At 33.2% G+C, this 120,536-nt stretch overlaps 13 protein-coding genes, 1 long non-coding RNA gene and 1 pseudogene across 17 annotated transcripts; 2 read left to right on the forward strand and 13 right to left on the reverse strand.

Annotated features, from left to right (window-relative positions):
• Positions 1-3,082: 3,082 nt before the first annotated feature.
• On the reverse strand, positions 3,083-3,772 carry LOC131175493 (PTI1-like tyrosine-protein kinase At3g15890). The gene is made up of 3 exons (XM_058139914.1): positions 3,714-3,772; positions 3,484-3,628; positions 3,083-3,409 (listed from the first exon to the last, which is right to left on the reverse strand). Exons 1-3 carry the CDS (start codon positions 3,770-3,772, stop codon positions 3,083-3,085), a joined length of 531 nt encoding a protein of 176 aa, XP_057995897.1.
• Positions 3,773-5,505: 1,733 nt separating this feature from the next.
• Positions 5,506-8,813, reverse strand: LOC131168807 (transcription factor bHLH120-like). Of its 4 annotated transcripts, XR_002497831.2 has the most exons (5): positions 8,411-8,813; positions 7,849-8,202; positions 7,320-7,373; positions 6,864-7,063; positions 5,506-5,819 (listed from the first exon to the last, which is right to left on the reverse strand). XR_002497831.2 is itself a non-coding variant. In XM_058140012.1 (4 exons), exons 1-4 carry the CDS (start codon positions 8,533-8,535, stop codon positions 7,034-7,036), a joined length of 585 nt encoding a protein of 194 aa, XP_057995995.1. In that variant the 5' UTR covers positions 8,536-8,543; the 3' UTR covers positions 5,506-7,033. The 4 variants fall into 4 exon arrangements, 3 of the variants coding, with proteins under 3 accessions (XP_057995995.1, XP_057995994.1, XP_057995993.1); XM_058140012.1 differs by having other exon boundaries at positions 5,506-7,063; positions 7,849-8,224; positions 8,411-8,543; XM_058140011.1 differs by lacking the exon at positions 7,320-7,373 and having other exon boundaries at positions 5,506-7,063; positions 8,411-8,812.
• Positions 8,814-17,484: 8,671 nt separating this feature from the next.
• On the reverse strand, positions 17,485-18,981 carry LOC131175594 (transcription factor bHLH36-like). The gene is made up of 3 exons (XM_058140245.1): positions 18,500-18,981; positions 18,007-18,354; positions 17,485-17,895 (listed from the first exon to the last, which is right to left on the reverse strand). The coding sequence occupies exons 1-3, from the start codon at positions 18,812-18,814 to the stop codon at positions 17,806-17,808; spliced, it is 753 nt and encodes a 250-aa protein (XP_057996228.1). The 5' UTR covers positions 18,815-18,981; the 3' UTR covers positions 17,485-17,805.
• A 3,274-nt stretch (positions 18,982-22,255) lies between these two features.
• On the reverse strand, positions 22,256-22,940 carry LOC110670207 (uncharacterized). The gene is made up of 2 exons (XR_009145663.1): positions 22,861-22,940; positions 22,256-22,666 (listed from the first exon to the last, which is right to left on the reverse strand). It is a non-coding gene; the product is annotated as an uncharacterized LOC110670207 (long non-coding RNA).
• Positions 22,941-25,890: 2,950 nt separating this feature from the next.
• LOC131169117 (transcription factor bHLH126-like) lies at positions 25,891-27,392 on the reverse strand. The gene is made up of 3 exons (XM_058140230.1): positions 27,032-27,392; positions 26,436-26,783; positions 25,891-26,305 (listed from the first exon to the last, which is right to left on the reverse strand). Exons 1-3 carry the CDS (start codon positions 27,329-27,331, stop codon positions 26,240-26,242), a joined length of 714 nt encoding a protein of 237 aa, XP_057996213.1. The 5' UTR covers positions 27,332-27,392; the 3' UTR covers positions 25,891-26,239.
• A 15,393-nt stretch (positions 27,393-42,785) lies between these two features.
• Positions 42,786-45,167, reverse strand: LOC110670196 (receptor-like serine/threonine-protein kinase At4g25390). The gene has a single exon (XM_021832165.2). The coding sequence runs from the start codon at positions 45,015-45,017 to the stop codon at positions 42,891-42,893; it is 2,127 nt and encodes a 708-aa protein (XP_021687857.2). The 5' UTR covers positions 45,018-45,167; the 3' UTR covers positions 42,786-42,890.
• Positions 45,168-50,170: 5,003 nt separating this feature from the next.
• LOC110670176 (uncharacterized) lies at positions 50,171-53,134 on the reverse strand. Its single transcript, XM_058140182.1, has 4 exons — positions 51,961-53,134; positions 51,679-51,842; positions 51,525-51,595; positions 50,171-50,725 (listed from the first exon to the last, which is right to left on the reverse strand). Exons 2-4 carry the CDS (start codon positions 51,836-51,838, stop codon positions 50,567-50,569), a joined length of 390 nt encoding a protein of 129 aa, XP_057996165.1. The 5' UTR covers positions 51,839-51,842; positions 51,961-53,134; the 3' UTR covers positions 50,171-50,566.
• A 154-nt stretch (positions 53,135-53,288) lies between these two features.
• Positions 53,289-61,077, reverse strand: LOC110670175 (probable protein phosphatase 2C 75). The gene is made up of 4 exons (XM_058140181.1): positions 60,169-61,077; positions 59,660-60,049; positions 58,805-58,910; positions 53,289-53,817 (listed from the first exon to the last, which is right to left on the reverse strand). Exons 1-4 carry the CDS (start codon positions 60,589-60,591, stop codon positions 53,486-53,488), a joined length of 1,251 nt encoding a protein of 416 aa, XP_057996164.1. The 5' UTR covers positions 60,592-61,077; the 3' UTR covers positions 53,289-53,485.
• A 6,708-nt stretch (positions 61,078-67,785) lies between these two features.
• LOC110670177 (protoheme IX farnesyltransferase, mitochondrial) lies at positions 67,786-73,098 on the forward strand. The gene is made up of 7 exons (XM_021832142.2): positions 67,786-68,317; positions 68,632-68,761; positions 69,631-69,768; positions 69,909-70,042; positions 70,279-70,404; positions 70,771-70,874; positions 72,277-73,098. Exons 1-7 carry the CDS (start codon positions 67,989-67,991, stop codon positions 72,624-72,626), a joined length of 1,311 nt encoding a protein of 436 aa, XP_021687834.2. The 5' UTR covers positions 67,786-67,988; the 3' UTR covers positions 72,627-73,098.
• Positions 73,099-74,719: 1,621 nt separating this feature from the next.
• On the forward strand, positions 74,720-76,542 carry LOC110670223 (alpha-L-fucosidase 1). The gene is made up of 3 exons (XM_021832199.2): positions 74,720-75,283; positions 75,366-75,605; positions 75,783-76,542. Exons 1-3 carry the CDS (start codon positions 74,739-74,741, stop codon positions 76,441-76,443), a joined length of 1,446 nt encoding a protein of 481 aa, XP_021687891.2. The 5' UTR covers positions 74,720-74,738; the 3' UTR covers positions 76,444-76,542.
• A 4,080-nt stretch (positions 76,543-80,622) lies between these two features.
• LOC110670162 (DEAD-box ATP-dependent RNA helicase 7) lies at positions 80,623-86,582 on the reverse strand. The gene is made up of 14 exons (XM_021832119.2): positions 85,951-86,582; positions 85,455-85,589; positions 85,212-85,352; positions 85,011-85,122; positions 83,899-83,969; positions 83,629-83,783; positions 83,365-83,476; positions 82,596-82,697; positions 82,435-82,495; positions 82,186-82,354; positions 82,002-82,098; positions 81,785-81,879; positions 81,407-81,543; positions 80,623-81,198 (listed from the first exon to the last, which is right to left on the reverse strand). The coding sequence occupies exons 1-14, from the start codon at positions 86,416-86,418 to the stop codon at positions 80,945-80,947; spliced, it is 2,109 nt and encodes a 702-aa protein (XP_021687811.2). The 5' UTR covers positions 86,419-86,582; the 3' UTR covers positions 80,623-80,944.
• Positions 86,583-89,378: 2,796 nt separating this feature from the next.
• Positions 89,379-90,640, reverse strand: LOC110670145 (embryo-specific protein ATS3B). The gene is made up of 3 exons (XM_021832101.2): positions 90,440-90,640; positions 90,220-90,327; positions 89,379-89,770 (listed from the first exon to the last, which is right to left on the reverse strand). The coding sequence occupies exons 1-3, from the start codon at positions 90,566-90,568 to the stop codon at positions 89,447-89,449; spliced, it is 561 nt and encodes a 186-aa protein (XP_021687793.2). The 5' UTR covers positions 90,569-90,640; the 3' UTR covers positions 89,379-89,446.
• An 11,610-nt stretch (positions 90,641-102,250) lies between these two features.
• LOC110670185 (xyloglucan galactosyltransferase XLT2-like) lies at positions 102,251-103,716 on the reverse strand (annotated as a pseudogene).
• Positions 103,717-106,814: 3,098 nt separating this feature from the next.
• LOC110670217 (xyloglucan galactosyltransferase XLT2-like) lies at positions 106,815-109,243 on the reverse strand. Its single transcript, XM_021832195.2, has one exon. The coding sequence runs from the start codon at positions 108,922-108,924 to the stop codon at positions 107,392-107,394; it is 1,533 nt and encodes a 510-aa protein (XP_021687887.2). The 5' UTR covers positions 108,925-109,243; the 3' UTR covers positions 106,815-107,391.
• Positions 109,244-111,852: 2,609 nt separating this feature from the next.
• LOC110670189 (CDGSH iron-sulfur domain-containing protein NEET) lies at positions 111,853-115,451 on the reverse strand. The gene is made up of 2 exons (XM_021832157.2): positions 115,054-115,451; positions 111,853-112,142 (listed from the first exon to the last, which is right to left on the reverse strand). Exons 1-2 carry the CDS (start codon positions 115,272-115,274, stop codon positions 112,034-112,036), a joined length of 330 nt encoding a protein of 109 aa, XP_021687849.1. The 5' UTR covers positions 115,275-115,451; the 3' UTR covers positions 111,853-112,033.
• Between the last annotated feature and the right edge of the window lie 5,085 nt (positions 115,452-120,536).

The following is a 120,536-nucleotide window of genomic DNA, read 5'->3' on the forward strand; positions in this document are numbered from 1 at the left end:
AAGAAATATAAGGCTATAATACAATGCTAAAGCTCATGATGAATGTGTTAAAGAAGTTAATAAGATTTATGTGCATAAGTTGAAAGACACCTTTTATATGCATAAAAATTAATTCGTGTTGATTGTGTTATCACTAACAAAAGTGGAGGATATTGTTAGAAATAGTTAATGATAAGAAAAGTTATAGCATAATTGAAAGAGTTATGTTTGTTCATTAAAAGGCTGAACAAATATAATTGTTTTAAGAGATACAAAGTGAACAGTTGTATTTGTTCTAAGAGGTATAAGTGAATAGATGTAATTGTTCTAAGAGATACAAAGTGAACAATTATTTCTGTTCTAAAAGGTATAAGTAAATATATATAATTATTCTAATAGATAAAATGAGTTGTTCTATATGTTTGAAGAGGTGCAAATGCTTTATAAAAAGCAATTTGGAATATAAATCTATTAACTTTTCTCTTGTATCTCTTATATTCTCTTCATTTCTACCTGTAATCAATATTATTATTCTTTAATTTATTCTTAGGAGAATTTCAAAATTTATTGTCTAGAATTCTGTTTTGGCCGTTATCCTGAAGGGATCTGCCTAAACTATCTCGAACATAAACATTGGTCTATGGTGATGACGGTTGTAGAACCTCTACAAGAATTAAGTTGCCATCCACAACCTATCAGAAATTGATGCCTCAATTAGATGTCCCTCCAAATAAATAATGAATATGTTCAGTTATTATTCAGGTGGCGACTCTTGTCTATTTATACCTTTGTAGCATAAATCCTTACTAGTATGGTAGTGATATAGGAAGACGGTACTTACCAGTAGACTTGATTCAATTAAGATTGTATAAATTACATTTCTAGGAAATGTTGTCTAAGGAAGTGATACTTAAGTGAGATCGATGTGACTCCACCATCTTTTTTGGGCATTGCTTGGTGCACTTTATGCGATTCTAATAGATAATCTTTCACCTAATGGCACATGACCCCCCATATATACCACATAAGATATATTAGCAACCATAGTATTAAACCTTGGAAGAAATTTCAAGGGTTTTTTGGATATTTAAAAAGAACTAAACTATGGATTGTTTTGTAATAAACTTCAAATTGTGTTAAAACCATATAAAGAGTTGTCCATTGGTTAGAAGATATAATTGAATGTAGAAATGCAATTATTCTTAGTAGTTATATGCATGAAGGGATGAATTTGTTAGTCAAAATGTTGGTACAAATTTAGTAGTAAATATAGGAGCCTTACAAATCATTTGTAAGGAGTGACAAAAGGACAAATGAGTGTGTATTTGTGTATATACAAGTTTGGGCTGTTTTTTAATTTTTGGAGGCTATCATTTTAAATAAGTTGTAGAGTAATTTATTTCTACAAATAAGATACATATATAGATTGTGAACTATTTATGGTAAACTAGTAAAATAAATATGGTAGAGATTCTAGGATTATATAGATGCTAGTTGTATAACTAGTACTAAAGATAGTAAGTCAACCTTCGGTTGAGTATTCACCTTGGGTTAAGGTGTTAGTACTTGGGCATTAAAGAAACAAACTTGCATAACTCATTTTACAATGAAATTCGAGCTTATAGTTATGACAGCTGCATGTAAAGAAACAGAATAGCTGAGAAATTTGTTATCGGATATTAAGTTGTGGCTACAACCGATGCCATCTATTTCTTTCCATTATGATAAACATGAATATATGAGACAATTAGTCTCTGATGGTGTTATTACCATGTTTATATAGAATCCTGTAATAATATAACAAATCCTTTAATAAAAGGGCTTTCGAGAGTTATGATCATAAATACATGTGTTGGATTAGGATTTAGAATATTCTATTAAATTTACTAGTGATAAAAACCCTACTTTATAGTATTATTACTAAATAAAGTTTAAAGAGTAAAAATAAATCATTAGTAAATATTATAATTAAGTACTTAATGTACTAAGTTAATGGAATGGAATGGAAATGAGTATTTACACTCTTAATGAAGTTTAATATTATTAAAAATGAAACTTCACCTATATGAATATAGGAAGTGGTGCCCCTTCAACAAAAAGTAAGAATAACTTTTGTAAATATTCATGAAAACAGGAGGTAGCACAATGCCATATTCGTACTAAAATTTTGGTGAACTTTTAATTCGAGCTAATTGGTTCATGTGTGTAGTATTTCCGATTCTGTTTAATAGAAATATAGGTTTAACCTAAGGCCACTATGATTTCTTTAAAATTTTGAAATACTTATACTAAGGAAAAGTTTAAATCGAAATATACTTTTTCATTATGCATGAAACAATGGGATCTAATAATACAAGCTAAGTGGGGGATTACTATAAATAGCTTGCATGTTAGATAATAAAGAGAGAAAGAATTCTCACATTGTTGAAATATATGAAAAGGAAGAAGTTAATATATATATATATATATTATTTTGTTATGGCACTTGGCACGTATGTGTGTGAAATAAAATAATTATTTTATTTTAATTCTTGTAAATAAATTACAAATATATGTGTTTGTTAATAAGTAAATGTGTCTATTAATAAATAGACGTGTCTATTATACACAAACAGTTATAACTGTTGGAAGATATGTCTTTTAATAAACAAATATAATTACATTTATTAGATGATATATCGATTTAAATAAATAGTCAAATCTGTTAAAATAGACAGATATGTTTGTTTAGAATAGGTGACATGACTTTTTATTATCTATAAATATGGATGAGTTTTCAGTTCAGAAATATATGACTTCTATTTCTTCTTATTCTTCTCTTCTAATATCTCTAAATTCGGTTCGTATAAAGAGTTTTTAAGAAAAATTTTCAGGAGTTGCTGTCTGTAGATTTTAAACTTTGTTGTATCCTGAAAGTATATTGCCATAACCTTGCAGCAATCTAGTAAGGGTAATTAATAATTTAAAAATAATGATTCATCATGCCTCAAAGCCTATTCTATATCCACTGCTTCAACATTTATATCTTTATGTATTATATGAAGATTGGCCTTATGGTGCAAATAGCTAGTTAAGTTTCGAAGAAATTAATATAGAAATAGTTTCATGAAAGAATCTGTTTAGTTGGCAAAAATTGTTCTAAAATATGAATTAATGAATTATACTTAGCCAATCCTTCAGCTGATCCAATAGCTGTGTTCATTCTCCGGGTCCAATCCAGCAAACAATCTGAAGCGAGTTGGCCATGCAAATGAGTGATCAAGCTATGATTAGGCATATAATCATAGACTATAAGCCTTTCATCCCCGCCCGCATAAAATCCTCTTAAACCTAACAAATTCTTATGCCTCACTCTCCCAAGTATCTCCACTTCTACTGCAAATTCCATTTCTGCCTTCGCACTCATTGCCTTCAGTCGTTTCACTGCTATCTGCAAGAGCAACTTCAATTAACAAAAGCAGGAAAACAATGAGAGAGAAAAAAAAGATGAACATGCACGATTACCCCAACGCCTTTACTTGTTCGACCCCAGTACACGCTTCCAAATGCACCTTCTCCAATCTTTTTGTCATTATGGAAGGTGTTTGTTGGGTGCAAAAGCTCCTTGAGAGTATATCTTTTCCAGGGATAATCCCTGTCGTTACTTGCGCTGGAAAAAAGAAATTTGAAGGGTAACTTACAGCTTTGAACGATTAATTGATGAATTTGTTAATGATATTAATTATGGCATATACCTGATCATCAAGGGTTGAGTTTCCCTGGGAAATCCGCAGCACAAACATTTCCAATTCATTTCTTGTGCAAGAAAATTTTCAAGATGAACACAAATTAAATGGCAAGGTGAGAATCGAAAGAGTGATCAAGGCTGGGAAAAACAGAAGGAAAAGCAAATCACAAGGGAAGAAGTCTTATGGCGAAGACAAAATCCAGCCTAGGAAGTCAAGAAGAGCTTGGTGGTGTGAAAAATGTTTTAAAATGAAAAATACAAGATGGAGCCTCTTTATCAAGTTCAGAATCTGATTGAATTATTTTTATTCATCTGATTTTTTATTTTCATTTTAGAGGCAACTCTAATACTACTTACCTAAAATCCATTAATCTATCTGATTGTATTTTAATGCTTGTTACTATGTGCTAACCTGCTTTCCCATTGGAAAGTTAGAATGCTTGTGTTCACCTACTCATCAATCTTGACCATTCAATTAATTAACCTTCATTTTGTTCAGGTTCAATGCAGCTATAGAGGATCTTAACATTGGCAATTTAAAATTTGAGGTTTGAATTGTTTAAATAAAGGTCATATTAGCCGTCTTCAATTATATATTTTTTTCTTATTAAATTTGTTCACCCTCTTTCATGATCTAATGGAGGAAAAGAAAATAAGATTTTAAATTCTAATTTATTGATACTATCAAATAAACTTGATGAGAAGTTGACAATCCTGTGTAGAAGTTGAGAATTAAAACTTGGTGCTCAGAATATTTTATTTTCTTTTTTAGATTAACTAAATTCCTTTGTTTTAATAGCCGTTTGTAGGCGCTTGTCTTCCGTCAAGCAGTATCTTCTGGGCTCCAAGATCTATTCTATTCTCTAACTAAACTCACGGCCTGAAGCCTATCCGATTACCAACTCTCAAGGATGGGCCACCCCTTTATTACAGAGACTAATGTGATTTAATAAACGCTTTAATTTCATTTTATTTAAATTAAAAATTTTAGTATTGAGTTTTAAAAATCAATAATTTTGGTCTCTTTTAAAGCCAAAAACAGCAAGACGTTAAAATTTAATCAATTTAAGAACCTCATTTAATATTAAAAAAAATGTTTTTTTTTTTAAAAAAAACTCGAGATTTATATGCACATTTTACTCAAATCATATTTACTTATGTTGCTTTTTCTATGAAAAAAAAAAAGAATTCCATAGTAATAATTAAAAGGAATTTATGAAATTCTATAAGGGTATTGCTTCATTGTTTAATTTCTAAAAGTTCATAATAAGTCAGAGTCTAATAAAAGTCGTTATCTAAAATGTTAGTATTTATTTCTCCCTCTCATATTTTTTTTTTCTTGAAAAATAGGATTTTCATTAAAGCCTCATAAAGATTTTTCTCCCTCCACTTCTTGACTGAAGTCTTATGAAATAATGATAGATCATCTAGTTATAAAATCTAGAAAACAGCACTGGATAACATCAATAATCCTGAGTTGGAGCTGTAAATTTAGTAGAGGCCAGTGAAGTGATAAATGGATTGGATATTTTGGATCGTAGGTTATTGGTGTTTATCTTTTTTTTTTTTTTTTTTTTTTTTTAAATGAATCAGGTTGAATTACCCAAATCCGACAACCATCTTTTCCCCATCTTCTGTCTCTATTCTCTTAGTATGTTTACTATTTTCTGGATATAATTTGCCACGGATTACCAACACATATTTGCAGACAAGCAATAAAAAAGTTTGAATAATCCACCGCTACTTGTGAGATTTAAAATGAAAATGATACCCAGCATATATATATATATATATATATATAACAGTAAACAATATATATATAACATTAAACAATTTCTGTATAAACAATACAAGAATTGACAATTTCTGTTTCACTACCGGAACGATCTTGTCAAAGAAACAAAACATATATGTGCCTAAATTGATCATGCAATTTCAGCAAACATAAAATTAATTAAGGTAGTCTTATTAAAGTAATTTCCAAAGAAAGTTACGGCCAGTCCAGAGCAATGAACGTTTGTGTGCACTAATTTAGACGTCTATTGAATTAATGTCCCTCTCCAGGAAATGCATCTGATAATTATGTGTGATCCCTCTTTGAAGTGTGCTTCAACTGCAGCAACAGATCAATATATATAAACAAAATATAGTATATATATTGCCAATTAATTAATTAACTCCTACTAAGATCAAATTGCATTCCTGCTCTGCCTTTCTCTTTGATCACTATATAGGTTTTACATCCATGCAATCATAATTTGTCTCTTTACTCACCATTGATGGAGATACATGAAACCCTTCCTTCTAAATTTTAAGAGTCTGAGTCATCTTATCATTCCTACAATAGGAAAATTGTACCACCCCCCCATCCTCTTATTGCATAGGTTTTATATCAAAATTATACTGCCAAAACCTTATCCTCTATATCGTTGCCCTTATAACCAAAATTTTTCTTCATCACATATACCTCCATTATATATCTTACTACTATTATTTGCTATCTCTCAACTGCCAGTCTACTACACTGCCCCCAACTTAATAACTGCTACCATACCGCCTATCATTATGTTTCAACTCCCACAACCACCATTCCTCATCATGTGCCGTCATGCATCCAACATCAGATTACTGCATGTCTGTTTCACATATAGGTTGAAACAATGTTTTTGATGGAAAATTCTTGCATATACTATGTATATGCCCCATTCATGCAGTGATCAAATAAGAATCATCATTTGAAAAAAATAATAATAATAAATAGGATCTACCATGATTTTAAGTAAGATGAATGTATAGATTTTTATTTCATATGTCATTCATCTATTGGATTGATGCATACACTTGATATATAGGCAAGTCAAATTCGGTTTGAAAAAGCACTTTACTAAAAAGCCAGTTTAACTATATACAGCAAGCTTTTAGGTCTATATTCCAAAACCACAAAATGTAGCTCATTTCATGAACTTATATCTAGAATTCATGGGAAAAGTTACTTTTATTGTTTGGGAGTTTGGGCACCCAAGGGCAAACACATTGCCAAACTCCATTTTGAAAATTATTGCAAATAGAATTTGAAAACAAATTTGTGTTAGAGGGTTCAGAAGAAAAAGTTTATGATTTTCAGTATCAGCATTGCAGTAGTTATTAGTGAACTTACCTGGGTAGCCTCCTTCCTTTTCTGGCATTTAATTAGTCGATCAGCGTTGAATGGGTCTATCTTGTTTAATCCCATGCACCCTTGAAGTATAAATTGATGTGCAATGCCAGTGCATATATTGTTGAGGCCAATTTTTGAAGTTAATGCATGCAATGTATCAACGCTTTACTTCAAATGATCCTTTTCCCCCCATCGATCCCCTAGATATCAGGTCAAATAGATAAATAGTTTGCGAGGAGTTCAGATAGGAATTCACATCAGATGGATTCTTTTTATTTCACAATTCTACCAAAAGAAACATGCAAATAGACATCATCAAACAGTTTGCAAATGCATGTTAATATATATATAAACATAACCAAGTTTAGGATTCATATAGGTGATCTTAAGGCAGTGCATATTTGAATATTATGAATTATAAAGTCACTTCAAAGTGAAGCTCTATGACAAGATTACATCATTCAGTTTCTGTTGCAGCTCAGCTACATCAATGCAGGTTAGATGGCTAGCCTGCAAGACAAATGCCAAAAAGTGAAGGCCAAAACAACTTATTAGCAAATCTCACACGCTCAAAATCTTAATATCTAGAAGTGTCCTCTGATTGAAATGATTTTTAGGCTAAAATTCAATTCAAATAATTTTGTTATAAAATTTTTACGTGTTTGAAATAAATTTAATTAAAATGAGATAATTCATAGAATTTTATTATATTTAGAACAATTAAAATGTAAAATAAATGTTGTTATATTCTTATTTTGTCCTTATCAATAAAGAAATAAATATAATTTAAGTAAGATTATTTGGGATTTTAATAGCAGAGACAATTAAATGAATTCCTGGAAAAAAAAATAAATGAATTAAATTTTTTAAAATTAATTTTAACATTTTAAAATTTCAAAAATGGTTAAATAAAAATCAACTGAACTGAATTAACTTTCCAAATACACCTATTTAGAAGTGCGAATGAATTGTTGCAGAGCAATACCTGGCACTGAATTGTACTATATAACCTTCCATCTCTTTTGGTGGAAATGCAGCTAACAACGTCAAATCCCTCTTCTACAACAGCTTCTAGCACTCTTGATAGAGGAAAACTGTTCTCTCCGGATCCACAACTTACGCCAATCTCTACTCCACCCACATGAGAGCGGACAGTAACAATAGTGTTCATGAAATTATTTTGTGAACTAATTTCCGTCCCTTGGTCATCAAGAGAAGTAGAAGAATCGGACAAATTCTTGAGCATATCTCTCTTAACACTCAGTTCTTGGACGTTATTCTGAAGGTTTTTTATATATTTCGCAGCCGCATTTAAGTGATCAGACATTGAACGTTTTCCCTGCAACCCCATCAACGAAAACCTAAAAGCATAATTATGTAAATCAAGAAGACCAACCCACAAAGCAACAGTGGAAGCAGCAATAGAAACATGGATAAAAATATATTTCTTCTTCTTTTTGGCCTGAAATAATTATCTAATAAATGAATTACCACAGATTATCGTCAATATGAATAGAAAGTAGAGAGAGAGGTTCTTTATTATTGACCTTGAGTGATTCAAGAGGAAGGAGGGATCGAAGCGATCCATGAAGAGTAGACATTTGTTGCCTTCTTTGCCGTTCGATCTCCTTGCGAATGATCTTCTTCTCATCGCAAGTATAATTAACTTCATTATTAGTGTTTGAATTTGCTAATATTAAAGGAGGCTGGCCATCCACCATAAAGTTGGAAAGGTTGGAAGTTCCACCCAAGATCGGATTGTCTTCAGCAATATCTTGGTGGGGATTCGAGGAGATTTGGGACGAAAATTCATTATTTTGTTGGAAGGGAAACATTGAATGGAGGCTAATCAAGCTTAAGTGCAGCAATAATGGAGTTAAAAGAATTGGATATACGGTTGTTGACGGTGGTCTCTATGTACTCTAATTGGCCTAAAAATATCAAAAGATTCTCTGCAATGCAATATCTTTCTTTATAGCAATGAGAGTAAATGTGAAAATCATGTAAATTTAAATTTAATTAATATTTTTAATATTTTAATTTATCTTAAACTTCGTTAAAATTTATTATAAATTATTTAAATTCATTTTAAATTTAATTATTACATATTTAATTTTATTTATTTAAATTAATAATTTATGAATTTAAATTAATAATTTATGTAAAATATATTTTTATTAATAATTTATATTTTAAAATTTTAATAATTTTGCAAAATATTTAAATTTTTGTTCTCTAAATATAATAGATAAAAATTTAAAAATTTTATTATAAATAATATATAAATTATATTCAATTATTTATTTATATAAATGAATTTAGCAATAAAAATTCAATCTATAAAATTTGAATTTAATTTAAACATAATATATATATATATATATATTTCAAATTTAAATTCATCATAAAATAAAGTATATATTAAGAAAATTTGTTATTTACACTAAGATTTATGAACATTCAACTAATAAAAAATAATATATATGTGTTGAGTATATGAATTCCTGTGTAATATATAAATTTAATTCAAGATATAAATATATATATATATATATATATATTTAATAGATGATGTTTTTTATTTATTTTATATATTAAATTTATAATAAATTAAATATGGACAAAAAAAAAACTACTTTAAAATACTGAAATCATTGATTCTTTGTAGTCAAGACGAGAAAAACGTGGCCTGAAGCGGTGTGTGTGAGACACTCCCACTTGACCACTGAAGAAATTGCAACTCAATCATTTTCACATTTGGTGGACCGCCATGTCGGTTTTGCATTTTTTTAGCTCAATCATATCATTTTTCTTCATTTATTTTTAATTGAAATTTAAAATTCAATTCTCATAATTTAAAAATAATTTTTTAATACCTTCGAAATAAAATTCATATAAAATAATGGATGTTGTGAAAATGCATTAAAATTTAAAAATGAAAATGACTGATGACAAGTTATTTTTCAAAAATAATTCTACAGTTTTGTGGTCTCTTTTACTGTTTTTTTCAAGTACTTTTACCTTTTCTAATTAAGGAATAAAGAAGATATGGGTCCTTCCCCCTTGAAAATTCAGATCAGTAACAATGTTATAACATTATTTTGTATAATAAAATTGTCGCATATTAGATCCATGCATAAACTATAATTATATATAAGTGCGGCACACCATGGGATCCAAGTTAATTAATTCACCAAAAAATAATTAAATGACACCAATATATATGGGTGGAGATCCGTTTATAGTATCAACAAGAAGATTTGGAGATTAATATGCCTTGTTAAATTTTAGGGGTAGTCGGAGAATATGAACAGTTACATAGAAGAAATATAATTAAAGATAAGGATTAGGTTAGCTGTTTCGTATCTTTACTTTATTACAAGTAGTGGTTAGGAAATAATTATATAGGTGCCAATCTCACACCCATCTTTCCATCCTTTATTAAATAGCCAATGAAGTGAAAATGGTGGGCTCAAGAGCTACATTCCTCTTGGCCAAGTTCTTATGTTTTTTTGGGAGAAGCAAACATAATGAAATTTCTGCTCAAAGTTTGGTATACCTATTATGTGATTATCAACTCATTGGTCTTCAAGTCTTTAATAAAATGCAAAGGACTATTATTTAATGTCTCACTCTCTATTGATATGCTTCTTTAGCTCCCAACTTTAATTTTCTCCTTGGACTATTACCTAAATCATGAAGGTCTCGATGTGTAAATGCATATAATCTCACCCAAAGCTGGGGAATTAGTTATCGATCTTTTTCTGCATATAATCTCACCCAAAGCTGGGGAATTAGTTATCGATCTTTTTCTTTCTTTCAAAATTCTATCTCTTCTGTCTTTTTTTTTAAGTGCCTTTCTAGTTCGTTTCAGGCTTAAAATAAGATTGAAACTAGACTAGAGTTTCTCAGATTTGACTTGGATTAAAATTGTTTTCCTCATTTTGAATCAGACTAAATTATTTCTATTAAATTCAAACTAATATTTTAAAAAAATCAACTATTTAATTGACTCAAATCGAATCAAAGCGAAATCAATTAAACTTATGATATTAGGGTATTTAGATCAAAACCTTATTGTGATTAAAATTACTTTTATACAAAACTTGGTATCTTTTTAACATAAATAAAAGAAATGCATACTTAAGAAGATAACTGTCAAATATCATATCAATTAGAATTTGACCATATGCAAAAATGAGTTGGTCGGTGGTATATATTCTCTCAAACACAAGATGAACATCCATTTTCTTTTAAATAAAATGTCTTTATTTATTTATTTATATAAAACACATACAAAAATGTTCACATATAAAAAGAATATCATGTAAAGAATAATAGAATATTTCAATGTGCATATGATTCTTAATTGCAAATATTAATAAAAATAGCTTAATTTCATTATAATAAAACTTGAGGAATTTACATATATTGTATTGCAATCCTACTATTAAAAAGAATTCCATATTAAGAAAGATAAGAAAACTCACGAATGCATATTTCTAAATAATTATTGGTATGTGATGAGATGATGAACCTATATATTGATTGCTCTTCATCTCTTATCTATATAAACAAAAATTTATTGTGACTGATATTATTAGTTCAAAACCGAGTGAAGCATCCAACGTGACAGGATAAAATATCCAACATGGCAATCAAAATATCAGTGCTCAGTCTAATGGTGTAATAGTCAGATTGAGTAGAAGAATGTTTAGGTAGCCAGACCGAGCAGTGGGTGCTCTAATAAGACCTGGATTGGCTAAGAAAGAAAAGCCGAGACAATACTCTTCCAGTGAGCAGAGCATCAACGGTGCTAGTTAATAATAAGGTCAGATCTTCAGAAAAAAAAAATTGCAATATTAACCCAATATTCAAGATTCATACAATTCATGCAGATAGTTTCAATGGCTATTTAGCCCTATTGTTAGCATAATTACAGCAATCAGCATGATTATAGGAGATTTGTGTAACATAATTACAGCAATCAGCATGATTATAGGAGATTTGTGTAGCATAATTATAGCAATTATTATTCTTGTCCAAATTAGTTCATATTCTCATGTATAAATAGATGTAATATCTCTGTAAATGGGACACAGACAAATACACAATCCTTTTCTTCATTACTTGTATTCTTTCTTCTAACATGGTATCAGAGCCATAAAACTTTTATTTCTAGTTTTTTGGGGTCTCTCTGCTCTCTCTACAACCTGTTCTGGTTCATTCTTTCATACCTATTATTATACCATTTTTTTTTCCTCATCTTGTTATCAATGGAGAAATCTGATATTTCAAAACCTATTGCATGATTACATCGGGTTCCAACTATAATCTTTGGGTTCAAGGAATGAAAAGTTTTTGATAGGTCGCAAGCTTTGGCGTATTGTTACCGGAGATATCACTACGCCGACAAGAGAGAAACGATGAAAGCGATGCAAAATTTCTTGACCGTCTTGAGGATTGGGATAGTAAAAATCATCGAGATCATCACCGGTTTCGCAATACCTCTGTCTCGTCCATCCACATCCGGTTGCTAATTATGACTCGCAAAAGAAATCAGGATTTTTGGCTGTCGATATCGACCACGGACTTGCCCACTATTATCAGTTGTGGACTACTCTTCATAATCTGAAACAAGAAGCAGTCAATGCGTGAATGATTTTCTTGCCTGTGTCCAACCTATTTGGAATCAAATATCTCAGGCCAAAATCAGTGAAGATCATCTTCATCTCATTCAAGTTCTAATGGCTCTTCGATCAGAATATGAGGCCGCTCGGCGTCCTGCTACATCGAAATCCACTCCCATCATTGGAAACCGCTATTCAAGAGATTATTTTTGAAGAGACTCGTCTCGGTTTCGATAAAACTCCTCAATGTGAAGCGGCTAGTGAAACTACTCGATCCTCACCTCAGTAATCTGGCAATCATCTCTGTTAGAATTGTAATAAATTTGGTCATGCTTTTGCATATTGTCCTACCATAAAATGCAGATATTGTCATGGTTACGGTCATATTCTTGAACATTGTCCCACACGCCTCCAAGATCAAAAGGAGGGCATTCTAAATTCAAGAATGTCTCAAAGCACGGATCTTCCTCTGTCACTTCTTGTTTCTTTGCTCTCGAGGGCTCTCGCCATCACCATGAGTGATCTTGAGGCACTATTCAAACAGGTTATCTCTTCTAATTCCCCTGCTGCCATGTTTGCCACTCCGGGTAATTCTTATTGGCTTTTTGACTCAGCATGTTGTAATCATATGACCACTAATCTTAAATTCTTGTCTTCTCCAAAACTTGTATCTTCCTTACCTCGAATCCATATTGCAAATGGTACTAAAATGAATATTACACATATTGGTCATGTGTCTACCTCAAATCTTCATCTCCCTGACATCTATTATATCCCTAATTTTGCACTCAATCTTATTTATGTTGGTCTGTTGTGTGAAAAAGGACTAAATTTTATTTTTTCTCACCATTGTGTCCAGGTTCAGGATCCACAAACGGAATGATTCTTGGGGAGGGTCGCAGAGTGGGTCGATTATTTGAGCTTACATCTTTACATCTTCCTCGAGAGATTTGTGTCTGCAGCTACAATCCCTAATTCCTCCATTCACCAATGGCATCTTCGTCTTGGTCATGCTTCTACCAAGAAATTCAACCTTTAATTTCTCGTGGATTATTAGCATCTACTAAGTTTGAGTCATTTAATTGTTTAAATTGTCACTTGCAAAACAACTGCATTATCTTTTTCCCATAATAATACTACTTGAGAACTCCTTTTGGTTTAATTCATTCGACATTTGGGGTCCTTCTCCTATTTCTTCAATAAATGGTTTTCGTTATTTTGTAATATTTATTGATGATTATTCTCGCTTACTTGGATATATTTTTTGAAACATCGATCGAGTTATCACAAATTTACATCACATTTGCAAAAATGATTAAAACTCGATTCTCTTGTGACATTAAAATTCTCCAGCAGACAATGCCATGGAATATCGGGATTCTTCTTTGCTTGATTTCTTAGTCAACAAGGCACCATTGTTCAAAGTTCTTGTCCTCACACCTCTCAACAGAATGGTCGAGCCGAACGCAAGCATCGCCATATTCTTGATTCTGTACGTACTCTTCTTCTTTCTGCCTCATGTCCAGAAAAATTTTGGGGAGAAGCAGCTTTTCATGCTGTTTATGTTATTAATCGTCTTCCTACCTTGGTTCTTCATAATTTATCTCCTTTTGAAAAGTTGTTTGGACAACCTCCTGACTATTCCATCCTTAAACCTTTTGGATGTGTTTCTTTTGTTCTTTTACAACCTCATGAACATACCAAATTAGAACCCCGTGCTCGTCTATGTTGTTTTCTTGGTTATGGCATTGAACACAAAGGGTATCGTTGTTGGGATCCTGTTTCTAATAAGTTACGCATCTCTCGTCATGTTACCTTTTGGGAAAATACTATGTTCTCTTCTCTTTCCAAATTTCATCACTCTGTCAATACTGACTCTCTATTTTTCACTGACTCCTCCAAAGAGCTGTTTCCAAGTCCTGATCCAGGTGATTGTGATGTGCTCAATATTAGCCCAACTACACCTGCCCCTGTTGAATCAGCACCAGTTGTTGATCCAGTACCTGCGCATGCATCTCCTCCTAGCACTACTCTTCGTCGTTCTACCCGTGTAAGAGAAACTCCTCATTATCTTTCTGATTTTCATTGTTACTCTACTATTGCAACCCTTCATGAGCCTCATTCTTATCGTGAGGCAATCGACCCTCTTTGGCGACAAGCTATGGTGATGAACTTCAGGCTTTAGAGAAAACTCATACTTGGGATTTAGTTGATCTTCCACCAAACAAGACTCCTATTGGTTGCAAATGGATTTACAAAATCAAGACCCGTTCTGATGGAACTATTGAACGCTACAAAGCTCGCTTAGTAGCCAAAGGGTACACTCAAGAGTATGGTATCGACTATGAGGAAACTTTTGCTCCAAAGGTCGATTAACATCTATTCGCGATCTCTTAGCTATTGCTGCGGTTCGTAAATGGAAACTTTTCCAGATGGATGTTAAAAATGCTTTTCTTCATGGTGATTTATGTAAGAGGTTTATATGCATCCTCCTCCGGTTATCATTCTCCTCATAAGGTTTGCAAACTTGTGAGCCTTATATGGATTAAAACAAGCTCCTGGGCCTGGTTTGCCAAATTTAGTTCCACTCTTGCTCAACTTGGTTTTCTCTCTAGTCCACATGATTACGCATTATTCACTCGTCGAAGCGGTGGTATTGTTCTTCTGCTGCTTTATGTTGATGATATGATAATAACAGGAGATGATTCATCTGGTATTTTAGAGTTACAACATTATCTCAATCAACATTTTGAAATGAAAGACCTGGGTTCTCTCAGCTATTTTTTGGGCCTTGAAGTTTCTCAAAATTCTGATGGCTATTATCTATCTCAAGCCAAGTATGCATCCGACTTACTTTCTCGAGCAGGCATCACTGATAGCAAAACAGTATCAACCCCATTGGAGCTCAATTGCAAACTTACACCTCTTGATGGCACTCCTCTTGATGATCCTACTTTATATCGACAGCTTGTCGGTAGTCATGTTTATCTCACGATTACTCGACTGATATTTCATATGTCGCTTCATCCGTCACCCGCTTTATGTCTGCTCCTCGCTCAACTCATTTCTCTGCAGTACTTCGAATCCTTCGTTATATCAAAGGCACTCTTTTTCATGGTTTGCACTTTTCCGCTACCTCCTCCCTAGTATTATCTGGCTACTCTGATGCTGATTGGGCTGGTGATCGGCGGATCGTCGCTCTACAACCAGTTATTGTTTCTTCTTGGGTAATTCTCTTATCTCTTGGCGTAGCAAAAGCAAATCGTTGTTGCACGCGTTCTAGCACGTAATCAATATCGTGCTCTTGCTGATGCTACATCTGAATTACTTTGGTTACGGTGGTTATTAACTGATTTGGGTGTCACTCATTCTTCTGCCACAATACTTCATTGCGATAATAGAAGTGCCATACAGATTTCTCATAATGATGTATTTCATGAGCGTACCAAACACATCGAAATTGATTGTCATTTTGTACGTCATCATGTTGCTCATGGCACCATATGTTTGATTCCTATCTCCTCTGTCAGCCAAACCGATATATTCACCAAAACGCATCCTCCCGCCGCTTTGGATCTCTTAAGCAAACTCAAGTTGGCACTGTGCTACCACCTTGAGTTTGAGGGGGTGTTAGCATAATTACTGAATCAAGCATGATTATAGGAGATTTGTGTAACATAATTACAAAGAATCGGCATGATTATAGGAGATTTGTGTAGCATAATTATAGCAATTATTATTCTTGTCCAAATTAGTTCATATTCTCATGTATAAATAGATGTAATATCTCTGTAAATGGGACACAGACAAATACACAATCCTTTTCTTCATTACTTGTATTCTTTCTTCTAACACCTATGATATATAAATATGAGAAACAATCATTAATCAGGTATGCTTACTCTGCCAAATTTTTTATAGAAATTTCCCTTGTTCAATCTACCTACTTTCAATGCGCATCACTAACTTGAGTATGGGAGTGGTTAGTCAATAGGCTACCGACATTATTTCTTTACATTTCTGATTTACTTTGCATTTAGACTAATTTTCAGAGGTTAACAAAAACATCAGTGACTTAAAATTTAGATATATATTTATTATATAAATTAAAGATTTGTCTAATTATATGCGTCTCTTTGAGAGTCTCATGTATTAATTAGAGACACTCTTTATAAGTTTACATATACCTTCTCTACATGAGAATAGCTTTCGCCAATAATCAATACATGTATGTAGTCGAAGAATGCTATATAGAAGCCCACGCCTACAATAATCACATTCATTTTTGAACTCTTCACTAGAAGAAAAGCAAAAAAAAAATATCAACCATATGTGCTCAAATTATGGTGAAGCTTATTACCAAGAGACAAACTAATCATTAGTGGCTAATTAACCAAAGAAGGGCTTTCATGGAAACAAAATTTACTGCAGAATAAAAACAAAACTCCATCAGTGATTTCTAAATGATTATACGTGCATTCTCGATCTACATCATGAATCCTTACAATATTTTAATACTGCCTGCCAATATGATGAAATAATGCCTTGTAATTTATTTCTAACAGCAAATGAACGAACTTATTAAAGGCATCATAAAATGGTAAAGTTCATATGCTATAGCCTTAAATTAAATTAATTGAAAATCAATGCACCCCAAGAGAAGAAAAAAAAACTAATTCAAATGGTTGATTCAATATTTTGAAATTGAACTTGACAATGTATGCACTATTACTTCAGGAAAATTATTTCTGCATAATGAAGATAATCCATGGGTGATGGGACAGCCTATTGGGCAGCATTAATTAACCTGCAGTGGCTTCTACAGAATTTTATCCTACAGTCTTCCTTGCCATTTCTACAACGATCGATGAATTGATGTAGCTGATAGTTAAATTATGCAATCATGTAAACAACAAATGATTATTTTGGTTCATATATATTCGTGCATTGATGGTTAGTTTCTCATCTATCTAAGAAAATGCAAAGTTGGATGAGTTTATACTCGATTAATTAATCCATATATCAGAAGCAGGTGTGGGGAACATGGAAACCATGCCCTTAAGGATCACCATCTCCTGCGGTCGTGCAATAGATGGCACTATTTCTATATCTTCTGTCTGAAGATGTTATACTAAATATTGTCGCAGTCCAGCTAATCAGTATCTCACAAACAGATTGGGTGCAATATTTTTATATTCATACAAAAATGAACAGAACCAACCTCAAGCTTTCATGAAATGAAAATTAATCAGATGATGCCCTTTGTGCTGGAGGATTTAATTCCTAATGAACATGTATGGATATATTGTTTATTAATTGGAATTTTCAGTACTTGTTGAAGGAATTGCTTCAATTAGTTTATTTTGCAGCTCAGATATATCAATGCATGTCATGTAGCTCACCTGCGAAAACAAAGGAATGTTGCACTTAGACAAGAACTATAGAATAAATAAATAGACATAACATTGACCCTAAACGTTGCTAGTGATCATTAATTTGGTTATGGATGGCACCTCAGATTGAATGGTATGGATAACTCTTTGATTTACTTTGGTGGAAATACAACTAACGACAGATAGCCCTTCTTCAAGTAGCAATTGCAGTACTCTTGAAATATGCAAAACTTGCTTCCCAAAGCCACTATTGATCACGACCTCAACCCCAACAAAAGATGAGCGTACCACTACAGAAGTTGGTGCAAAGCTATTTAACCTCTCAACCTCAGCCTCATGGCCAAGAACCCTCAAACTGGATAGGTTTTTCATCTCATCTCGGTGGACACTAAGTTCTTTAATCTTCTTTTGCAGGTCTTTTATATATTTCACTGTTTGGTGGATGTGATCTGATATTGCACGCTTTCCCTGCAACTCCATAAAGGGAAAATGAATACCCTAATGAAACCCACAAAATCTTTGCTGAGAGGGGGAGAGAGAGAAATTCTTGGACATAATTGAACAATTATCAAGCATATATAAAGAAATTAAAACGAAGACAACAATTCATCACCTTGATATATTCAAGAGGTAGCAGATTTCTAAGAGAAGTGTAAAGGGTGGCCATATCTTGCCTTCTTCGTCTCTCAATCTCTCTATGCATGGTCCTCTTGGTACTACTTTCAGCAGAGTTCTCATCTTTCTTGTGACTAAAACATGGGTTTCGCTGCTGGTCTTTTCCATTTTTATTCTTCTTGCTTGGGTCAATGCCATCCACTGTAGAATGACCCTGCAGACTGAGGATCAGATCTTGTGGAATTGTGTTTTCCTGGTACGGAGTAGAAGAAATCTCGAAGGACAGTTCGTTGTTTTGGTGTGAGGGAAACATGGCGGCACTGAAGAGGTGTATGCAATTATTTGGGCGTTTCTTTTTCTGCCCCCATACAAGAGAGTAAATTGGGTTGGGACAAAGAATGGATGCGTTTGTTAGGGTTTGAGATAAAGGATGGAGGCCAACAAGGCCAAGATTCCATTGTCTGACCGTCTAAGATGGATAAGAATTGATATGATTTTTCATCATTTTAAAAGGAGCTCCCGAGGCTTATCGGATCCACACTCACCACCTAATTTACATTTGACAATTAAGCCTTCATTTTTAGATAAAAGTTTTTTCAAAAAAACTTTTTTTTTTAAAAAAAAATCTTACTTTACTTTTTTTGTCGATATATAAATATACATACGGTTTACGGAAATGGACTCTTGTTAAAACTATGATAATTTTAATAAGTTTTTTGTTCTCATATAAGTAACATACGCACGCTATCCACAATCGATGTGAGATCTCGAAAGATTACTTCCTGGGCATGCCCGACCTACTCGTGAACTTTAATCAAGCCACACCAAAATACTCTATCTCACTTTTTATTTTCACTCAAGATCACACCATTTTTTGGTTGAGAGATAGACACACACATATGGATTAGTGACGAAAATGGACGCTTGTTAAAACCATGACAATTTTAACAAGATCATTATTCCCATATAAACCACACGCACGCTGTCCACAAGCAATGTGGGATTCCGAATGACTATCTTACTTTACTCTACCTGCTCTCAAATAAAATATTAAAAAGGAGGTTTTATTATTTACGAATCTTTGAAACAGTTTATAATGTTATGAGGTTTTTAATTGAAATTAATTAACTAATTTTTTTTACTTGATTTAAAAAGTGTTTTAATAATTAGTAAATAGAAAATTTTATTAATTAAATATAAATTTTGATAATTAAAATTTCTAAATAAAAATAAAACTAAAAAAATATGAGCTTATTAATTCATATTTATTATTTTTAATTTTAAGACAAGATTAAAAAAAATAAATTTACAGTCTTTTATTTTAAATTTAATTATTTTAATTTTAAGACAAGATTAAAAAAAATAAATTTACAGTCTTTTATTTTAAATTTAATTAAAATTTTTTATTATAGGAAAAGCATAAAGATAGATGAAATAAGGAGAACAAATTGAGATATAAAAAGCATAAAGTGAATGATGAAATTATAGCTTTTATAAATTTCAGATTGTAATATTTAAACAGCGTAAAATTTTTAAATTTTAAATTTAAACAGTGTCTCATATTTTAAATTTATGACAAATTTATCTAATTTATCAATTATTTTTCTACAATATTAAAGATTAAAATATAATATTTTATCATTGAATGGTGTTATCACTCCTTCTCTATTATGCACGTCTCACATTGTGTTAAATTAATTTTATTTGTGAAATTTAATATAGAATCGATCATAAATTTACTTTTTTTTTTTTTATCTAATTGAGAATTAAAAAAAAAAAAATGGGGAGGGGGGGGGGAGAGGGAGAGGAGGAGGGGAATAGGCCAGAATCACGTTTTTGGAAACAGAGTACAGGGAATTCAGCAATTCCTGCTAAAATGTCACCATCTCTCCAACCATAATTTCCAAGCGTCCAACACCTAGAAGGCAAGCCAAATCAATTTCCTTGCTTTGATTAAGCCTAGCTTCTCTGTACCATCATAATTGGGGGAATTTTTTTTTACCCAAAGGCATACACACACAAACGATTTAGAGACAGAATACACTTTTTAAAATTATGTCAATTTTAACTCATATAAATCACCTGCACATGTTATCCATAATCGATGTGAGATTTCGAAAGATCAGCCTTTCTTGTGGTGGACCATGTGTACGCGACTCATGTGTTGAGAGTTAAGCCCACGCACACATCGACCTCATCCTCTCAAGCTCTTTGATTTTTTTTACTCAAAATTATAAATACACATTGAGAATTCAGGGATAGGACACACCCCTTAATAAAATTATGACAATTTTATCAAGGTATATTATTATAAACTGTCTACACACAATATCCACAACTGATGTGGATCCCGCATGACCAATTAAGAGAATTGAATGTGGAAGAAAAAGAGACTTTACCTCACACGTAATTGGATTTTGAAAAATGATCATCAATGTCTTCAGTCGACAACGATATCGTTGAACTAACAAACTAGTCATAGTTAGCATGTAGCACATGATCTCTCAAGTTGTATTTTAATTATTGCAAGTTGATGAGGGCAAGCTCAGTTCTAATTTATTTTTTAATTTCTAAACTTACGCATATAAACTAATGTGTAAGTATATAATTATAGAGAGGAAGTGGAAACCAGCAGTCCGAAAATAAATATGAATGCACCAATAATTAATTAGGTATTAGCATTAGAAGTGGCATGTATCAACAATATCATGTGAAGATATTCAACAGATAAAGGAACATATATAATATTATTTATGGACCTAAGATGTTGGACCAGCAGCTTTTAGTGCAGTTTGTGAACGCAACAGATAAAAAAAAAAAAAAAAAGGAAAACGTCAGATGAAGATTCTAACATCAGCTTTCAGTAGTGATTGATGCAATTAAAAAATTTATTTTGCTGATTAATATAATATATGTATATTAATTAATGAAATTTATATATATATATATTAATAATTTAAATACATCAGTCGCTTCAACCGTAACAAAGATTATCAATTCTCAACTTTTAATAAGTTTTGGCCTAATTATTCCATTTAATTTGATTGTGGCTATATGGGATTTGGTGGGTTTCTATTCTATTTATTTAATTAATTGCAAAAATGAGGCCATATGATAAGCTACGTGTGCAGACTGCTAAGTGATTTATATAAATGTAATTATCAAATCTATATTTATACTCTTAAACTTATTCAATTTAATTTATTATGTATAGTCCTAAATTTTTTAAAAATTTTATCACGTTTCTAAATTTATATATTTTACAATATTTAAATACAATTTTATCTTACCCACAGTGTGAGTACACAAAATAATGATAATAATAATAATAATTTGAATATAATTATCTAATTATAATAAGACATGTGAAAAATTTGCTGAAGAAAAGAAAAGAAAAATACAACTACCAACCCTTCCTCTTCTCCTTTTCCTATTCTTTAAACAAAGGGTATCAAACCCTCCGTATAGTCTTGTACAAACAAACATTCTTGATGCTATTGATATCGATAATTAAGAGAAGCCAAAAATTAGGTTGGATAAAATGCAAAGAAACAAAGGCTCCTGTTTAGGATTTGGACTCACGAATTTCCACTTGGATGGCAATATGTCCACGAATTTGGAATTATACTAAAATTGTTTATAAATTAAAATGAATCTCATTCAAGCAAAAACACAAACACCTACAGAGCAATACTGTACAAGCAAGAAAAACAACTTCCATTAAAAAAAAAAATAGAGAATGATGATTTGCACAGATAGAGAAATCGCGGGCGTTGTTAATGCATGCAAAGACCAAAAACTACAGAAATTAGAGGTACCCATCAAACATATCTGTGCAGCAAGTTCAAAAAAGGTGTAAAAATACCATTCAACAAAAAAGCGTCAGATAACACCAAAGAAGGAACATTTTGGTTTCTTCAAGCCTTCAACTACAAGCAGATTTAGAAGGACAACAAGAAATTTTTGCCTTGCAGGAAATTGCACTCATTACTTCAGCTAATCGGTTAACAAATTCTCATTTCACATTAAATTATATCAGTAAGATTGAGTTTTGCTTATGTTTAAGCCAAACAGAAAAAGGCCCAGTACCATTAACTGAAGCCAAACTCACCAGCCATCTGGAGGGACTCTGGCATGAAACACAAGCATAGTAGTTGGGCTAGACCTGGAATAATTTTTGAAAATGGCTAATTTTGGATTCTATCAACAACAATATTTGAAAAGCAAAAGATAATATTTCTAATTCATATGAATTACAGGACATTTCTCAACTGAAAGAATAATATATATATATGCGAAGATAGTAGTTCTTAGAATCTTTAACAGAAATGATAATATATGAGCAGAGGGGAGGGATACCGTATGGCTTTCAACAAGAGACGCCAAGTCAGTTTTCTTAGGTTAATCCAATTCCCTGAGTTGAGCTTGCAGCTGAACCCGGCTCTCCACAACTTGTAACATAAAAAATAAACACACAGTTTAATCAGTTGATACTTTTTTTAATTTCTAATAATTTAATCTTTAAAGTTTGATTCTTAACAGATTAATTAACTCTATTAATTTTGTTAATTTATTTTTTATTTGAAATAATTTAATTTTTAAATTTAATTTTATTAATTAAATAATATTTATACTTAAATTTTATATTTAAATAATTGTTTATTTTACATTTAAATTATTATATATTTTAAATATTTTTTATAATTATAATTTTTAAAAATAAAATAAAAAAATAATTAATTAGATTATAATTTTTTTAAATAATAAAAATTGTTAATAACAAATAATAACAGTTTCGTTAAGGCCATAGTCGACTATGACCCTTTACTTTTGGTTCCTTCTAGCTCTAAAGCCAACACGTGAGTAGATGTGACATGCAATGTGTAAGCTCCCATATTTAAACGAGAAAATTTTATTTTATTTTTATGAAATTATAGATTATATTTTGTAAAACCCAGAATTTATACGAGACATCGTAGAATAGTTTAATTATTTTAATAATTTATTTTCGTGAAATAGGTTAATTTGTTGGTTGTTTATTCATATTCATGCGATCGGTCAACGAAGAAAGATGAGCGTACGTTCCCTCTTCTCTGTCATTGAAAATATAAAAATACGTTCATAATTACATACTCAATTAATTTTGATACCACAATTAAATTAGTAAATTCATATAAGTCATATTCTAACAACTGGCGTCAAGTCCTCAACTCACCAAAATATTTTTTCAACAATTCCGCTCACTCACTGCAAGACAGAATGGGAAAGGGAAAGGGAAAGGACAACACCTTTCCAGTTGTCACATAAGAAAATAAAATGAAATTTCGCATAATGAATTTTTTGTTTGAATTTTATTTTAGCGATATTACATACAAATAACATCTTTTCTTTATTTTTCCTGTAAATTAATTTATGTGATAAAAATAAATTTATTTAGATATATCATATGAAGATTCGTCCTTGCCTATAACAAATTGTCAAACTTAGATAAAAAAAAAAAAAAAAAAAATCTCAAAAGCAAATAATAATCTCTGCCTGAAAAAATCCAGCACCAGAAAATGATCGAGTAGTGTGATGCCACATATATCTTCATTAACATCGATAACAGAAACAGAAGAGATCCCAGGTGTTTCGTAAAACTATCGAGTGAATTCTGTGCTTCAACAGTAGTGAAAAGATGAGTTTCAAGAACTTCCATATACCAGATTTGTCATCATCTAAAATTGGAATGCTTACCTCCCAGTTCTATTTCTTTCTAACTTATGGAAATTAACTGTGAATTGCACATAACAGATATACCAGATGGTTAATATAGGCGTATGTAAATTGGAGAATATTATTAAGGAAAAAAAAAAAAAAACAATACTTAATTTTACCTTCAAGCTTAAAGGTTTTACCAGGCATTACGAAATGTAGCTGCACCTAAAGCTTATATCCCAAAATGTAAAATGATGAATTATGAGTAGAAGTATATTCTTCTATCCAGTTTAAGGACTTATATGCTAATCTCGTATGTGTCCATACTCCCAGCAGAAGAACAACGTCATGAGGCATCTTCTAAAGTACAGTTGCTATGTAAATATATATCAAGAGAGAGAAATGGAAAAGAGGGGTGTTCCCTGTGCACTAAGGCTCCCTATCTTACGAGAGATGAGACCTTTTCTCTGCTCACACCTTGTAATGACTAATAAACAACCACACGACAGAGAAAATGTAGCAACCAGCTTAATTATTCCAAAAATGTCATCCTAAAGGTATTAGAATAATTTCTAAGATGAGGAACAGAAAATGCTCGTTATCTCTGTGCATGTGGAGCATAACAAAGACGAAGATATCTCAATAATGCAGATTGTAGGGCTGGGGTTTGCATGCAGCAAGCACGTGAAACCATCATCTCATCAGTGCCAATGTCTTTAAAGGTATAGAGAATATTGTAAACATAAAATACACAGATATTTTAACAGGTGTATATGTTCACAAGATGGCATCAAATCCTACCGGATAATGGATAGGGATCTTTGGGAGTTGGGCATATATATATATATATATGAATTGGGTTCGGTACAACGAATTATCTTGGACAATATACCTCATTCTGCCGGCTGGTGGCGCACCAAATTTTTTAGGAAACTAACCCACAAAAATTATGTATTTCCATTTGAGAGATCATTCTCTTGCATATGCCAAACCACCATATATGTACTTGAATGCTATAAAGAGCAGCAAAATTAAGTATAAAAAAAAAAAAGTCAAGATGCAAGTTCAACATCATTTACCTAACAATAAATCAAAAATATGTGCACATGAAGGAGATGTCGAAGTTGATAGGAACGAAAATATATATCATGACCCAAAAACAGGAGGAATTGAAGGCACAGATCATAATTCCATATAAAGAAGCTCAGGACTGAGACTTCTAAAAGATTTGGAAATAGTAGTGGTTTTTCCTTTTTATATAAAGTTTTCAAAAATATATAATCCTTGAGCTATCACATGTCTAATTTAATTATCTCTAGCTGTTGTTTTAACTAAACCATAATGTAAATTACATTATAGCATATTCTCTTAAATAATTGATCAGCCCAGAGACAGTTCATCTAAAAATACTGTAAGTTGTTTCTTAAACAAGGATATGCATATGAGAGAGGGGAATAAATCTACACAGTAGGAGGACATAATCTGATAATTTTCTCTTTTTTCGATAGGTAAATTATATGAGTACCTTGATAGACCGATCACACACTCACTAATATTAGCCTTTTACACCAACACACGTCTGGAAACACACCACGGCATCCCCCAACACACACACAAACCAAAGGAAAAAAAAAAAGAGTTTTGCGAAAAAAAATTTCCCTCAAATAATAATTCAGCAATGAATGATTAATATAGACAGTATCTAAAATCCTTTAAAAAGCTAAATCATCCAAATTACAAATGAAAAGAGGGAGATCGCCTTCTATAAGCTTATGCACGTTATGCCGCACATAAGGCTTAAAGAAAATTTCTGAACTAACTCACCTCAAATATTTTATCATATAACTCTACTAACAAAAGACACATTTCTCAAAAACATAAGGGTAGAGCATCCTTGCATTCATCTTATTATAAGGAAAATCATCTAATCAAGCAATTACTACCAAGTCAAGTGTTCGGATCAAAGGTTAGAAATGTACAGTGCAGAAATGGGGTCCTCAAATCACCAACTTAGTTATTTGAATAAAGAACATCACTAAGATCAAGGGACAAGCGGGTTTAATTTCTGCTGCAGCCCGGATAGATTTAAGCAAGCTGAATCTTTCACCTGTGAAGTAAACATCATAAGTGAAGTTAAGCTGCTACTAAACTTGATTAATTACAATTTGATAACAACTACAAAACATGTATACTTAAAACCCTAAACCTAGCAATTGAGAATAAGTGATTATATATACCTCAGCCTGGACGGTGTGAAATAACCTTTCATTCACTTTGGTGGAAACACAGTTAACTACAGAAAGCTCAGCTTCAAGGAGTAGTTGCAGTGCTCCTGATAGTGTCAAATCTTGCTCCCTAAAGCCACTGCTGAACACAATCTCCATGCCACCCAAATTAGGCCGGATTATGACTCCCGTACTTGGGGAACAGTTGCTTGAACTTCCGCTACTTTGTAGGGGAATATCTCTAAAATTAGTCTTCTGCTTTAACTCATTCTTCTTGGCATCTAGTTCTTTGATCCTCTTCTGCAGGTGCTTTATATAATTCACAGCCTCGTTCATGTGATCAGATATTGAACGCTTTCCCTGAACCCTTGTGAGTTGTGGCGTCATAATTCTCAATAGAATTGTAATAATCTTTAACCCCAAAACTCACACAAACGCACACAGAAAAGGGAGGGGAAAAGCTTTCTTTGAGAAATTAAGAGGCAGGAGCCGTATAAAGTAAACCCATTTGTGAACAAAATTGTAAAAATTAAACGTAACCCATGAAATATTTTACAAGTATAATCAATTAATATAGTGGAAACAATTAAGAATAGGCAAGTTCTGACCTTGATATGTTCAAGAGGGAGTAAAGATCGAAGGGATGCATAAAGGGTGGCCATTTCCTGCCTCCTTTGGCGTTCAATATCCCTGTGCAATAACTTCTTCTTATTATTACCGTTATCCCTAGCAGTCTCATCATTGTCCATAGAAATGGATTTTCGCCGCCTACTTTTTCCCAAGTCATCTGTTAAATCAGGACTGCCATAGAGTACAGGGTGAGGGAGAATTATATCTTGTGGGATTTTGTGGGGAGCATTAGAAGAAATCTGGAAGCACAGCTCATTGCCTTGGTGTAAAGGAAACATAGTTGCAAGCTTGAAGGGGTAAGGTGGAGATTAAAGAAGCAGATGCGTTTGTTAGGGTATGTGATCTTCTACGGCCCAGAGATGCCAAGATTCCCTCAATTTTCATTTTAATTTTTTTTATAATTGAACAAGGTGACCTAACCAGCCATTTATTAAAAGCTTGGTTGTGAGCACTGTAGCTTCGTACAAAAGTTAAATCCACTATTTGCTTTCACATTTGGTGGTCAATTCTCCATAAACAATCATTTATTTTTATTTTTATTTTATTTTACTCTCATTTTTTTTCCATTATTGCATCAATTTGAGAGCAAATTATGGTTGGCCGTGACGTGTCAAGCATGTATTCAGAAGGGCTACATTATTGGTTTGACTTTGTTTTTTTCTTTGCTAGAGGGAAATTTTTGACTTAGAATACCTCCGGGTGAGAATAAACGTGTACACTTGTCGACATCAACACGACATAAATGCATGATGGTAACCCAACTCTTCTTTCCCCTTTTTCATCAGCATCATCGAAATTATTATTATTGCAAATATCTGAAGTTGCACTTAAGATTGTAAAAATTTCAGCAATCATATTCGCCTACTTGTCATTGATTTTGGCATTCAATTTGCACTTAAGACTGGAAATATTTCACAACTCATAGTCCAACCCTAATGTAATTGCAAATCAATTGAAAAAAAAAATTGTGAATTTAATAATTGACACCATAGCCGTACGACCTCGAGCGAAAGAACTTAATAAAGGGGTTGTCCTTCCACAGTAAAAATGGGTATTTTATTGGACCCAAATGATGCATCTTCTGCGTTGTATGCACCAGTCCAGGCTATCCAGCAATCAGGAAAAGAAGAAGAAAAGAGGCAGACACATATCGAACAGTATGAAGAGAAAGATATTCTGGAGATATGGAATGATTCCTTTTTTGATCTTGTTACTAGTTCTTGTGATTTAAGCCAATTTTATAAGATTTTCATTATGCCTTTTCCTTGTCGTCTTGCTTTTTTGTGTTTTTTTTTTTTTGGTAGTTCCTGCCGTCTTGCTTATTGAATCAACTGTGTAACATAAATAGAACCGGCCAAGGGTCAGTTCAGCTTTTAAACCAGACCGAGATTGATCCGGATTAAATTTGAAATTAGCCCTTGTCAATGGTTTAGAGCATTGAACTGATCCTAAATCAGAATTAGGGAAGCTGATCAAGGATCTACCCTCTTGAACTGAGCATGAAGTTAATCGATTTAAGTTTATCGTTTTGAATTGAACCTGCTATGTTTGAAAACTGTTTTTTTTTTTTTTTCCTAAAATTTGTATTGGGTTTATATTCGAGTCTTTTTATTTATTTTTTAATTAAAAATTAAATTATTTAATTTATAAATAATATCTAAAAATTTATTATAGTTTAATACTATATAAAGCAACTGAAACCATTCTAAAATGTTTTGAACCGAAATCATTTCTAATCGAAATTCTTTAAAACTAAAATCAGATCAGCCTTTCACGATTTTGAGCCAAAACAAAGATGGAAACCAGCCGTGGGAAAGTTTGAGTGTAGACTACTGAATATAAAAATTATATTATTTGTAGTGGTTATGTATTGTGCACCCAGCCACTCACCTAATCAAGTTTTGGCTTTCGAGACTATTTGTCCTGGGATTCCCTTTTCCCCGTGGGTATTTGCACTGCCATGCTTCTCTATGATAACCTGTCGACTGCATTAATTACCATTTTACATCTTATTTGTGTGGTTTCTTTTTTACTTTTAAATTTTAATTTGAGCTAACTATAACTTTTGATCTTTAAAAAGAGATTAAAAGTTATATAACTATTTAAAGTGTATTAGAAAAAGAAAATTAAAAAAAAAAAAAGGATCTTTATCTGTACTGGAGTAAGCATGGCTGGAGTTAGGCCATTGTGCCCTAGATTGAAGAACAAAAATTAGGCAGGTGCAACAAACTGCTACGGTATTCTAGATAAAGCTGATCAGTTTTGGTGGATAGTGTACAACCACACAAGTGATCACATAATTTATTCATATTAATTAGTTGATTAAGTTAAGAGGACGATTAATCAATTAATTACTGCGATGGATTTTATTCTTTCATCCATCCATATGCATATCATTGGTGCCTAAGAAAACTAAACAACTGAGAAGATTATGAAAGATGAGGTGTCAGTGGAAAGCACCATCATTAAACAAGAGATTAATTACATCATGTGATATTTTCAATGATAAAGGTATTCATTCGCATCATGTGCTCGAGATTTGCTGATGATTCTCCTTTAGTTTATATAAATTATTCATAATATCTGCGCATTATATTGCAATCTATAAATTTAGAAAATTTTAGATTTTTTTATTATTTTTAAATCAGAAATTTAAAAAGAATATTAATAACAAATATTATTAAAATAAATGTACATTACAAGGACTTAATTATCCAAAGCTCCATGCTTTAAAAATGAAATTAATGTTACAAAAGGTTATAAAAGTAATTTTAGAGCACCACATCATCACTATTCCAAAGGGACTACACTGACTGGGCTAAACTTGGGAAAATTACAATACCATTCTCATGCTCAGCTACACAAGCCCAATCCACGTTCCAATGGACTCCATCCAATCCTTTCATTTGAAAATGAAATTGAGTTCTTTATTTATTGGATGCCAAACATAGCCTTATTTCATTTAAGAAGTCAATTACAGTTCATACGCTTGACGGGCTTCTTCAGATCCAAACTTAGCTGACATATCAAAATCCTGACACCCACAAGCCCCAGCCCCAACGCACGCTGCTAAAGGGACTCCATTACTTGACTGTAGTAACTGCAGATGATGAGTATCACCACCAACACAAACACGATTTGCTAAGCATAATAATCTTCATTACGACTCAGCAACTTCATACTCGACACCGTAAGCACCGTGATGTCTTCCTCTGCGTGCACATACCCATATTTAGAAATTAAAATCTTGTGAAAATTCAGTTTAATGGTTTTTTTAAATTAATTTTTATATTAAAATAATATAATTTATTTTTTTTAATTTAAACAAAAAAAATAAATATAATTATATAATAATTCAATTGAATTCTTTTTCTTTTTGAATAATTTATTTTGAAGGAATCCATAATGATTTGAGGTCTCTGAACATGCCTCACAGGTAACAAAAGCCGCATTGCTTCCTTTGTCTTGCAATACACGAAGCAGGATAATCACCGTAAAAAACATAGGCTCGAGAACTTAGATCTGATTGGTAAACTGGATCAAATTAAAATATTGTTACTTCTCAATAAATACTGCTCTACTCAAAACAGCTTCCCAATGGACTATTCATTGGTCATTACCAGCTCATGACAATATATATATATATTCTGGGGAAAATTGTACTGTGCCTAAGAAGTTAATCAGTCTTACAACCAGAAATGAAAGTGGATCGCAAAATTAACAGTATCATAATCCTATCATAATCCTATTTCCCATATCAGGATCAAATATGAGCAATATTCACTTCAGACAAAAGTGAAGAAGAAGGAAGGATGAGCTGAGAAGCATTTCTCGTAGCTTGAAAACATCACGGGAAAAGTAGCTGAGAGCACATCAGCAATGAAGAATTTGTTTTATTTCTAATGAAAAATTTTAAGAAATTCTTTCTTCTTCGGATAAACCCAAGAACCCAAGAAACATCATGGTGTTCATGTTGGATAATTTGCACAAATATAAGCACATAAAATGTCGATTGCTATTGACTTGAAGAACAGAGATTTTACATATTCTCCTACAGAACTCTTGCATTTCAAAACTATTGGTTTAGTGATCTCTCTCTCTCTCTCTCTCTCTCACTGGGGCCATTTTCTTTTCTTTTGTTTTCTTTTTTGCGTGTGTTGCAATGAGATTGGAGGAGGTAGGTGCAATTCCTGGTTAAAAGTCTCAACCTTTTGCATAGATCATATCAAATTATAATGCTTATGTTTACATTTTAATTTTTTTTATTTATATAAACCATTTAATGTTGCAACCTAACCGATTATAGTCACCCTTTCAATCTTATATTTTTTCTTCAATGTGGGATAACATTCTCAACAGTTTCACCAACCACAAAGTAAACATGCCAAATTCCTTGACTAAAAATTCAAGCCTGTCTTGGTAGTTTAGGGAATATTTGCCCAATTAGCAGCCATGAATAACTCAGCACTACTGATGATTGAATGGTCCCTTCTCCATTGATAAACAGCCATAAACCATCAGAGCAAAACATCCGCATGTAGAGATCCTCTGCAAAAGGAGACCAAGCCTATGTATTCCAATATCACAAAAATAATGCAAACAAGTATATTGGCTAGATTTCCCTTTTTCTTTTTCTTTTCTCAAGTTTCTGGAACAAGGTGTATTTTGGCATCACCATACAATATACAGCAGATATTGGTGGTGTTAGATGGTTACTGCTTGTAAAAGTATATCAATATTGCCAACACCAAAAGTGGAAATCACAAATTTTATGAATTACTTCAGATAAAATTGCTCAGCTAACTTATTAAAGGTTGCAGACAAGAGCGACAATTACCAGTGGCTAAATTTCTCCAAAGAGGAAAAGCAAGCTGCTTGTTCAAAATTCAAAGAAGCTGATGAAAGTTAATAAGATAGGCTCGTCTCTGAAAACATGGGCCATCTTTAAAAAGGCATACTCGAGCACTAAATAACATCCCTAAAACTCATTGTCAGAGCAAAGGTGGAGTGGGGTCACCAAATTGCGTTTTCTATTCTAAAATAGCTCTACAGAGAGATTATGATATTAATAATGGATTGGTAGGCCATGCCTGTATCAACATTAGAGCAAGTGTAAGCTATTTCAATCTATTTCATGTTAAGAAAAAAGAAAATTTTCTTTTTTGCCCTTCACATGTATCATCCACAAAGATGACCAAACAATGATCTATAGCGACATACTACTACTGTTCATTCGGGTAAGATGACCAAACAATAATCTATAGCGACACACTACTATTGTTCATTAGGGTGTATTTTTTTTTTCCCTCTTTCTACCAGATTTTGTGGTCTCCCTTACCCCTCAAGAGCAGGGGACTCCTCCTTGGTCCCCCCGCCCGAAAGTGGGTTAGCACCATTCCACATCTGGGTGGATTGTACATATTTATTTTGTGTTGTTCCTTATAGTATAGATTGGTAGTTTATAAAGAGGGTTAAGGTTAAGGATCTGCAATTTGGTGGTTCTATATATTTTTTTTGTTGCTCTTTAGTGCAGTGCTTCACATATAAAATGTAGGAGAAGGGTTTATTCTCAGGGTCCTTCTATTGACACCCATGGTATTCTTCCGACCTTAAAGCTAAATGAGAATGAGAGGTTGGGAGCTTTGAATCTCTTCTCCATTAAAGCGTTAAGGGAAAGGTTGCTACAACATCTAAGGATTGGGCTTCTCTTGCTGTGATGGGTCTTCTTTTTGGCTCAATCCTTGCCATGCATGACTGCCAAAAGGAAAGTTTCTCATGCATGCATTTTGCATAGTCATTTAGGTTAAATTTCATGGCCATTTCATTTATTTGTTAGTCACTTTTAGCTAATTTTATTAGTTATTTAGATAAATTTTCATAATTGTCAATTTTTTGGTTAATTTGTAATATTGCTTGGTTTTGTAGGTAAAATGGTGTTTTTGATGGACTAAAAAGAAATTGTGCCAGTGAAGAGTGATTCCCATAACAAAAAATGTTAAAGTAAAGCTTGAAGGTTAAAATAAAGCTTGAAGGTTGAAGAATGCAAAATTGCCAAAGTCTGCATAACCTGCTGCACAAGTTATGCAGTTCTGCACAATAAGAAAAAACAATTTGTGACTACTGAAACCTGCATAAATTACTACATTACTTATGCAGATTCACTTATTGCTTATGCAGCTTCACAGAAACATGCATAATTTGCCGCATAATTTATGCAGTCTCACCCCCTGCTTATGCAACTTCACGGAGGGAACAATTGCTTTGGCCGAAACTTGCATGACTTACTACATAACTTATGCAGTTTCACTCTCCACTTGTGCAGTATCATGGAAAGTGCACCCAAATCTGTCGAAAACTACATAACCAGCTGTATAACTTATGCAGTCCACTTATGCAGTTTCACTAAGGACTCCAAAGCATGAAAAATCTGCACAACCAGCCTGCATAACTTATGCAACATCACTGGAATTAACTGGAGCTACCAAATTTGCATAGAATCTGCATAAGAAGCTGGCACAACTTATGCAATTCTTTATAATGAGCTGGCAAAAAGATTCTTACACGTGAACTTCACCTCAAACACACCATTTTACGTTTCTTGTCAAAAGAATATAAATAGTGTCCTTATCTCATTTTGGCAAAATAGGAAGAAAGAACAAGAAAGGGGGAGAAACAGAGGAAACGTCAGAAAACAGAGCAAGAGGCGTCACTTCCCTTTTCTGGACCAGATTTGGATTCTTCTTCTTCTTTTCACTATTTTCTACCTTTCTTGTATTGGGTTTCTTAGTTCTTAGTATATTTTCAAGTTCTATTTCCACATTTACACAGAATCTCTTGTAATAATTATGAATAGTTAGTAGTTTTTCATAGATTCTGGAGTTGGGATGTAATATTTGAGATATTTTGTGGATTTTAATTGGGTAATCTATATTTTATGGTTTTTATGAGGTTTTATCTATTTCTTGTGAGCTTGATGACATGCTTAGTGTAGGATTTCATTAAGTATTATTTTTAATCCATGGTTGAAGCACCGAAAGGAGAAAACCCTATGATAGATAATCAAAAAATTGGACTTAATTAACTTAGATCTAGAAATAGATTAAGGATCAAGAGGATTTACAAATTAATTAAGGAACCTAATAAATCTTGATTAATTTTAACTCCACGAAAGTAGGATTAAGTTAATTAATGCATTCTTTGTCTTACTCGAAAGGGTATTCAAAGGATTTAAGAATTAATCTCTTTGAAACCCATAATTTCCATAAGATTGGATAACCAATTTAAAATCTCAAAATAGCTGGAAAATGAATTCCCAAACTCCGAAATCGCCTTTTTAACATTGTTAATTGTTAATCGAATTTAATTGCTTGTGATTTAATTCTTGCCATATTTTAATTTGATCATTTTAATTTACTGCTAATTTAGTTGAATCTTCGTATTGGTAATTATATTGTTAATTTTGCATATATAGATTTTACACCTCAAATTCTATCAATCTATCACTTGAATTTCAAAATTAGCTTGAATTAGTCAATTTTTATATAAAAAATTCAATCATTAACACAACTCTTCTAGGGAACGATATCTTTTCTATACTACTTGTACGCCCCGTGCACTTGCGGTTGGGATACAGCAAGTTTTTGGCGTCGTTGCCGGGGAGTTATTTGTTTAAGATTGAATTTTTTATTATTTTAGTTATTTTAGATTTTTATTTTTATATATTATCTTTTCACTTTGTGTTTTTTGTTGTTTTCATTTTGTTGTTTGATATTAGATGATTTAGTTGTTTAGTTAATTTGAACATTTTCTTTATTATTACTTTACTTTGTGTTTTTCTTTTTGAATTTTTCTTTTATATTTCTAATTTTGTTTTCGTTTGCTTATCTTGTGAGGTTAATTGAAATGTTTCATATATAAGTCTTCACAAGTTTTGCTCAACTACACTTTGAGCTCTTTTATGCTACTTGGAGAAGATTCAATGATATGGTAGAGAGATTTTCCAACCACAACCTTTCAAATCAGTCTCTAATTCTTTGTTTCTACAATGGTTTAGATGAAGTAACAAGAAATTGGGTAGATTATGGAGTTTGGGCAACTGGTGATCATGTTCTTCAAAGAGGTCATGAGGATGTCATTCACTTATTGAATGACATGGTGGATTTTAATTACCATTGGCATTGGGACCCTTCACTGCAAGGTTGGAGCCACCAATATCCTCCATACCACTACCAATCTAATATTTCACACCAACCATTTGAGTTTGAAGAAGAGAAGAGAGTGGGACTTGAAAAGGAAGAAGATAAATTTGAAAGTTTCATTAACCAATTATTGAAGATTCAAGAAGATCAAAGAATGAAACTTAAAGAAATGGTAGTTAATTGGATGATCTTGAAACATCAATGAAGAAAAATGAGCTATCAATCAAGATGATTAATGGACCTTATGAGGAGGAACTAAAAAATCAATATGGGGACAATGAGTTTAGTTATGACAAAGCTTCATGGGAATTTAAATCTGCAGAAGAAATGAAGCCTCAATCAGAAAAAGAAAAATCCCTTAAAAATGAGTTACCAATAGAGTTTCCACAAGAAAAGAAGTTACTTGAAGAAAAAATGGAATTTAAAGTTGAAGAAAACAACTCTTTTATCCTTAGAGGGTCATTGGAAGAGGGTTTATATTTAAATGAGTCAGAAATGAAGTTGGTAGTTGAGGAAATTGATAAAACCATTAACTTGAGCTCAATGATAGTGCTTACACATACACCATCAGAAGACCTTTTTTTCTCATGGATACCTCCTTCACCATTTTATATCCTCGATGAGCTTAAGGTTTCTTCAACCCAAGCATGTGATTCCACTCCAAGTGTTGTTCGTGCTACATTCAAATTTGCTTCAAATTTTACCAATCTTGAGGGCACTTTATATTAAGATCCATATGTCATATTATATGACAATTATTATGGAAGGAAGCCGCTTTTTTATTAGCACATCTGAAGGGGTCAAGCTAAAGACCATAACTTAGTGCTCTTGGGAGGCACCCCAAGTTCTTTTTGTTCTGTTTTGGTTAATTTTGTTTTATTTGCTTTATTTTGCTTAATTTTCAATCACCCCTGGATTCAATTTTTGACAATTGTCCAATTTTGCTTTGCATAAATGCTTTTCAAATGGAAGATGAGAAAATGCAAATTGAGGAAGTTTTCTATTCTTTTAATATGTGCTTATTAAGTTGCATAATTGATTTGGCCTAAATTTGATTTGTGCTTATTATGCAGCATATTTTGTCAACTTGGCAAGAAGGAGAGTTATTGTCAAAGGCTTGAATTATGCAAAAGGGCATTATTTAAAGGAGTTCATCTTTTACTTTTCATTTTGATAAATGATTGAGGTGATATAACCAATTTATTTCTTGATATTGATGTTTAATGTGAGATGGTGTGTTTGGATTGAAAAGTTGAATGATTCATTTATTTGTGAAATTGAGAATTGAGTTGGTATGTATATTTGATTTTAATGTGTTAGGTTTGAATCTAGATTTTTTAAATGGATATTTCTTATTGCAAATACCAATTTGTTTAAATTTTGAGCTTTAGAATGTGTATTCTTTGAATGAGAATGAGTTGGCATCGTTTGATATAGTTTTTAGTGTTTTAATGTTGCATATTAAGTATAGAAATTGAGATTTCTATAGAATTTACTGTTCATAAGGCAAATTATGCAGATTTTACTGATCACGGAGCAGTTTTACAGAAATTGGTACTGTTTACATGAATTTTTATACAGAAATTACTGTTCACAGCAGAATTTGGTGCTTTCATTTTGTTAAAACAGTATATTTGTTCATGTTTGGTCTTAATTTTAGTGTTAATGAAGTTTATGCAGTTGATATTTTTCATTTTAATTAATTTTTAGACACCAACAACTGTTTTTGGAATGCATTTTTAAGTTGCAGCACTGTTTATACTCTTTTATTTACTCTACTGAAAACTGCACAGTTTGGTGCACAGCTTATGCAGTTTTACTGCTACTTACCAATTGTGCAGAAAACACTGTTCACAATTCATATTTCTATAGAATTTCTGCAGAATTTACTATTTATGACAGTTTTTGCACAGCCCATGCACTAATTTATATAGCAACTCATTTCTAAGAAATCCATTCACTTTAATAGCATTGTCGAGGGACTTTTCAACCTTAATTGTTTCCAAATTGCCAATTCTTCATTCAAGGTAAATTTTCTCCTTTTATGCAATATGTTATACATCATTGCCATTACAAGTAAGCTTTATTTCTATTTAAACACTGTGGAATATTTCATATCTATTTTATGCACTTACTTATTTTAGCCCTTACTTGTGATTTATTAATTTGTTGCACTTTTATGCACCAACTTCTTGCATTTCACCCCATCTTTGCATTTATTTTGATGTTGAGAACAATGTCCAATTTTGAGTTTGGGGGTGTGCATTTTGATTTTTGCTAAATTTTTCACATTTTGAATATAGGAACATTAAGGATAAATAAGGAAAAGTGTTGGTGAAAGATGAGGACATTAAAGAAAGATGGAGAAATTATTTTAATGATCTCTTTAATACTAGTCAAAATGGTAATAGCGTGAATATAGATTATAGAACAATAGAAAAGAATGTGAATTATACTAGAAGGATTAGATCTTTAGAAGTAAAGAAAGCACTTAAGAGAATGAAAGTGGGTAAAGCCTGTGGACCCCATGAAATACCAATTGAAGTGTGGAAGTATTTGGGAGATATAGAAGTGGCATGGTTAACTAAATTATTTAATAAGATTCTAAACTCAAAGAAAATGCCTGATGAATGGAGGAAGAGTATTTTAATATCTATTTTTAAAAATAAGGGAGACATACAGAGTTGCTTAAACTATAGGGGAATTAAACTCATGAGCCATACTATGAAGTTGTGGGAGAGAGTTGTGGAGCATCGACTACGTCATGATACTTCTATCTCTCTCAATCAATTTGGTTTCATGCCCGGTCGTTCAACTATGGAAGCGATCTTTCTCATTAGAAGTTTGATGGAGAAATATAGAGATGTGAAAAAAGATCTACACATAGTTTTTATTGATTTGGAGAAGGCTTATGATAGTGTTCCAAGAGAGGTCTTATGGAATGTGTTAGAACAAAAGAGGGTATCTATTAGGTACATACAAGTATTGAAAGATATGTATGAAGAAGCAACTACTATTGTGCGCACAGTGGAGGGGACACAAGAGATTTTTCGATCTCAATTGGATTACACCAAGGATCAGCCATAAGCCCTTACCTTTTTACATTAGTTTTAGATGAACTGACGAAACATATACAAGAGAGTATTCCTTGGTGCATGATGTTTGCGGATGATATTGTTCTGATAGATGAGACACGAGAAGGAGTCAATAGAAAGCTAGAACTTTGGAGAAGTACTCTAGAGTCAAAGGGTTTTAAGTTAAGTAGAACGAAGACAGAATACATGCATTGCAAGTTCAGTGAAGGCCAAACTGGTGATAGGAAAGGAGTTAGTTTGAATGGAGTGATACTGCCCCAAAGTAATCACTTTAAATATCTAGGCTCAGTCCTTCAAGTAGATGGAGGATGTGAGGAGGATGTTAGTCATAGGATTAAAGCCGGATGGTTGAAGTGGAGAAGCGCCACGGGAGTTTTATGTGATCGTAAGATTCCCAATAAATTAAAAGGAAAAAAATTTTACCGTACAGCCATACGACCGGCTATGTTATATGGCAGTGAGTGTTGGGCACTGAAAGAGTCGTATGCATCTAAGATAAGAGTTGCAGAGATGAGAATGTTAAGGTGGATGAGTGGCCATACTAGACTAGATAAAGTTCGTAATGAGAGTATTAGAGAAAAGGTAGGAGTGGTGCCAATTGAAGATAAGTTGAGAGAAGGGATATTGAGGTGGTTTGGTCATGTAAAACGTAGACATACGAAGGCTCAAGTTAGACAAATAAAGCACATTAAGTTAGAGGATAGAAAGAAAAAAAGGGGTAGACCTAAATTGACTTGGAGGAGAGTAGTACAACATGACTTAGAAGCATTACACATTTCTGAGGATTTAACCCAAAATCGTTCAGAGTGGAGAAAGCGAATCCATATAGCCGACCCCAAATTTTTGGGATAAAGGCTTAGTTGAGTTGAGTTGAGTTAATGCATTGCTCCCATTTTTTTTAGGAATCATGCATTCATGAAATAAAACTTTTTGCCAAATCCCTTAAAGTAATGAAAAGTTGCTTATGAGAGTGATTTGACTTACCTTTAGTTGGGTTTGTAGATTGAAAGTTTTCTAAGAGGTGCAAAGTTTTGAAGTGTGCATCCTCTGCCTATATCTTCTAGCAAAAAAGCCACCCAACTAGTCATTTAGAGATTAGAGTGCTTAGAGAGAGCTATAGGATAAAAAGTAGTTAAGTAATGTCTCACCAATCCTAGAAGAAATTTTCTAAACCTTTCAAGGCGAAATACCAGCTTTTACTTGAAAAGGGAGATGATTAGGCATTCTTTGATTGCAACCCTTTTATTTTAAATTTTTAACCTTCCCTTTATTACAACTAACTCTTGTAAATCTCTTTGAGCCTTTGTATTCTAAATTTTTCTTGAAACTCTTATTACTACCTTGCCAATGAACCAAACACTCCAACCCTTTTTATGAGAATAATTATTTATAATATTAGATACACTATAAAAAAAAGAAAAAAATAATAATAAAAGAAAGAAGAAATGTTTGTCATCTTGTAAAAGTGTTAGTATATGTGCTTTTCACTATTATCATTCAAATTGAAAGAAATTCACCCAAAGTAATTAAAGAAAATGAGTTTGGGGGTGGTATTTTTAGAGACAATTATTAAGAGAAAATACAAAATATAAATTTAAAATGTCAAAGTAGTCCATTATCTTTTGTATTTTGTAAAAATATGCTAGCACTTAGTCAGTTTTAGTGTACATTCCCTTCTCCTTTGTGCTTTGATATATATCCAAAAAAAAAAACAAAAAACAAAAAAGAAGGTGTACCTTATATTTTCAAGATGAAAAATATTTCCATGCTTTGAATCTTTTTTACCCTTCTCTTCTTAGCCTCATTTTAAACCCCTTAACCCCATTACATCCCTAAAAAGACCTTTGATCTCTTAATAGTACTCGCTACATTAGTGGAGATAGGAGTAGGGAGTTTGCCTATGGGATTAAAAATTCATTCATTCATTCATTAAATTCCATCATTCTATATAGAGACACTTTGGCTATTGATTGTTTTAGAATTCTTTTTGAGCATGACTTTCTCTTTTGATTGGTTGGTTTGGGAATTTTGAATGATAATTGACTGGATGACTAAGCGGTAAAAGCTTAGATAAGCATTAAATTCTTTGCATCTTGAAGGATGGGTATATGGATTGTTGGCATGGCTAAAGGTATGTTAAGTTACTTTAATAGGAGATTTTCATAGCTCTTTGGACAAGGCACCCCTAAAATTGCATTATATTTTCAAATTTGCTTGAGAACAAGCAAAGATTTGAGTTTGGTGGTATTTGATATATGCATTTTTCATAGTCATTTAAGTTAAATTTTATGGCCATTTCATTTATTTGTTAGTCACTTTTAGCTAATTTTATTAGTTATTTAAATAATTTTCCATAATTGTCAAATTTTGGGTTAATTTGTAATACTACTTTATTTTGTAAGTAAAATGGTATTTTTAAGAGGCCAAAAAAAAATTATACCAGTGATGAGTGATTCTCATAGCCAAAAATATCAAAATAAAACTTGAAAGTTGAAGAATGCAAAATTGCCAAAGTCTGCATAACATGCTGCACAAGTTGTGTAGCTCTGTACAAGAAGAAGAAATAATTTGTGAGTCTGTTGAAACCTGCATAAGTTACTGCATGACTTATGCATATTCACTCCTTGCTTATGCAGCTTCATGGAAACCTGCATAACTTGCCGCATAATTTATGTAGTCTCACGCCCTGCTTATGCAGCTTCACAGAGGGAATAACTGCTTTGGCCGAAACTTGCATGACTTACTGCATAACTTATGCAGTTCCACTCTCCACTTATGCAATATCACCAAAAGAGCACCCAAATCTGCCAAAAACTGCATAACCAGCTGCATAACTTATACAGTCCACTTATACAGTTTCACTAAGGACTCCGAAGCATGAAAAATCTGCACAACCAGCCTGCATAACTTATGTAACATCACGGGAAGTACCTAGAACTACCAAATTTGCATAGAATCTGCATAAGAAACTTGTACAACTTGCGCAATTCTTCATAATTAGCTGGTATAAAGATTCTCACACGTGAACTTCACCTCAAACACACCATTTTACGGTTTCTCGTCAAAAGAATATAAATAGTATCCTTAGTTTGGCAAAACAGGAAGAAAGAACAAGAAAGGGAGAGAAGCAGAGGAAACGTCAGAAAACAGAGCAAGAGGTGTCACTTCCTTTTTCTGGACCAAATTTGGATTCTTCTTTTTTTCACTATTTTCTACCTTTTTTTGTATTGGGTTTCTTAGTTCTTAGTATATTTTCAAGTTCTATTTCCACATTTACTCAGAATTTCTTGTAATAATTATGGATAGTGAGTAGTTTTTCATAGATTATGGAGTTGGGATGTAATATTTGAGATATTTTGTGGATTTCGATTGGGTAATCCATATTTTGTGGTTTTTATGAGGTTTTATCCATTTCTTGTGAGCTTAATGACATGCTTAGTGTAGGATCCCATTAAGTATTGTTCTTAATCCATAGTTGAAGCACCGAAATGAGAAAACCCTGTGATAGATAATCAAGAAATTAGACTTGATTAACTTAGATTTAGAAATAGATTAGGGATCAAGAAGATTTACAGATTAATTAAGAAACCTAATGAATCTTAATTAATTTTAACTCCACGAAAGTGGGATTAAGTTAATTAAAACATTCTTTGTCTCACTCGAAAGGGTATTCAAAGGATTTAAGAATTAATCTCTTTGAAACCCATAATTTCCATAAGATTGGATAACCAATTTAAAATCTCATAATAGCTTGAATATGAATTCCTAAACTCCAGAATTGCCTTTTTAACATTGTTAATTGTTAATCGAATTTAATTGCTTGTCATTTTAATTCTTGTCATATTTCAATTTGCTCATTTTAATTTACAATTAATTTAGTTGAATCTTCATATTGGTAATTAAATTGTTAATTTTGAATATATAAATTTCACACATCAAATTCTATCAATCTATCACTTGAATTTCAAAATTAGCTTGAATTAGTCAATTTTTATATCAAAAATTCAATCATTAACACAATTATTCGAGGAAACGATATATTTTATATACTACTTGTACGATCCGTGCACTTGCCATTGAGACACAACAATTTCCTATTTCTTGCTCTTTAACCTCCATGGCCGATTCTTGAATCTTTTATATTGGTTTTTCTAGCTTATTTCGTCGGACAACTTGGATTATAGTTTCTTTTGGGGGTTCTCTTTCAAGCATTACAGCCGTGTATAGTCCCTTTAGTGCCTCAGTTTTTCATCGTTGCCCATCGGTGATTGCCTTGTGGCTCGATCTAGGAGAAGACAAGCTCCTCCTTTCTTCGGCTTGCAGCGTGATGTGTTTCTATACCGAGCCTTATGGTTTGAGTCCCAAGACCCAGCCTAAAGGGTTTCTTGCTTCTAGACTTAGGTCTTTGTTTGTTCTACATAATGACTTAAATGCCCCTGTTGTAATAGGCCTACAAGGCCTTTTTTTCAAATGAAATCATCTAACTTTGATAATTTAGAAAAAATATATATTGTTCATTGATATTGGCATCCAACGGTGGAAACTCACCGGACCTTCTTAATTGACTTGGACTTGAAGGGCAAGCGCTTGGGAGGTGAAGGAGAAAATTCAATCGGCAATTGAGGTGCCTCTGATTGACCAGTGAGCATCCCTACAACCTCCTTCATGGAAGGCCGGCGAGCAGGACACTTCTGCAAACAGAGGAGAGCAACAGCAATGCATAAAAGAGCTTGATCTCGATCCAAAGACTGTACAGATTGATCAACCAAATCAAGAAGCTTTCCAGAACGTGCCAGATGACGAGCCCAATGTATTAGATTGGCACGCTGAAATTCAGACATGGGTGAGCTTGTAACCTGAAGCGGACGCCTTCCAGCAATAAGAACTAACAACAAAACTCCAAAGCTATACACATCAGACTTGTCTGATAAATGTCCACCACCCCCATATTCAGGGGCGACATAACAAACAGTTCCTCTCATACTTGGCGTACTGCTAACTCCTCCACTCTTTGGTATCTCTCCACTTAAAGAATCATGGCTGTTGTCGGTACCTCTAAATAGCTCACCGCTAAACCAGTCAACACTGCCTCGACTGCTTCTACTCCTACTCCGCTTCTTCTTCTTTTTCTCAACGTACAACTCCTCATCCCTTGGCCACCACTCTTCTCCTCCTCCCCCAATGTCATCGTTGGTCATCCCCATATTTCGTTCCTTCTTCTTCTTCTTCTTCTTCTTATTCTTTCTCTCCAACTCTTCACAATACTCCTCTTTCCACCACTCCCTCGGCGGCCTTCTCTTCTCCTTCTTCCAAACCTTCTCTTCTTTCTCCTCGTCCAACGAAACCCACCAATCCAAACGCTTTCGATTTTTCTTTTTATCCATTTTCCTAATTGTTTGATTGCTCGATGATGAAGTTCCAATCCAATCGCTCTTCGGCCTTTCCTTCTTTATCTCTGTTCCAATCCATTCCATCACATAGTCTTTCACCGCTCCGTTCTCCACCACGTCACTGTTATCTTGTTTCCACCACCAGTCCCTTCCAGATGCACTCTTCATCACTCTTTCACTCATTTTCCCTCCATTAGTCAAATCTTTCCCACTCTCAATACTAGCACCATCAAAATTTCCCTCTGGCGGCACTGCTAACCCACCTGCTTCCGGCGAGGCACTTACACTCTCTACCGTCTCCGGTGATGTTGCAGAAATTGAAACAGGTCCCTTAAGAAAGCTCTCCGGGGACTGTTCAACTCCCAAGCTGAACTCCTCGAACCCGGTAGTCACACTTTCGGTCTCCACCAAAGATCCATAATCCTCAATCGGGACCCCATTATTACTCTCTAATTCAGCCTTCTTCAACTCCGATCCACCATTCATCTTCCCCACATCACTCTCGTCTACCTTAATCTCGCAGAGATCCTGATTTTGATTCTCTGTTTTCTGCCACGCCAATCCAAAATCCGCAATCTTTGCCGAGAAACACTGATCCAGCAAAATATTACTGGGCTTTATATCGCCATGAATAACGGGCGGATCCAAACTATGAAGATAGTCGATCCCCCTAGCTATATCAACCGCAATACTAAACCTTTTATTCCACTGCATCAATTCGGGGCACTTCCTCTGGAGAAGGGCGTCCTGTAAGTTGCCATTAGGCATGAGTTCATAAATCAGTAACATCGTCCGATGTTTGCGATCCGAGGAGAATCCAAGCGCCGCGACGATATACGGAGACTCGAGTTTCGAGGCAAAAAGGAGCTCGTTTTGGAACTCGCGCTCGCCCTGAAGAGAGCCCGACTCCATGACTTTGACGGCTACCAGTTGCCCATTTGGGAGAATGCCGCGAAATACTGCGCCGAACCCACCTTGGCCCAGGCGAAGGGAAGGGGAGAATGAGTCGGTGGCGCGGTGGAGGGTATTGTAAGAGAAACGATGAGGTGGCTTAGAGTCAGAAGGGACAGTGCGCTTGCGGCTGATTTTACGGAAGCAGACAACGAAAACTAGTAGAAAGGAGAAGGCGGCTGTGGCAGCTGTGAGCGGAGGGAGAAGACGGGAAGAGAGAGGGCGGTGGTGGTTTGGGAATTGGGTAGGAGATGGTGTAGCTACAGGGGGGGAAGTGACAAATAACGGTGGGGATTCCGGCAGCGGTGGAGGAATGGAACGAGATGGCATGGTGAGAAAGGTGAAGAAAGACTAGAAGGAAGATTTCATGGGGGTTGTTGTATTGAGGAGGTTGTGTAGTGGAAATGATTTTTCTGCGTCCTCCACCTTAATCATGCTATTACAAACTCATTATTAAGCAAGAGTCAATGCTTTCCCATAATCAAATCACAATAAAAATTAATTAATACTAATTTATATTAAAATTATATTATATAATATTAATTTATATAGTTGTTGATATGATAACAAAGGAGAAAGGAAGTAAAAATGTTGGCAGTGGGTGAAGAGTATAAAGAGAAGAATCCAAAAACAGAGGGATGGAAGATGATAAGTAGCCAATTAAAGGCAAGATTAGTGGAATAAAAGCAGGTATTAGATCGTCCATTATAAATAAACATTAATTAAAGAGAAGAAAATGGAGGCAAAAAAATCAAGCTGTATTGTGCTTGTTTCACACGCCAATGGAGAAAATCAAAAGCCAACTCCTTTTTGTTAATTTCTTCCATTAGGTTTGACCATTTACTTTTTCTTTTTTTTTTTTTTTTCTTTCTCCTTTGCAAATTTGTCATCTGATACTGATAGAGACCCTTTATTTTTTTTATTTCCAAAAATTAGTGCTACCAATTTCTTTTTTCTTTTCTTTGTTCTGATTCTCATGTCATACCTTTTTGTTTAGACTAATTTTTTTTTTAATTAGTTTACAAATTTCATAAAGCCAATCACTTTTTTTTTTTTAGAAAAAATAGAATTTCATTCAAGAAATCGGTAAATCCAAACTGGTAACAGACAACCTGTTCTTGCATAATATGCAAGCCAATGAGCGCATCTATTTGCACTTGTTTGAACATAACTAATTGTCCAAGAAGGATCTCTTCATGTCCGCACCAAAGCCTCAATTTCCCAAGGAACATATGAAAGAAGTAGAGTTCAGCAAATTAGCTAAAACGTGAGAGTCAGTTTCAAACTGCACCTGAACAAATCCTGTAGAACTGACAAAATTGAAGGTTATTCGAGAAGCATGGCCCTCTGCTGCTAAAGGAGAGAGACTAAAGAGTAATGCCATTCACTTGAACCACTTCTTTCTCCAACTGTATTCGCGGTCTCGCCTCTGTTACTAGCTGTTTAACTTTATTTTATTTTTTCAAATTTAAATTTTAATATGTTGATTTTTTTTTTCATTGAATAGGCATGCATTAACGTGAAAGGTACGTGTGCATAGCTTATATGAAATTTCACACATTAATAAAATTAATAAGAATTATTATATCATTAAATTAAGTATATATATCTTTTTACCTATCAATATAAAAAATCAAAAGTCGATTAGGGGTTTCCGTGAGTTGTGGAACCCCGATGCATAACCTGCACTTTACTTTAATCTTTTAAATTATATTGTATTTAATTAAGAAATTAAATTTTAATCAGATTTTAATTTCTGAATTATTATTTTTAAAGACATTGTAGTCTCTCAAAATTTTATTTTTTTTTTTAATAAATAAGTGTTTCACAATTTTATTATTATCATAAAAATGGTGACTTTTTGTTTTTTTTTTAAAAAAAAGGTAACTTTTTTATTAGTTCATTTATAACTGAATATTAAAAATATTTATGTGATTTGATAATCATGTGGGACCGTAGCTTTGGGTAATTTTTTGATAGCGTGCTTTGACTAACTGCATGGCAGCAGTTGCACTGAACCTGAAGAAGGGAAGAGGAATTGTCAACGGAGAAGGAAAGAAAACCAGCCGATTCATATGATTGAGGGCGTTCAATTAATTGAGATTAGATTAAATTAATTTAATTCGAGTTAATTTAACAGTTTAATTTGAATCAAACTGAAATTATCTTAAAGAATATTTGATATCCATTCCTGCCCTTTGAATCAGATTGAATTGATAATTTAATTCGATTTAAATTGATAACTTTTTTAAAAAATTAATTAAGTTGACTTAATTCAAATAAAATTAAAATTAAATCATAATTATATATATTTTTAAATTAATATTGAGAATAAAACTAAATTATTAAATATTTTTATAAATAAATTACTGCATATAATAATACTAATATGAAAAAAATCTATTAATGCATTTTGATAATGAATTCTTTTATAAGTATGAACTGGACAAGCTCGCAGTAAAATACTAAGTTCATTTACGAGTAAATTCCTTTATTTGGTACTGTTAAATATTTGGTGAGTCCAAAGCATTTAGAGAAAATATTTTTTGATGAGTCTTATGAAAGAATATATTCATGAGTTTAACACTATATCCAACCCAAAATCTTAAAAATAGTGGGTCTATGGGTTCTTTCTATTTATATGTCTCTAACTCATTTCATCTTTTTTCTAGTGTGAAATTTTCATACTTATATATCTTCAACAACATCCTCCTCAAGTGTGAATTAGGTCTGCTCTCCCTCAAACAAAAGCTTTTTTTCTTAACTCAAGTATTACAACGTCACCAAGAGCCCAATTACTCCATTAAACTCACTAGAGCATGCATATCTAAGAACCAAGCTAATGCCATCACATGTACCGATAGTCTCCACTTCATCAGTCTTGTAACACCCTAGGCAAATCTCACATCGACAAAACACAGGAGAGATACTGGATTAATAAGTTGGCTGTTCGTAACCCCTAGCGACGCGTTTTAAAACCGTAAGGGCTTCGGCCCAGAGCGGACAATATCACTAGTGGGCCGGGCCGTTACATATGTTTTGTGGTATCAGAGCCGCTCCGCGTGCAACTTTGAGCGATGGTGGGGCAAACCTCAGCGATGACACTGAGTCCCATAAGGGGGGTGGATTGTAACAACCTAGGCAAATCCCACATTGGCAAAACACGGGAGAGATGCTGGGTTTATAAGTTGGTGGTTCGTAACCCCTAGTGACGCGTTTTAAAACCATGAGGGCTTCAGCCTAAAGCGGACAATATCACTAGTGGGCCGGGCCGTTACAAGTCTGCTCTTCTCTAAAAGAGTATGTTCCTACTCCATTAGGCCTACCAGGAGTTTCCCGACTCTTCCGTCCACGTATCAGAGCACCATGAGAATCACTTACCGCCGTTTTCATACTTATCCTTGCCGAACTATCGACTCTGATGTCACTTATTAAAAATTGGGGAGCCCAAAGTACATGAGAAGAATCCTTCTTGATTGGCCTTATGAAATGACACATTGTAGGCTTGACACCATATTCAATCCAAAGTTTTAAGACAATAGGTATAAGGGTTCTTCTCACTTATATGTCTCTTATTCATCTATTTTTTTTTTCAATGTGGGAATTTCACACTTGTATATTCCCAACAATCTCCCCATTAAGTGTGAATTTCTTCTACATTAGGTTTATTGGGCTTGCTCCCAATTTAAACAGAAGTCTTTTTTCTTAATTTAAGTATTACGATGTCATCAAAAGCCTAATTACTCTACCAAACACACCCGAGCATGCACCACTAAAAATCACACTAATGCTATCACGTGCATCGAGAGTCTCCACTCCATTGATTTACTTTTCTTCATAATAGTGCCTTCCTACTCCATTGGACCTACTAGGAGTCTCCCGACTCTTCCATTCACATGTCAGAGCACTACGGGAATTACCGACAACTGTTTCTATACTCATTCTTGCCAAACCATTGGCTTTGATATCACTTGTTAGAGATCTGAGAAACCCAAAGCATCTGAGGAGAATCCTTATTGATGGATAAAAGAACACATTCATGGGCTTAACACTATATTTAACCTAAAACCCTAAGGTAGTGGATATATGAGTCCTTCCCACTTATATATCTCTCACTTATCTCATCTTTTTCAGATGTTGAAATTTCATAATTGCATATTCCCAATAGGTGTATTCTATATTAAATATGAAATTTATTTCAAATGAAATCCTTTATTTGATATATTTTAAATTAAATATGAAATTCATTTCAAATGAAATGAATTTTATATTTGATATAAGTAAAGAATTCAATTCAAAATGTTATTTTTCCAAAAATATCCTTATATATCTATTATTGCATGTCTTTTTTTTTTTTTGTAATTAACAAACATTTAAAATAATTATAATAATGTCTATTTGTATATGTGCATGTCTGTCAGTGTCTATGTTTGTGTTTATTTGTGCCTATATTTATGTATGTCTCTGTCTATTTGCATCTACATATATCTGTATCTATTTCTGTGTCTGTATCTATATTTGTGCTTATATGTATATGTTTATATTTGTGTCTATCTATGTACACCTAAATATGTCTATTTTTGTGTGTGTCTATATATCTATATATGTATGTATCTGTATTTGTATTTATATTTATATCTATATTTATGTTCGTGCTTGTATTTATATGAGTCTATGTTTATATTAATGTCTATTTGTATTAGTATATGTACCCTTATCTATGTCTATATCTATTTGCATGTCTATATGTGTTTGTCATATAAATAAAATAAGAGAATATAAATAAAAAGAAAAAATAAAATAATATATAATAAAAAAATAATTTAATTACTTGAAATATATATAATTTTAAATTTAAAATTTATTTGTAAATTTTATTAATTTTAATAAAATTTAATTTAATTATAATAAAGTTTATAAAATTAATTATTAAGAATTTAGATAAATTTTTATTTAAATTAAACACTTAAATTTTAAATTTATAAAATTTTATAAAATTTATTTATATCAACTCTTTAAATATTTGGAGGATGACAGATAGGATATGCTGGATTTAGGAATAAAAAAAGAAGCCCATTGCCAACCAACTAATCCCGGAAAGATTAATTATTATATGGTAAGTGAACTTCAATTTACGAGCGCCGGATGTGGCTGCTCTGGAGTCTACATGCTCATGCTGCTGCGGCGGCTGCCGTGAAGTAAATCCCATGTTCAAACAATGCATTGTTCTCCCTTTTATTTGGTCCTTTCGTTCTTCACGTGGCCGTACACCTGCATGGACCAGTATCACATCCATACGCGACTCATTCAAATTCAATGCGGTGGCCATTGGAAAATTTTTTTTTATCCACATTCATACGCTACTTTAATTTGCTTTTATACTAAAGTCTCATTGAAAATTTATTTTTTTCCTTATTTTTTTTAATTAATTACACTAAGAAGACTCAATTAAATTCTAAAATTTCAAAATCAATATATATATATTCAGCTTGAATTGATTTGATTTATTTAAGTTTGATAAATTTTAGACAGAATCGAACTCAACAATGGACCTCCATATGAATATGGACATTATTTGTGTATAATTACTGCAATAATGAGAACCATTTATCATCTTTATCAAGCTTTGCATAATTCTCGTGGTGTCCTGAATTCAGTCTGTTTTGAGAAAAATCTTGCAGCAGGTCAACAGCCCATGAAAGGGAGATGAACGGATAAGCGCGAGTGAGTAAAAAATGTCAGTTAACAATAACATCTTACCAGTCGTTCAAGCAGGGTCCCCTCTAAACACAAGCAGTTGGAATAAACATGCTGCAGAACTTGATTGCAACAAGAAGGCGAATCTGAGAGGTGAGGTCCAAAGAATTCCATGCTCACAACTACCAGAACCATTCTCGTCTTGCATCTAGAGCTTTTACATTTTTTGAAACAAGAGGCACGGTCCCATATAGGGAAATGAAATCATTCAGGCATTTATTTCTCCTTTCACTTTGCCCTTTCAGACTAATTACGCCTGATGATCCAATCTCATATCTTTCCTGAAAATTCAGGATTGCCATTTCAACACCCAAAAAAGAGTTTGTACCTCTAAACATCTCATCATCACAGTAAAATTTAGCAGAAAGAATCATTACTGACAATCTGGTATAACCAATAAACATCCCCGGCTATAAAAGGCGAGATGCTAGACACTCTAGATGGTAGTGCATCCAATCCACTGATGGAACTGATTTGTGATTTTCTGCTCTAAAACTGAAATAGCTTCAATTTCGACTCACAATGAGCCAGATGCCATTGAAGCTAAGTTCTACTTCATGTTCATGATTGTGCTGATTTTGTTACTTCCAGTTTTGCCAGATTATCAGGGTTCAAGAGATGACCTAAAAATTTTTACAATGAGACTTTGCATTGGCCTGTAGGTTTCAATGTTTTTAGTAAATATTTTTAGTTGTCCTATCAACAAATCGAAATAAACAGTTCTAAACCGTAGCACCCTTCAACCAACTAGGAAGACCAGAGTATGTCCCATCCCCTCAAAGCAGAATATCAGAGGACCTGTCCAGAATTCTAGTTGGGATGGTATCGGGATCAATCCTTTGAACTTATTTATGCTGCTGACAACTATCTAAGGTATTATCTATGATGGTATCGTTAAGGATAATTTTAAGTGTTCTACATCAAGTTTGTAAGTAGAACCTAGAACTAAGAAGAGGTTTTCCCCTTGTCCAATCAGCTTCAAGCATTATCCAGCCAAAATAGCAAGATCATATTCATTAGGACAGCAACAATCTAGATTTTTTTAAAATTACAATAGAAAAAGGAAGCAAAGGATATTACCTTACACCCAAATTGGAGGAGCATCTGTAGCATTGGCAATGAACGAAGACATTGCAATATCTTCAAAGTTCCTACATGAGAACAAGAAGAAAAGGTCAATCTTCTCTTTTAAGACCAAAATATATGGGGCAGAAAAAAAAAATGTCATAAGCACCTTTCCCTGGCTGCATAATCTTGCATTGATAGGGGCATCTCGTGAGTATACAAGTCCAGGTATCTCTAGTGAAAGAATGCAGCCTTCCAGAGAACCATACTATAAGTGCCCTACCACCAAACTGACCACCATCCTCCATATTTGTAATGTGGGACACCATTTCTCTGAATTAGATAAGGATGAAATGTCGAATCAGGTCATTTATGCATGTATATCATAAAGGTAAGAAAACTGTGATGTACTAATTCCACTGTCAAAGAAAAGCAGAGAGCAATGAAGTACCAGCTTTCAAAATTTCATATCTACTGCCATGGACGTCCTGCTCAACAAATTTCCCATTAAGAGAAAATTGATAAATTCTGAAAAGTGAAAACACTTTCTCCTGATAAGCTGCCTGGCTAGTAAGTGCCTACTCCGACTGAATAAGGAGGCAATCATGCTCTAAGGCTGCTAGATAACACATTAACTATGAATCTAGAATCAATCTATAGTTGGATGGTTCAGAAGTTCAATCCTTCATCGCACTCATGTAGTTTGTGGGCTACCGTGTGTTCATATTTATGCCCAGTGCCACAGCTGTAACTTAGACAATTTGCCACATTTAGCATGGATTTGAACATGAAATCAGAGAAAAGAAAGGCAGCATCCAGTAATTCAGTTGATAAGTTCTTGCAAATACAGTGGAATTAAATTCTAGAAGTATAATGAAGCTCTGAAAATTGCTGTGTGACGATCTTTACATGATAGCCTATATGGAATGCAACGCGCACCTATGAATAACAACAGTCTTTCTGAATCTTGCTGATAATTATGTAAAAATTTTTCGCCCTCAGTCCTGCCCAAAACCGTAGGAGGCAATCTTTTCAAATAAAATAGATTTTCATTAAGCTCCTTTACCCTAAAAAATTTAGAATATATTCAAATTACAATTACGATATTCATGAGATCGACACACAGAAAGAAAGTAAAAGAATATGTCTTATCAGTTCAGCCATATTGCAGCAAAAGAAAAATGAATAAGACAAACTCCACTACAAGCATGCATTTCAGGCCTACGGAAATGGAAATGGAAATGGACAACGGTCACGCTAGTCTGCTTCAGGAGCCATTCTCCATGGCATGGCGGCTTGACTTGAAGTCTTGAACAAAGCAGAACTATGGAAGACAATATATAGGGTTGAATTTCAATCAAGGTGGAAACCTCGAATTTCTTTGTATTCTCTGTAGCGTAATAACCGCGAAATTAGAGCATATGGTTCCACTTCTAGAAAAGTATTCAAGTTGCTCACCTATGAAGGAAGAGCGTTGGTTGGCAAACGCTGTGGGAACACTCTGCACGCATCCCCCGCGTACTTTGTGGTTCCTAGTGACCAGAATGGAATGAGAACGAGCTATAGCCCATAGGGGTGGTCTTCACTCGTTCATGAAAATGACTTAAAAATATGAGATCTCCAATCCAAGCATTCAAGACCAACAAAATGAGATCCCAGTCTTTAGTTGTTTGATCCCATCATAAGATACAGGACAACCAAAAAAAGTGTACTGCAAAAGGCTGAAAAGCTGCGTTCCATTCCTACTTATACCATTCTGAATGAAGAAGACAGCAAAAATGTTGCATATCTCACACCAAATCTTATTCCATATTAATCAAAGAATATCAGAGTTTAAGAGAACCAAAGTCGATTGAATGCATTCAATCTATGTAAAGATTTTTATTCCCCAATTAAACCTATGTATGCTTGTTGTTTCCCTCAAGAGAACTGCACAAAGTTGATGTTGATATTAACATTGAATGATGACTCTCATATCATCTTCGGCTCCTCTTAAGATCAACGACAATCACACTGATGTTATCAGAGCTTCTCCGTCCCAAAGCAAGGCGAGTGAGAAGTGCCGCAGCCAATATGCTTCGAGTTGGATATAATGCCCCATTCCCTTCATCTATCTGAGACCTGTCATTCACAAGAGTAGGAGGACTTCCTTCCTGTAGGCATTCACAAGCTACTTCACAAGCCAACTCACTTGACAAAACATCCCACAAGCCATCACTTGCAAGAATTAAGCACTCATCTTCTGGTTCTCTTTTTGTGAATGTAATCTCAGGCTCAGATGTCACAACTGGCTTTAAATATTTATCCCCTGACCAAGAAGGGTAAAAAAGAAAGGTGAGCGACAAGCATATAAACACCACTACACTATTCTGGAGATCTCATAAGCTTCCTTTTTAGTACTATGCTCAACAAGATAGAAAATAATACCATTAAAATAAAGGATTCAAACAATATAGATGGCAATACCATGTATTTAAACATCAAACTGTTACATGATGCCAGCACAAACATGCTAAAACATTTTTTTTCCTTTAATCTATAAGACAATAAGATACACCAGCATATGTCCACTTAAAAGAAAACTGAAATGAACTTATCCTAGAAAAATTGATGGGGATTAATTTCAGTAGCATTATTTTGTATCAAAAGCTAAAAATAACAAGTAATCATTTCAAATTTTGCCACAAATATATAGTTTTAGCCTTTCAGGATAACCCAACAGAAATGCAGGCATTAAGAAAATTAATGCTGTAGTCATAACCCCAGGCAGGTGAATGTGTAATGTGTGTGCGTGTGCGTGTCCCTGATTGTATTTTGATCTATATCAAGAATTTAATCCCAAGGTCTAAATGTAACTTCTGCATAAAATCCATTCATTCACTACCTGATCACAACTTTGGGGAAGCTACATTTTTATGCTGGAGATTCACTATAGAAATTCCACACCCATTTGAAGGGCAGCACGGCAAAAGCTACCCAATTTCATCATATAGTAATCATGTATCTTCCAAGATTTATAAACCAAGAATCAACATTTAATCCTTCTATGCTAATGCACCAACATTAGTAACCATGGCAAGATTTCTTACAGTAAACATGAGGAAAACAACAGCAAGACAAACAAAGTCAAACTACCAACTTCTTTGTATCTGTAGTTCTTGTCAGAGTTCAGCATTCAACTTGGCAGCTCCAGGATTTGACCAGATTGAGACATAAACAGCCAAAAATTCCTAATCAAAACCAACACAACTCATTTGTATGTTGTGGGTACTAAGGCAGTATTCTGCTCCCACTCACTAACTTTATGTAAAGTACAGTCATAGTGTGAAACAAATTCTCAATTGTTAATTCAAACATAAATAATAAGGAATAATTAAAAGCAGCCAGTTGCGCTATAAGTCAGCAGTGTATAGATTTAATCAGGGAAATAAAAGAACTGGGAAAATTGGCACAGAAATGTAATCAAGCAAAGATATTATTGAAAATAAATAGCATAAACATTTAGATAAAATGTAACAAGGATTAGTTCTTGTATAGCTTTTGCGATAATGCTATATATGTGCCAAATAGGAAATCTGGTCTTGCAACAGCAGGTAAAAGCACTAGTCAGCACAGTATTTGTATTTACCATCTTGAGACAATTCTAACAAAGTAACAAGTTTCGTATAAAATTCTATCATTAATTTCACAATATTTATAACAAGGAGATGGAGCAATAAAATGCAAAGAACAGCCAACATTTCGCGTTGGAATATGGTATAGCATGTACAAACTTTGCCGATTAGAATACTGGCCGACAAAGGAAACAGATATAGACAAAGAGGGAAGGCAGACTAAATGAAAAGAGAATTAAAAGTTAAAAAAAATTACACAAAAACAAGAGCATGATCCTAATTTTGGCTTGACCTAGCCATCGTTTATCTCCATCCAAGTGCAACCTTTCACAACCAAGACCATATGCAAGGCGCATGCCTTTTTATGGCAAATGCCCTAAAATAGCCTAAACTATTTTGCAACTAAAAACCCTGGTAAGGCTACACAAAACTATGAAATTACGCCAAGTATAGTGTTGCCCTTTTTGTAAATGTGTTGATATCTTGCCTTGCACCTAAGGCAAACTTTCAACGACACTTAAAGAAGATTGAAAACTAACTTGAATCTCGCAAGACTCTCCATATAATTCACTCACGAATAGTGCTAGTAATTTGTAAACTTCCCTTGCAACCTCCTATTATCCAAGGAGGTTCATCATCTTAGTTCATGCCTAATGCAAGGAACTAAAATTTCACCATAAGCAAATCTAATATTTAATTTAAAGATGTCCTTATTAGGCTTACACTTATTGATCAACCTCTAATGAAGTTTGTAGTTAGTTTCATAGAGCATGATTTTATTTCATGAATTTAGACACGAACAAAGTCAACACTTTTAGCAATACGCAGGGTTGTCAAGAGGCGCCCAGGCGATCACCTAGGCAATTAGACAAGGGAAATCTAGGCACTTCGCCTAGGAAGCCTCCAGGCAAGGCGCCTTCAACTAGGCGCTTAGGCGAGGCATCACCAGGCAAGAAATTTTAAAAAAGAAAAAAAAAGTTGAGAGAGAAAAAAGCTAACCTGATTTGTTTTCACCTTTTGACGTCCACACGATGACTAGAGAATTAGGATTTTGAGTTTGCATGACATAATGAATGTAATTGAAATGCATCTAGAATTTTAAATTATATTATGTACTTTATGGTTTTTGGTTTAACATTTTGTGTTATTAGATGAATGCTTTTGATCTCAAAACTTAAATCATATAATATATTATAAAATATGAATATGAAATTTAGCAATTTATTGATTGTGTAATATATAAGTCTTTTTTACATTATATATTTAATTATTTACTAGTTTAGAATAAAATAGCGCCTCACTTCACTTGGGCAAGTGCCTAATGCCTCAGACGATGGAGGACCTTATCGCCTTAAGGGCGCTTAGCACTTTTAACAACATTGGCAATATGTCACACAATTATAAGATGCTTGTTGAAGTCTTCATATTTTCTTATCGTCAGTTCCTGAGAGCACAAACCTACAAAATCTAATCAAACATAAGACAAACTATGTACTACACACCCATCACCCCCAACCACCATCCACCGCTTATAACAATTTTAGATTATTATTGAATTTTGAATTATAACACAATTCCACTCCATTGCCAAGCCATATACAAATTTTTATCATTTTATGCAAAATTGGCTACGTTTTATCATAATTTATCAAAGATCAAATTCAGTTAAATATGGCACATGCCATTAAAATGTAAACTCAATACTAGTCCTTATACTTCAAAAAATTTACCAAGTCTTTAATTTCACCCCATGGGCGTCCTCCGTCTAATTATTTTTTTGCAAATCAACCATGCTTTTGTCAAAAGTTAATGGAAATTAGCTTCAACTTGAATAAGTTGCATTCCATCAAAAAGTAATATCTAATAGAAGTCCTTATATTTCTAAAACATATTCCAAGCATTTTAATTCACCTCGTTGGCATCCTTCCATATGAATGTGACCATTTGAATGGATCAACAAAGCACATAAATGCGCAATATGAATCAATAGGAGGATAACAAAGGACATCAAAAAGGATAAATAATTGCTTGGGCAATTACACATTTGGCTTATCCTTCAATACCAATATGCACCATAACTGCCAAAGAAGAAATTTTTCTTGATCTTATTTCCTTATTACCTCTCCTCTTAAAGAAGGTATATCAATGAGAGTGATGGTTAAGCATTGCAGCTTATTGGCACGCATAACACTTCTTGCACCACTTGGCATGGTAGAAAACCAAATAAAATTATTTGGAATTTGATCCGTCATATGTTGTTAATGTGTAAGCAACATTTGTCCACCCATAAGTCGAGACAAGGCATCCCTTAAACTCCACCACAAGGTAAGCCAATACTATTTATCCAAAATGAAAGCAAAACCTTATTCCCAACAAATTAATTTCTTCCATGAAGATGATGTCTTGAAGAAAGGGATTCTTAAAATCTACCATTTTAAACCTCTCAATTGAACATCTAGCAACGAATAAATATTTATATCAACATATGTCATACATTACAATTTACAAATCTGACACTACATTGTTTGCAAGAAGAAACCCTTGTAGTTAAAACTTGAGATTCCAACTTGGAAACCTTGCTAAATTCCTACTAGGTTAAACTAAAATGGTCATAAGACGGCAAAGAAAATTCCCATTTATGTAACCCAAGGTTAAAAGAAAGAAAAATCATGATCCTTTTGTAGCTAGCATTCATTCATTTTAGTCTTCCAAGGTCTTCATGCCCATCATACTCGAATAAAATCTTTATCACATATTTGGCATTGCTAGTCCATAATCCGAACAAAGGATAATGGTAGCAACACGTTGAGTTGTTGACAATAGTAAAGAAATATCAACATCAACTATGGACCTCAAGTTAAGTTGAGGGTATGATCCAATAATTAAGATTAGGGGAGCAACATCTATGACATGATCAAGCATTTAGTAGGATTGAAATAGATTTTATGGTTCCATAACCACATTTCAAAGAGCGAAAATTCCCTTTGCCTCATTTAGAAAACCCTTTTTTGTCCTAGAACCCAATGAATAAACTAGCATTTGCTTGTTTTTGTGAACAAAAATTATTAATCAATGAATGAGCAATTTTTTATTCCAAAAAATAAAGAATTACCTCCCTAGTTTCAGCATAAAACTAATTTACAAGTTCAAAAGTAGAAAAAAAAAATGTTTCAATAAAGATGGTAGCAATGGCTGAAATAGATATAAGTGGACTGCCCCATTCTGCCAAATTTAATTACTAAAATCACATACCAGCGGTTCTCATGGTGCTATTAGAATTAATGATCAAAACAAAAGAGTAAGCATATTATTCACTTAATCTAGCATGAACAATGATACAAAATAACACACCACAATTAATAACATCTTATATTTCAATAAACAGTGATATAAGGGGAAATGCAATTCTTTCCTTTCTGCTCCTCAATATAGCAATGACTCCGTAAAAGTTAAAGCATATTGTACATTTGCATAAGACCACAGGCTAATCAATTGCTGTGAAGCATGATATTCTTGTTGTCACATGACAAGGATTAAAGTTTCTATCACAGTCAATAAAAAGACATTATCTTTGAAATTATGTTATATAGAATGCGTTGTTCTTAGGGTCTACATATCGTTTAGGATCTGTGCTCCTGGATAAAAAAGAACAATATTTCAGTTAAACCTGTAACAGATTACCTATTGCTCGGGACATTGCTAGAATGCCTTCAACACGAGCCCCATTCACAAAGATGACACGGCCCCCAGCAGCTTCAATCCTTGCAAGTTCATCTGGTCTATCTGGCTGCAAGCAACGTTAAGGAAAAACCTTTAATAAATCAATTTAAGATTCAAAAAAAAGGAAAGAAAATGTTAAGTTGGCAAAGAATTTATTTAAGAAGAAATTACCAATTTAGAACAACTGAGCAACGCAATTATTGATTGAGAAGAGAACAACTAAGATTGTTACAACTGTCCCAAGAATACTGTGTTTTTCGAATGGAATGACGCAAAATGGTTATCTTTAGTAAATAAATTCTATGCAAAATGGTTATCTTTAGTAAATAAATTCTTTCTGCCATTAATTTTTTTTTTTTTAAAAAAAGGAATAATTTGGATCTTTCACGATCCCATATTCACTGAAATAAAGGAATTTGCCTCGCAAAGTCACGATATTATTGAAGCTTATATAGCAGATAATGGAGATCCTAATGTTTAATAGGATTGGAGATCATCCGAGTTTAATAAATCGCCGCGTTCTGTTCTCTCACGGCGTTAGAAATAATACACACACGTAAAAATACACGCGTCCTAAACTACCAGCTAAGGTGAGAGCTATGAGAGTTTTGTTTTGTTTTGTTTTGTTTTTTATATACAACGGCAAGGGAATGGCCTGAAGAAAAAACAGGAATCTAGCCTTTGGCAATGTCGGATAGAAACAAAAGCCACCTGTGTGGTTCAAACACCACAGATGGCAAATCCATGCGTTTCACTTTCGCATCAACAAGTACAGCGCCAGAGTACCGTCCCAGTGCGTTCAAATTACAAACTAACCTTGTGATCGAAACTTAATGGAACGGCCCTCCCGCCCCGGCAGAGGATGGCGCGTGAGTCACCGCAATTGGCAACAACAATGTTCTCTGAAGTCAAGACCGCCACAACTGCAGTGGACCCTCCGAGCGCCACCTCCATGAGATGGCAACCACAATCGAATCCAACGCCCCCACACGCGCACTTGCTTAATGCCGCCTCGTCCATCAACTCGAAGCTCCTCTTCAACACCCTCCTCCACTTCTCTTCAACTCCTCCTTGTCTTTGGAGTTCAGGTTCCCCTGAGTTGCCACTGCTGCTACTGTCACCATTCTCACTACTGTCAGTGTGGTCCACGCGCATCAATTCTCTCTCCAAGAACACGTGCATCCTCTCCCTACATAATTCTGCCACCTGCGCATAAAAATAGAGCACCTATTAATCAAATCGCTTTTCGAAGTGACAAAATCGTCCAACTTCGATTTCTCCAAAAAGATAAGATTAAAAATTAGATGATGAATTTGAGCAATTACGTGAGACCCGCCATGACCGTCATACACACCGAAAAAATGCACCGGTCTCCTTCCATTGATCTCTGGCCTGCAAAGGCTTGTGCATGCAGCTATTGCATCCTCCATCTCACGTGACCTCCCCGCTACTGACATAGTCCCAAAAGTCGGCTCACCCAGAGAAGGTCCGGTAAGTGGCTTATTGACCGCCTCGCTCTCCTCGTTATCTTCGGACGAGACTGGTAAGCATGCCTCCGGGGAACCTTCCGTCTCTGCAGTCCGAATTCGCTTTCTTTTGGCAACACAACTAGAACTCTCCACATGGCTTTCACTTACCGGAGGAGTCGTACCATCTTCGGATGTGGAGGCGAGCCTCCTCATCTCGATTCTCCTACGACGGCGTTCCGTGCATTTCTCCAGCGAATCTTCGTCCTCGTCCCTAAGCATTCTTCGACACAAGCGCGTCAGTCATTGACAAACCTCCCGGAAGGAAACCTCAGCGGACGTCATGTCGCCGTGGGCAATCAATCATTATCGGTAATTCTTAAGAGGGAATAACAGACCATAGATAAACAAAAGAGAGAGAGGCAAATTAGGGGGAAAAAAAAAGTGTTTTTCTCGTTCCGTTTCAGAGAGACGTACGAGAAGAAAGGCGACGTGTTGTGTTTTCTCGATTTCTCATGTAAGCCTCCTGGGCAAGCCAGCTCCAAGGGCAGCCCTTTCTGCCCGTCACCGACCACCATTCCCAGAACTTAAGCCACGTGTCCAGCCAGACTATTCATCTCCGCCTTTCTTCTTCTTCTTCCGTAGCAATTGCTTATCGTGATATATCGAGTTTTTGGGGATGTCAATAAACGTGTCTAGAGGAAGCTAAAAAGCGAAGGCCCAGTGGCCCCATATAGTTTAAAAGTGGTCCAATAAGAGACATACACGTCCGTATTAAAGGTATCGGATGGACCACCAAGTGTGCTTTCGTCAAAAAATTTCTCTCTCCTGGAATTGCGATTCCGTGAACACGTGGCGGTGTGAAGAGAGAGTATGGTCCAGCTGCGACACGTAGGAAAAATGAAGAAAGGATGGAAAAGCTAGCATCACAAGGGGTCGTCGTATAGTGGAGTAGTAACGATAGCGCACATGGATTCGGTCACTGAAAGACTGGTTAAAACAACAGGCTGTAAGGTTACCCTAGTTGGGTTAGAGAAAGGCGCAAAGGGCGACGCGTGGACCGCAAGAGAACTATGGCATACGAAGAAGAGATGTGTGGATGGATTGGCGATGATGGTGACAAAATGGGTCAAAAAGGTGAGACAGTGAAAAGGCATAGCAGGGGTAGCCCAGTCGTTGCACCTTTTTTGTTTGGAAAAGTGGATAGAATTTGACAGAAACATAATCAAATAGCAGTTAGCATCTAGCCAATCAACACTTGGCGTGTAAAACCAAAGGTGGGGTTTGGTGTTTCGTTCTATTTGAAATATTCTGCTAAAATAAACCGAGCTTAGTCTTGTCCTTTACGTAATTTAATGTCTTCGCCATTGCTAAAATATAATTTAATTATTATACTCTCAACAAGCTAGCTTTCCTGTAACTGGCTAACTGCAATCCTCATGAGCTTGCTTTTATTTTATTTTCTATGCCCAAAGGGCCTTGAAATTCAAATGATGAGATATTTAAATTTAACAATACATTAAAAAGCTTAAATACAAATTTAATTCCACATTTATTTTAAACATTCACTCGTCTAAATATATTCTCAAATAAATTAAATTGAATTTTAGCATAAAAAATATTTCAAATAAAATGAATTTAATTTTGATCATAATACTTTTCTAAAAATGTGTGTAGCTCAATTTGGGCCGTTAGAAAATGATAACGGAAGCTTGACTTGAGCCTTGGTTATCTAGCCCAGAGCCTAATAAAAAAAGAGGGCAAGCCGAGCCTCATTAAAGTGTCTCACCTGATGGGACCTTTGTTTGTTTGATTGTTGGGTTTGGCATGTTCGCTATCACTGTTGGCCAGTCCACGAAGCTTACTCGAGTGATTAAGTGGAAGAAAGGAATTTGATCACAAGAACTTGAAAATGCATCGGCTACATCTCTAATAATCTCATATATACTTAGAATCTAGTGATCCCTTGTTTATTATCTTTAACTTTAGGGGTGATTTGAACTGAACGGAAGTAAGGGACTTGACGAATGTTTTTTCTACTCAGCAAAACCCAGTCCAGCTAGTCCACATTCATGAATCCCCTACTTCTTTGTCCCATCCAATTTGGGCTAAAGCTTTAACTCTTTATTTGGATGAGAGGAGGGAAAGGAAAAAAAAATAATTTCTTTAAATTTTTTTATTTAGACATCAAATAAAAGAGAAAATTAAAGAAAAAAGAAGAAATTTTAATCCAAAATATTTTTCTCCAAACTAAGTAGGGAATAGAGAGAAATCTCTCTCAATTTTAGAGAGAATTTTTCTCTTTAGAAGCCTCTTTCTCTTAGCCTCTCAAAAAAGCTGAGCGTCATCTCCGGTGGTTTTCCCTTTTCCTTCGGGATAGGGAAAGGCTCATCGCCGGCTGGGGCTTTTAGGGTCCCTCGCCTTCCCTAATTGGTTTGTATAGTTTTGTTTTGCGTTTGTTTTGTAGATCTGGGTTCTAACTGGTGAGAATGGTTTGAAAAAGGATCTGCTACGAGGAAGAGGTGGTTTGATCTGTTGTTTGGTTCCTGCTTCCTTGGTTTCTTTTCCCCTGGTGTTTTTGGCTTGTTGTTTCTTTTCCCCTGGTGTTTGGTGATCTGTTGATCTGGCATTTACATGAGGTAACCGGCGTCCCATAGTTATAGGAGATTGCAACGTCATGGCCCTGCCTTTCTTTCTCCTAGAGCGACAATGGTGAGCCCTATGAATTTATCTTGAAGAGTTTATCTGTCTTTGCTTTGGTTGTGGAGTATCTTCTTCCTAATTTTGACTAGTTTAGCTATGGCTGCTAGTCTTTGGAGGATGGTTTCTCCTAATTTGACTTCGGTGAGTCACTCTGGCTTGATTCTGGTAGACGGCAGTATTGTGAGAGTTTTCTGAGTTATTGCCTATGGTTCGGCTAAGTTTGCTATCAAGAATTGGGCTTGCTTTGTGGGACTTATACATTGAGTAGGGGTTGTATTCTGAGCAAGGCTTTGTTAAATTTAATTTGCCCTTTTAATTTTAATGCAATGAAATGTGCAATTCAAAAAAAAAAAAAGAGAGAAATAGAGAGAAATGGCTATTACAATATATACCTCTACAATATAAACATAAGATAAGAAAGAAAAGAGGATATTTCCCTTTATTCATTTATGAGAAAAATTGCTTATTCTCTTTTATTTTAATAATTTATTTAAATAATATAGAATAAATTAATTTTTTTTTATTTATCTTCATTTATTATTATATAAATAATATCAATAATATTTTTTTATAAAAAATATGAAATACATTTTTTTTCATGATCTAATCATCATTCATTAAGTAACATGTTATGTCGATATAAAAATACATTTACCAATGAACATTTATGTTAAAAAGAATCTGTATTTTTTTTAAATAAAGAAAAACTATACTTTTTAAAGTATAGTAACACGTCATAAGTCACAGCTCATGTTGCCTGCCCTCAGCTCCCACCTCTCTCTAAATACCGATTCCGTGATTGAGTCATTCTCTTTGGCCCCGCTCCCATAATCTCGCCGTAGCTCCTGTCGTGGACTATGAAAATATGTAAATTATAAAAAAATAAAATAAATATATAAAATATTAATATTTATGTGATTTATTCTTTTAATATAGAATTATGTTTATTGATATATCATTTTTTTTATCTTTAAATAATAAAATCATTATTACAAGTTTAAATTATAATACTTATCATTTCAATTACACCCAATATAATTCACACTATAAACTATTCATAGTAAATATATTAGTTAGTTTTCTTAATTTGCTCTATACATAAGTCAATATATTTACTACTTTAATTACTACACCACAAAGGATGTCTTCAACTAAATGGACAAGAGTCCTATAATTAATGGACAAAAGTCTTATAATTAATGGACAATAATTTCTTCCTCTTGAATTCAATGACTTTTCTCCATCGAAACATCTTTTCACTGCAACATCAATGGGCAAAGTTAAATTCTCAGCAATTGGCAAAACTTTTCTCTATAATGAGCAATAACCCCTCTCCATAGGCAAAGCTACTCCATATGGGTGAAGTCAAATAATCTTTCCGTCATTTTCCTAATTATAGTGTTAATTTTTTAATTTTAATCTGATTAGGAGTCTCATTCAATATAGGAATAACATTAAAATAAGAGTTATACGCTATATAAAAAAATGAAAAGGTCTCTCTTCAAATCCCACTATGATTTTGAGTTATAATTTTATCAATTCTTATTGCGAAAATCACACCCACATAAAATAAAAAATATAAAAATTTAATATAGTTTGGCGTAAGCCTACTCCACCAATAAATTCATTATCAAGAAAAAATAATTACAGTCACTAATTATTTTTCTCACCCTCAAAATCACCAAAACAAAACTCATAGAATTTAATACACCTCTTCACTTTGTGAGCTCTTTATAATGCGTTCCATATAATAGCCAATCAACTGCACATATATATAGGGCATTAAAATTTAATCATTTTAGAACTCTAATTAATAAACTTCATAATTTTAATTCTATTAAACTTCCTAAACTAATTATACTTACTAAACTAATTATATTTTCTAATTTCAATTGGATTTAGACTCTAACAGCACTTGTTCAAGCAGCCAAGAAAGCTGATATTAGGTCAAAGAAATTAAGAAAATTTAGGTTGCAGTTTCTATAAGCCACTTCTTTGAGACTAGGCTAGCATCATAATTATTACTACTTTGATTAACCAAGATGTTTTTGTTCTTGTAGTCTCTATATCCGTATATCAGTGTTAACATGACATGCATCTTTGTTGAAAATGTGTATGAATAGATTGTTTAATGCTGAATAATTAGAATAAGATTATATATAGCTGCTTCTTTATTTTATTTTCAATTAACTGATAATTTTTCCTTTTGAATATTACTGTGTAGTTAGTTTAAAATTTAGCCCCTTTTCCTTCTTTGTTAGCAAAGTGGCAGGTGGAATCTATGTTGGCCCCATTGCGTCTTTTTCAAGAGCGTCGTGAGGTGAGTACTTGTTTGTTTGAGAGAATTTTGCTATTGGGGTTGTGGTCATACTTGCTTGGCCTCTTGATCTTTACATGCTTGATGCTTTGCCATTATGCTGAATGAAAGGGAAAAAAAAGAATGTTTACAGTGAACCTTTCTCACTTCGTAGGAGGAATTTCTGTGGAAAGCTGAAATGATAAAGATAAAGGCTCAGGATCTGAAAGGTAAAGAGGTACTTTGATTTCATATTTATAACTAATGTTGGCTTTTGAGTGTCATTCTTACTGGATTCATGTGCTAATTTTAGAAGTTTGAAAACTTCCTCTCGTGGTCTTTATTTAATTGATAATTTGATATGTCTGTTTATCTCTGATGTCCGACTAAGTTAGTGTTTGGTACACAATGTGGGGTGATATGGATTGTAATATGGGATTACCATGTTTGGTTTACATGGTAAACTAAAATTACCCAAATATCACATTCCAACTTCCATGGAAACCTACATTCCCCCAGAAGGAACACCTACATTCCCCCAGAAGGAACGAGCATGGAGTTTAATGAGTATAATCTCAAATTCTTGGATGCTTTGCAATTGAATATTGTGTTAGGACAAAGACTCCATTATGTTATATTTTTTGGACAAAATATCTTTTTCAAGAAGAATAATCACTAATTTTCAGGTGTCATGCTTTTCTTTCCCCTATTAAAGTGTAATATCTCCCAAAATTGTGTTGTAAGAATCTAACTGGATACCTGTGTGAGATATTGAAGAATACTTGTATGACTTTGACAAAAAAAAAAAAAAAAGAAGTTGAATGTAGAAAAGTTCATCATATTGGAAGAATTTTTCTTTTTTTTTTTTTTTGGTAATAAGCAAAAGTAAAAGCAAATACTGCTTAAAAAAATAATTAACCGCTTTGTATTTAAGATCATAATAGTAATCTTACTTGAATACCTTTGTGATTCAAATGATGCATCCCTAATAATCTTTTATTTTCAGCAAAACGTTGTTAAATAAATCATTCTTAGGAATCTTCACATTGCCAGTGATACCAAAAAGTAAATTGGAATTTGTGAATCAAATGCCTCCCAAGTATGGCATATTGGTCCGTTGATAGAATGAGAAATGCATGAAATTTAGAATAAATCAGTAGGTGAACTAACACTAACTTCCTAGATTGAGCACCACATTCTTGAAGGTTTAGAGTGAGTCTTTTGCCGGTGTCTCTACATATCTATGATTATGGGCTTTTGATTTTTATTTGAAGTCTTTGTAAAGCACTCCAAGGCTAGGTTAGAGTGAATGGTGAGAGTGTGTTACAGAGGAAATATGAGTCTTGAGTTATGGGTGATGGAATCTTGTATTTTCTTATGGTTAACAGTTAGCAGCATTTAATGGAAGTTTTAAATAGAATTTCTAGTTGTATTATTATAATATATATTGTTTTAATAGTTAGCAGCATTTCTATCCTTAACCATAGTTATCATTATTGTAATATATATATTGTTTTAAAAGGGTAATATTCTATAAAACTTAACCATAGTCCCAATTTTATAGAAGTTTTTATAAAACTGAAGCCCTGTTTTGATTTGATCGCATTGGATATACTGTATTGAATCAAATTAGAAGGGGAAATTTAATTTAAGAAGAAAGTACTGACCTTTTTATGAGCAGGATGTAAATTCAACTCATTTATATTACGTGGATGTCTCACAAGAGCTAGATATTATATATCGTGTTTGGGATTTGTTCTGCTTTGGTGGCCTTCAAGGTGTAAATCTATGTCCCAAGTTTTGACAGAAGTAGCTATTTGAGCTATTTATACTGTTTCTTTATGTTGTGTAGTTCCAGATTTGAGTCTCTAGGAATTCTTTAGATAATTGCAGTCCAGTAATTAAAATTTGATTTCATTTTGTTTTATTGTTGTCATGTTGTGTGAGCCGTATTGCCAAAATATTAAACTGTACAATTGTTTCTTGAATTATGCCTAAAGTTAACAAGGATGTCATTGTCAAGTGGAGGGCATTCCATCTTTCATAGTTTTTAAAGATCTAAATTGATCAAAAACGATACTATTTTTGAATGTTAATAGTTCCTTTTATCCCATTAAAAAAATTAGGCTTTTTTTTTTATACCATTCACACAAGTCATTGTTTCTAACCATCCTGCATCTTATAGTGTGGTCCAGGGGATTGTCATAGCCATATCATGGGCTCGTTTTTATTATAAAATATTATTATTCAAATTTAAAATTTTAATTAGAAATTTTAAATTAATTTTACTAAATTACGTTTTAAAATATAATTAAATTTCTTTACTAAATATTTATAATATATACTATATTAATGCTTGTGATAATGCATTAAATTATTAATTTTATAACATATAATTAATATTTTTTTAATAGTATGTCCCATTAAATTTTATTCAACCTTAAAATCTTAAATCTTCTTTCTTCACTGTTTTAATGACGGAGCAGGTTTTAAAAATCTTGATTTAATCAACCAGTTTAAATGTGAGCTGAATTTAAGCGAATCTCAAGCTTCAAATCTAATCTTCGGTCGAGATTGAGATACCCCTTTTATTTGAATGCATTTTTGCGAAAGCTTGCTGCTGGTGCCTATACGCCGAAAAAACTGACCCAACTCTCTTGGGGAACCTTTGATCCTCACCATGTGGAGGAACTCGGTGAGTTTCACACCAAAGCTGTTTTCAAACTTGAATTATTATCATCATGGATCGTGGTCTTCATCGATTTTCAATGCAAACGGCTTTATCATTGTGCCGCAATTCCTCTCGCGTTGCTCATCGTCATCCGCTGCCATCCCTCCACCTTTAGGCTCACTAAAATCTAGGTTTCTGAAACCCAAATCTGATGAAATTCGAACTTTCTCCCCATCTTCCTCGGTCGCCGCTGTCGATCTCTCACCCTTTACTTCCGCGGTGCAATTGGCTCGTCACTACAGCCGCTGCTATTGGGAGCTCTCCAAAGCTCGCCTCAGGTTTCCTTTTCCTCTTTCAATTCCCGCTTTTTGTGTGTGTGTGTGTGTGTCTGTGAATATTTTCTTTAGCTTATCTTGGTTTGTTAATTCTTTCATCTTCTTCAATAGTAGTTTATATGTAATTAATAGAATTGATTTCACTCTATGCAATCATTTTGGATGATAACATTTAGAGTTGGTAGCTTTTTCTTTTCGGAGGTAATATCTTGACTTATCAGCCTAGTTGTATAACGTTTGATTCTAATACATTATGCATTACTTCTTGGGTTTTGTGTACAAAATTATCCTCTTAACTCAGACTTCCTTGTTTCCAGCATGTTAGTTGTTGCAACTTCTGGAACCGGATATGTTCTTGGGAGTGGCAATGCTGTTGATTTTGCAGGACTGTGTTGGACTTGCGCTGGTACAATGATGGTTGCAGCATCTGCTAACTCATTAAATCAGGTTTGCTTTGGAGAGATAGTATTTGGTTATGATTGTATACGTTACCAAACAAATTGCAACTCTTAACAGTCTTATGTTGCTTGTGATGAGTGCCTCATCCTCCATTATAATGTTTTCTGTCCATTAATAAAATTTTGTTTATTATAAGTGTTCATTCTCATGGTTTTCCAAGAATTTATAATCGAAGAAATGAATCTTATCTCTCACTGGCTTATGTAAACTATCTGGCTGATCAGAAGTTTTAATTTTCATTTAGAGCCCTGTATATAGACATAGGATAGTGGGGTGAGAAACAGAAAACATCAAAAGTTTGGTTGTATGAGACTGCAATAGCATTTGGCTGTTTTCTTGAAGGCAATAACATAAGGTGATCCATGAATTTTTTAATATTCAAATCTTTTATAACATTAATTTTTGAATAATAATGCTCCCTTTTTTTTTCAAATGGGATTAGAATAAGGTGTGAGCGGAGAAAATTGAGGTGCTTGAATGATGGAAGGGTAACATCACTCGTTGGTACTCTGGGGATGGTGGTCTTGTTATATCCTATCAACAGCTATGTATTTAGGTGATTCTTCAGGCTGGTGATGCTGATTCTGGCAGATTGGAAGCTACAAGTCTAGCTGTGGTGGCCTTGCACCAGTTGCCTTACAACAGTGGTGCAAGAACGCAAATTTTGTGATAACACCTGCCTCGCCCTTGTAGAGGTCTAGAGGTGTTGGCTTAAGCTTCTAGTGCACTTTTAACAACTATGAAAACAAGTGTTTTACAAGTGTTTGATTGCTGATAGATCTTGTGTTTAGTCGCTTTTCACATTTTACTCGGTTGATTTGAACTTCTGAGATAAGGGTTTGTACATATTTTATTAGGTGTTGGAGATAAGTAATGATGCCAAAATGAAAAGAACAAGGCAAAGACCACTTCCTTCAGGGCGTCTTACGATACCACATGCTGTTGCCTGGGCATCTTCTGTTGGTTTAGCTGGCACTGCTTTGTTGACATGCAAGGTGGCCAAATAAATTCGCTTCCCTCTTTTTACTGGCATATTATTTGACTCTGATAATGTCATCTCTTATTAGCACCCAATGTTTATTTTGCTGGGACCTGAGTGACTAATGATGCAGCCTCCATGACAAGATTGTTGCAGGCTAATATGTTGGCAGCTGGGCTTGCAGCATCCAATCTTATTCTTTATGCATTTGTATATACGCCATTGAAGCAGATTCATCCGGTCAACACATGGGTTGGGGCTGTTGTCGGTGCCATTCCACCACTTCTAGGGTAATTTTGTCCTCCAATTTCATTTCCCTTTTTGACTGCACATGTTTTCTTGTACAACCTCCCAGTTGGCTCATAGGACAAGAGGATGGGCCCTGATTAGGGGTTTACCAGTTATGTTTGTATGTATGCATTCATGTGATTTTGCAATCTCAAAGATGTAGTGAGAAAAATCTTGGGTTAACATTAACTAACTGAACCTGCATCCAGGCTCATGCTTTTGTTTTCTTGGTTTTCAGGTGGGCTGCAGCTTCTGGCCAGGTTTCATTGAATGCAATGATTCTTCCTGCTGCACTGTATTTTTGGCAAATACCACACTTCATGGCCCTTGCTTATTTGTGTCGCAATGATTATGCTGATGGAGGGTATGTGCAGATTCTGTGATTTTAAAGTTACTTGGTGTCTCCTTAATTTTTCATTGGTTTTGATATAAAAGCTGCAGCAAAACTGTCTGGGATAAATTTCACAATAATGGATGTAAATTTGTTGATCAAATTAACAAGGTGGTGACATTGAAATGTTTAATCTGGATCATAATCAACATAGATAATTTGGAGGGAGGTGGTATCCTTACGCATGCATGTGAATGATGCTGTTAATATTCAATACCATGTGCTCGGCTTCTCTCTCTCTCTCTCTCTCTCTCTCTCTCTCTCTCTCTCGTTTTTAATATTAACCTTTTCCTTATATATATATATATATATATATATATTCATTTGTGGCATCTTCAGGTTTAAGATGTTCTCTCTTGCTGATCCTTCTGGTCAAAGAACTGCCTCAGTGGCTCTTAGGAACTGTCTGTATCTGGTTCCATTGGGTTTTTTAGCATATGACTGTAAGTTCCTGTCAACTGAAGAAAACGCTTATCTTTGTTGCTTTTTTTGGTTTTTCGTGGTTTCTTCAAAGGGTAAGCCTTGATGCAACAATAAGGTTTCTCCATTTACAGGGCAAGGGAAAGAATGTGTGCATTTGACTCTCTTTAAAACCTACAATGCGGAAAGCCTTGTGCAGTAAATGTTTTGGTTTTTTTTTTTTAATGGCTTCTTCATTTGGTACCCTTCTGCAAGTTTCTCATATTTAAGCAAAAAATAATTGGGAATGAAGCATGTTATTTAGTTTACTTCAATCTGATCTATGTCTTTTCTTTCCTTCCTTCCACAACCCACAAACCCACCCCCTTCCCTCCTCTCTCCTTTTTCAGTTGGGATTTGTAGACTTCAGTTTATGCTGTTACGGTGATGCATGCATGCAAAGTTATTCACATGAGATTTAGTTTCTGTTGTTACGGTGATACATGTATGTTGAGATCTTCACATAATCCTTAGATATGGTATGGTGTAACTTTCTTCTTGTTACATGGCTCTGCTTTAAGCATAAAGAATGACTCCTGAATTTTTTGTTCTATACATCCTATCATCTGTGAGGAATGTACTTGTTTTAGGGACTGTATTATGTTTGCAGATTTGTCTTCATAGCATTTTTACATGCAATTATTTCATGATTTCTTTTACGATTTCTTCTGCACGTTTGTCAAGCTTATTGAATTATGTACAATTCTTGGTTTTTGCACATTAATTATTTTTTTAATTGTTTAATGAGTTAATACAATTTATAATGCTTAAGCATCTTGCCTTAGTACCTTCCTTGTTTATGCTGTTACGGTGATGCATGCATGCAAAGTTATTCACATGAGATTTAGTTTCTGTTGTTACGGTGATACATGTATGTTGAGATCTTCACATAATCCTTAGATATGGTATGGTGTAACTTTCTTCTTGTTACATGGCTCTGCTTTAAGCATAAAGAATGACTCCTGAATTTTTTGTTCTATACATCCTATCATCTGTGAGGAATGTACTTGTTTTAGGGACTGTATTATGTTTGCAGATTTGTCTTCATAGCATTTTTACATGCAATTATTTCATGATTTCTTTTACGATTTCTTCTGCACGTTTGTCAAGCTTATTGAATCATGTACAATTCTTGGTTTTTGCACATTAATTATTTTTTTACTTGTTTAATGAGTTAATACAATTTATAATGCTTAAGCATCTTGCCTTAGTACCTTCCTTGTGTAATACACTTTGTTAATTGATATTTACAACCGGAATCGAGTTTCTGGGAACTCTCTTTTTGGCAAGTCAATGTCACAACAATATGAATAATAACTTGATGTTTTAAACATGTCCTAGTGATCATCTCTTTTAATCACCTAATTTATCAAATATTATGTGCAGGGGGTGTGACTTCTGGTTGGTTTTGTCTTGAGTCATCACTCTTGACTCTAGCAATTAGTGCCTCAGCGTTTTCATTCTACCAAGACCGAACAGTACATAAGGCTAAGAGGATGTTTCATGCCAGTCTACTGTATCTTCCTGTATTTATGTCTGGGCTTTTGTTTCACCGTCTCTGTGGAGAAAGTGAGCTTCCATCATCCTTGGAAGCTAAAGTACTAGACTCTGGAACTGATAATCAGAAGAGCAAAAGAAGGCATACAATTGCTGGTACACAAGCACGTGCACCTGTGGCATATGCTTCTATTGCACCATTTCCTTTTCTGCCAGCACCTTCATATTCTGTTCCCTAATATGTTCAGTGTCTGGCTGTTAGTGTTGCTTTAATCCAATAAAGTAGGAAGGCAACTCTAAAAGTTGGGCACTGGCCCGCTCTCTGGTGATCTTTTGTTGGATTACCTTTTCTTGTCATTTTGATGATTAGGATGGTAGTTTGTCTTTTGAGTTTGATAAAAATTAAGCAATTTCTTATAGATGAGGTTTATCTTTCACGAGCATGTTATAAGAACTGGTATTAGACCACCGGAGGGTTGTTCCCAACAGAAGAATGGCGGGCGCTTCACACTTAAGTAGGACTTCATAGCGGGTGGGGTTAGTCTTGTGCTCTTGAAGTGATATTTTTTTTTTTTTTTTTTGTCAATTGCTCTTGAAGTGATATGGGACTGTGCAACTTTATTACTGTATTTGTGATGTATATTAAAAAAATAATTATTAAACAAAATAAATTCCAAGGAAACAGCCCTTGGCAAAGCGGTTATTTTTTTAGTCTGATTGTATCTTTGGTCATTTCGGCCTTAAATTCTAATGATTCTCAGGTCGCTTGGGAGATCTTAGCTTCTTTTCTTTCAATTTCTCAGCTATATGCCTTGTTTTAGTTCTTTTTTTACTTAAGTTCTTGAGCAAATAGGTCATCAGATTGGCTTGCATAAGCTGTTTTGTTCGGTCTCTACGTGCCTCATGGCAAGCTTGTATGTCCCAGGAGCTCGGCTCTTTCTTTTGATGTCCCATTGGAGTAATGTTCGAGTTTTATGCACTAGGTGCTCTCATTAATTTGTCATTAGGAGTTGTTTTTCTCTATTTTTTTTTTGTCAATTTTTTTTTTTTTTTAAGATTGATTGAAAGGCCAGTTACATTGTTGAATGTAAGAAAGTTGGCCATTATTATGCTACTTACAAGTATCAAGTATGGAGGAAGTATTCACGTTAACAGCACTGAGATTGTTTGAGAAGGGTGGAGGGAGGGTCAGAGCATGCAATAGTCAAGTGCCTTGACTGATTACTAAGACTAACATCATTATTTCCACTCAGCCATATATAGCACTAGTCGCGGCAGCCATTTTGTTTGCTCAAGCACCTCCAGAGGGAAAAGGGAAGAGCGAGCTGAATGTTTGAAGGCATCAAAATTAACTTAAAAAAATGATTTAAGAAATTATATTTAATTTTCTTAATTAAAATTTATTAACTTTTATTTAAAATTAATTTATAATGATTTCTAATTATATAACAGTAATTTCATGATTAATGTAGGAGTTGGTGGATTAAATTCATAGAAAAGTAATTTGATAAGCAACTTTTTTTTTTTTTTATTGGGGATTGAAAGAGTATAGACTTGAATTTAGCACAAAAATATGGAGAAAAAAACATTAATTTGATATGAGAATAAATTATTATTCAATTACTATAATTTTATTATATTATATATAAAAAAAAATTGTTCTATAAAATTATATTATGAATAATCTATCGTATTATTCAACATATTTATTTTTACTATAATTTTATTTATTCAAAATGGGCATAATAATAAAAAATAATTTTTTTCTCCTTATTTCTCTTTTCATCAAAATATGAAAAATACATAAATAATTTCTTTTAAAATAATAATGTTCTTTTTATAAAAAAAAATTACTTTTTTGTTTTATAATTTCAATTCCTTTTTCTTCCTCAATTTTTTTTTTTTTAATTTTTTCTAGTCAGCCCTATGACAGTGAAAGCTCAAGACAATAGTGGGAAAAGTGAAACCCACTCTTTTGCTTGTTCAAGATGAAGATTTTTTTTTTTTTTTTACCAGAAAAAGATTTCATTCATTGCAGCATCGTCTACACCCGTGAATGATAGCTACATCTGCATGAAAGCAAATAATAAAGAGAACCATAACAAATAGAAAGAGAAAGAATCCTTGCAAGCGGAGTGAAAAAGAGAAAGAATCAAACAAAATTCCAATCAAAACCATATTCACATTCAAGTTTCAACCTTTATTCACTTTGGCCTGGCTTCATCCACAGAATCTGCACCCCCCCTTTTTTGTTTGGTCTGCTATCCCATCTATACTCTCTCTCTCTCTCTCTCTCTCTCTCTCTTGCTCTCATCATTAAATATAAATAACCCACAGTAGCAAAAGGCATCATGGCTAAGCTATGGTGCTTTTTGTGCATAGTTACATTCTTTCAACTTCCAAAAAATGTTATTTCAAAACGGGAACTAGTCCCAACACCACCATTGCCAATCCTACCACTCCCATCATTTTCCCAATTGAAATGGCAACAGAGGGAGCTCATCATGTTCCTCCACTTCGGGGTTAATACTTTCACAGACTCCGAGTGGGGCACTGGCCATGAGAATCCGGCCATTTTTAACCCGGTTGGGCTGGACGCCAACCAATGGGTCGATACAGCAGCTGCAGCAGGAGTCTCTCTGATGATACTAACTGCAAAACACCACGACGGGTTCTGCTTGTGGCCAAGTAAATACACTCACCATTCTGTGGCTAGTAGTCCATGGAAGAACGGCCATGGAGATGTCGTCCGAGAATTAGTGAATGCAGCCAAGAATCATGGTGGGGTTGACGTGGGATTGTATCTATCTCCGTGGGATCGACACGATAGAAGATATGGACATGATTTGCCATACAACGAGTACTACTTGGCTCAGTTGCAAGAGCTGCTAAACAAGTAATTATTAAAGAAATGGAAATGATTAATCGACTAGCGTTTGAGTGTGAATATTTTATTGAATATGAGATTATTTTGGCAGGTATGGGAATGTGAAAGAGATCTGGTTTGATGGAGCTAAGGGTTCAAATGCGCCAAATATGTCATATTATTTCTCAGATTGGTTTGCAATGGTGAAAGAGTTTCAGAGTTCCATCAATATATTCTCTGATGCAGGTCCTGATGTCAGATGGGTTGGAAATGAAAATGGATTTGCGGGAACTACATCCTGGTCCACCATTAATCGGACTTCTCTTTCAATCGGGAATGGTAGTATTGTTGAGTGAGTCTCTTTCTCAGGCACAGTCACACAAGTTTATCGATTTTAATATCACTGACATAAAATTCATTGATTTTTTTTTTTGTGATTGTTATTACAATCCATAAAGTAGCAGAGAGTCAGATTAAAAAGCTGAAGCGAAAGTTGGTTTCACATGTATTTTAATATTGATTAATGCAGTTATCTAAACACCGGTGATCCAAAAGGGACAGATTGGCTACCAGCAGAGTGTGATGTTTCCATCAGAAAGGGATGGTTTTGGCATAAATCCGAGTCACCCAAGAAGCTAAGCCAGCTACTTGACATCTACTACAATTCTGCTGGACGAAATTGTGTACTTTTGCTCAATGTTCCACCCAATTCAACTGGCCTCATATCTTACGCTGATGTTCAAAGATTGAAGCAATTTAAAGAAGCAATTGACACAATTTTTGCTTCCAATTTGGCAGAGAAATGCTTGATAAAAGTTAGTAGCCAGAGAGGAGGTAAAGATGGTGGTTTTGGAGCAGAAAATGTGATAGACAGTGACCATTTGTGGACATATTGGGTTCCAAGAGATGAAGAAAAAGAGGGTAGTTGGATTGAAATTCGATGCAATGAAAGTATAAGGTTTAACGTCATTAGGATTCAAGAAGCAATTGCTCTTGGTCAGAGGATCAAACGGCATGAAATTAATGTAGATGGAAAGAAGGTTGCAAAAGGGACTACAGTGGGGTACAAGAGGCTCCATAAGCTTGAAAAGAAACAAGTTGTTTATGGCAAAATTGTGAGGATTAAGTTTTTGGAGTCAAGAGGAGTGCCATTGATTTCTTCCATTGGTTTGCACTATGACCCTTTTTAGCTTTTAGAACACAAAATATGCAATAATTTCAGTGATAAATAATGGCCTTAAGGCTTCATCTAATTTCAGTGATAAATAATGCCCTTAAGGCTTCATCTCTCTCTCTCTCTCTCTCTGAACTTTTATTTTGCCTTGTGTCTATGTATGCCAATGTACTAATGTCCACAAGGACAAAGACAAAAGCATGTCCAAAAAGGCAAAAGCAAATGAAATTTTGTGAATTGCTGCAATTTCTAGCAATTATTCTTATTTTGTCATAATTGATCTTCACCAAAAAGTTGTTGGCTCAATACCCCCCAAGAAATTATGAAATGACAAATTATTAGTGAATAAATATATATATGTATATTATGAGTAAAAAAATTGTAACCAATAGGTAATTTTTTTTTTAATTTTAATAATTATATTCTTATACTTATCAATCTCTTATTACTCTAGTATACCATATAAGATGCTGCTATGTATTACCGCTTCACTGTATGATTTTCCCCTCCCCACTTCTCTCTCTCTCAAATTATGTTTTCAAAATTTATTGAAGATTCACATATATGCCTACTTTGTAGAAGAGAAAAAAAAAACTTCTTTTAATAAACCACAAAAGTTTTAAATCTTATTTAAATGAATAATTCACATAAATTATATACTAAAAAGTGTATATATAACATATTACAAATAAAATACAACGCATGGATTAATAGATTTAATTTTGTATAAAGTAAAGCATTGGATACCCCAATATAAAAATAGGATAAATTAATAATAAAAAATTTCTTTATCTAAATTAAAAAAAAAAAGAAGAAAATACCTATAATAACATAGAGAGAATTAGTATTAAAAAAATTATAATTTTTAATATTAATATGAAATCAATTTCAAAAGTAATTAGTGGAAAAGTGAAAAATAATTTATATAATAATTTTATTAGTTTATAATTAAGACTAAGTTATTATTATTATAACGCATATTATATATATATAATTTGCAAATAATGGAAAATTTCGTCAAATAAGAAAACTTTATTATTGTTTTGCCTTTATGACAAAAGATCGTAATCACGTTAGAGATCAGATATTGTTTTTATTTAATAATAATTTCCTTTAATGATTATAAATATCCTTGTAAATGGAATAGTAATCCAATAATTAAATATTTGATTTCAAATAGGATTATTCTTTTGAGAAATTTGTTTTGTAACAAATCAGAAAGGCTAAATTTATTAAATTATAAATATGAAAATACAATCTGTAAATTTAATGGGAGGTACATTAATACCATAATAATATTATCATAATCGGATACCAAATCTTTAAGATCGTGGCATGCTTGCTTTGGAAATTACAAAGCATATATTTATTGAGTTTCCCAGAAACATGCATAGGTTTTGATTTTAAATTATGGGGTAGCATTAGCATTTTGATTAGGTTGAAATACTATTTTTTATTTATATTATTGATTGAGAAAGTAGTTTTTTTTTTTTTTTAAGTTGAGGGATGATTTTAATTAGAGTTAATAAGATTATATTATTATTTTTATGTTTAACTATTAATTTAATAGTTATTTTCACTCTATATGTTTATTTTAATAATTATATAAACAGTTAATCACTAATAGTTAATATCCAATAGATAATAATTAATAAAACAGTTAATAATTATTAAAACAGCTAATAACTATTAAAATGACTATTATTATCAAGCATGCCTCATTTGAAAAAAAAAAATTACAACTTCAAAAAACCCAACTTCATATAAAAATGAATTTAATAACTATTAGACTAATTGTTTTCATTTAGATTCGCTTATTCATTATACATATTTTAATTAATTTTACATAAAGAATTGTACAATAAGCTTTTATAATGAGATTATTATAATAAAATATACAATAAGAACGTTGTTCTTTATATTTTTAAGACTCTTTTATTATTTAGATAAAAAAAAACTCCTTTATTATTTTTTTATAATTTTTTTTACGAGAATATATGTAATATAAACTTGATCTTATGTAATAATGAGTTTAATAATTATTAAATTAAATATTTATAATTTAAAAAAATATTTACATTAAAATTTATATAAAATGAATTAAAATATATGTAATTAAAATAATAAATCTATAAATTTTTATTTAAATATTTAACTTAAAAATAGAGCTTATAAAAAATTTATTAGACATTTTTAATATATTAATTTTTAGTAAATCATATGCTTATATACTTATATCAGCAAACATGCTTGAAAAAGTCGAGGTTATATCAGCAAATAAAACATCGAGGTTATATTAGGGCGGCGATGAGGCTAGACAAAAGTCGGCACAACCGACACTCCCCATGTGCTTCCATTGGGGTATTATTTTGAATGTGAATGCAATATGCTTGACGTTATTTTCAAAGGGGTAGGTGATGTGTGTTTTCCGCTTGATAATCTTGAGTAACATGACTGCTTAAGAATTTAATTGGCCCCAGTTCCACTAAAATCTTTATCCGCAAAACCTAGGTTTGGCCAAGACCCATGAAGCGCAGACACTGAAATCATAGCCGTCGATGGCTCGATGCCAAGGTGTTCTTCTCAGGCATTTCCCCAAAGACCTCATAAGCTCTTTCCAGACAGCCGCATTTCCCATACATGTCCATCAATGCAGTACAATCACCATATCACACCCTAGGCCACTTCTCCTCGAGTAACAATGCATCCACTTCCCATAATCAATAGCACCAAGATAAGCACAAGCTGAAAGTACACTGGCAATGGTAATTATATCTGGTCTAATAGTGATATCATCGATTAAACACTGCATTTCACGGAAATTTGTCAAGGCCACTGAACAAACCCCGTTTAATCGAGTTCCAAGTAATAACTTTTTCATTTTTTAAAACAAAGCCAATGCCTCGTCAAAACTTCCACTTGCCAATAATCATCCAATTCTAAGAAACAACATTTCTATTCAACATTTCATCAAACAATTTCATTGCGCTATTCACAAACCCACAAGAAGAACAAAAGCTTATCATTGAATTTTGAATAAAGAGATCATTATAAAACTCAAGCTTGATAGACTGTCCATGAATACCTCAGACAATATAGAACCCAAAAGCTACCCTCCTCGTGCAACCCTTACAAGAAATGGAAAAGTGAGGAAATCAAGTGAGATGCCATTACAGATGTTTACAGAGTGTCAAGGCCTGACACAAATGAGTATCATAATATTTGGCTGTTTTTGGAAGAATGGGCCCTAACCATGATATGGAGAGATTTTGGGATCTTTTTCCATTGAAAAGTATATATGTGGCGTAGCAAAGAGAGCCCAACTCAGAATGGGAGCTAAAGAAGAGAAGACGGGAAATCAAGAAATGGCGACCATTTTGAAGGAGGTTTGAGGACGTCAAGAATTGGGCATGGATTTGGCTCGTGTTGTTGCGTTCTTCTATCAAACTAGAAATTACGTCCCGGTGAGGGACCAATAACACAATAATACAAAAATAATTATTTTTTTATGATGAATTAACCATGTTAAATTAAGGAAGAAAATGCTGGAGTTAATTCAATATTAGTTTGACCTAATATTTATTTGTTTGTTAAATTTAAATTTAATTAATAATTATAATCATGCGATTGTAAGTATAATACACTAAGATATTTTTATATATTTTTTTAAAATAAATTTTTTCAGTAAACTCAATCTATCACTTCATATATATATATATATATGAAAAAACAATTAAAAATTATATTACATGTTCATTCATATTCATTCATAATTATATTACTATAAAATGATTTTATTAATTTAATCTACAATACCATGGCAGATTTAATCAAATAACTTTTCTTTAAATTCATTTAATGATATTAGTTTTATGCAACAAATACAAAACGTTTCTAATGCCAGTTGTCGACGCAACGTTTCTAATACCAGTTGTCGACGCAACGTTTCTAAGCTAACATGACCCATCAGCAGCTCACGGCCCGAAAGCATTCTGCAACCTGAAAGGGAGAGGAAAATTAAAGCGTAAATTCCCTCACCCCATGCTTTTCACTTCATCCAAACCAAAAGGAGAATCGATTTTCTATTTATTATTTTTCTTCTACTTTTATCATTAGCATACAGGTTTCCAAAGGGCTTGCCTTCAAACAGGAATCTATAGCAACTTTTTTTCAAATTTAGATGAACAAATACAAATTTATATAAATAATAACGCATCTTATAATATCATCTTAAATGTCCAGCAGAATTCAATACAAAATGGGGTGACCGCAAAATTCCCCAGAAAATCAAACATTACCAATAAATTTTGAAGGAAAAAAAGGGTCATCACAACAAGCAAAAAGGACAAATATATATTTCCTATGTCAGTCAATCGAGAATTTACATCCTTGGACATATTTTCTTCATTATCAAAGGATGCTTCATCCTCTAGCTGTAAACCAATGCAATCAATCACCAACCATCATCCATGGAGTCCAAATTAAGGTGCTTTCCACTTGTTCCCATTAAGGTCCTTTCACCATTTTCTGTCATTATTGCGACCTTTCCCACTGCCAAAGCCATTAGAGAACCTATCATTTCTTCTATCAGAAAATCCCCGGCCCCTGCCACCTCTGCCCCCCGAGAACCTACTACCACCACTCCTGTCACTGAAGCCACCCCGACCTCGACCACCACCGCCACCAAATCTTCCCCTTGATTGGTCTCTTTCTTGCAAGGGAGGCAGTACTTTTAGCACCTCTAAGCTGACATTAGCTGCATTTTCCTGACCTACAGCACCAAATGGAAAACGAAATGGAAGTAAATATAATTAACATGAATGACGCAATAGCAATCAACATCAAAAAGAAAGAACATTTTGAGGACTGTTCACTTATTTTAAAAGAAAAAAGGGAAGACAATATTTGGCCATATTTGGCCTTAAGCACATTCCTTTTTTTTAAAAAAAAAAAAAAAAGAAAAGCCAATAAACTATTACCAACAAGAAATGTGTCCAGATCTGTTGCAGGCACATCAAACACAACACCATTCCCATCAGCTGTGAGGGTCATACCCTTCACTGCTAAGTCGATCTTGTCCTCAGGCAAGAATCTCCTCAAGATGCCAAAAGCAAATCTGAGAGAAATTTCATTCAATAGACACAAGTCAACTACTTAGATAACTATCATCACAACAAACAAAGCGAGTTATTTCAGGTAGTTAAATTTGAAGAACCATGTTCTATACTTGTATAATGAAATTTAAGTCACAACGGAGTAAGTATCCTAGGCATTAGAACAAAAGCACTCTAATTTCCTAATCTACTATTCTGTAGAAACTGAAAATTAGAGACGGAAATGAAGTGTCGAGAACTCACGATAGTGTGTAGATGGGTTTTCCAGCTTCAAGGAGCAATGTAACATGGTTCTCCATGGATGTTAGAAGTGATCTATTCTTTATCTCAGTGTAACCCTGCACATACGTATCATAATATGAGCCCAAGTGTGCTTCTGACCATATCAAAGAAATAAAACAATAAAAAAAAGAAAGGAGAGTTAAAACATAAGCCAATTTTGACAGAGGGAGGGACTCACAGCAGCCTTGGCAAGGGCTTTTGCAAGTAATTCTACTGCTGACAAACCCGATGTATTCAACAGATCTTCTGCTGCAGACTTAAATGCAGGAACCACACTGCAACATTTGCCAGTTCTAAATACCTCAAGTCCAAGCCTAAAAGCACCCAAATAAACCATCAATTAGTTCTAAAAGCAAACTTACCTGTCAGAAACCTGAGTTATTTGTTCGGCAGCTTCCACACCAACTGCTTTGGCAATATCAGAAGGCTTAGGGGCACTAATGTGCTCAAATTTCACACCAGATTCTCTTTCAATCTTTGAAATATTGGACCTCCTTGGATCGTAGAGCATTACAGCTACTCCAGTATTGCCTAAAAGTAACAATAACTCTCTCAGCACATAAATGAATCCAGCATTGAGACGAGACCAGTCATAAAATTTTCCACATTACCTGCCCTTCCTGTGCGTCCAGATCGATGTATATAAGCTTCTACATCACGAGGAGGTTCACACTAAAACAAAAACACTTAAATGTAAACACATTTGAAAGAAGAAAAAATGAAAAGGTTTCCTAATGTATGCACACACGAACACAAGTGAACTGAATCACACCTGGATTATTAATTGCACATCATTTATATCCAGTCCCCGAGCTGCCACATTTGTGGCTACCAACGTCATGAACTTGCCGGACCTGAACCCAGAAAGGGTAACCTGTAGACATTATATCTGAAATTAGCAAAGAAAATAAAAGGATTAACATATTAACATCGCTCCATACTTTTCCCTTTTTTTAAGATCCATTTTCCATTGAGAGATGTACATGATTCTTCTTAAAGTTTGTGAATCTGCTTGTCACTATGTTTTTATTTCCAGTACAATCACTGGGTTAGCCTCAGCTAAAATACATGCTGGTGCTCTATATAGGTGCTGCTGTGGTACAGCTAGGCAGGCAACAAATTCATTCATTACTAATGGGGAATGAGAGAGGAAGACAACATACACACTTCTGGAATTATAGATGAGCTCTCCAATATTAAAAAATTTACCAAACATGTCCTCTAATCAAATCCAAAATAATCCAGATACATACTCTACAATTAGCCACATTCTACTTATGGAGACACATCTAGATGATGTCTCCAAAACATCAAACACAAAGCTCCATTTGGGATTGCGGTTGCGAGACTCAAAAAAAGCTATTTTGGAAAACATCATTTTAGATGATGTTGAAAAAAGTATTGCTTTTTTGGAGTTTTCACAGACTAAAACATATCAAATTTAAACTTTAAAACAATTTTTAATAGCCTCTAGTATATTTAAGGAGCAGCTTTTCATAACGGCAGCTCCAAAAGCAATGCCAAACAAACCCAAACAATACCTCACGTTGAGACTGTTGTATCTCCCCATGTAAAGCCCGTGCTCCAAGCAACAAACCAGCAAGTTCATTTGCAGATTCCCTCTTCTCAGTGAAAATAATTGTACGGCCTCCACTGGAACAAAATTGTTCAACAAGACCAAACATTATTAAAATGCAACAACACAACTAAGCCTTAATCCCAAACAAGTTGCCGTTGGCTATTAACATATCATAAAGATTATTAAAATATTACAAATAAATGACCAGACATAAGAATCAACTGACCTGCTATAACAACGAATGATATCGGGAATAAGCTGAGGTATTGCTGAAGTAAAACAGGGAAGCACAATATGCCGAACGCTGGTACTAGCCTTCATTTTCTCATTACCAACAAGATCTATGGTTTTCTTAGTTGATTTAAGAAATCTAGAAGAAATCTGGTAATGAAAAAGAAAATAATAGTCAAATATGGAAAATGACAAAGGAACTATTAATACATACTAAACTTAAATTAGAATGAGTATCAGTCAATATAATGGCTAAGAAACGAACATGTTTCACCCAATCTGGCAAGGTGGCACTGAAGAGAAGAGTCTGAACTTTGCTTACATCCTCAACTTTTCCTGCAAAATAAAAGGACCAAATAAATATCCCCATATTCAAATCCTATTAGTGCAGTAAACAACTTAGTGGTGTGTAACCAATAATATCTGGTACACAGTGGTTATTAATAAGGTTTTAGAAATTTCTCTTGGTATCAAGCAAGCATGCTCAGTCCAGAAGAATTTATGGCCAAATAAGCTATACAAACCAACAAGATTATGTAACTGGCAAAAAGAATGCCAAATGAGAACATCTGTATCTTTTTTATATTTGTATAACAAAAAAAAAAAAAAGACTATTCCAATTAAATTGCAAGATGAAGAAAATATCAGATACCATAATTTCAAAGTTAAGCTCACAACAAGCAAGAAGCAATGGAATTTAAATTAACATGGTGTAGTAATCTAAAGATTTTTCTTTTGTATGAAGTATGAACTATGAAGGACCAAAGGAATACGGCCCTGAGAATGGGTGCAATCAAAATGCCACACCACATTGCTTACAGAATCAGGAAAGACAGTAGAAAAGAGAAATACTTCACATCCAAAAGCCAAATGCAACTTGCATTTCTTAGCAAAATCCACAGAAGACAACTTAGCTCTAAAATAAAACACAAGGCAAACTATTGAGAATAGATGAAATATAACCAATCAATGAACCAGTATTATAAATTGTCTGTAAGTGTTATAGAGCATAAATAAAGCTCAAAGCACAAGGCCCACGGACAAAAAAAATCTTCTTATCATTTAATTAAAAGAAGACACAAAAGCGTGAAGTCCATTGTGAAGCTCAAAACATAAAAAGGCATGCGTTGTTGAGATTATTCACTTTTGTCCACTTCTTTGCAATATCCCACATTCAATAGTGCTGGTAAATCCAGAACCCTTTTGTAATACTATTTGCATTTTAATTAAGTTGATCAAAATTAAATAACCAGGACATCATAACATTTGCAAAATAACAGTGCAACCAAGGCCTACGAATTCCAAGATAGCATACCAGATATTCAACAACAATCAATTACATGTGATACTCGTGAAATTTTACATGGAGCGACATACCAAGAATAAGTTCAACATCTTCAACAAAACCCATCCTCAACATTTCATCAGCCTCATCAAGGACTCGGAACTTAAGCAAGCTTAAGTCAATATTGCCCCTCTCTATGTGATCCTGTACATAGTTTCCATCAAAGTTAAAAATTTTATGAGGAATGTATAAACCCATTACAGGGAGTCAAATAGTATTGTAATAAAAGACACCTTTATGCGGCCCGGAGTTCCAACAACTATATCCACCCCTCTCTTTAAGCTCATCTCCTGAGGATGGTATGAAGCTCCTCCATATAAACAGCAAGATGTCAAGCCCAATGCCTCACCATAAACTTTGAAGTCATTATACACCTTTTCAACAATGAAAAATAAAGAATTAAAAGAAGAAGACTACGAAATAAGAATGTCCAGAAACTACAAGCAACATCTAGAAGATCCATCTAAACTATATACCTGACTGGCCAATTCCCTGGTGGGTAGAAGAACCAGAACGCTTGGAGGCCTGCCGTACCCTGTCTTTCTTGATGCTTTTGCAGGCCCATTTGTAAGACACTCCAAAATAGGCAATACAAAAGCCAGAGTTTTACCCTGCAGAATTTATCATGGAAAGAATACCAATGATCAAAATAATGTTTCTTTCACTGCCAGGTCTTTAACATGGAAAATGTAGCAAACAATCACACAAGTTGCTAAGAAGGTTCTTCACAAATTCATCCCTTGAATGACACATAATAACAAACCAAAGCCACTTTAAAACGGAGAGTTATGTTCAGGGTGTTGAAAGACAAACAGATTGACTAAAACAAGAGCTAAAGACCATAGGCAAACAAATAACAAACTCGGGGGGGAAATGACGTCATGTAAATATTAACGAAACTCATAAGCAGACAATTAAAATTTAAAACCTCAATTATAACTAACGCAAAGGAAACCCAGAATGATATTGTACCTGACCAGTCCGTGCGCGACCGACCAAGTCAGATCCGTCGAGAATATCATCGAAGGTCCTGGCCTGAATTGGGAACAACGACTCGATCCCTTTGGACTTGAGCTTCTCTCTCAGGGGGGCAGATATGCGAAACCTCGAGATAGCGTTGGGATGCTCGGCCTTCGCTACCTCTCCCTCTCCCTCCTCATCCTCCTCCTCAGCGACCTTTGCCTTCTTATTCTTCTTCTTTGTTTTCTCTGATTTCAAATTTACAGGCTCGACAAGCTCCGAACTCGTCTCGCTCCTCTCTTCATCTTCAGAGTCGATGTCTACGACTTTTCGCTTCTTCTTATCTTTCTTCTTCTGCTTCTTGTCATAAAAGACTTCATCTTGGGCCTCTGAAATTTCCAAAGCAATTTTCTTCCTCATCTTCTTCTCCTTCTTCTCTTTGGAATCTGAGGAGTGATTAGCTAGAGCAATGGATGGCATTATCTTATAGAGGGAGCAAAAAACAATAGAAGTTAGAATAGAATCGTCTGTGTGTATATAAAAAACAAGGGAGAGAGAGTTGTGTGCTTTCTCCTGCTATAGAAGGATGTAGCAATGAGTTGCAGAAGCAGGAGAGCAAGGGGAGGAAAAGACGTTAGGGTTTGAGATTTTATGGTTTATCGGTGGACGCCTTTTATGCCGTTGGATGATGAAACCCTATTTAATGTAGTTTTGTGCCGTTAGATTAGAATATGGGTAGGTTCGCATCAAATTCAGATTCCCATTCCTTTTAGAATTATAATATGGACCGATTATACCATGTTAACCTTTACAAAATTTTTCTTGACAAAACAAAAATTATAAAATTTTGATTTTATTTTTTAAATTAACTTTATATTTTAAAATAATATGTGAAATTTTTTAATTTTTTTAATATAAAAAAATTATTTTAAAATAAATAAAAATTATACTAAAAATGTGAAAATAATAATTCAATTCTTTTTAGATGTGATTTATTCTAAGCCAGAATTAATATATAAAATAATAAATTAATTATTAAACAATAAGTAAAAAAATTTACTATAATTTAAAATTTTATTTTTAAAATATGAATGAACCTGAAATTCATAATACATATTTATTATTTTATAATTAATTTATCATTTTATATGTATATATGTATTTATCACATTTTCTCTATTTCAAATAATAAAAATAAAAATTTAATGTAGCTAGGTTCTTTTATATATATTTAAGTTTTATTTCCGATTATTATTATAAGGTTAATATTGATTTAAAATTACTTATAAAAAAGTAAAAAAAAATATTAATTTCAATTTTTTATAATTAAAGTATATTATATTAAAATTTAAAACTCATCAAGAATAGTTGTAAAACCCGTCAAAAATAGTTGTAAATTTAATGAAATTTTATTATTTTATAAAATTATTTTTTATTAATTTTTACTTTATTTTTATTTACATATAAAAAATTTATATGCATTATTATTTTTTACTAAATAATTTATTATATATATATATATTTCATTTAGAGTGAGTAAAATAATTTTTTTAATTATATATATATATATAATGAAAATAATAATTTTTTTTTCAATTTTAAAATATCACATTAATATTTATTTAAATAAAATTATTTCCTTTGTCTCTTCCGATAAATTTATTTTTATTTTCAAATAAATTAAAAAACATGATTAATATAATTAAAATAATAAATTTTATTTAATATTTTTTAATACATCCTCATATTACTTTATTGAAAATTAAATAATTGATGTTATTAAATTATTTTTAAAATTTATAAATTTACTTTTCAATATATGGAGACATATTAGTAAATTAATAAATAAATTATTATTTTAATAAAAAATTTACCTATAATTTGTGATATATAAAAGAGGAAAACATGTCTATCTTTGTAGTATGGAACATCATATACACATACCTCACTCCATATACAAAAAATATGAATGGGAATAAATTTATGTGGAAATAAAAATATTTTTATATAACTATAATATGTTAAATTTACCTTATAATAATAATTATTGTTATTATTATTTAAAAATATTTTTTAAATCCCATTAAAATTTTATAATTTTGATTGGATTTCTAATATTTTTCATGGAAGAAAATAAATATTTTATTTTGTAATATTTAATTTTATTTTTCTCTATATATGTAATAAAAATATTTGAACTAACTCAATTAACAAGTGTTTATATTAAAATTATTTTATTTTAAATTTAATGAATATCTTACAATATTTTTAAAAAGTTCTGTAAAAATCATATTTTTCTGATTTTATGAACACTCATCAAGAAAAGTCATACTACACCAATTAATGATCGAACTCTATTTAAGTCTGTTTTATAATTATATAAAATATATGGCCATATATTTTAAAATGTGAATTTTTTTAGTCAAAATAATTTTATATAATTTATCAACGCATTAATTAAAATATAATTATAATATTTTTCTCCTTAAATTAAAAAAAAATCATTAAAGTTTAATAATAATTTAATAAATAATAAATATCATATAACAAATTATGCATTTTAAGTAAACGTCAAACATTGAGCAACAAAAAAAAAATTAATAAATAATTAAATTATCTCTAAACATTTTTTATTAACATATCTCATAAAAAAAAACTATAAAACAACCTAAAATATTTCTTATACCTATTTCTACATCATATTTTAATAAAATAATAATCAAGTCAATGTTTAGAAATTAAAAAGACTAAATTATTCTTGATTAAAATCCTCATAGAGATCAAATATAATTTATCTCTTTATTGATGTTATTATATATATATATTTTTTTCTCTTGATAAAATAAATATTTTGCTATGATATTTCCATAACCAATTCTAAAACAATGGCACCATTCAGAAATAAATTGCTTGTGAAATAAATTGCTTGTGAGATTAATGGATTCAATCATATTTGCAGATCAATTATGTGTATTCCCTTTGAACCAAAGCCCCGTGAAGAGAAACATAATCATGACTAAAGAAGTGTGATTTTTACCCAAACAACAGCCCTATGTGGCAAGATTCCCACGATCTAATAGAAAAAAATGTCCAACAGAAAAAGAACATCAGGCTATTGAGAGTGCTGAAAAGAATAAATCCGTCCAAGAAAGTGATCCTTAGCACAAGCACATGGGAATGTTTAAATAATAAATTTTAAAATGTAACCCAAAAAAATTAAAAGAATATTTTGCACCGTAAATATGTAAATTATGTTAGTGAAATCAAAACAATTAAGCTTAGACAATAGGAGCTTTTGAATGGCTGTGATCTGGGTCGAAAGATACAAAAGCTCAAAGATGTTTTGCAGCAGCGTAACACCCATTAGGTCCTTAACTATGGCAGCAACAAAATGATGCAATTACTACTATGAAATCTTTACCATTACAACAACAATCAGCTAAAACTTCAACTATCAAGTCTATTACTACCATAAGGTCTTAATTGATCTGAATGTGTACAACCACAATTAGAATATAACAGCAACAACAACTAATAGAAAAACACACATAAACCATCCTTGAACTCTTCCAACATGTGCAGAAGACGCACTTTGGCACAGATTGAATCCGTACCAAATATCTCTGGGAATGAAAATGTTGTAGTCAAATGTAACAGGATAAGAATTATACCCATAAATCTTCACAGTCTCAGGCTTCCAGCCATCAGGTCCAGTTCTATACAGATAAACATAACATATCTGATAGGCACATGGTCCACTTATCTGAAATGAATCAGAAGAGCACCGCTCGAAAGTCTTCGTAGATGGATCATCCAGCCTTGGCGCATAAATCTGATTCACAATTTGTTTAAAAGCTTATATTTGTATAGTTTGAAAATAGGAATCGGGTCGGTCGACCAATGAGATTGGATGTGAGTGTACAAACTGTAGATAAGAAGTTTCCAAGACACAGACTCTATTATAATATTATCTATCTCATTTATCGTTAGTGATAGACGTAGACATTAACGACCCAGCCATGGACACGTCCTTACTGCATTTATGAACACAGGTCAACCTTATTTATGAACTTTAAAAACCTAATAATCGCACCATCACCATTTGTATGAAAGAATTCGATAATTATGGCTCTGCATCTGTGTTGATCTCTCTGTTACTATGAAAGATGCAATTCGATTTGTATAGTACGTTTCTCCAAAATAATTTGTTAATTTTTAACTAAAGAGTAATCAATTAATCAACACAAAAATTAAAATCAGGGAAAGTAATTAAAAGCGAACCTGGTTGCCATAAGCGTCTCCAAAAGCAAGACTGATCTGATCGCGGGTGTATTTGGGTGAGGAACAGCTTGTTGAGATTATCACTTGGTAAGAGCAGCTTCCCACAGTCTTTTTTCATCGAGTTCCCATATATAATACAAAACCAGAAGATTTAATTTAACGACCCAGCAACAGGGAAAACAAACAAAAGCCAAGACAATATCACTGACTTTGGTGATACCTGGATTAAACTAAGATTGAAAGAGTCCAGAGCATGAGGCTTGGGGCTGATTGATTCTGCTTCTGCTATAATAAATAGAAAGGCAAAATAGAGCATAAAAGAATAAGCGGCTTTAATCATTTTGCCCATGAAACCGCACAGGGATAACGAGAGAGTAGGTGTCAGAGGATGAAACTTACAATGTAAAAGGCTATTTACTGGCTGTTGGTGTGAGATATTGTTGTCGGTATAAGTACAGCCCAGCCAAACCCAGCCCAGCATTACATTGCTTAATAGTAACAGAAGCCCTTTTGCCCTTACATTATGTATGTAAAATATAATTATTTTTCAGTCCCTTATTTAATCCATATAATTGGGGTAATCACGAGATTAATACTTTTATTATAACTAATTTTTGCTAAACGTGTGTTGTATGTGCATATTTATAATTTAATTTGTTTATATATAATTTTTTTATTAATTTATTATAAATAATATAATATTATTATAATATATTTATTTTTAATTACCAATTAAATTTAATCTTTAATTATTGTATTATCAAATTTAAAATAGAATAATCGATAACCTTTTTTTTATTAATTTAATTGTTAAAAAACAATAATAAAAGATCATAGTAAAAAATTTATTACTCTTTTATAGGTATTTTGAATTCTAGATTAAATTCAAATTAAAATCAAATAAAAAAAACTAAAGATGACTTATTAAATTCAAATTGAAATAAGATTTTTTTTAACATTTGTTAGATAAGGTTTAGTATGAATATTTATTTCATAAATTAAGTCTAACATTTTTAATTTAAAATAAGATCTATATATATAAAAAAAAAATTGATGTAATATATAAGAGTTATCAATATTTTATTTAATTAAAAATTATAGATAATTTTTTTTGTCAATAATTAACTATTTTTTTAATTTATAAATAGAAAAAAGCTATGTTTCTATTTTTTTTTAATCAAATTATATTTATATAATCCTAATTTTACTAAAATTCTAATCTTAATTATATTACTCAATATTTATTTATTTTTTTTTTAAATTACTCAACATCTTATCAATTAAAATTGTAAAAAGATTTTTTTTTCTTTTTATAAAAGGAGATAATTTTTTTTGAATAAGAGATAATTTTCTTTTAATCACTCAAATTTTATTTTTATATTTTATTATACATTTTTAAATTTAAATTATAAAATATTTTAGAAAGTTACAAATACTATATATTATTAATAGAATTTTTATGATATATAAATTATAATATAATATTTCAAATTAATTAAATAAATAATCTAATTTTTTGAATAATGAATAGAATCACAAATAATTTATTTATTAATATATGATTATTTATATTTTCATATATAATAATAAATACAATTAAGCAAATACCTAAAGTTCTTACTACATAACTCAATAAAACCTTAATTTTCAATTTAATTGAGATACTTACTTATAAATGAGAAGCAGAAATACAATATTAGTTGAAATGTGCTACAAAATTTTTATAAAAGTATTTATTACTTCAAAAGCGGCTTGTATGGAATTCATATCCTTATAAGGAATTGTTCTAACCATTAATTCCTATAAAATAACCCAAAATTAATATACATTGAGACTTCTGCCATAATTAAGAATTTTTTTATTAACTCTATATATACATATATAGGATACCCATATCAATTTTATTTGACATGAAATAGAATTCCTAGATATTCGAGATAATAATTTAAATAAAATAAAATTAGTTTCAAACGATTAAATAATTATTTCATTAAATCTAATTTATATACGTATGAATATTGTGTAAAATAGAATTCAAATTCATATCAAATTATGAAAAAAATAATAAATTAATATTAAGTGAAATAGAAATTAAGTTCATATGTCAAAAATTAATGTTAATGTTTTAAATAAAATAAAATAAATTTTTATTGTCATTAAAATAAATTATTATGGATATTTTTTATAATCTTAACGTTTTCCCTTCTTCCCACTTGTATCTATGATATCTATTTGTCTATCATCTCTCCCTCTATATATATATATATATATATATATATATATATATATATATATATATATATAAAGTATAAATGAGAAGCACACTTATGAGTCATTATATAACACCCCAAAATTTTAAATTTTATTATTTTATGAGCATTTTTTGTATTTTAATTTTATCTAAATTTTAGGAATTTTTTTGAGATTTTTCGGATTTTAAAAATCGGGTTCGATTTTTCGAAAATATAAACTTTGATGATTTTTAAAAATTAATTTAAAGACCACGTGGCAAAACTAAAAACATATTTGGAGTCTACGTATTTTTCTGAGTTTTCTGGAAATTTTTCGGAATTTTTGGACCTCGTTTTCGATCCCGAGGCAGAGTAAAAATTCAAAAATTTTGTATCCTGAATCAGACCGGCCGAATTGAACCTGACCGATCGGACCGGTCGAATCGGACCGGCCTTTTCTTTTTCTTCCTTCTTCCTCCCGCGCAGGTCTGACCCCTCTCCCTTCTCTCTCTCTTTTCTCTCTCCTCCCTCCTCCCCTTGCCGCGCCGCCGCCTCCCCTGCTTTCTCACCTCGCCGGCGCCCCACCTCGGTCCTCCCACGGCCGGCCGCTGAACGCCGGAAATGGCCTCGGAAAGGGACGCAGCCACGCTGGACTTCCCGGCCAAAATCCGGCCGATCCGGCCACCAATTGGACTGGGTCTTGTGTCTAAAATCATCTACTCGGTGAGAGCTTTCCATAGACACCAAGAACACCGAAATCCATCGAGCGGTTTGTCCAATTTTTGCCCGGGAAGTTTTAGCCCATTTTGACTTTCGGGCTAGATTTCTCGCAAACCGTGAATCCCACGAGAAAACCGAGAGTACCAGAGCGCTCCACTCGTCGAGAGCTTCGCGGTGACATAAATTTCGAATTTTTCCGACACCGTTTTTCGGTGGGTCCCACGGAACTTCGCAGTGTTTTTCCGAGCATTAAATGAGCTTAGAAAATTCTGAAAAATTTATGTACTAACCCCCGTGTTGTGGGCTTCGTGTAGGTATCCTCAATTCGCGGAAATTCGACAGTTGATCGAGTTTGTGAATTTCCGGCCAGACAGACCTGTTACCGGAAAAGTCTCCGAATTGGACCAAAGTTTTGGCTACCCCCCCATTGTCAGACATCCCGAGCGCGTTCCAGAAGTCAGAATCGGCAAAGGTAAACCCGAACCTTACTTTTTCGTAATTTTCTAATGCTTAAATAGGGTTAAAAATCCATAAAATATTCATGGTAGCTCAGAAAATTATGATTCTTTTTGCAATAGCCTAGTAATATTGCTAAGGACCGCGAGGCAAAGTTTTAGAATTTTTAGAGCTTGTTTGGGCAATTTTTGCAAAAATGATCAATTATAAAGACTAAATTGAAATTTTACATATTGTGATGAATGATTGATTTGATGGGCCCAGGAGGGGCTGTGTGATGCGATTGAGTTGTGGATATATGGATTGTGAATATAGAAGTGTGTTTTGAGCCCTTTTGCAGGTTGGGTAGGTCCTAGGTATAGGGGAGACTCTGCCAGATTTTCGGCACGACTTAGGACGTATTTGGTCTTTTCTTGATTGCATTGAGTCATTTATATTAAAAATTTTAATGTAATTTTCAGGTAAGCCGGGACAGCCTTCTTCCTCAGCCCAGCCTCCACAGTGACCGTTGTCAAGTCTGTGAGTAAAATATTAATTTTAATTGTAATTTCACTATTATTATATGTTCAAGCATGCCCATGCATCACTTATATGCATATATTTATGTAGTTAAACTCTAGGCACGATTTATGTTGCATTGATAACTGTTAAAGTGCCATGGATGTTGTTGTGGTAATTTGGAGCAGTGTGCGTGCGTTGGCGTGCGTGTGATGTGGTGTGGACTATGGATAGGACGGGTAGTCACGGCTTGAGTTCTTCGCTGGGACTCGATCCTTCGGGGGTAGTCACGGCTTGAGTTCTTCGCTGGGACCCCCGATTTGGTTTATTAAGCGAAAGTCCGGCTTGAGTTCTTGCACTAGTTGGATTTAAGAGAGTGTATAGGGATCGGCTCATATATTATGATTGATACTACAGGGTGTGTGAGTGCTCCAAATTACCTTTTTGATGTTATGATGTGAAAATGTTGTTGATGTTGCATTTCACTCTACAGGGTGCATTAGTTTTAGATAGTTATAGAGATTATGGTTAAAATTGATATTTTACTCTCTGAGTCGAATGCTCACTCCTGTTCAATATTTTTCCAGGCCACAGGAGGATATTTTTGAGGTTAACCTGCTTTCTTTCCTCGCAGGTTGTTTATCAATGTTTGTGTAATTTTATTAACTCCTAGAATTTCCGCATGTGTTAGAAGTATTTATTTGATTTTGGTTTGTAATATTATTATCATGTTGGACCTGTAAACATATAATGATATGCCTGTTTGATGGATTGGATGAGGGAGTTGAGCTCCCATTTATTTTTATGCTGATGAGTATGTGGAGGCTGAGCTGAGCTCCCCAATTGATGATATATTTTGTTTACAGGTCGGGTGAGCCAAAAACTCCCCGTTGAAAGGTCCACTTTATGGCCGGACTCCGTCCGGTTGATTTCTTGATATTGGGCCCAAATGGGCCTTAGAGTTGGATTAATGAATAGTTAGGCTTACTACGGGTCTCGGAGGCTTTAGGTTGGCCCAGGTCCTAGTGCCGGTCCGGCTCATAGGTTGGGTCGTGACACATCAAAATACTTACTTTTAAAAATTATTTACAATATTACAAAATATAAATGAAAGAAATTATATAAAAAAAAAAAAGAAACATGATTATAATATGCCATAATCTTGATTTGCAAATACGTGCAGTACTAATGAAATTTCTCAAACGTATAAAAGTTATTTTTAATAAAATTTTAATAGGATTAATTTAAATTTATATATTTTATATATTATAATAAAGTAATAAAATTTAATAATTAATTAAAAATAGCCTTTATATAATATATTGTTATTTCAATTTAAATTATATATATATATATATATATATATATATATATATATATATATATATATATATATATATATATAAGCATAAAAACTTATTATTTTTTTAAGAAAACGTGAATTTAAGAACATTAGTAAAACATACGATTTAAAAAAAATGTAAATTTATGATTTTTTAATTATTTATTTTTCATAAAATTAATATTTTTTTTTAAACTTCAATACACAATTATTTCTAGGAAATATGATTTTTTTTCTCAAAATTTTATTTTGAATTAGGTAGAACTTAAATACAAATAGGTTAAGAATTTTAAATTTATAATAACTCTAAAAATAATTTAAATAATAAAAAAATTTATATAATTACCTCTAAAATTATTTAAATAATAAAAAATATATATAATTACAAATAATATAAATAATAAAGGATATTATTGACATTTCCAATGTTCTCCTTTTCACTTTTATATATTATATAGATATAGTCCTGGCTATACTATATTCATATGATCTAATTAATTGTAAATAAAAATATATAATCTTAATTAAAAAGATATTTTATGATGGCTTTCACTCTAAAATTTAAAAATGTATTTTGCTAACTTTATATCACACATATATACTTAAAATATTAATTTCTTATATAAAATTAATCAAACAATACATATGGCTTAATTTGAATGAATAATTTACAAATATGCGTGATGAACTGACAATAATTTATAAAAACAAAATAAAAGGAAATGAAACCAAACATGATGATGAATTATCTCTCATTTGAATTATGATTGGAAAAAATTTGAGTTTTTCTCAACTCAATTCAATTAAGCCTTTATCCCAATAATTTGAGATCGGCTATATGGATTATCTTTCTCCATTCTAAATGATTTTGGGTTAAATTTTTGAAAATGTGTAATACTTCTAGGTCATGTCGTACTACTCTCCTCTAAAACAGTTTAGGTCCACCACTTCTTTTCTTTCTATCCTCTAACCTAATGTGCTCTACTTGCCTAACTGGAACCTCCGTATGTCTACGCTTCATATGACCAAACCACCTCAATCTCCCTTCTCTCAACTTATCCTTAATTGGCACCACGCCTATTTTTTCTCTAATACTCTCATTATGGACTTTATCTAGTCTAGTATGGTCACTAATCCACCTTAACATTCTTATCTCTACAACTCTTATCTTAGACACATACGACTCCTTCAGTGCCCAACACTCACTACCATATAACATGGCTGATCGTATAGCTGTATGGTAAAATTTTTCTTTCAACTTATTGGAAATCTTGCGATCACATAAAACTCTAGTGGCACTTGTCCACTTCAACCATCCGGCTTTAATCCTATGACTAATATCCTCCTCACATCCCCCATCTACTTGAAGGATTGAGCCAAGATATTTAAAGTGATTACTTTGGGGTAGTACCACTTCATCCAAACTAACTCTTTCCTTATCACCAGTTTGGCCTTCACTGAACTTGCAATGCATGTATTCTGTATTCATTCTACTTAACTTAAAGCCCTTTGGCTCTAAAGTACTTCTCTAAAGCTCTAGCTTTCTATTGACTCATTCTCTCGTCTCATCTATCAGAACTATATCATCCTCAAACATCATTCACCAAGGGATACTTGTAGAGTATGTAAATTATTTAGGCGGGAAAGAGTGGTTATCTTGTTAGATAGTCAGCTGAGTTGGCAAAGAAAGCAGTTATTTGTTTAGCAAGCTTCATCTACACGCTTCTGATGTATATATATACTCAGATTTAATATCAGAAAAAACAACAAGTCAATTATCATAATTCGGCTATTTTTTGTTTTCTCTGTATTCCATCATGGTATCAGAGCATTATCTTCCTGTGTAGATAAAGAATTCATTTTCTTATAACCGTTTTTTTCTTTGATCAAGTTGATCAGAAAAAGTATTTTCATTGAGATCTCTATAATCAGTACTTGTGGATCAGAAGGAAATTGAACAATGGAGAATGATGGAGTTAGCAAAGTAAGGACATCGATGGATCAGTTTGTAGAAGGCGCACTTCATCTACAAAATTTGGATTATCCTGCCAAGGAATTATGGACAGAATTGGAGCAGCAAGTTGAGGAAAATAAAGGACCTCTCCTTTATAACATCAAACAGGCATATGTTGTTAGCCAGGATATTCCACTTGATGAGTCTCGGAAAGAAGTGGCCAAGAAATCTTATGACTGGAATAAAGATTTTTCCATTGCTGTCCAGAAAAAGGTAGCCAAATATATGAAGGTGAAGATGAATTCTAAAGAACATTGTCCCAATTTCTCTGGTTTTGTTGGGTTTGCAGGTACACTTGATTCTTATGGCTTCCTTAGTTCTGATGATAATTGGCAAGGCAAGTGGATTATAGATACAGGAGCATCATCACACATGACTTATGACTCAACCCATCTTGACATAACTAACCATCCTATTACCCATAAACATGTTTTTTTGCTAGACGGAACCAAACAATATATTCAGAAAGTAGGTAATATCAGTTTACACCCCAAACTTCATTTGTTGGATGTGTTATACATTCCTACATTTAAATACAATTTGCCATCTATGAGTAAACTTGCTGCCACATCCAACATTGTTGTAACCTTTTTCCCCAAACATTGTTTTCTATAAGATCAATGGACTATAGAAGTTATAGCTGTTGGAAGAATGACAGGAGGATTGTATAGGTTGGACAGTTCCTCATTTTATTTTCATTCATCTACAACTTGCATCCCAAAATCTTTGAATGAGTTTTCTACCACTTCAGCTAATAATTGTACTCAACCAAACATCTCATATACTGACATCAATAAAAGTGCTTATGTTACTGCTTGTTTGTGGCACAATAGATTGGGTCACCCTTCACAATCCACCATGGTTCACATTTCCCAAATTGGCATAAACATAGAAATTCATGATTGCACTATATGTCACATGTCTAAACAGCAAAGATTGCCATTTTTCCCAAGTCACACAAATTCTGAATACCCTTTTTAGTTAATTCACATTGACCTATGGGGACCCTACAATGTTCAGTATATCAAGGGTGGCAGTTATATGTTAACAGTAGTAGAAGACTATAGTAGGGCAACTTGGACATTCCTTTTAAACATAAAATCTCAAACCACAAGTGTTCTTACCTCATTTCTTAATACCATACAAAATCAATACAATACTACTATCAAATCTATTAGATCTGATAATGGAAGTGAGTTCATTAACGCCAACTGTACAAAATTATTTCATGATCGAGGCATTATTCATCAAAGGTCTTATGTGTATTCTCCACAACAAAATGGTGTTGTGGAGAGAAAGCACAAACACTTATTACAAGTTGTTAGGTCACTCATGTTTCATGCCTCTCTTCCGCAAAAGTTCTGGGGTGAGTCTCTTCTTACTGCAACATACCTCATAAATAGATTACCTACAAAAAACTTTGAATTGGAAAACTCCTTTTGACGTTCTAAATGGCAGACCACCTGACTATTCTTTTTTAAAAACTTTCGGTTGCCTTTGCTATGCCACAAACACTTTTCCCCATAAGTCAAAGTTTGAACCTAGAGCTCACAAATGCATCTTCTTGGGATATCCACCTGGTCAAAAAGCTTTTAAACTATACAACATTGATACTGATTCTGTTTGCATTTCTATAGATGTCAATTCAAATAACCTATTTTTCATTTTTCACAAAAGTCACATGCCTCATCTTACTCACCTGTCATTCCACTTCCAGCCTTAGATAACTCCACTTCCTCTTTCTTGCATATTTCAGATTCTCACACACAGTCACCCACACATCAGACATATTCACATTCATCTACATCTTCCTCTTCCCCACATAATTCAACTACACTTGTATCATCATCTATGGATACTCGTCCACATTATGATGGATCCATACCTCAAATCCCTACACAAGTTGCACCATCACTACCTATTCGAAAGAGTATAAGAACATTACCAAACCTGTTTGCCTTCAGGATTTTATTGCCTCTGTCCAACCATCCCAATCTTCTGCCAATTCAACTTAACAAACTTCTACTGGCGTATTAGATCCTAATTCACATCCAGGTATTTCTTCTCCTAACCTACCTTCTATTTCCTTCAATCCATCCTACCTTAACTTCATTGCTAATGTGTCTATGATTCCCGAGCCCACCAATTATTCTCAGGCTAAGAAGGATCCACACTGGATTGAAGCAATGGATAGAGAATTGAGTACTTTAGAACAGAATGGTACATGGGAGTTAACTGTTCTTCCTGCACATAAAAAAGTCATAGATTCAAAATGGATATATAAAGTGAAGTACAATCCAGATGGCTCAGTAGAGCGTTATAAAGCCAGATTAGTGGCTAAAGGATACAATCAATTGTGTGGCCTATATTACATAGCTAGTTTCTCACCAGTGGCAAAAACAGTATTTGTGAGGCTTTTTCTTGCTCTAGCTGCAGCTCGAAACTGGGGCATCCATCAACTGGATATTAATAATGCATATCTCCATGGGTTTATTGATGAGGAGCTTTACATGAAGCCACCTGAGGGTTATTTGAAGGCCAAGCCAGGCCAAGTGCGTAGGTTATGCAAATCTCTTTACGGGTTGAAACAAGCAGGTCGTCAATGGAATAAAGAACTCACAAGCCAATTATAATCTTATGGTTTCACTCAATCCATACATGATAATTGCTTGTTTATCAAAGGCTCGGATGTTAATTTCATTGCTTTATTGGTTTATGTGGATGATGTTTTGATAACAGGGGCTGACGAATCTCAAATTCTCCAAGTCAAAGATTTTCTTCACCGTTCCTTCACTATCAAGGACCTTGGCTATGCCAAGTATTTTTCAAGAGTGGAAATTGCTCGATCCACCACTGGCTTATTTCTTAGCCAATGCAAATATATCTTGGACATTCTTGCTAACGCTGGGTTGCTAAATGCAAAACAGAAAGAGTTTCCCATGAGAAAAAGCCTCAAATTAGATGATGTCATTGGTGAACTACTTACTGAACCTAAAAGATATTGTAGATTGGTGGGTCGTTTGCTTTATCTTAATCTTACTCGTCTGGATATCTCTTATGTTTTTCAACATTTAAGTCAATTTCTATAATAACCACGTAAACCACACTGGGATGCCCTCACTACTCTCCTTCGATACCTTAAAGGCACACCAGCCAAAGGGTTATTCTTTCCCGCAAACACTAGTCTTCAATTACGAGCTTATTGTGATGCTGATTGGGCCACTTGCTCTATGACACGCAAATCCTTAACAGGGTATTGCGTCTTTCTTGGCTCGTCTCTGATTTCCTAGAAATTGAAGAAACAAACTTCAGTAAGCAAGTCATTTGCGAAGGCAGAGTATCGTAGTATGGCTATGACAGTCTGTGAACTTCAATGGATATCCTATTTGCTGCGTGATTTGCAAGTGCCATTATCTCAACCAATTCCTCTGTTTTGCGACAACAAGGCAGCTATCCATATTTCTAAAAATCCCATGTTTCATGAATGCACCAAACACCTAGATATTGATTGTCATATTGTTAGACAGCAAGTACTTCACAAGTTCATTATCACTTCACATGTTGCAGCTAGAGATCAACTTGCAGATCTTTTCACTAAGCCTCTGACGTCTCCCATGTTTCACCAATTTTTGTCCAAGATGGGATTGGTTTCATTAAACCCATCTCCATCTTGAGTGGGGGATGTAGAGTATGTAAATTATTTAGGCGGGAAAGAGTGGTTATCTTGTTAGATAGTCAGCTGAGTTGGCAAAGAAAGCAGTTATTTGTTTAGCAAGCTTCATCTACACGCTTTTGATGTATATATACTCAGATTTAATATCAGAAAAAAACAACAAGTCAATTCTCATAATTCGGCTATTTTTTGTTTTCTCTGTATTCCATCAATACTCTCTTGTATATGTTTCGTCAATTCATCTAAAATTAATGTAAAAAGGTAAGGGCTTACAGCTGAACCTTTGTATAATCCAACTGAGATAGAAAAATCTCTTATATCCCCTCCTACTGTGCGCACAATAGTAGTTGCTCCTTCTTACGTATCTTTCAACACTTGTATGTATTTAATAGATACCCTCTTTTGTTCTAACACTCTCCATAAGACATCTATTAGAACACTATCATAAGCCTTCTCCAAATTATAAAAACTATGTGTAGATCTTTCTTCACATCTCTATATTTTTCTATCAAGCTTCTAATGAGAAAGATCGCTTCCATAGTTGAACGACAAAGCATGAAGCCAAATTGATTGGGAGAGATAGAAGTGTCATGACATAGTCGATGTTCCACAACTCTCTCCTATAACTTCATAGTATGGCTCATAAGTTTAATTCCCCTATAGTTTGAGCAACTCTGTATGTCTCCCTTATTTTTAAAAATAGGTACTAAAATACTCTTCCTTCATTCATCAGACATTTTCTTTGGGTTTAGAATCTTATTAAATAATTTAGTTAACTATGTTACCTCATATCTCCCAAACACTTTCACACTTCAATTGGTACTCCATCGGGTCCACAGGCTTTACCCACTTTTCATTCTCTTAAGTGCTTCATTTACTATTACTCTGCAGCCTATATTCACGCTATTAGCACTTTGACTATTGTTAAAGAGATCAAATGATATAAAATTGAGTTTTTCTATAAGAAATAAATTTGTAAATTCAAGAAATTATACAACTAAAAATAATATATTTTATACATATAAAAATGTTATTTTTTTAAATATAAGAATAAATTTTATATTATTATAGAAAAAAAAATATGTATGCTAGGAACATTAAATAATTTGTCAGCTTGTCCAGATGGATTTATGGACCATCATTATAATACAGGCACTGAAAATGCAACACAATTGAGAAAATTACACTATAAACTTTTGTTTTCTGTAGTTGGGCCTTAAACCTCCTCAAGACTCCATCAAGGGCAACATCGAAAGCATCTTTTACGCTCTGCAAGCCCTTCTCAGCATATACAATTTTGGGTATATAATCAATCACTTTATCCTTCATTTTCTTTACTTCTTCTCTACTGTAATTCTCTAGCACTCTTCTTATACACGTTCCATTATTTTTCACTTCATTATGGTCTACAAAAACCGAGTAGCTCTCCGGCTTACCCGGCAAGAACCTTTCATATTGATCATAAGCGGTTCTCTTCCAGAAAAAAACCGGGATAGAGCCGGCCACCATGCAGTCAAAAACCGAACGTCATTGTGTAGCTATCTCCTCTAGGTTGCAAGCAAAAATCCGAGTCCAAAAACGCCTCAAGAATCGCCGAGTTGCCATTAATGCAACGTGTCCGTGGACAGTCCACAACGCGGCAGAATCCTGACTCTCTGCGGCACTGACTCAGTAGCAGCCCTCTAAAATCATTTCTCACCGCTCCACGGGGCGCTCCTACGAAGCTGAAAAGTGTTGTGCGGTTATGCATGCTGACGTAGTTTTGCCAAAGAAATACGTCGGCGTCTGATTTTGGGTGGAATCCAGTGGGGCAAGGCACACCGATATCAAGATGATCCCAAGGGTTTCTTTCAATCAGAAGTCGAGTAACGTTTTGCATTGCGGGCATGTTGAGGAAAGCAGATCCCCATTCTTTTTCTTCCCACAGTCGAAAATCCCATGTGATGCGTCCCAAAGAGATGAAATGATCTCGGCCATTGGATCGCTTCCAATAGAATTGATCTGTGATCCACCTTAACAGCATCGCACAGTCCCTATCACGTTTCTGGGCAGCGTAATTAGTCCAAAGATACTTCCCGATCGCTAGTCCAGCATAAAACGGAATTTAGAAACCCGTAGCGGATTCCGGCTCTAAAATTCTGCACTGGTGGTTAAGAACCCTATTGTGAAAAATAACTTCCAACATGAACTGATCAGTTCGGTGCCACGCCTGTGCTAGATGCTCCGGCAAGACTCGTGCAAGCTGCTGGGTGGCTCTCTGTCCAAGCCCGCCGTTGGTTATTGCTTGGCACCTTGAGTTCCAGGGATTCAAAGAGGGGCAATTCCTTAACAAATCTTGGTTGAACATAGGTGGAAGATGATAGACATAGACCTCACCGGAGGGACAGGGGTCATTCTTGATTGAGAAGCGAGGACCTCGAGAAGAGAGGGAGAAGGGAAAAGAAGCACAAGAGGTGAGTATGAGGTATAGATAAAGGAATGGAAGGGCAGTGATGATTATGAGGTGTGCAGTAATGCAACAGTTAACCGAGTTGCGTAACACCAGGCATTCGCTTTTTTCCATTTCTGCATGAATCGAATAAGCATTATTAGGACAGTGCGTGAAGCTGAAGCATAATTGACATGGTGGGATTATGAACAATGGGTAATAGATAGCAGCTGGGTGATTTGAAGGGGAAAGGAAGAACAAAAGATCAGGTTATGTCCAAGACCAACTTATCTGCAGTCATTTCTTGATTAGAAGAATGATATGTCAATTGCTTTAAATAAATCTTGCGAAGATGAGCTATATTAGCTGTTAATATTAATTTGATTGTGTAATTGATAAATCTCGTGTATTAAGTGTATGAATATTTAGTTTCCTTAAGAGTAGAACTGTTTCCTGTTTTGCATAGAAGAATTCTTCAATTTAGGAAAGGAAGAACAAAAGATCAGGTTCTGTCCAAGACCAACTTATCTGCAGCAATTTCTTGATTAGAAGAATGAAATGAAATTCTGTCAAAAATGGAGGCCATGGAGTGGGGACAACTTATTAGAACGAATGGATGGTGCTAAATGATGATGATCCATCTAGCTAGCTATTGATCCATTATTACATCATGATATTTTGTGATTAATATTTTTATTGATTTTTTGTATAATACATCAATTAATATTATTGAAAAACATTGCAACTAATCAATTAGAAATAAAATGTGGAATGTCGTAGTTACTTTCTGTTTCATCATCTAGTGCTCATTAGTGTTTTAATGGTCAGAATTCCGAATTTTTAGTTTAAGAAAATTTGATGTCATACTAAAAAATTATTTAATTTAAAAATTTAAATTTATAAATAAGATTTAAAAAATAATTTTATATCTCTTTATTATTAGGATAGTAATAGGTATAGTACTCATAAAAATTACTTTACTAATTAATATTTTTAAAATTTTACTTATAAAAATTATTTTACTAATTAATTTTTTTAAAATTTAATCATGTTTCAATCTCGTATAAAATTCATTATCAACCACCCAAATTCATTTTAAATCTGGTTGTTATTATTCAAAAATATCTAAACTCATTTAATTTTATATATTTTAATTAATAATTTAAAAAAAATATTTTTTATTAATATTTTAGATTTTAAAATTTTCATAAAAAATTTTAAATTATAATTTATTTAAAGTACAATATATAAAAAATTAAATATTATTATAGAAAATATATTTAATTACATATTTATATAAACAAATTCAAATAATGAATACTCAATATGTAAAATTTAAATCTATCACAAATATTATTATTTAAACTCGAATTTATCATATACCTAATTATATATTATCTAAATCTATCTCATTAAAATTTAATTGAGTTAAATATTCATAAAAATTTGACCCAGTCTCTATACAATATAATTATGTTTTTCTTATTTGATTAACGTATTATTTTCGCCAAAAAATGCGCTGGGTCCGAGTGAACCCATTGGAATTATATGGCAGCTAACGGCATACATCGGGCCAAAGATTGGAACGTAATATGAAGAAAATGACGGTGAACATGCAACAATCAGGAATATTTTTATTAAAAAAATAAATAAAAAAAATCCAAAACCTAAGGCTAATAATTAATGAAACAAAAACAATATCCCCATGCTGGTGGATGATGATCGGTAATCTTAATTAATAAATTCCTCTATTTAATTATCGATAAGCTGAACCCTATTTAGCCATTAAATTAAATTAAATTAAATTAATATTTGCATACACAGTTTACAATTCAACCGCAGTTATGCAACCTATTTTAGATTTACATTGGTTGCTAAGCGCAAATGTGCAGCCTCTCCTCTCGTTGCTTAAAAGACCATCCGTCCTCTTCAATTCAAGACTCTGAAATTGAACAAAGAAAACAAGGAAGGAAGAGCCAAGGGGGCGTTGAATGGCTGGCAGCTGTTGTGGTATATTTGCCTTCTGTACAACACGTTTAGTCTGCTTTGTCCGCCGCCTTATACGAACAAAATGGCCCCCTCTCCCAAGTCACATGATCCCAATATTTTTGCTCTTAATTCTGACAAAGTAAAAAATTAAGTAAAAAAAATCTTGTAATTAAAATTTACATATTCTAGTTCTAATGAAGTCACCCTCACCAGTTTCAACTTTCAAGTATCCGATCCCATGTCCCACCATTCCAGTATTTTGGCGCTGACAAGTTAGGCAGAGCGCTTACTATTTACCAATTAAACCCAATACAAAGTCTTTTTTTTTTTTTTTTGCCCTAAAACAAATCTTATAGTCAGTAGAAATCAGATGAAATCTAAGCGAATATGTCGTTTATTGTCGTGGACAAATCAACACCACTTTTGTTATCTTTATCAGTGCAGTGAAAGGAGGAGTAGCGCTTGCTGATTCATGATATTATTTGCAAACTAGAAATTCGTCAATCAAATCCGTCCAACATTAGTCTTGTACTTTTTATTTTCTAGTTTTTACAACGTGCACAATGACATCCGTCCAAGCCATGCGAATTATGTATATGTGTCTTGTTTTGTTTCTTTATTTTTCTCTTACCATTTTGTCTTTGCTGTGTGACAACTCCAATTATGCAATACGTTCTGCTCTTTCATTTTGATATTGTCTTCCTTTTTAACCTCATGTAAGGCTTCCATGAATTTTAAAATTGATGCTACCAAGAATGACAGCTCCTCCATAACTGCCATTGATAATATATATAATACTATTCTATTATGATTGTGCTTTCCCCAAAAATTGAGGCCTTGATTAAAATAACCATATAAAACCAATTTTCCCTCTGTGGTTTCAATCCAAACAAAGAAAAATTACAAAAAGATGAAGGAAGATTCCTTCGAACCCTTTTCAGGCATCCTCCGAAGTCCCACCAAACAATTTCTAGCTTCCTTTAACTGAAACCGCAGAAATAAAGAGAACACCTACGGAAAATAACAAGCCAATTTTAATATAATTTATCTATTATGCTCCTTGCCTGGTTATTAAATCTTAAATCTTTTGAAATGTGGCCCTCCAATGGGGCCGTTTAGGCTTTCTATTAAAAACTAATGGCACTATAAAGCAAGGTCAGCTTTAATTAAAAAAAAAAAAGGTCATCATCAAAGGAAACAAGATCATTTATGAGTGGAAAACGCAAATGAATAGAGACAATGTATGTAGCTTTGAAAATGTTAGAATCACTCTTTATTATTTCCCTTGGTGAAACAAAACACGCATTCAAATTTTCTACAACATGCCATCAAATGGAACATTATGATTATGCAGCCACTGTCCACCCTTCTTTAGGCTTCTCCATTTCAATTTCAACAAATATTATCCCACTAAAACCATTAAATAAAAAAAATTAAAAAATGATAATTTCATTGGCAAATTGCAAATTTATTTTTCGTACATTACCACTTCCCAATTTATGTCCGAAGTCGCTGGTGCTGATCATGGCAATGGCAGGGTCCACATTATACTACAGCCTCCACTGCAGTTGCCGTCCAAACACCAACTGCCAATTGGTGGGTCGTACTGGTACTGCCTGATATACTTGATGGCGAGTAATAAAATTACCCAAGCCAACAACCTGCAACTCTGAAGTCTGGTCCTCAACCAAATCATGAATACATGTGCAGTATACAATATACAACATTGGTGAGAAATGAAGACACATACCAAACTCCCGTTGTCTGCCTCAAAAAAAACCTAGTCAATTCCTCAGTTTACCCTCATTATTTACTAACCTATTACCATTTGTAACCCCAATCCTCTTGCTCCTTGAATCTCTTCAATACCCCATCTATGGCAATATCAAAGGCATCTTTTATACTCTCTAAGCCTTCGTAGCCTCTTGCATACACAAATCTGGGGATATAATCAATCACTTTTTCTCTCATTTTCCTTACCTCTTCTTTGCTGTAATTCTCAAGAACTTTCCGAATGGAAGTCCCATTTTTTACATCATTCCGGTGTATAAAAACTGAATAACTCTCCGGTTCGCCCGGTAAGAACCACTCGTATTGGTAATAAGCGGTTCGTTTCCAGAACAAAACCGGAATTGAACCCGCTATCATGCAATCGAATATGGACTTGCGGGTGAAACTATCGCCTCTCGGCTGCAGACAAAAATTCGAATCCAAAAACGTTTCGAGAATCACAGAGGTGCCGTTGGAGCATTGACTCCCAGAGCAATCCACGACTCGGCACGTGTCAGACTCATTCTCGCAATGGCTTAGCAACAGACCTCTAAAATCGTTCTTCATAGCGCCACGTTTAGCGCCGGCGAAGCAGAAGAGCTTCGTACGGTTTTGCATACGGACGAACTCCTGCCACTGCAGGATATCAGCGTCCGATCTGGGGTGGAATCCGGTGGGGTAGGGCACACCAACGTCGAAATAGTCCCACGGATTTCGCTCAATCAATAAGCGGGTAATGTTTCTCATACCTGGCATGTAAATGCAGCTCGAACCCCAGTCCTCATCTTTCGACCGTCGAAAATCCCACGAGATACGCCCCATGGTGATGAAGTGATCCCAGCCGTTTGATTTCTTGTAGTATGGCTGATCTCGGAGCCACGTCAGCAACATCTCGCAGTGCCGATCACGGTCTTTGGCAGTGTAATTATACCACAAGAACTTACCTACGGCAAGTCCTGCATAAAACGGAATGTAAAACGCTGTCGCATTGTTTGGTTCGGTAGTCCTGCACTTGTGCTTCAAAATCCGATTGTGGAAGATAATCTCCGAGACGAATTGGTCGGTCCAGTACCAGGCGGGAGCGAGATTTTTCGGAACAAGCGCAAAAATCTCTGTGGCTTTCTGGCCAAAACCGTCATTCGCCAACGCATCACACCGGGTACTCCATGGGTTTAACTCATCGCAATTTCTAATCAATTCAGTGTTGAACCTGCTGGGAAGATCGTAGACAAAGATCCTTCCTGATCTACATTCATCATCATGATCAGTTGTTATTCTAGGGTGGCTGATATCGATAATGGTGTTAGTGGGAATGCTGACACGGTGGTGAGCAGTGTACGGAGAGGGAAAATGGTGGCGGCGGTCGTTAAAAGAGAGAAGAATTGAGCGGAGACCAATGAGGAGAATGATCTGGAAGGAGAGGATGGAGAGGAGGAGCCATACGCGGGATTGAGTAAAATAGGAATGCGCAAGGAGAGAATTAAGCGAGTTAAACGAGCTCTTGCGAGGAAGGACGTCGCCCGGTGGGATTTTGGGTTTTCTGCTGTGGGGTTCGGATGAGGACTGACTAGAGATGGAAAGCATTTGAGAGAATTTTCCGGCGATGGTGAACAGCGGGTAAAGTAGGGCGTTTATTGCTACTGCTCTGTGCTTTCAGCTTTTTGGAGGCTTTTGTACTAACAGACGCAGTGAGGTTTAAAAGGTGGGAGATAGTAGAGACACGTGAAGGGCTAGCACGTGTACGATTAGATTATCGACTGCTTACGCAACCGACAAGGAATTCAGTCGTATTAAACTGGCTCTATCATTGCGGTGAAAGGGCAACTGTGAAAATCTAGGTATTTAATCAATGAGTATTTTTTCTAATGAACAGAAAGGGAACCTGTTAATGGAAATTTCATTTTCACCGCAATGAATTACGACACTTATTACTGGAAACTGCTTGCCGCTTTTGTTCTGAAAAAATATAGAACGTTTTGAGCAGAAATTTCTCCAGGAAATTAGCTAGCAATAAAACTAAATGAGTTTTTTTATTTTTTTAAGAAAAAGAAAATAAAGAGTGAGTCATTCTCAATCTCATGCCCTAATTGAAGACAAAATTACTATTTGAGAATTAAGAGAAAATGGAGAAAAATGTTTTATGTTTTAAAAAAAGAATAATATATCTATAGATAATAATTGAATTTTAAAAATATTTACTTAGAAAAAGTGAGTTTTCCCTCTTGCTTGCTTCACTTTCAATAACTGTTTCTAAACTATATGTCTCTAATAAAATAAAATTTACATTTTAAAATTTGAATTTCGAAAACTAAGTAGCAAAACAAGATATTTGGAGCTAAAATAATCAGGATCCTAATATGAAGTCTATACCATTTAAATTATCACAATATCAAGTGATTAGTTGAATTGTAAAGCCAGTTATTATCACCTTTAACAGTTAAATTTTGAAATTTTAATTATATTTTTTATTGTTAAAAAAATTGAAGGTATATGAGAATTAAATCCTTAAAATTTAATTATTATTATAAACATAGTAGTATAATTAAAAAGGATACATATTGAATATTTTTAAGTATTCAATTCAATTATTAAGAATAGTTTAAATAATATATAATTGAGTTTTAAATCAGTTAATATTTAGAAAGTCATATATATATATATATATATATATATATATTAAATTTATTAATATAAATAACAAATTAAGTGTAACATAATATAATGATATTTATAATGTAAATTCTTGTAGCTACTCGCGTGACTAAATAATTTAATTTGTTTCTTGCACAGGAATTCAAGTTTTGAGGAAACTTCATGATTCGGACACCATATATAGCTTTACCGACAAAATATGCAATTAGAGTCAGCATTACCGACAAAAGGGACTCAAGAGGGCAATTATATTAGTGCGCTTAGGTCCTCGAGCAATCCCTCAGATTAAAATGAGGGTATTAAATTAATTACAGGTTATAGTCTGTTTCCCCTCGTTTCACTGGCTACAGCCCTGATCCGAAATTGCCAATCCACAAAAGTTCAGGGGCATACATGGAAGGATGGTTTAATTTAAGGCCAGATTGAGCCCCAGTCAACTCTTCAATAATGTATATACTTTTCCTATGTTAAAAATCATATGATAGAAATTAATGGCACCACAATCTCCCAACACGAATATACATAGAGTAACATGTGATTGTTTGCCTGTTCAGGAATATCAACTTTTTTTTTTCCGCAAGGAATTAACGCAGAATCTAACAAGTGTAAGAGATTCAATAATGGTTATGTAATTTAAGAGTTTTACACCAATAAATGATTAACATGTAATATACATGCACCGTACTTAGCACTCACCTCATTGATTAGGTGTAGACTTGCAGTGCTCTCAGCATGGACAAGAATTTTATTAAAATTAAGCGCAAATATAAATTAACAAATTAAATCTATGATCTATAGAGTTTAAGCATGCTATGCGAAATGGGTTGTAGAAGATCAACAATTTTAAACAACGCACATGTCACATAAAACTGTCATTTTCTATTCTATCCAAAAATGGTTATGGCCAATTCAGTATATAAGTTCCAAAATATGGCGGATGACATCTTATGTTAAAGCAATAACAGAACCAGAAATGAAACCTAGGGAAGGGGGGGCAAAGGTTCTTTTGCAAGAGAGGGATGGAGGGGTGGAGTTTCCATAGCGTACTAGGTTCCTTCCAAATTAAAGGGACCAGGGACACAGTAGACTCTCTTTCTCCATTCCCATTAATCCTAAGAAAGGCATTCAGGAATTTGGATTCTATACTGATCAAAAGAAAATGAGCATAAAATTTTATTTCCAGACTTGTAAACGATATAGAACAACAATGTCAAAACCACAATAGAGTATGTCTGACCTATATGAAGCAAGGAAAAGAAAGAGTTCAGTCATCCAATTTCTTAAGAGAAAAATAGACAGGACAGCTGATTAGAGAAAAAGTTCCAAAAAGATTTTATTTTATTTTATTTTATTTTTTAACTTAAATCTAAATTGATCAGGAGCAACCAAAACTGCACTGTCCATCCTGCATGAGGATAAAAGGTGACTGCACAACTTGTAAAGATTCTTATTTCTGACCATGCATATCAACAATAGTGCATTAATACTGCAAATAATCCACGCATAACGCAGCCTTTTAATTCTGGAAAGAACATATCAGATAGAAATACATTATGCCTATTAATTCTTTCAAAGATAAAGACTTAAAACGGTGGGATGGCTTAACTTCAAATAGACATTGAATTTTCTATGCTTTTTCCCATTTTTATTCACAAAAATGAAAAAGCACTCATTTAATAGTTCGCAGAACATTGTAGTCAGGACATCTCCACTGAACTTTATGCCATAGATAGATATTGAACATAAATATGATGCAGAAAATAAGTCAACCAGTCTTCTGCCTCCCTACGGAGAAGTGTTCACTTCATGTAGTTAAGACATGCAATGACAATAAGCCAACAAGGTCATAACAAATACAAATTTGATATGATCTCTCTGCAAAGTTTTATTATGAATGGCACTAAAGTAGGGAACTCACCCAAATCCAGAGGAAGTGAGCTGAATTTATCATAAAACAACACTGAGAATTTCTAGAATTAACTGAGAATTTCTAGAATTAAGTTTTACATGGCAATAAAAAATGAGAAAAAGAAAGATATAGTTACTCTTTCTGCTTTTTCAAGAGCAAAGGTCCAACATTGTCACCAGTAGCTTTGTTGTGCTTTACGTGGCTTCCATCACATAGAGGGAAAGTACCTGACCTCCAACATCTAGCACATAACAAATGCAAGTTATTGAATCTTCTATGAGGAAAACAAAGAGAGATCATATAGCTGAAATACATCCCTGTTACATCAAACATTTAGCAATTTGGATTATGTCATTTGTTTCATGCTACCATGTTGATACGAGAATATGCCAGCTGAAATTGTTGAAGTAGTTAGGACACGTGCCATGCTTTACTTGGGTTTAGGAAAGATGGTTACGAGTCTTTTATTTTGAGCAGGCTATATGAGCTATGGTTGCAATCCAGATTTTCATCTTGAATGATATTGTGAAATGTGTTCTTCTCCCTCATGAATTTTCTCTATTTTCTCTCTGTTTTCTGTTTCTGTAAAAAATCCATAACATTGGTATCAGACCAAATGACCCTTGGCCATGGATTTTGCTGCTGCTATTCTTCCTTTCCGTTTCCTCTTTTCTTGAACCTAGGGTTCTTCTAAATTCTCCTCTATTCTTTCTGATCTTTTCATTCCTTTCTCTTCTTGCCTATTCTGCTTTCTTGGTCATTCTCATTCTTCTCTCTCAATCTGTTTTTCTTTCCGTCTTTTTTTGGTTACAAACAGAGCTGTTAGATCCTTAACCACGATGGAAGATATGAAATCACAAGATTTTGTACAAAAATTCACTGTCATGATGCAAGAATTAGAACAACAACAGGAGGTTTTGAGAAAGGAAGCAGAGCAACGACATCAAGAAGCTTTGGAGGAAATTAAAGCGTTGCTTACTGGTATAAGTTTTCCCAATATAAAGATCGCCAATAATATGTCTCAAGCTGAATCCACAAAAGCAAGGGAAGATCCATTAGAGGATTTAAAGAATTTGAAACAAGAATTTACCTTGCAAGATTATTGGAATTCCTTTAACCAGTCGTATTCAAAAGCTAGAATTCAAGAAGAGAAAGCATTGAATTTTTTGCTCTCTGAACTGGTTGATGAGTTGCAATTGGCAGTGAAGATGTTCAAGCCAAGGACACTTTCAGAGGCTTATTCACTGGCTAGGTTGCAAGAGGTAACTGTGGCAACAATCAAGAATAATGTCAATCCAGATACTAAACCCATAATCTTTGTTACTGCTTCATTCCCTCCTTCCACTCCATCCAATCTCCAATCTAATTTTCCTAAGCTCTCGGGTTCTGGAGACAAATTTGATCTTTTGCCAATACCCATCATTCAGTTACCAAAACTACCCGGTGTACCTCCAAGAAATCCAAAATTGGAGCATCATGAAAATTTCAAAGGTGAGAAGAGTATCAATGGAAGTTCTCTTCCTAAATCTGTTAAGGTTTATGAAGGTAAAACATATGTTCTTGTTACTACAAAAATTGAGCAGCACAAAAAGAGAGTTGGTGGGAAAAAACAGTACATGAACTAAGGGAATTATGGTGAGTTTGATTTGGGTGCTCATGAAAAATACAGGAATTATGAGAACTGTGTTGAGTTTGATTTGAGTGACCATGATTACATCACCCTTAAAGAAGATGAGTTTGAGAGATGGAAAAGGCAGAGGAAGAAATTTTATGGGCGTGTGGATTTGCTGTATAAAAAAATATATAAAAGCTATAAAAACATTTCAATTCTGGATCATATTGGTTTATTCAAGAATCTCAAGATGCCTGTTCTCAAGCATTAATAATGCTGCAAATCTGCTCCTCATTCATTGAAGAGTTTTTTTTCCCCAGTTGATGCTTCCTAGAAATGTGCAGATGAGTTGAGAGCTCAGTTCCCTGCATTCCTTGAGGACAAGGAATCTGAAGGGGTAAGTATTTATACGAGAATATGCCAGCTGAAATTGTTGAAGTAGTTAGGACACGTGCCATGCTTTACTTGGGTTTAGGAAAGATGGTTACGAGTCTTTTATTTTGAGCTGGCTATATGAGCTATGGTTGTAATCCAGATTTTCATCTTGAATGATATTGTGAAATGTGTTCTTCTCCCCCATGAATTTTCTCTATTTTCTCTCTGTGTTCTGTTTCTGTAAAAAATCCATAACACATGTAAAGGACGCTTACACAAGTTCTAGCTTGGCAAACTTTCCCTAAAAAGATAAATTTGGAAGTTGAGATTGAAAAAACATGTGAATTCCTGAAAAATTCTAACTTGGCAAGAACTTCAGATAGGAAATGCCATCATCAATAATGTTACTTCACCTAAGTTGATCTTATATTTGTAAACTTCAGGTGAGATTCTTTCAGTCACCTCCACATTGCCAGCATCAAAGTCGATGGATATCTAAGAACTCAGCATAACAAAGGTACCAAAACATTTGCTGATTAAACACGTTATTAGGTCTCTAAAGTCTAAACTATGTGTATAGATCCTTAAGACTGTACTATGTAGGGAATAGCAAGGCAAAGATCATTAATAACTTTTGTTACCATGATCTTCCAAAACGAATCCAAGATTGCATAAAAAATAAAACATGAATTACAATGCAAACATGCTTATCAAAGTAGAGACTCAATTAAACACCACATCTTCAAACTCAAAAACTTATCCCCAAATATGCTCCTTAAATTCTGATACAATTGAAGGAGCTACTGCGCCAGGATGGGCAACATTTCTCAATACTAAGCTGGACCACAGTCAACGATCAAATAATTGAACTTGATGATTTTGGCCCAATTTCGAAAACAGAACTATTCTTTTGCTTGTTGGATAATACAATCCAATGAAGTGAAGCTAACAACAGAAAAGAAAATTTGGGTTACTGAGAAGGGCGCTTATGAAAAATGCCAATAGAATTAATTTTCCTTAATAAATCTCTCGCTTGGACTGAAATGTTGATAAAATGAAATGACTAAACAACACTGAAATCAACAGTAGCTATACTCTCTGTTCCCCGTTATGCGTGAATAACAAAACCAAAAAAAAAAACAAATTAAGTGGAAGTGAATGAGACCTGCAATAAGCTGTGAGGGGCTTAGAAAGCTCAGCGACCACGACGGAATCCACCACCTTCTCCTCGTTCTTTCTAATTTCTGGGTTGATTGATTGAGCTTCAGCTCTCACCGCCACCATGCGCCTTGACCTGGCAGCTGAATGAGTGTTTGGCTTGAGTTCCCCGACTCTCGATTCGCTGAAACAGAACCCAGCACCTAACGCACTTGCAATTGTGGCCATTGAAATGGGTAATTAGGTCTCTCTATCTTAGTCTTTCCCGAATTGTGTAGCTGATCCAATTCCTAAGAATTGAAGGAAGGAGGTGGGTGAAGATGAAAGTTTATCTGGATTGAAAAGTGGGCGTTGAACTTGTGGAGAGCACGCTCTCTTATGAATTTAGATGATGTTAAAATGCGCTAAGACATGACGTCAATTTCCCCATGGTATCTTGGATCCCCGTTTAATGGTAAACGGCAAACAACATTTTGTCGTTGTGCGAACATTATATACGGCATGTGTTGCCAGCTCGCTAGAAGAGGACACGCGTCATTTGGTGGTTTGATTTTCAAATATTAAATAATTAATTATATATTTTCAATAATTATTTTAATTTTGACTCACTTTAATCATTTTATGATATTTCATCTAATATTATTTATTGGCAAAATTAAAATTTTTTCTTAAATTATTATAAAAACTTTCAACAAATTGAAAAAATATTTTAACGATGCTCTCCTTCCTTCTATTAGCTAACTATTAAATATTTAACGAAAAATTATTGAGTGTATTTCAATCATTAAATTTTAGTATTTTTTATATTTACATAAATATAACTTTTTTTTTATAAATTATAAAAAAATGATTTTCATAGTTATATAAGAGAAATTACAATAACTAACTTATTAAAATTCGTGGCTTCTTTAAAAGTAATCTCAAGCCCAATAACTTAATAGTATGGGCTTATGCCAATGTCCAATGATAATCTGACTTTTTTGAGTCCAAATTTTACGGTATGTAATAATGGGTGACACCATAAATTCAAGATTTGAAAAGTACGATGATGCAGACCTGGTGATGGTTTGATTCGATCATGTATTGGATCGAGTCAATGGTTTCAGTTATTGAATTAAATTGAAATTGAATTAAGGAATCAATTACAGTTCTCCCTCTCTTGAATTGGAATTGGCCTGATTTAAAAGTTTATAATTTTTTTTTAAACATTTTCTCTAGATTATATAGATGATTTTGAGCATCTTTAATTTTTAGACCACTCTCAAATAAAATTACATAATAATTTATATGAATTTTTGAAGTTAATTAGCATATTTTAAATGTTTAGATTAATTTATTTTTTTAATTATCTTAAAGTTTAATGAATAAAAAAATATACTCTTAGTTAAAATGTGATTATTATGAGTTGAGATGATATATTGATGCGTGCATAATATATAAGATAAGTTGGTGTGGAAATGAAAATTTTTATAGATTTCTTAAATTATTTATCAGAAATTATTTGTATTTTAAATTATATGAAATTGAAAACTAAGATGAAAAAATTATTAGAACTAAATAAGATAATTTTTTTGTCCATTTAAAATGGATAGTGTTAGAATTTTATTGGGATACAAAAAAGAATTTATTAAATTTCTTATAAATAAAATTATTTTTATGGATGGAGGTGTAGATTAATTAGTAGATAGTCAACTTAATAATTATTAGAATTCTAAATATGATATTATTTAATTAAAAATTAATTTTTAACTTCCATTTATAATTGTCTTGAAATTTTTTTTTTAAAGAATATCGATTCAAAATTCATATTAGGATTATAAATTGTCCCGAAATGAGATCTAACTACAATTGCAATGGTCAAAAATTAGAATCGGAGTCACTTTAAAATCGAACTAAAAACATAATTGAATTAGAATCAATTGGAACTACTTGAATCTAGGAAGGTTCTGATTCAAACCGTCAAGAGTCAAGCAATTGTCAATTCCGGCTTGGGGCGGGTAAATGATGATGAGTCAACTTATAGTGAACTCATACTCTAATTAGTGGATTAATTATTTAAATAATGTATTTTTAAAAAATTTTACCAAAATAATGTGAATCTGAAATTATTTATAAATACAATGTGTGATTGTAAAGACGCAAACTCAAAAAGCAATTTCAATAGTTAAGAAAAAACTACAAAACTGCCACTATAAAAAAGCAATTTCGATAGCAATATTAAAGTGTGTTAGAATTACTATGTCAGCATCAGCGCATGTGAGAGTCAACATGTCAGTGTATCAGATAGACACAAAACTATCAAGTCAAATTAACGTTTTTACAGTTATTATATTGCTTCTAAAAACGTCAGTTGAAATGATAACTTCTTAAGCATTCGTTGCGATATATCAAAACTTTGTAATGCATGTAACATAGATAATTTATTTCCTAATGACACACTAAGCTTTCCCTATAAATTTAAGTTCCTTCTCCCCTCATTGGAATGCATATTTTAGAAGTATAGATAAAAGATTATGGAATTTTTAGAGGTCTCCTATTGCATCCTTATCATATTTTATTTCCTTCTCCCTTCTCCCTTCTCCTTTATATAATAATTTCTTTATTTCTTCATATATTTAGTTTGATTAATGCATATAGGTTTCTTTTTTTTTTTTATAGAATTTGTTACGTTATATTTATTAATTTTATGTCTATTTATTGTAATAAATGAACATATAAATATTTATTTTGATCCTTAAAGTGAAAATTAATGAATAGTTTTAAATAAATTAAGAGCATTGCAACTATTTTATATTTACATTTTTATTATGAGTGTAATTTTTTATTTTAATTTATACTATAAATATAAATATTTATATTTCAATTTATATTATAAATATTTCAAGATTTATATAATTATCAAAATATTTTAAGGAAAAGTTTCAAATAAATACAGTTAATGTAAATTTAAATTATATTATGAAAAAAAAAACTAGAAAGTACATAATATAAACAGATGACATTGAATAAATATTATAATATAAATAATATATTCATAATTGAACATATATTAAAATTGACTAATATTGACCTATGTGCCCTGCTGTGCCACATTGTAGAGGCCTCATAGTTCGTGGTAGATTTCAGCGGATATTTATTTGTCGAACCACTAGATCTGCTTATGCCTTTCTTTTTAATTCTACATTCCGTTCAACACTCTATTGATGTTTTTGAACATAATTAGTTTTAAAATTTTGTGGATTATCATAACTTAAATGTTGATGTTGTTCTAAATCAAATATGGATCGATAAAAGTCACTGAACGAATGCCTAGCATTACTTGTGGAAGCTTGATGTCTATTATAATGTGAGAAAGAAGACGCATGAAAAGCCATAATTGTAAATTGAAATAGCGTTGCATCAGTAAATAGAGAGATAGGTGTGTGGGTCTTTGGTGGTACCATTATGGGAGTGAAATGAGTGAATTTTTGTTGCTCTCCTTTAGTAAAATTAGATGGAAATGCAAAAAAATAGTGTAAATTCCACTCAGGTGATGGAGCTGGTGTTGCCTGATCTACATGATACTCACAGGTGATGGGTGGAGGGACTTGACGTGCTCTATCGATCCTTGCGACGTATTCATTATAATTTCATATATTTTTTCCCATATTTTTTTAAATATCACATCAACAAATGTGCATCTCAAAACCTTGAAAGTTACATATGTCACAACCATCTACACAAAAAAAAAAAAAGATACATTTAAATTATTCATAGCAATCATATATTTTTTTCTTCATTAATAATATGTAATTTCTATGCAAATATAATACATATTTAAATAGTAAATTATTTTACCTAAATTATTCATAACGATCATATATTTTTTTCTTCATTATATTTAGTGCAATGATTAAATTATTTTCATTTACATTAAATGCAATAATTAAAATATTTTTTTAGATATTCTAATTACAAATACATTTTGTTCTACTTGTAACTATAACAACTATTTATGAAATATATTTTATTTTCAATACTATTAGTAATATATATATATATACACAACAACAATTTAATAAACATAGTACATAAATTATAATTAAAATTTTGTATTTATAATTTTTAAGTCCCAATAGTTAAAAAAAATTAAATTTATATTTAAAAAAAATAATCAAAGCTTTACATGCATGATACTAAAATTTTCAAATAATTTTAATAAAGTCATACCATATACTAATAAAAACATCAATTTCATATCTTTCCAATTTTTGATTTGCAAAATTTTTTAAAAATTGACATTTTTAGCAAAAGCATGTTTATTTCATTTTTTGCAATTATCACAAACTTTGCAGCATAAAAAGTAAAATTATAATATTTCATATCATATAAACATACTAATTTAATTTTTTACTAATTACAATATGTAATATATCACAGAATTTGCCATGCATTTAACAAAATTATCATAATTAAAATATTAAATAAATATACCATATAATAATTATAATAACATTTTATATTAAAGTTAAAAATGTACCTTAATTGTAATATTTTTATTTCTTAATGTGAAATTTCAAATTGCAATACAACTTGAAAATAATATATATATATATATATATATTGAAAATGTACCTTAATTGTAATATTTTTATTTTTTAATATAAAATTCTAAATTGCAATACAACTTGAAAATAATATGTATATATAGAAAAAATTATGTTGGATGTAAAAAAAAAAAATTACTTGATATAAGGAGAAAAAAAACAAAAAAAGAAAAAAGAAGATGAAAAAATAAGGAAAAACCTAATGCTCAAGAGATTGCAAGTCTTCTATTTTGACAACTTGGTCCTAGCTTTTTAAGTAAGCAATAATTCACGGAAGCAACAATTCATGCGTAATAGCAACAATGAGCAGAAGTAATAAATTTCTTGCGATATTTTTGCAATATTTATTTTTCAATGCATTGTGTAGATTGCTCTTGCAAACTCCATTTCATTTGATAGTTTTAATGTCAAAAATTATCACATTTAAATTTTATAATATTTTAATAAAATATTTTTAAAATCATATTTTGTAAATAATTAATCCCCAATTAGTACCGCGAACCTACGTGATTATAACTCGAAAATATAGTAAGTTGTACTACAACGAGTCAAAAACAGGTGTTCTTATACTCTAACGAAAAAAAAAAAAAAAAAACCTTATGTTGAGCCAAAAAGAGAAGCTAGACCTCAATGATAGGCTTACCATATGCTATGCAAATGGCCACACTCTTCTAACTCAAATTTCATAGTGAAGTATTTTTCATACTTTTTTAAAAAAGCATAAAATGAATTGATTTGTTAAATAAATAATTTAATTATTTAATAATGTTGCATTTAATAATAATAAAACCTTTTATATGTTTTTATCTTATTTAATAATTTTATTCCAAATAGTAAATTTTGTTGCAATTACATTTCAATCTTTCAATTAATAAATATTTAATTGATTCAGAATATTGAGTAT

Source organism: Hevea brasiliensis, chromosome 17, assembly GCF_030052815.1.
Source record: "Hevea brasiliensis isolate MT/VB/25A 57/8 chromosome 17, ASM3005281v1, whole genome shotgun sequence".
Lineage (NCBI taxonomy): Eukaryota > Viridiplantae > Streptophyta > Magnoliopsida > Malpighiales > Euphorbiaceae > Hevea > Hevea brasiliensis.

Excerpts from the sequence above, each read along its gene's own strand:
- LOC131169117 (XM_058140230.1), bottom strand. The coding sequence starts at position 27,331 with ATGTTTCCTTTACACCAAGGCAATGAGCTGTGCTTCCAGATTTCTTCT. Across the intron at positions 26,784-27,031 it reads TCCCTCTTGAACATATCAAG|GGAAAGCGTTCAATATCTGA; the intron begins GTCAGAACTTGC and ends ACAAGGGTTCAG. Across the intron at positions 26,306-26,435 it reads TTCACACCGTCCAGGCTGAG|GTGAAAGATTCAGCTTGCTT; the intron begins GTATATATAATC and ends TTTACTTCACAG.
- LOC131175493 (XM_058139914.1), bottom strand. The coding sequence starts at position 3,772 with ATGAATTGGAAATGTTTGTGCTGCGGATTTCCCAGGGAAACTCAACCC. Across the intron at positions 3,629-3,713 it reads ACTCAACCCTTGATGATCAG|CGCAAGTAACGACAGGGATT; the intron begins GTATATGCCATA and ends TCTTTTTTCCAG. Across the intron at positions 3,410-3,483 it reads GAACAAGTAAAGGCGTTGGG|ATAGCAGTGAAACGACTGAA; the intron begins GTAATCGTGCAT and ends TTGCTCTTGCAG.
- LOC131175594 (XM_058140245.1), bottom strand. The coding sequence starts at position 18,814 with ATGTTTCCCTCACACCAAAACAACGAACTGTCCTTCGAGATTTCTTCT. Across the intron at positions 18,355-18,499 it reads TACCTCTTGAATATATCAAG|GGAAAGCGTGCAATATCAGA; the intron begins GTGATGAATTGT and ends ATGGAGTTGCAG. Across the intron at positions 17,896-18,006 it reads TCCATACCATTCAATCTGAG|GTGAGCTACATGACATGCAT; the intron begins GTGCCATCCATA and ends TTGTTTTCGCAG.
- LOC110670189 (XM_021832157.2), bottom strand. The coding sequence starts at position 115,274 with ATGGCCACAATTGCAAGTGCGTTAGGTGCTGGGTTCTGTTTCAGCGAA. Across the intron at positions 112,143-115,053 it reads CCCCTCACAGCTTATTGCAG|ATGTTGGAGGTCAGGTACTT; the intron begins GTCTCATTCACT and ends GTTATGTGCTAG.
- LOC110670177 (XM_021832142.2), top strand. The coding sequence starts at position 67,989 with ATGTGGAGGAACTCGGTGAGTTTCACACCAAAGCTGTTTTCAAACTTG. Across the intron at positions 68,318-68,631 it reads CTCTCCAAAGCTCGCCTCAG|CATGTTAGTTGTTGCAACTT; the intron begins GTTTCCTTTTCC and ends CCTTGTTTCCAG. Across the intron at positions 70,043-70,278 it reads GCCATTCCACCACTTCTAGG|GTGGGCTGCAGCTTCTGGCC; the intron begins GTAATTTTGTCC and ends CTTGGTTTTCAG.
- LOC110670175 (XM_058140181.1), bottom strand. The coding sequence starts at position 60,591 with ATGCTTAGGGACGAGGACGAAGATTCGCTGGAGAAATGCACGGAACGC. Across the intron at positions 60,050-60,168 it reads ACGGTCATGGCGGGTCTCAC|GTGGCAGAATTATGTAGGGA; the intron begins GTAATTGCTCAA and ends TTTTATGCGCAG. Across the intron at positions 58,911-59,659 it reads CATTAAGTTTCGATCACAAG|CCAGATAGACCAGATGAACT; the intron begins GTTAGTTTGTAA and ends CGTTGCTTGCAG.
- LOC110670162 (XM_021832119.2), bottom strand. The coding sequence starts at position 86,418 with ATGCCATCCATTGCTCTAGCTAATCACTCCTCAGATTCCAAAGAGAAG. Across the intron at positions 82,698-83,364 it reads TACAACAGTCTCAACGTGAG|GTTACCCTTTCTGGGTTCAG; the intron begins GTATTGTTTGGG and ends TAATGTCTACAG. Across the intron at positions 81,199-81,406 it reads TCTGGACACATTTCTTGTTG|GTCAGGAAAATGCAGCTAAT; the intron begins GTAATAGTTTAT and ends TTGGTGCTGTAG.
- LOC110670145 (XM_021832101.2), bottom strand. The coding sequence starts at position 90,568 with ATGGGCAAAATGATTAAAGCCGCTTATTCTTTTATGCTCTATTTTGCC. Across the intron at positions 90,328-90,439 it reads TCAATCTTAGTTTAATCCAG|ACTGTGGGAAGCTGCTCTTA; the intron begins GTATCACCAAAG and ends CGATGAAAAAAG. Across the intron at positions 89,771-90,219 it reads GAGACGCTTATGGCAACCAG|ATTTATGCGCCAAGGCTGGA; the intron begins GTTCGCTTTTAA and ends ATTGTGAATCAG.
- LOC110670217 (XM_021832195.2), bottom strand. The coding sequence starts at position 108,924 with ATGCTTTCCATCTCTAGTCAGTCCTCATCCGAACCCCACAGCAGAAAA.
- LOC131168807 (XM_058140010.1), bottom strand. The coding sequence starts at position 8,698 with ATGTTTCCCTTCCAACAAAATAATGAATTTTCGTCCCAAATCTCCTCG. Across the intron at positions 8,203-8,410 it reads TTCCTCTTGAATCACTCAAG|GGAAAACGTTCAATGTCTGA; the intron begins GTCAATAATAAA and ends ATGGGGTTGCAG. Across the intron at positions 7,374-7,848 it reads ATAGTACAATTCAGTGCCAG|GCTAGCCATCTAACCTGCAT; the intron begins GTATTGCTCTGC and ends TTTGTCTTGCAG.
- LOC110670196 (XM_021832165.2), bottom strand. The coding sequence starts at position 45,017 with ATGCCATCTCGTTCCATTCCTCCACCGCTGCCGGAATCCCCACCGTTA.
- LOC110670176 (XM_058140182.1), bottom strand. The coding sequence starts at position 51,838 with ATGGTGTCCCACATTACAAATATGGAGGATGGTGGTCAGTTTGGTGGT. Across the intron at positions 51,596-51,678 it reads GATTATGCAGCCAGGGAAAG|GAACTTTGAAGATATTGCAA; the intron begins GTGCTTATGACA and ends GTTCTCATGTAG. Across the intron at positions 50,726-51,524 it reads TCCTCCAATTTGGGTGTAAG|GAAAGATATGAGATTGGATC; the intron begins GTAATATCCTTT and ends CTGAATTTTCAG.
- LOC110670223 (XM_021832199.2), top strand. The coding sequence starts at position 74,739 with ATGGCTAAGCTATGGTGCTTTTTGTGCATAGTTACATTCTTTCAACTT. Across the intron at positions 75,284-75,365 it reads TTGCAAGAGCTGCTAAACAA|GTATGGGAATGTGAAAGAGA; the intron begins GTAATTATTAAA and ends TTATTTTGGCAG. Across the intron at positions 75,606-75,782 it reads GGGAATGGTAGTATTGTTGA|TTATCTAAACACCGGTGATC; the intron begins GTGAGTCTCTTT and ends TGATTAATGCAG.